The sequence below is a fragment of the Magallana gigas genome, chromosome 5, assembly GCF_963853765.1.
Source record: "Magallana gigas chromosome 5, xbMagGiga1.1, whole genome shotgun sequence".
Classification (NCBI taxonomy): domain Eukaryota; kingdom Metazoa; phylum Mollusca; class Bivalvia; order Ostreida; family Ostreidae; genus Magallana; species Magallana gigas.
In genome coordinates, this window is record NC_088857.1 from 18,122,040 (window position 1) to 18,229,838 (window position 107,799).

Below are 107,799 nucleotides of genomic sequence, written 5' to 3' on the forward strand. Positions count from 1 at the left end.
AATAAAGGTACATCGTTTATTACGGGCTTACAGAAGGCGGTTTGCTATTTGATATACATTTAGATATTGTAACTGCGTGTCTGCGGGATTGGTTTTTTTTTAAATAGAATTAATATAATGCTTATTTTAATGAATTAAAAGTAAATTTTCATATGGAAATATGTTTTATGCCTTCCAAAAATATTACATATTTTTGTCATACTCGTAAATGTAAAGAAGGTCATAGACTGTCGTGTTAGGCGTGTTTTTATCGAGACTATAATCTATTCAGAAAATTTCGGAGTTTTTCATTCTTTTGAAAACAATGTATCGGGATACTAAAGACCTGAAATACTTAAGACCTGAATGACATGGAATTTTGCATAACTGATATATTTGAATTTAATTCTATGTTCTGAGACTTTGTGTGTGTATTTATTATATTTCCATGTGAAATGTGTAGAAGAACATCATGAAATGACATCCATATCAATTTTTTACGCAAAATTATGAAGACCTGAAAACTTGAATTGACCTGAAAATTTGAGCTGACCTAATTTATTTTTAATACTTTTGAGAACCTCATGCAATTAAATAACCATGATTATCTTCATAAACTGAAGTGTAGATAATGTTTAAATAATTCCATTTAAGAAAAATTATATCTAGCTTATTTTTTACCTTTGAAATCGTGCAATTTCTACCGGACGAGCATATGATATTACATGTACCTTCAAAAAAATCCACTTCTATTTTATCACGTGGTCCCTTGAAATCATATAAACTAATGCATTCAGTTGTAAATCAATACAATGCAAAAAATGGTTTGAAATACATAATCTCCAAGAGAATAATGATGAGTTGAACTTTGAATTAGATTAATGTACAAATCAATGTGTTCTCTTATAGCAATGGGCATACAATTACCGTTATAATAGCTTGCAGTCTTAATATAATAGTAAAAAGTTATACTTCACAACGTGTTGCTGAAAATATATTAAAGTTTACCATAAAAATTAGTACAACTTACTTGTTATGTTCTTCTTTACTTATGTAAACAACCAATGATGACTCATACAACAATTATATTTTTTGCGGCCAATTTGACGCTTGCGTCAGTATGTTTTCTTGTTGTATCATAGTGGTACAAAACTAAACCAAGATACAAAATATGATTTACTCATACATTCTACTAATCATTAACAATGTACATGTACATAAAGACATCTACAAATCATTAACAATGTACATAAAGGCATCTGCGAATCATTAACAATGTATATAAAGGCATCTACAAATCATTAACAATGTACATAAAGTCAACAAAAACTTATCATGATATTTGGTTATTGAATAGTCTAGAGAAAAAGAGATGCATGTTAAATATGAGATACAAAATATAAAGTTTTGAAACATGTGGGTTTCTATAGAAAATTGTTACGGACATTTCTTTAAACAGTAACGGTGTTCCATCCTTTTTAGAGAAAATGAGTTATTTTCCTTATATTGCAAATATAAATATATCTAACGAAATAAGTGCATATGCAATGAATATTCGCGTAAGAAATACCTCATTAAATACATGTTAACTTATTACAGTGTGACAGCATAGACTTGAAATGACTAGCGGGTGAATGTCCTTGTGTTGGTCACACAAAGAATGTAGAGAAAGTGGATAATCAAGGGAAAAAAACTCTAAATTACAAACGAAAGGATAGCTCTTTGATTAAGAGAGATAACTCTTAGAAAACATATAACTTTAAGAAAACAAATTGTACAAAAATGTTGACAAACATTACACCTCTCTCTCTCTCTCTCTCTCTCTCTCTCTCTCTCTCTCTCTCTCTCTTATGACATTATTAAAGTCTACAACATGTTATGAATCTCAAATTGTTTTACATGTCAGAATAGACGTCTCTTTAAATGCGGTTATATATATTATTTTTTCCTAATTTTAAACAAGCAAATTGTAACTCAATTAGAATTACCTTTTTATTGATATAGCATGTATAAAATATACATTCAACTAAAACACAATTATGTACTTGTATTCTAGATGTGTGAACGGCCAAGGATTTGCTATGAACTTAACTTTAAACCTAGAAACATGGTTCAAGGTCAGTGAACACCCTTTTGTCAAAGACACTCTGTTGGGGAAGTATGATAAAGAAGAAAGACGGACGAACAGAGGCGCCCTAATAACAGTAGAGTTGCCTCCCCAACTTTTTTTTTGGGGGGGGGGGTATAAGAAATGAAAGAGAAAATAAGGAAATCCAAAGTGAAATTGAAGGTCAAAGAACGCTACGCTCCATCAGAATTATGGTTAATCGTAACATTGCAATTAGTAAAGAAGTTTTCAGGTCGGGGTTTTGTATTCATATCAGGCTCCTCCAAACATTCATCAAATCCTGTCATCGATAAGTCCAGCTGTTCAAAATTAGCTGAAGTGTTTTCCATATCTAATGTCACTCTGGTTACGGACATAACTTTGGATGAAGTAAATATGTCACGTTTCTTTGATTCATTCAGACGGGATGCGTTTAATTTTTCTATGACTGATATACAAGTTGCCCTTATACAGTTATTAGTGTAAAGTTTGCTGAGATTGGCCTCCTTCCTGACTTTCTGCTTCATTGTTCCAAATGTGATTTTGCTGATCGGTATATTATATGTACAAAATCATACGCTGTCTTCCTCCTCAAACAACTCGCGTGGTTTCTGCTAGCTATAGAGCCACTTATTATCGGGATGTAATTTGGCCAAGTATTTTTCAATATAATTGACCTCTCATCTCTTCATACATTCTTGGTGACTTATCAAAACTGTCTTCCGTTTTCCTTGTGATGTTTTTTGCGAGCCCTGATTTGATTTGCTTAAAAATACGTTAAAATTTTAATACAACATTTAATATTGGTAGGATGCGCTTATAAATATCAAAACTTAAAAAGCAGCATGCATTTTAATTTATTATTTTTGGCATCAATGCAGATCTGGAAGTCGTTTTTTTTTACATCTCTCGTACATCTTCACGACCTCGGTTGCAGAGAAAAAGCAGTATGTTCTGGGGGAAAAAAACTTTGTTTTTGTAGAGTTGCAGAATCGCTTGTACACAAAACTCCAGTGGAATACATTTTTCCTGTTCTTCCTCGGACATCACCTCCTTGTGCTTTCATTCTCTTTTTCTTCCCGCTTAACTTTCATTAAATACGCCTTAATACGTTGTTAGCTGGATTATTTATGATAACAACACCTCTGCATTTCAGAAAATGTCTCTGCAGACCATATTGGATTGAATAAGTCAAGATTTATGATTCTCGGTTCTTCTTTCTTAGCTCAGCGTAAAATCTCCTCAAAACTGAATTCAGTTTTTCGTTCGAATCATTTTCCAAATCTTCCACTGAAATGTTAATCGCTTTACCCTCAAGGTAGTCCTGGATGAGTTTAATGACACAGAGATGACTTTGGGTGTGTTTTTGCTATTTCCACTCTTTATAAGTTCTTTAAACTCAGCATCCGACGTACAAAGGCATGCTCAAAGTGAAGATAATTTAGAATCTTCTTTTCATACTTTCGTCGATAACGGTAAGTTTATAAGTGAATACCTCGGTTAAAAATTCAAATTTGTCAACTGAAAAAAATCAAAGTTACTCCTCTTGCTTTGCAAACTGAAAGTTATCACCATTAGCATAAGGCCTTCCGGTCTTATAAGTATTAAGGAGACTCGATGCTAAGCAAACTACCAATCTGATTTATAAGAAAATCAATATGAAATTAGGAATGAAATATCTTACACAATTTAAAATTCCAAATATTTTGAGTTTTAATTTAAATATTTTCTTTTTTTATCCATAGCTTTTTCAACATAGTCTAAGTATAACCTCGGTTATTCAGCCTACCTACACGGTTCTATTTCTGATCCAGAGAATAAGATTTTTAACATTAAAATAGTAAAAATCTTTATACAAACCAATTGTTCTTAACAGTTACTTTTACAAGTTAAATTACATCTGCAGAAAAACTCCTTATACAAAGATAGATTCAAATTATATTTTAAAAACAATGGCCTACAGGCCTTGACCATCACCCGAGTACCATAACCCGTAGATAGATTTTCTTGTATTTTAGCATTTAAAGCTTTATTTTTCAGTATCACTCGAAATACGAGACTCCTCTGACTGTGACCCCCGATTTTATTTTTTATTGTGATTTTGGCAAACGTCAATTCATTAAAAAGAAGGCAAGAGTCTGGGGTATCTTTAACTATCAATAACATAGCCCCTGGACCAAAGGAGAAAACAATGGAACATTTGTGATACAAAAAGAAAGAATTGCGGATCTATAATGGTCAATTGTCATTAAGTAAACTGAAATATTTTTCTCGAAAATGTTGCAAAATTTATTTGCATGTAATCTTGTTAACGTTTGACGCACAACCACCGTCAAAGGGTCACGAAGTGACTCAAAGGACCTATAACACACATATTTCATAGGTGTCGGAACTGGGGGGGCTAGGGGGGCTTAGCCCCCCCCCCCCTTTTTTTTGCAAAGTTTAACATAACCATTAGGCACATAGCAGAATTTTTCTCAATATTTCTGAGGATTAGTTTAGCCCCCCCCCCCCCCCCCCCACTTTCAATTTGCTTGCGACGCCAGTGTATTTTCATGTTCACCATACAGCCATATCCCTAAATTCCAAATAAAAATACAAAAACCCTGCCACATACGTAGACAGTGAGTATAAAGAGAGGACTTCTTGGACACATTAACAATGCGTTTAGTTTATATACCACGACTGTGAAAGTACATGCAGAACTGAGAAGACAATACAAAGTTAATTTTACACATTTACCCCAGGATTCTAGAATTTCATAGATTTGTTGTAGGGTTTCACGAACATTATAATCAAACATGCAGATTTTCTCCTTCTGTAGTGGACGTAGAAAGGATTTTCTAAGATTGGATTCATGTAGCCCTATAGCCATATTGGCCCCACCCTAAGGCCAATCCCTGATTCATATAACAATTAATTGACATCGTAATCGTGCATTTACTTTCTCGCAAATATAAACGGGAATATAGAACTTGTTACGATTTAACATAATATTTTATGCGACAATCGATAAAATAAATGTAAAAAATAGATATTAAATTTGATGAAGGTTTACTGATGAAATTACAGACTCCTATCACATTACTATGTGTAAAAACTCTGTTGCATGCATGGACTTCCCATCCTGAGTTATCAAAGAAAGCTCTAAATGTATTTCATTAAGGGTGACGTTTACTCAGAATGAAAAAAAAATTCCACTGATGATAATGAAAAACCAAATAGTGTGTGTTATAGACCTTACATGGTAGTGTTATTCTTCATTTCAAAAAAGTAGGTCAATGACCTACTTTTTGAGTTAATGGCCATTAAATATTTTTTGAAAATTTAAGAAAAATCCATTAAAATTTTACACTATGAAAGAGATTTTCTTAATTGTTAAAATAATACAAATTGCTTAACTCTTTGACAAATGAAATACAGTATATGAATGGTAGAGACATTAAATAGATACAAAGCATTAAGTTTTCATTCACAATTTTTATAGATATTCTAGTCTGAATTTCCTCTATCAGTTTTCAAATTACTACCCATTTTTGATTCAATATAACAAAAAAATGAATGATGATGTGGCTAAAACATTTATAGTATTAAACTAAGTATATTGACCCTTTTCTGCTGGCATAAAATTTATAAGAGGTCAATGAACAAAATTTTGAGATATGGTGTCTTTTATCATTTTTAAGCATTTTTCAAAATTTTTGTGGTGTGTGCCATACGATTATCTAAAAAGCAAGATTAAACCAACAGAAAATATGCAAAATTATGTTGACTAACAAATAAAATCTTAACTTTAAATATTAAAGCACTACCAAAACTATTTCAGCGGAAAATAAAATCTGAAAAATTTAGTCCGAATTTCCTCTGTTTTGCTAAAAGTTAAACTTTGTCAGAGCCGAATTCTAAAATGTATTAAAAACATCGATTTTTATGTCAATAATAATTCACTTTATAAATACTTTTTGTATTTAAAACAAATTTTACTCATGAAATTGAACTTTTTAACAATCCGGATTTGAGAAATCAAACCCTGAGTAAACAACGTCCTTAATTAATTAATTTAATTAATCTTATTCTGATTTTATTTTTATCGCCAAAACAATTTAAACACAAACCCTCATCCGTTAATCACTTTCATGTACATTCACTGAAACTGTAATAGTGTTAGAATTTTAAAAATTAATTAACTTGATTTAATTTTTTTTTTTTTAAATTGTGTCCACATATAATTAAAAATAACTGATAAGTACATGTAGATCTACTTGAAAGTACTTAGCAACCCAGTTTTACCGCAAACTCTACTTAGAATAAACACAAAATTTTTAACCAGGGTAATTCAAACCCGAATGTATTTACATCACCGGATGTTAGAATTTTATACAAAATGAAGTCGCTTCCCATTGAAATAAGTATCGGCTGGACTGCCTTGTATGTCGCTTCTGTGGTATATTATCAACTTTATTGAAGCCTTACTCACATCTCAATAGATCGCAAAATGTTGAATTTATATCAAGTTTTATAAATGAAAATAAAAAAGGGGGTGTCATGGACGCCTACGTAATAATTCGAGGTATTTTTCCGAGCCTGCCGTAAAGGCCCGAGAAGTTTCGATTAAGGTGACCTTCTCAAGTTTTATGGCTCTGCCTCTTGTGTTCCGTGAATTTCAGCTTGGCTTCCCGGCAACTATTCTCCATTTATTCTTTACTTCTCGAATAGATGTTTTGTTTCTGGCATTTGTAACAGTATTACTGTGTTTTGCTTCCAAAATTAGATGATCCCTTAACTGATATTTAATAATTACAGTTTCAGCTAAATTAAACTTTTCTGTAGTCGGCTTCTGTCATATTTTTAACATACTTATATTTTATTGGGAATATGTGGATTCCTTGTTTATCGCTTTAATATTTCAACTGATGTTATGGTTTTGAAAACCTTTATAGTGGTACACGGCCAATCTTAAAAATGCCACGAAAGTGTCTAAAAAAAAAATAACAGCAATCGAAATTTTAATGCAATGGACATGAATCAAATTCACAAATGTCCAAGAAAAAAAATAAAAGAAAGGGAATGAGGACGGCAGAAGGAACCATACTACGTGTATCCAAAAGTTTTTAGCAATTAGACTCTTCATAACAGTCTGTACACATTTTATTTCAAACAGAAATGTTCAGCACTTTAACACGGATTATGGTTAAAGAGTACAAACTTTAACAACATTTCCTTCATTTAAATGACATTGATATTTTATATAATTAATAAGACGTCACACATTCGCTAAAAAGGTTGTTCAAAGCTGAAAAGACGAGTCCATATCCTCCACAAAGAAATTCAATAAATTAAAGCCCTTATTGAGTCAGCAGGGTTATGAAAGTGTGTGTAACTTCCTGCTCCTGACACACCAGCACGATGCAGACCAGGTGGTTGGAGACAAATGACCTAATGGTTGCAAATACAGAATGTTATATGATATTAGTGGTATAAGTTTTCCACTTCAATATGAAGATTTTATGAAATTAACAAATAACACATTGAAATGTCCTAATGCTGTTGTTAAAATCAGATGTATATTAAGTGAGCATCCAACGTGTCAAACACTTCCTGTATTTTGAACTGTTGCCCGAAAGCGGAGAAAAGGTGCCGAAAAATGTCGAGATACAATAAGAGATGAATATATATAATGTTTTTAATAATTATTGACGAAATGTACTTTCTGCAGATTTTTTTTAATTTTCTCTTCCTCACAGGATCTACTGGCTTATCCTTTGTAAGATTGTAGAACATTATCAGCAGCATCTGGGTTAGCCTCAGGTCTGTAGTTCCTAGTCTGAAAAAAATAATAATAAGGAGCTACAGTTCCGTACGTACCAAAAAGTTGCAATTTACGGCGCACAAAAACTCGCTAGTTTTGGACTGCTTTTCTTATTTTCGAACGTATTCGGTGTAATCAAATAATACCATTAAATTTTAAGACAATTTAAGGTAGCTCGCGGGTTTACTTGCTTGTGAGAAAACCTACCTTGAAAATTTGTCCACGTGATCCATAGGTTTCATAGTTTTATTTCTAAAATTTATTTAAGATTCGTCTGCGCGGTAATAATGTTATCGTGTTTCAAATACAGTGTCATTATTAAAATCAAGCAACGCCATTTCAATGAAATATATAGTAAAATGCACATTTTAACCGAGAAACGCATATCAAAACTATGCTCCAAACTTTTAAACGATTCAGACGAAATTAATCATACTCAACACAAAAAACAGAGGAGATAATTATGAATCAATTCATAAAAAAAATATCAGTATGTGTTCTCGGCCAATTTTTGGCAAAAAAACTTCAAAGATTTAAAAGATTTCTCAAAACCTTATTTTTTCATTACGACGTTAGCCTGACGTCATCATTTCCTTACTTCTTAGAACACCAAAATGAAATGCATTTAATGATAAGACTAGCTATTTAACACATTTTAGAACATGTTAATGCTTATTACACATTATTGTGAATGTTATTAAATGCAAATAATGTAAGGCTGTAAAGATACAGAAAATTGCTATTTTTGTTTTTATGAAACTCTGAGTCAATCAATGCAAAAATAAAAAACTACTGACATTATAAGTAAGTAATCGAATAAAACAGTTATCTCAAGCCAAAAGAAATTTAAGAATTTAATCGGTAGTACAGATTACGGAAGTTATAATTGTAAAAAAAAAAAAGGCGAAGTTAATGCATACAATCTAATTTAAAACATGACTTTAAATGGAAGAGTTCTAACGCACACTCATTCTTTATCTTTCTAGAACAAAATGTGCCAATGTATGTGACATCTTTAAATTTTCAGCACTTGATATTATAAATCTTTGTATAAACAGCCATAAACCGCATATAAGCTTTTTAAAATATTTTCTTTTATACTTCTAAATATCTCATTTGTCATTTTAAAATAAAATTATGAGTTTACTATGACGGTCAACTCTTAACGTCGATTCCTATTGTGACGTCAGCAAACCCGCGAGCTACGTTAATACAGATGTCGTCACTTTACTTTCCTCATACTTTCTTATAACACGCTAACCGACCTTGGAAATTAATGAGGTTCTCGTGCAGACAGAGAGTCGCCATTTTTACATGTTAAAAACTGCTCAACTGTACTTTACGTGGCTGGTAATGGTGTTTGCAAGAATATCAAGGGCAAATTAAGTGACGATATCTGTAGTAAAATGTCCGAGAAATTTTTTTAATCAAATATTTGTACAGACTTGAAGCTACATCTGGGTCATCAACCATTCTATTAAATTCAAAATTCTTTTGACATAAGAATAAACATATTAAGTATAATGTTGCTGGTGTTTGTCTATAGTCTTCATCCAGACACGGTGGTAATCTTTGAAAACAATGTAAGGAAAACATTTACATAATGAACATTCATGGAAAATCAATAAAAGTTTATTACATTGTCTTTGCAAAACATGACATACATATTCAAGCAAGAATGCAAATAGATTGATATCTGGATACAACATTCCATATACTGTGGAATTATTAAAATTCATGGCGGCGTATTTTTATGGATTGCTTGAACTTTACAGGTTTGTGTATTCTCTTTTATCTACAAAAGGAAATATGAGTTCATAACCCTCAATTATTAACTCCTTGAGTACGTTAATTTGTGGATGAGACGAATTCCACGAAAATTGAGCCACTACGAAACCTAAAGATTACACGGTATTCTTGTCAATGAATGGTCGTGCACTTTAAATTCGATTTTAAGTGTAAGGAATATACCAGTAGTATACGATTTACGGTATTGACAATATTAAACACTAGAATGTAGGAAACAGGAAATTACAATTATATTCAGTTTTAATGATGTTTAAATGTTTTATCATTTTGCGAAAATGTATTGATAGCATCACAACGTGGAAGTATTTCGCAATTTTGATAATGCAGTTCTTTTTAATGATATGGCTTCTAATAGGTAATGTATTTTATATTTCATTTAATCTTTACAGGTGTATTGCTTTCTCTTTATAAATTTTTACTGCTCTCTTCACACTGTAAACAATATTTTTTTGAATTGCCAATTTATTCATCAAACTATATGATATTAACATACATTCCACAGGAGCACAGTCATTTAATCATCCTCCCATTATAACATCAGAATTTCAACCCGAGTATTTCTTGAATAGATTTTCTTCCTTGGCCCTTCCGTGCCAGGCTTATAGCGGGAATATAAAGTAAGTCATTCAAATTAATATTAATATTATTTAATATATAAGAGACCTTTCTGGTTAGTTTTCTTTTTGTTTTTATTCATTTTCAATAGTTTTTTGTTAAGAAAAAATCTTTTTGATTAAAAATACTTTTCTTAACAGGTATTATTGGTACCAAAATGGACAGAAGGTTGAAAACCAAATACACATTACAGCCAACATAAATAGTGGGTACCTGATGATAACAAATTATACAAAAGACAATTTTGGAGTGTTTTACTGCGTTGCAGAGAACGATTATGGAGCGTCTGTATCTCTATTTGTCAAGATTTTTGAAGCAGGTCAGATTGGAATGCAATTTTGTTTTTATACAACATTAACAATAGTTTTTTAAAAATTCTTCTACAATCCAAATAAATAATTATTTTTGAATGGCGTATTTTACATGTATAGTTCTTGACAAGTTTCGGAATATGCGACCAATGTCGATGCTGTCTTGTGAAGAACATCATCATTGTAAACTCGACTGTTTTAACAAACCACGCTGTGAGCCACCTGATGCATGTCTAGTTGAATGGACTCACGGATTCGGGACACAAAACACTGTATTGGAGGATGAAAAAACAGCTATAGATCTGGATGGTAAGTAAAATGGGTTTCTTTAAAGATAAATTCATATTGAATTTCATGTGGTCAATATAATTATGCAACTATAATGTCAGTCTTGCGAAACTATTAAAAATGAAAGGTACCCTGATAAGGTTGAAAAACAAAGAAGAAATAAAGATTCTCAGCATTCACAAGAACATACGTTAACCAATAAAAAAATATTTACAATATCATTTCTGTGTGAACTTTTTATTGAGGTCACAATGATTACCACACACGCTTATCGCTCGACAGTTGCATTATTGTAAACAAAAAAAAAATACAGTTATGTGAATAATTCTGCAGTATTTGCCTTTCTTAAATGTAAATATGTTTAGTAATAATCAGCAATGTTAAAAAGTTGATTGGTACTTAATCAAACTTCTGAAAACTATTTGGGCTTCACATGATTAACATTTAAGAAGCGCTTTGGGCTTCACAAGATTTGATCCCGCGACCAATCACGTTCATATTCCGAGATTTTTTAACATGTAGTTTATTTTTTAAATAAATGAGAGAGGCGATTGATCAGTACAATAATCTAATCCGTGCTTGAGTCGTAGAAATAAAGACGTTTAAATTGTTACCATAACGATTCGTGTATTTCATTGTATTTTGCAGGCAATCTTCATTTACTTAATGTAAGTAAAGACTGTGGAAACAAATCATACGCTTGTGGAATTTGGAATGAACAAACAAAAGAATTTGTTAAAGGAAGCTCAATCCAACTATTTATTGAAGGTTTGTAGGAATTTCTGCTATTTAGTTTGTTTGACAAAAATTGTCAATCTTTGTTCATGAAATATTATGAAATCATTATCATACAGCTTCAAAATCTGGTACATCCCCTCGTAAAATTTTCCACAGCAATTCCCGCGTACATCTGGGAAAACATGGTGTCCTGCAATGTATATTTTCTGGAACGTGAGTATACATTTTCAAAATAATTGCTCATAGTCGTATTTGAAGGCCTTGCAACTAATTAATTTCCTGTTTTCTAAGGTCTATGTCTGAAATAAAGTGGAAAAATAAACATGGAAGTAGCATATCAACAAACAACAAATATAGAACCAGCCAATACGGAAGAATACTACACGTAATGAATGTAACGTACGAGGACGAGGGCAATTTTACGTGTGTTACAGAGAACAATCTGACACAAGCACCATATCTTAATGTCACATGTACGTATTTAACCGGAATTTTATTCCTTGTCCAAATGATTTTCAAGAGAGAGGGTGACTACAAATATGGATCGATCAGATAGTCCATTCTTATTTTATTTACCTCCTTTTAAAAATTATTTTGCCTAATACATATCCATAACTTGCATAAACGAGATATAAGTAGACTAAATTCATACAAGGAAAACTAAACAATCGATATCAATAAAACGTAACCTCATTGTAAAAACTTGTCTGGCTATTTTGACAAAAAGGCATAATCTTTACTAAACACATTCTTTAACACAATTTTTCTTGTCAAGGCCGGTCCTCTAAATACTGTAGATTGGCAAATAATCACGATGGTTTGAATTTCAATATGTTGCATTATTTTTCCGCTGATTAAATCTGGATGTGCACGTGAATGCTGCATCGTATCTATTACTAAAACTGATCGTGAATGCTGACATTTGATTTCAAAAACGTTACAATGCATATAAGTTAATTATTATATCATTTCTTGCAGCATAGAATTAAAACCATCGTGATTAGTACTTTTTTGAGAGATCATGAAATTTTAACACCGTGGAATAAACATTTACCACGGATATGTTAAAGAAATTGAAATTTTCTTATTTTTATCAATAGGAAATAATGAAAGTTAACGGTGCAAAATGACCAGCTTCCTACATGCAACCAGTGAATTTGGTTTATTTTACCTTCATTTTCTTGCAGTAAATATTTAACGAATTTAGAATTATTAAAAACTGTTATTGTAGTATTAAATGAATTTGATTTATTCCTTAAGCACCTCCAGTTTTTCTTGACAACGGAAAAAGTTTCCTGACAACTAACTTTACCGTATATTCAGAAGAGTTTGTTCGCTTGACATGCAACGCGGTGTCTTCACCGATGGAAAATCACCCTATTGTGACTCATTGGATGAAAAATGGAAACATTGTCACATCTTTTCGGGGTAAAGTTTGTTTTTAAAGAAGATGAATTCATATGGTTTTCTAATTCCTGAATATATTCCTGCTGTTCCGTCACATTAATTTGACATTTATTGATATCTAAATGCCATTACAAATAATATTTCTTGTCTTGTAGATTTTTCAATACAGTTTCTCGAAAACAATAGGGTTCTGAAAATAAACCGAGCACTTGATGACAAGGTTGGAGGATTCCAATGTGTGACTGAAAATAGTGAAGGAATAGCAGTAGTAAACTTTCTAATAAACTATGGTACCAGATATTTTTATTCAAATTACAGTGGCATCATCAATATTCCCCAAATGCTTTCATTCGTGAAAGTCAATATTTATGTCAATCTAGAAAATTAGAACCATTTTAACATGAGCTTGGACTGTGGGTAGTTGTGGCAAACAGCATTGTGACGTAGGCCTGTCTATTTCATTGTTGGCTTCTCAGCCATTACTCTTTAAAATCAGCAAGAATTGTCTTGCTTTTGAGCTGAGACTACGCAATTTGTGTATATTTCTTTTGAATCCAGAGTCATTTTTAACTTGTTTTGACGCAAGAAAAAGATATTACATCCTAACGAAAGTCCAAGGTTTTGTTTAAATGGTTTTAAATGTTAATTGAAGTAAGAAATCTGACAATTTTTTATTTAAAAGGCATATTTAACATTGTTTACTTAACATTGCGTATCTTGAAACTATTTGTTTACTTCATCCACGAATATTGGTGCCCACGGATATTAATGAAACCATTGTATAGTGTAAGAAATCATTTTTCAAATTATTTTATTTCGGTTTTAAAAATTGTAGTACAATAACTTAATATTAATACCATTATTTGAATAAAACTCATATTATTATAGTAAATCTTCATCAAACTTGCCATTAATGCTTCATTGTGGTAATGTGATGTTTTACAATCATTTCTTGTTTGCTGATAAACGCAGATCTTTTTTTAAAGACTATTGTTTCGTGGTCCAAAAAACTATCAGGTTATCAAAAAATAAACCTTAATTGGATAGTTTAGATTCTATTCTATATCATTCTTAATCAAAATAATGATTGGAGATCATATTACCACTTTTGATTTCTTACATGACTATTTTCTGTATTATTATAAAGGTTTATTATTAACAATATGATTACTTGATTTCTTTCAGTTGGTGACAACAGAACTTGTAAGATTATTACCAGTATTTTAAAATATATTACCTTTTTTTATTGAGAATATATAAATTAATAACATAATTATAATGTTGTTGATCTGATTTTTCTTTCAGTGAAAGGGCCCTTCTATTTATTCTACTTAACCGTACTTGTTTTTGCAATTGGGGTGCTGATTTTGATTGCTTTTGGATTTTTTGTTAGGAAAAGGTATGTCATGACCGACAACCCTTTTTATGAAGATTTGTTTAAATAATTATCTTTCTACTTTCTAGCTTACCTAATGTATACCCTTAACAAATTTGATATCGATCGTAGCAAAGTGGCAAAGTAACAATCATTTGTATTATGTATTTTTTATTTGAACCACTTTGAGCTAAAGATTAAAAAAAAAGAAAAAAAGCAGCATGTCCCGTTCACAGCAAAAGCAGAAATTGGTTGAATATTATAATCCCCTTTCACAATTGGCGCATGACCACTTTACATCACTTTGCGATCGAAATTTTTCAGATTCCCACGAGTTCTCGCATACGTTGCACAAGCCCTCCCTTACGTTGCACGAGCTCTCGCATTCGTTGCATACGTTTTACTGGTCGCATCAAGTCTCCTCTGTATAGTGGACATGCACACTATTCAGACGCGACCGAACGCGATCCAAATTATTGCAGTGCAACGCACGAACATTAGTACGAACGCTTTGCAACGTTTTGTGTACTTGCAAGAGTGATACACGATTTATAAAGATCGTAAGATAAATCGCTGGTGTTTATGCGACCGTGAGACTGTTGCTCAACGTGTCTCATGTAATCTTGCAACGGTTTACTATCATTGCACGACTTATCAGCCGCAATATGCCATGCTTTGCTACTAGTATATATACCCTGAATAAGTATCTCTGTTTCAGAACACAAATTTACAATATACATTTATTGCATAATGGCGAGGGAAATATATGTATGAAGATTAATTCCCTCAAGAAAAATCATATTTCCCAAGGGCTTCGCCCGAGAGAAATTATATTCCCTGAACATTAATGCAATAAACGTTTTATTATACCAAGCAACATATGATTACACACAATACGTTGATTTCTAATAATGTTTGATTTTTCAATAATCGCAACACTAACGTCGTGATTGTTTGATTTCCCATGTAAGTGTCTCATTTTTCTTTCATAAATCATAGATAGTTAAGTTGGTTCTGAGATATAAAGAGAATCATAATGATTAAATATTTTTGATTTAATCATATTTATCTACATCGTTTGCTCATAACGGCTTTTCCATTCCTGTGACATCGCCCTGTCATGTGACTTTCTGGACCAATCAGGAATAATAGAATAATCATACTGCTGCATATCTGTATCTTCTTGGGCGGCATCTTATCTCGCTTTCAACTATGTTTACTGAATATGGGCGGTGTATATACACCCTCTGACTCGCACGATCTTTCGTACCATGGAACGCATAATCGCACGTCCAATCACATTGGCGCACGTTCAATCGTCCGATCACCTTATCTCTCGCGCGTTCCTATCTTATTATCTTGCAACAGTTGCTTTCATTGTACAAGAGTCGCATATAGACGCAAGATATATCGCAAGATTCAATGCGTTTACATCGCACAACGCTCGCTTAGATCGTGCGAAATTCGTAGGAATACTTTTTTCATATGCAGTTATTTTAGCAACAATTAACGATTCATATCTAATTTTATCGGTCGCACGAATATTTGGTCGTTTCTGCTCGTGCGCCAATTGTGAAAGGGGCTTAAGGAATTTGTATTTTATTTTATACTTATAACCGTGATTTTAAGGAATTTTAGGTTAACTTTAACTTAAAATGCTTTACACACACACACACACACACACACACACAAAACACACACAACACCGAAATAAACTCAACTAGTTTCATTTAAAATCATGTGATTTTTTTCATATAAATATATATATATATATTTCGGCTTACGAGTTATCGCACCTTTTGTTTGTATCATCAAGAAGTAGAGAGATGTAATGTTGGTGTCACCCCCCCCCCCCCTTCATTCGGAAATCAAGTGGATAAAGATAATTCAGTACAACACTTCACCAAATCTTACGTAGTTTTAGCACTATACACATGTTTCAAGAAATATATTATGTGTTTCTGTCGAAAAGGGTTTCACTTCTTCCAATTTGTTTCACTAGCTACACGTGTGCATTTAATATTAAGTCAATATTTATCGATCTGACATGACTATTAACTCTTTTACAGATGCTACCAAAAGCTAATGCCGCTTTATCTTGTTATCAGAAGGAGGTCTACAACCAACCACGAAAATAATTATGACAACAATATTGCCATACAATAGTCAATAATGGCATATATATATATATATATATATATATATATATATATATATATATATATATATATATATATATATATATATATATTGTTTTGAATGTCAAGTTATGGAAGAGTAATGATGTAATTTGTTATATAGAACATATAAATAAACACACGAGTAATTTTCTGAACACATGAAAGATATAGTTTGTATGACAGGAGGTTTCATTTCTCCATAAATTCAAGAAAAAAAAATTATTCTTTTAGTATATAAAGTAGAATTTTAAAATTGACTAAGTGTGATCTGCTGCTTTGCTAAGTTACGTACTATGCTCTCTAAGAGAGGTATCCCTTTGCTTTTGATATTACAAAAAATACTTTTCAGTGAAAAGCTATATTTTTTTAATTACTTTTCTAATCTACAATGCTTACAATATAAATCAAATACTTTTTTTTAAAGACAATGGAAAGTTAATAATATACGTCAGATGCATAATGTCAGATTAGGGAGATAAAACAAAGCAAAGTTAGACTAAATTAAAAGTCCTATAAATTCACATTCAGGTATTGGTTTAAACAATTGTGAAAATCGTTTTAATAGGTATCTATAGAAAATTAAGCAATGTCAAAATAAGCGAAACCTACAAAAATGTTTAACAAACAATTGTATCAGAAAACGCATGAATAAAAGGAAACAAAAGAATTTTAATGGAGATTCAAAATTTCTCAAATAGATATCCGTGTGGAGAAAATATTAAAGATGAATAAAAATAAATAATGATGTTGTTGAAGATGATTTTCATGGAAGTATTGGGCACATTTTATCAATTTACCAATTGAGTATACGTTCTTTGTATTGTTTACGATAGAAGTGATAGCTGGTTGAAAGCAAGTGGTATGTTTGAGAATTCCGACTCTGTCGAAAATGTTTTTATAATCTACAAGAAAATTGATTTCGTATAGCAAACTTTTAACATGTTCATATACTAGTATTTACTATATGATGTGCACTGATTTCAATAGGAATAAACTTTTTCAATGATTTTACTTACTTCACTATATAATGGATTCATGTATTTTAATCATAAACTCTAATGAATTGATTGACATAACTTGGCACTAGGTATACATCAAAGAAGCTTTTGTTCAAAGGAATACTGTGTGGAGAATGATTTATTTTAAACTTTTTTTCAGTTAAAAATCGGTGTTGTAAAGCTCTGGAGGCTACCGGTACAACAGAAAGAGTAAAATTGGTTTTAAAAAATTTAAAGTCATTCATATTATTTATTCAAATGGAATAAAAGGATTTCTAAAATGTATCGTTTCAAAACGCAAAATTCATTATCTATTAAAGATGCAGTCCTTGCAGTAACAAGTGAAAGTTTTCCAAAATAGATTAGATCCATTGGAAACATCACTTTGGGTATAATAGATATTTTATAAACAGTTTGAAATCTTTTATTTTTCGAACAAACTAATCCTCAAGTTTAACAAGATTAATTTAAAGAAAATGTGTTAGCGTTGTGCTTATTCATAGGCAGAGATGATAAAGTCGATTTGTTTGAATAGTTCCATGTATGAAGTTGATGAATATAAGTTATTTACTACCCCGGAATATCTTCGACCATTTCATTGCACTTTCCCAAAATGTCATAATTTAAGCTACATATACAGGTATAACATGCCGTATAATGTTCTTGTATGTGATAGCACTAATTTCAGAAACAGATATAAACAGATATTGATATAATAATTAGTCATGGATTTTGTCTACATGCTCTTTTGTAGGAAAATTATGTTTTTTACTCTATGGTGCAATGCCAAAATAAATGAACCTGTTTCACCTAGGTTTTCAGTTTCAGAAAATTATTCTCATGTTTGGTAATTGAAGCATTTAATAAATTCATTTGTAAATAACAATATAGCTTTGAAATAGGTTGTTTTTATATTGGAACTAACGAATTTATAATACTATAGTTGTTAAACCGATTGCTTACTCCGTTGAATTTTATCATAATTAAAGCTTCATAAGATTTACATTCACCAGTCACAGAAACAAGTTTTGAGTACCAATGTGAATGACGAACCCGATCACAAATTATTACTTTATTTACTTAAACACCTGTTGATCATTGAAAACAAAACTCAAACAAACCGTAGTTTCTCAAAAGGAAACTACATATTAGCAAATTTCAAAACATATTATAAAACAATTATTAAAAAAGCAAAACCATAAACGAATTGGTGCTTGACAAACGGATAACAAGGGAAAATGGTGATGGAGGTAATATAACTAGGATTTCAACGGTAAGTTATTAATAGATGTTGTCAACATGCATACAGGGTCACTTTTATAACTATAATGTGTAATAAATTTCTTAACTTTACTTAATGAATGGAGTCAATTTAAATCCTTTTTACTTTTTTCATAGAATAGAAATCAGAGAGATTAGGTTTCTTAACACCTACATATCTCCCTTTTGATTTTACTTAAATGAAAGAAACCAAAGTCGAACACATACTATACATTTAGTTTCTAATACCAGTGTTCAATTATCAATTGTGCACAACCTATAAGTCTCCAAGTTATATTAAGAAACTGCAGTTTTATTCGATTGACACACAAAAAGGGAAAATGCATTATAAACTAGTCTGTATATTAGAAAATATAGAGAAGAAAAAAGATTAATCAGTGATATCAAGTTGACGGCCAATTTATACAAAAGTGTGTGTGTGTGTGTGTGTGTGTGTGTGTGTGTGTGTGTGTGTGTGTGTGTGTGTGTGTGTGTGTGTGTGTGTGTGTGTGTGTGTGTGTGTGTGTGTGTGTGTGTGTGTGTGTGTGTGTGTGTGTGTGTGTGTGCGTGCGTGCGTGCGTGCGTGCGTGCGTGCGTGCGTGTGTGTGTGTGTGTGTGTGTGTGTGTGTGGAGAGAGAGAGAGAGAGATTAAAAAATGTTTGATGTGGTCTTATTTAATTGTGATAAAATTGAAAGTTGAAATTAATGTTTGAAATACGTTTTAAAAGCATGTAAATCAGTATATCCCAGTGTATCTAATAATACCTCTAACGCTTTTTAGAATAACGCAATAAACTTCAGGTGCAGTACTTTAATTTAATTGATTTGTAATATGATAACGAATATAAGAACAACTTGAGCTGTTGACAAAATATCATACGCCATATTGACATTATAGGTCATATTGTATCGTTACAAAAACAATATTTCAATCTAGGATTATTCAGAAGTCCATAATAAAAAGATGATGCTAAAAACCGTTTTGACATCATCAATATGGCCAGTTATCTCTTTCACTTAATAACAGCTGTTTATTTGATTTAACTTCCTTGAGTTGACTGGAAAGGTTGATGTATATCTATAACCCAGAAAAGGTATGAAGATACAATTTTATGATATTGAAATGGATTTGTTCAATATGTCGGTCAATATTACCTAAGATATAACAGTCTGCGGATTTTAAAAGCTGTGAGAATTTGATATACAGGCAGACAGCAAACTTTGAAGTTCAGCAGGCATGTTCACGAAACTTTCCTAAGATATGACCTAAGTGTGTTCCTAAGATATGACTTAGGAAAAAAGTTAGGAACATCCTAAGATCAACTTAGGACACGTCTTAAGGTGTAGCTCGACGGTTACTTAGGAACATCTTAAGTTTTGATATCCTAACCTTCTACAACCTTTCTTATTTTTCACAATTATTCATTCAGATCGAATTTGATAGACTTATGTAGGGATGAATCATTAAACATTTTGCCAGAGAAAATTGTACGTCTCGGTAGTACACAAAAGGCCTAAAACCAGTAATTTTAATGTATGCATTTTAATAATTTTACATTTACCTAAATATATGTCAGTTACCAATAACAATTTAGTTTGTTTTTCTTTAAATTAACCCCGCCCCCCCCAAAAAATATTAAAATAAAAAATATTACAAGCCCCTAAAAATTCAAATAACTGTTCTTTTTTAAACAAAGAAAATATATATCAGGACAGAATTGGCTTCAAGCAGATAATTATGTAAACAACACGTGTGTATTGTCATTTCATAATTAACATTTGAGAATCTTGTCATTCAAGTATATGTAATACATAAACACGTGTTTTTCATGGAATTTGAAACGTTACGTGAGGAAACGCATGTACTGGTACAAACACAATCAATTTCCCTTTAATCTGCAATATATAGAATACACGAACATGTTAAATAAGGAATAAGTTGTAATATATCTCGATAATATATAAATACAGTTCATTCAACATTACACATTTTTTAAAGATTATTTTTTTCAAAATAAAGTAATCAAAATTAGGAATGATCACGTATGGTATATGTAACCCGATGTAAATTTACTTTTTATAGCAAAGGATATTTAAACAATTGTTATCAAAAATTATTATAATCAAAACAATGAATGTAACTCATTTAGTGTACAATGTAGATAAAAAAAATAATAAGTGAATAAATTTCATTTGTCAAACAGACATAGTATTTGCGAAAAAAATCTTAATTTGTCAACTCCAAGGCAAGCATGTAGCAACGGGGAAGTGGTGAGAGTTCGGGGTCCCCCTTCACATCATTTTGTTAAAATGAGCATACATGATAGAATAATTGACTATGCCCCCCCCCCCCCTCCCGGATTAGGAATTTGATGTTTGTCGAAAATGCTGGAACTGTGGAAAATATTGCTTTATTCTACCGGTCTTAAGAAAAGGCTTCACAACATCCCAATATCCCTAAAAACGTGATCTTATAGCTTTAGGATGGTCTTAGGACAAGGTAGGTGATGTCTTAAAGTTAGGACAAAGTTATGGCGGTTCCTAAATTTAGGAGACCTTCGAGAAACAGACTTAAGACTAAGACGTATCCTAAGACGTACTTAGGACACGCCATAGTCCTAAGATAGCTTCGTGAACATGCCTGCTGGTGTCTTTTTGGGCAAATGTTTTGTCAGTATATGTTCAGGTTAGGTGATGCGTTTGTCATGAGTCTAATTCCTCGCAATTGATTTACTTGTATGTGAATAATGAATCGCTACCGCATGCATGTTCTTTTTTACAGCGTTTGAAAATGGCAATGACAGGTGACCTTGTAACTTAATATTTCATAATCACAATCGTTAAAACGTTTCCTTTAGTGTGACTGCAAATTTTTGGATATATTTTTAATACCATATCCATAAAGTGGGCAGGGCAAAACATTCGGTCAGAGATTTCACGGTATTGCACCTTTTTATAAAAAAAAATTCAACAACAATGATATATTAAAGGCTGTCTAGACATTAAAATGAAGAGAACGACGCCATATGTGAAAAGTTCTAATAACCAGTGAATTTAAGGAGAGACAGGAAGTTGATCATGTGACTTTTGTTGATCACATGACAAGTATTATATAACATATAGTGATAGGAAATGTTATGTTCAGTTTTATTTTTTAAAATTTTCTAATCTAGAGTATATTACTTAGGGAAGTTTTAACTTTTTTTAATTTTTAGAAATGCAGATTACACACATCATAAGTGGCTTATATAATCATAGATACATTCTAATTTTCTTATTGTTATTCTGTTAATGTAAGTAAATAAATCCAAAGAATATATTACTTCTTAATGTTTTAAATATGTTATGGGTGAGAGTAATCCAGTGTGCAAGCAAAATAACAGGTATGAAATATGATCTTTATGAATGCCTTAACTTAGGCCAAAAAATAACCTAAATGACCTGTCATAGTTGTGTTGTTTAGTGCACTCTTACCAAGTTAAACATATTTGTATATTTTGTGTTTTATAGAAAATAAGTGCTCCCGACTGGTTGTCATTGTCTTGGTTTAATGGAGGATTTGACGTATCACCATCCTCTAAATTTTGATAAAGATTTCTTTTCACCGGCTTAGTGCCAACAAGGTCAGAAAAGAAAGTGTCACTCAAATCAGTCAGGAGAGGAATTTGTATTGTTAAGATCTTGAGTAAAGTCAGCCTCCATTTCTCGTCTTCTGACCATTGCTGGTACCAGCACAGACTGGATATATGTTGTCGACTTCATTATTGCACACGTCATTGGATGTGATTTTCTAATAAACTATAGTATCTGCTACAACTTTTTCCACCTGGCCCCGCTGTCACCAACTTTCCTCAAGTCAACACCCAGCCTCAAGTTTGAGTATTGACCCAACATAAATACACTTTATTTTGAAAGAGTTGAGTGGAGGAATGAGTTGAGTGATTTTAAAATCGGTGACGGTGGAGCAAGTTAATACAGACATTACTCGAACAGCATAAGCATTAAGTTCACGAGATAGGAATGTTTAAAAAATAACTATTTGTTTTTAAAAAAAATTGCGATGGAGCACTAAGCACTAAGTTCAAGAGATAGGAATGTTTAAAAAAAACTATTTGTTTTTAAAAAAAAAATTGCGATGAAGCACTAAATGTTTCATATAAACCTTGCATATAAGTACAATTTGTGTTTACTCATATTCATCTTCACAAGCTAAGACTTTGATGCTTTGATGCTTAAATAACAAAATCAAAATAAAAATTAAAGTACTGATAGTACTTAAAAGCGCTAACTTAGCTTGGTTCTAAAGGAAATTTACTTTTTGCAAGCTTAGTTATAAAAACTCGATTTGATTTTTATATATTTCAGCTTCTGTTAAGGCACTATATGGGTATAGTCCACTAATGCATTTTCCATAGGCGGTAATGTTAACGTTATGGTTCATAGCCCCGGCCCTAATTTTCGTTCAGCAATGAGGGACCTCTTGAATGAAAGCTCATCAAATTGTCTCTTTCCTGTTAAAATTTCGTGGTTTGAAGTCAGATTCGTTTTCCGGCAAAATGCGTCTGTATTGAAAAACTCTGAAAATGAAACTAAAAGTAGGGAATTTCTCGGTTTTGGAAAGGGTGTACATCAAACAATTTCAATTCTTTTCTTCAAATGATAATTTAATTTTGACACTTGTTTTTAAAATTGCAAATCCTCTTTTCTGACATGTGTCAAGCATTCTGATTTAAAATGTCCCAATAAATGTATATACACTCTGCAAGTATAGGGAGTATTTTGCTTAAAGGCACTACTTTGTTGTCCTACCGATTCTAAAAATAGTTAGAGGGATATACCCAATATAAAACAGTCATTGTGGTTGTTTACCATTCTTAGCTTATATATTCACTCTAGACACTATACAAATCCATGATTCCAAATTTGGAAAAATTCAATACATAACTGGATTTTGCAGCATTGATACACATGCATGAAATTTGAAGAAACAGTCGAGTTATAATTTACCTAAACAACATATAGCTCATTGGCACTCGATGCTCTTCAAATTGCATAAATTGAGGAAACTTTAATCTCAAGGATTAAAATACATGTAAAACATAAACATTCAATATTTTACCAAATTTGTTTTGTTCATATTCTTATGAAAAAGCTCAATTATGTCTGATTTTATAAAAAAATTGTCATAAAAATCATGAGTTATATGAGTTACAAAAAAGAATTGCTTTCAAACACCACGAAAAAGGTAAAATAGAAAAGTATAGGAATTTCCCTATCCATCAAGGTATTACATGTAGGTATTGGTTTATAAATAATAAAGTTATATCACTCTATAATGTGAGGCCCTCAATTCAGTTTTTGCTCCATTTTGATGCTAGCTTGAGATTACCTCACCTATGACGTCATAATGACGTCATAGTGATGAGTTGTTTTTACTCATATAAGTGTAATATTTGCTGAACTTTTATTTAAGTTTAATTTCGGAACAAATGCACCATGATTTAACTCATTAAATATATGTCAAAGGGAAAAGAAACTTGCTAATAAGGATTTTTTCTTTTACTCTTGTATATTGTTATCATGGTAACAAATTTAACAAAAATTATCAAAAGACATATCCTGTGGAAAAGAGTCTACATTTAACTAAAGTTCAAAATCCAGAAGAACAAGAAATACCCACTAAGTCTGTGAAATATGTATATTCAATGTAAAGTTTCCCAGTATCTAATATTCTAAATTATCTGCATGTAAAATAATGGCCAGGGTACATAATTTTTACAGGTTCCTTCTTTTAAACTTGGACGAGTGTAGTTACAAAAATCAATTTTACTTACATCAAGTGTGGCTCATTGTTGTGTTTTATTCTTTGAAGTAGTTCCATTTCAATTTACATGTTATCTAAAATGAAATGTTTTGAATTAAATTCTACATTATTAAACACTATCCCCAACATTTGCAATTCCATGTCAAAAGCAGCCATATGTTGAGAGAGAGAGAGAGAGAGAGAGAGAGAGAGAGAGAGAGAGAGAGAGAGAGAGAGAGAGAGAGAGAGAGAGAGAGAAATTAAGAGACAGAGAGAATTAGAGAGAGGGGAAAGATACAGAAAGAGAGAACAGATAGCAAACAATAACTACATCTTCATGCACAACACATCTATACACCCTAAAGACCAACCAACCCCCAAATAACATTCAATATCAACCCCCACCCCCACCCCCCCACCCCCAACATATTGATCTATTTTTTCAATAGTATGAATGAATAATTACTAGTAAATATCTACATTGTACTTAAAATGATTACTGATAATTTCATTCAATTTTGATTATGATAAACAAAGATAGGTTTTGTGGATTAAGTACTAACCAACATGGTAGGCTTCTACATGTTAAAGAGTGCATACCTACATCTTCGGTACATAGTCATGTCACAATATGCATGACAAATTAATTTACTCAAATTTAATGCAAATCTATCGTCACAAATATATAGAATTGGAACCTACCGGACACTAATACAATTCCCTTACAATGCAAACTAATCTTAGATAGCTGGACACTGCTAGAATGAAGTATTTTTCCTCACCGGAAACTTTCTGCTTTTCTACTTTCACTTTTGCTCATTTGAAATGATCGCACTAAAAACCCGAACTGATATTTGGTCTCAAAATTTATAAAAATGTCTTCTAAACTCATGTATAATTAGAAACACACATACATTTTCATTTTATTTATGTAAAAACTCAAAATAAATTACGTTCAAGTTAAAATCACAATTTCTTTAATTTAAATTGTTGTTTGTTTTTTTTTAAAATCCCGAGGGGGGGGGATGTTGTGATGGATATTTTCTTAGAAGATGTGCTATTAAAATGATTAAACTTGTTAAACTTGTTGGAAATTTAGTTTATTCACATAAATGAGAAGATGTACCAAAGAAAAATGCACGTTTATCATAATAATTGCAAATAAACAAGAAATATGCCTTACCAACATGGAGTTCAATATGAGTATAGTCCACTAATGCATTTTCCATAGGCGGTAATGTTAACGTTATGGTTCATAGCTCCGGTCCTAATTTTCGTTCAGCAATTAGGGACCTCTTGAATGAAAGCTCATCAAATTGTCTCTTTCCTGTTAAAATTTCGTGGTTTGAAGTCAGATTCGTTTTCCGGCAAAATGCGTCTGTATTGAAAAACTCTGAAAATGAAACTAAAAGTAGGGAATTTCTCGGTTTTGGAAAGGGTGTACATCAAACAATTTCAATTCTTTTCTTCAAATGATAATTCAATTTTGACACTTGTTTTTAAAATTGCAAATCCTCTTTTCTGACATGTGTCAAGCATTCTGATTTAAAATGTCCCAATAAATGTATATACACTCTGCAAGTATAGGGAGTATTTTGCTTAAAGGCACTACTTTGTTGTCCTACCGATTCTAAAAATAGTTAGAGGGATATACCCATATTCCCTCATCACTGCATGGCAGCCCCTGCAGTGGTGTACGTAAGCCTCGCACCTTAGATTTGATTTAATTTAACAAATTTTTTTAATATGCAAATAAGAACATAATAGGATTGGACATCAAGCTATGCCTATTTTAGTCCTCTCCCTAACTTTAGATTCAAAATAGCCTGTACTTTATATTCACAATAGCCCATGCTAGTATGTGCGTTAACCCCTAAAACTGCTTCCCCTAACCAGTTTAAATCATGTATATTTCTGCTTATAGGGGCAGATATTGAATGTACTGGAAGTAGAAGTCTAACGACAAAAAAGTGCTTTGCTATGCTTAGCGCTTTAAAAGCGTGAGCGTTATCTGTTAATTGATTAGATCCCGACAAAGATCGTGAAACCAATTGGAATTGGTTTCTATTTGAAACAACAGAGATGGAGAGAAAGATAAAATGAGGTCATGTGTGTCTAAATTTGTTACATTTTAAACCAGTTGGTTTCCATAACTGTTAATTTTATCTACCATAACTAAACAAGACTTGGTATGACAGTAAATCGATTAAGTGGGAAATTCGGGTTGTTCTCTCATCTCCTCAACACTGTTTCCATGATACATGTACTACAAAACGAACTTGCAGATGTTTTAAATAAAGTTTTAATTTGTTCAAAAACCCATTGTACATTATCTTATCCATATTGTCAGTTGATGTCAACTTCTTATCAATATAAACCAAACCAAAAGTAACGATGCAACGATTTAATTGATTAATATAATTATTTATCGTAGAAAATCTAACACTTATCTGAGCCTGATCTTTCGATAGCCACTTCTGTCAAGTGAATAAGTTATAACAATTAGCTAAGATGTTGTGAAGATAACTAATCTTATGATACTTTTATTTGAATAAAAAAATTGTGTAAGACAAAGTTTTTCAATTTCTTTTTCAAGTTATATTACATGTACATGTATAAGAAGGACACTTAACATCTAAACATCAAACTCTAGCAAAGTATTATTTAATAGGACTTTAAGAAAACAAATCAAAATCGTTTGGCTTCAACGTGAATGACAATAGAAAATTAATTTTTTAACAATTAAAGAAGATAATTAAATGAAGCATATGAATTTTTGTTTACTCTTAGCATTGACATAAGAACAAGTCACCTTACACCCTGACAAGGCCTTTTGCAGGCAACACTAATTGTGTACAAAAAACATGACTGTGGGGAAAACAAGCAAATTATAAACTTTTGGGATTGACATCAATTCTTATATGCATCTACAGACAAAATGTCGACAAACAAAATGAAACTTATTAGTATTTTCATTCGTCCATAGTTGGGCTTAATGAATGAATTCGCTTGACCCTCACCAAAATATCCTTTCATAACTTGCTATATCTGCCTCGTCCATTACCTGTTCGCGTTAATCTTGAAGGCGGTGATCAATGAAGTAAACCCCCCCCCCCCAAAAAAAAAATATATATATCTATTTCAACTTCAGATTGAAATGGCATGGACTCCTCCCTCTCAGACCTGTTGTTTCCGAATGCATATATTCCTTTCACGGAGACAGAGGTTTGATTCTTAAAAATATATTGGATCCGTCTTCCAAAACTTCAACAATAAAAACTGTCACATTCATTCTTCCGGTTATTTATCCTGTGAATTTGATCACTTTAAACAGGAAGCAATATATAAAATTATAAATTGGAGCATGTATGTAATATAAACAATTCCCTTCAAGATTGAGACGGTAACAAAAAATGCTACGTAATCCTGGAATATAGATGTGTTATGGTCAGCGCATTTGTTGATATGTGTTCAAATGTTACAGGTACATTAACTGAGCGTATTTCTGTTAATATATTATGTAACCAATTATACCTTAGATACCTAATAATTGGTTTGATTTGAATAATTACCTCGTTTAAATTATAATGAAATATGCAAAATAAAATTAACACTGACAAACTTGTATGTGTGAAAATTTGTGTTAATTAAGTTTAACTGACAGAATAGTGAAAGACGAAGCATTTAACTTTTTCAGCTGATTAATTTGTTTATCATACCAAATTTCAGCCAATACAATAGGCGGCAGCCCGTCTAACAGTACTATTCAGGGGTCACCGACGACTTCTGCATCAGTAGAAATCAGCTCACATCCAAGTTCAATCATGCCTACTACCCACAAAGGTATGATGGCAATCTTTTCGTGGTGCATGCTCTTATTACATCGTAAAATAATGTGTTCGTATTTTGTTTCACTTCTTAGTCAAACACGCTTTGTCCAAATTCTTTTTATAGTCATTATTTGAGAGTGTGAATGCAAATTATATTTCATTTTAAAGCTTTAAGAAGAAGGTGTTCTAATTTTACTTAACTTTGGTGCGTTCGAAATTCATATCATAAATTTTTTTTGTAATTCCTTTTTATTTTTGACAAAGAACGGAAAAGTACTTAGCAACCCAGTTTTACCGCAGACTCTAATTAGAATATACACAAAATGTTTAACCAGGGTAATTCAAACCCAATGTATAAACGTCACCAGATGATAGAATTTTATACAAAATGGAGTCGCTTCCAATTGAAATAAGTATCGGCTGGACTGCCTTGTATGTCGCTTCTGTGGTATATTTTAGGGTATATCATTGACTTTATTGAAGCCTTACTTACATCTCAATAGATCGCAAAATGTTGAATTTATATCAAGTTTTACAAATAAAAAAGGGGGGTTTCATGGACGCCTTCGTGATACATTCGAGACATATTTCCGAGCCTGCCGAAAAGGCCCGAGAAGTTGCGATTAAGGTGACCTCAAGTTTTATGGCTCTGCCTCTTGTGTTCCGTGAATTTCAGCTTTGCTTTCCGGCAACTATTCTCCATTTATTCTTTACTTCTTGAATAGATGTTTTGTTTCTGGCATTTGTAACAGTATTACTGTGTTTTGCTTCCAAAATTAGATGATCCCTTAACTGATATTTAATAATTTCAGTTTCAGCTAAATTAAACTTTTCTGTAGTCGACTTTGGTCGTATTTTTAACATCTTATATTTCATTGGGAATATGTGGATTTTTTGTTTATCGCTTTAATATTTCAACTGATGTTATGGTTTTAAACATTTCAAGTGGTACACGGTCAATCTTTAAAATGCGACGAAAGTGTCTTAAAAAATAACAGCAATCGAAATTTTAATGCGATGGACATGAATCAAATTCACAAATGTCCAAGAAGAAAAAATGTAAAAAGGAAACGAGGAAGGCAATAGTAACCATACTGCGTGTATCAAAAAGGTTTTAGACTCTTCATAACAGTCTGTACACATTTTATTTCAAACAGAAACGCTCATCACTTTAACATGGATCACGTTTGAAGAGTACAAACCTTAACAGCATTTCCTTTATTTAAATGACATTGATATTTTATAAAATTAATAAGATGGCACGAATTCGCTAAAATAATTGTTAAAAGCTGAAAAGACGAGTCCATATCCTCCACAAAGAAGTTCAACAAAGCCCTTATTGAGTCAGCAGGATTATAAAAGTGTGTGTTTAACTTCCTGCTCCTGTCACACCATCACGAATGCAGACGAGGTGTTTGGAGACAAATGAGTTAATGGTTTATATACAGAATGTTCTATGATATTAGTGGTAAATTAATTTTCCACTTCAATATGAAGATTTTATTAAATTAACAAATAAAATGTCCTAATGCTGTTTTTAAAATCAGATGTATGTTTGATGATCAGAATTAATATAATATTACGTGAGCATCCAACGTGTCAAACACGTCATGTCTGTTGCCCGGAAGCGGAAAAAAGGTGCCGAAAAATGTCGAGATACAATAAGAGATCAATATATATAATGTTTTTAATTGACATCATCTGGGTTAGCCTCAGGTCTGTAGCTCCTAGTCTTAAAAAAAAATTTATGACAATTTACTACAGTATCGTCACTTTACTTTCCTCATACTTTCTTATAACACGCTAACCGACCTTGGGAAATGAGGTTCTCGTGCAGATCGAGAGTCGCCATTTTTACTTGTATAAAACTGGTCTACTTCACTTAACATGGCTGGTAATGGTGTTGGCAAGAATATCAAAGGCAAATTAAGTGTTGATATCTGTAGTAAAATGTCCGAGCAATTTTTAATCAAATATTTGTACAGATGAAGCTTAGTCCGGGTCATCAACCATCCTATTAAATTCAAAATTATTTTGACATAAAAAGAAAAGCATTTTTGGTACAAAAGTGCCAGTGTTTATTGATGCATGTAGCCTTCATATAGACACGGTGCTTTGGTAATCTTTGGAAACTATGAAAGGAAAACATTTACATAATGAACATACATAAAAATGCATGGAAAATCAATAAAAGTTTATTACAATGTCTTTGCAAAACATGACCATATTCAAGCAAGAATGCAAATAGATTCATATCTCGATACAACATTCTGTATACTGTGGAATTATCAAAATTCGTGGGGCCTATTTTCATGGATTGCTTAAACTTTACAGGTTCGTGTATTCTCTTATATCTACGAAAGGAAATATGACTTTATAAGCCTAAATTATTAATTCCTTGAGGACGTTAATTGGTGGATGAGACGAATTCCACGAAAATTGAGCCACTACAGAACCTTATGATTACACTGTATTATGGTCAATGAATGGTCATGCGCTTTAAATACGATTTTAAATGTAAGGAATATTCAATTAGTATACGAGTTACTATTGAGGTATTGAAAATATTACACAACATAGAATGTAGGAAACAGGAAGAAAAACGAAACACGTTCAATTAATATTACAGTTATGTTCACTTTTAATGCTGTTTTAAATGATTTATCATTTTGCGAAAATGTTTTGATAGCATCACAACCTGGAAATATTTTGCAATTTTGATAATGCAGTCCTTTTTAATGACATGTCTTCTAATAGGTAACGTATTTTATATTTCATTTTACCTCTATAGGTGCATTGCATCCTTTTTAAAAAAATTTACTGCTCTTTTCTTACTGTAAACAATATTTTTATATGAAACTGCCAATTTATTCATAAATATATTTAATACTTACATATATTCCACAGGAGCACAGTCATTTAATCATCCTCCTATTATAACATCAGAGTTTCGACCCGAGTATTTCTTGAATAAGATTTCTAATTTGGCCCTTCAGTGCCAGGCTTATAGTGGGAATATAAAGTGAGTAATTCAAATTAATTTATTTGATTTAAGAGACCGTTCTGTCTTGTTGTCTTTTTGGGTTTTTTCCCTCAATTTCAATACTGTTTTGTTAAGAAAAAATCTTTTTGATAAAACATACCTTTATCATCAGGTATTATTGGTACCAAAATGGACGAAAGGTTGAAAACCAAATACAAATTACAGCCAACATAACTAGTGGGTACCTGAGGATAACAAATTATACAAAAGACAATTTTGGAGTCTTTTACTGCGTTGCAGAGAACGATTATGGAGCGTCTGTATCTCCATTTGTCAAGATTTCTGAAGCAGGTCAGATTGGAATGCATTTTTTTATTTAACATTATCTGACTTTTTCTAAGCATTCTTCCATAATCCAAATTGATGTGCTTAATTATAGTAGAGTTGTATGTTTTTTATGTATAGTTCTTGACAAATTTCGGAATATTCGGCCATTGTCGATGAAGTCTTGTGAAGAATATGATCATTGTAAACTTGATTGTTCTTACAAACCACGCTGTGAGCCACATGATGCATGTCAATTTGAATGGACACATGGAATCGGGACACAAAACACGGTATCGGAAGATGAAAATATAGCTATAGACCTGGATGGTACGTTTCTTAGATAAATTCATATTTCATTTGGCCAGTAGATGAAACTACCATGTCAGTTTTACGAAACAAAAATGAATGGATACTTCATAAAATTTAAAGGGACTTTGATACGATTTGACTTAAAATTTTCAAATTTTATTTTTCCATTTTCAATGTTTATAATGATAAATATAGAAGTTTATAATGTTATGTCTAATATTATTGAATTAGTTTAGATTGATTTTTACATGTCATTTTGTCTAAGAAATGGCAATTCTCTACATTTCATTTTTTGTAAACAAGACTTAAGCTTTGTTTACATAACAATCAATTCTTACCTCTGTATCCCGCTTGTAACTTGACTTTAACATTCAATATTTTGGTCAACATTTAAAATGCACCAGTAAACCATTTTATACATAAAAAATAAAATGTTTGATCTCCTGTCCAAGTCCCTTTAAAATAGAAAAAAGAAAGTAGAGATAGAAGTAAAATTCAACAGCATCCATAATAGCATTTGTTAACTTAAACAAAGACTTAAATGACAAGAGATGTTTGTGAAACACGTATGCCCCCCTTCCTTGGAAAATGAACGTAAACTGCAAATAATTGGAATTTGAAGTCCAAGGGGCATAACTCCGAAACTGTCGAAAATTGCACAATCGTACCCAATGGCTAACTCGCCCTAGTTATTATCATAAAAAATCTGTATACCAAGTTTTATTTAATATGTGCTATTTTGCGAAGAAAATAAACGAAAAGAATAGAATTTTTCTACGTCCAAGGGGGCATTCGAAAATTGCTCTATCATACCCAAAATCATACTTGACCTACATACATGTATATCAAATTTCATATCAATATGTGCATCCTCGAAAATTTCCGCTCAATCGTACCCAATATCGAACTTGACCTAGATATTATCATGATAAACCTGTATACCAAATTTCAAAATGTCATCTTCTGCGAAGAAAATGAGCAGAAACTGCATATAACTGGAATTTTTCTACTTCCTAGGGCCATAACTCTGTCAAAAATTGCTTGATCGTACCCATTATCGAACTTGACCTAGATATTATTATGATAAACCTGTATACTAATTTTTATTTTAATATGTTCATCCTCTGCGAAGAAAATGAACGGAAACTGTTGTTGAACCGACAGACAGACAGACGGACAGCAGCAAAGTAATATGCCCTCCCTTCTTCGAAGGGGGGCATAAATATTATCTTAAGGAGGTGCGATTGATTGAACTTCTGCTTTTGATTCACTACATTTATTCAACCCTTCTTTGAATCACTGAAATTCTTCGACGTTTGAAGATGTTTTCACTGTTACCATAACAATTCGTGTATTTCGTTGTATTTTGCAGGCAATCTTCATTTTCTTAATATAAGTAAGGATTTTGAAAACAAAACATACGCTTGTGGAATTTGGAACGAACAAACCAGGACACTCAATAAAGGAAGCTCGACAAAACTGTTCATTGAAGGTTTGTAGGAGTTTATGAAAACTAGTTTATTTTTAAAACAAGAATTGTCAATCTTTGTTCATCAGGTGAAATAAAACCCTTATATTATAGCTTCAACATATGGCACATCCCCTCGTCCAGTTTTTCATAGCAATTCCCGCGTACATCTAGGAAAACATGGTGTTCTGCAATGTTTATTTTCTGGAACGTGAGTATACATTTTTAAAATAAACTGCTCATGGTCGTAATTGAAATTATAACTAATAAATTTCCTGTTTTCTCAGGTCTATGTCTGAAATAAAATGGAAAAATAAGCATGGACTAAGCATATCAACAAACAACAAATATAGAACCAGCCAATACGGAAGAATATTACACGTAATGAATGTAACATACAATGACGAGGGCAGTTTTACGTGTGAGACAGAGAATAATCTGGCACAGACACCATATCTTAATGTCACATGTACGTATTTTAGAGGATTTTTTCCTATCCAAATTATTTAAGGGAGGGGGACCTTAGTTCATTCACATCTTATGTACCTGCTTTTAACAATTATTTTTGCATAATACATATACATAACTTACGGGAAAGAGATTTAGTCAGACTACATTTTTACTAGGGGTGTTTAACAATCGACATTTAAAATGTTAAACTGATTGTTAAACCTTGTCTGAATTTTTGCCTGTCTGAGAAATATGTACCAATACATAGATTTGAACAAATTTCATGTAATAGTACGACCATATGAATTTAATACAGTGTTGACAAAAAGGCACAGTCTTTATGTTAAATTTAAGTTTTTTTAATTCAAAGATTTCAAAACTACCTATAACAATCTCGCTGATTAAAAACCGGTGGTAAATGCTATCATTAGTTTTCAGAAACGTTTCAATGCTCATACCTTGATTATTACATCATTTCTTGCGGCGTGAAATTAATATCATCGCGAGTGGTACCTTTTGAGAAATAGTGAAATTTTAACACCTAGGACTTAAAAAAAATTATATTATTCACTTCATTATTGATAATTTTTTCCTCCATAAATGGAACTATTGTTATTGATCCGATTCACAACAGACACCTGATTTGTTTTGTTATCCATAGTAAATTTGTATTGTGATTTATCTCTGAAACAAATAAGTAAATTGCTTTAGTATAGAAAATGTTGATTCATCTCTTAAGCACCTCCAGTTTTTCCGGAGAACGGAAAAAGTTTCCTGACAACTAACTTTACAATATATTCTGAAGAGTTCATCCGCTTGACGTGTAACGCTGTGTCTTCACCAATGGAAAATCACCCTGTTGTAACCCATTGGATGAAAAATGGAAGCAAAATCACATCATTCCAGGGTATAAACTTTTGACATTTTAACCAAAATAAATTCATATGATTTTCTGATTTCTAAAAATATTTTTGCATTTACAATCATGCTAATTTGACATAAATATATTGATATATTTAATTGCCATTGCAAATTATATTTCTTCTCTTGTAGATTTTTCGATACAGCTTCTCGAAAACAATAGGGTTTTGAAAATAAACCGAGCAGTTATTGAAAAGGTTGGAGGAATCCAATGTGTGACTGAAAATAGTGAAGGAATAGCAGTAGTAAACTTTCTAATAAACTATGGTACCAGATATTTTTATTCAAATTACAGTGGTGTCATCAAAATTCGCGGAACGCTTATTTATCCGTGGATGTCGATAATAATGTCGATCTACAATTATATTAAATGTTACTTGAAGTAAGACATCTGACATTTTTTATTGATAAAGCCATACTTAAAAAAAATTATGTACATGTATCTTGAAAGTATTTGTTTACTTAATCCACGAAAATAGGTGCCCACGAATATTAATGAAACCACTGTATACGTTTATGACTTGAAAGGCGTTATTCTTCAAATTATAACATTTAAGTTTTGAAAATCGTGGTAAAATACTTAATGTTAATATCATAATTTGAATAAATATCAAGTTATTGTAGTAAGTCTTCTTCAAACTTACTATGAAGTTTCTTTGTAGCAATGTTTAATGTTTTCAAATCATATATTGTTTTCTGATAAACGCAAATCTCTGTTCCGTGGTTCACAAAAATCACTGTATCATGATATAAAAAAAAATTTAATTGAAGAGATGATTGTAGATCATATTAACACTTTTGATAATGATTTTCTGGATCATTATACATGTTTATTGTTAACAGAATGATTACTTGATTTCTTTCAGTTGGTGACAACAGAATTTGTAAGATTATTACCATTATTTTACAAAATGATACCTTCTTTTTTTTTATTAAGAATATATAAAAGAATAATAAAACTGTAATATTGTCTACTTAATTCTAACATTATTTTTAGTGAAAGGGCCATTCAATTTATTCTACTTAGCCGTCCTTGTTTTTGCAATTGGAGTGCTGGTTTTGATTGCTTTTGGATTTTTTAATAGGAAAAGGTATCCTTTAAAGAAGATCTTTAGTTAAGGACACAGTTCAATATTTATTACAGATTACTAGTACTAGTAAATAGCTTTCATTCTTGTTTTTTAAATATGTATCTTTGTCTTACAAAGTATCTTGATATTTGTCTGCATTTTAGTAACAAACAAATATGAGACAGATCGTTAGCAATTTATTAAAACAATTATCTATCTACTTTCTAGCTTACGTATTGTACGCCCTTCACGAATTTGATATCGTTTATAGCAAAGTGGCAAAGTAGAAATCAGTTGTATTATGGAAATTTTCTTTTTATTTGAACCACTAAAAATTGAAAAAAAAAAAAAAGGAAAATTGGCAGCATGTCCAGTTCACAGCTAAAGCATATATATATATATATATATATATATATATATATATATATATATATATATATATATATATATATATATATATATATATATATATATATAACAATTTTCGGCTTACAAGTTATCGCACTTTTTGATATGCATCATCAAGAAGTAGAGAGTGCTATATTTGGTCACGTAATGTTGGTGTCATTCTCCTTCATACGGGAATCAAATTGATAATGAAAGATAGTTCAGTACAACGCTTCACCAAATCCTACGTAGTTTTAGCACTACACACGTTTCAAGAAATATGACGTTTTACTGTCGGAAAGGGTTTCACTTGGGTTTTTTTTTTCAATTTATTTCACTTGCTACACGTGTGCTATATGCTATATGATAAGTCAATGTTTATCGATCGTACATGACTGTTAACTTCTTTACAGATGCTATCAAAAGTTTATGCCGCTTTATCTTGTTATCAGAAGGAGGTCTACAGACAACCGGGAAAATAATTATGACAATATTGCCATACAATAGTCAGTAATGGCATTAATAATATGTGTATTTATATCTACATGTACTTTGTTTTGAATGTCAAGTTATGTATGAGTAATCATGCTATTTATACATAAAACATATAATTTAGCATACGAGTAATTTACTAAACACATGAAAGATATAGTTTGTATGGCAGAATGTTGAATTTCTCCATACATTAAAGAAAAAAATCATTCTTATAGTATACACTGTAGAATTATAGAACTGACATAGTGTGACCTTATTTGCTACGTTACTATGCTCTCTGAGAGAGGCATCCCTTTGCTTTTGATATTACAAAGGACTGTTTTTACAATTACTTTTCAGTGAAAAGCTATATTTTTTCTATTTACGTTTCTAATTTATAATGCTTACAATATAAATCAAATATTTTTTAAGATAATAAAACGTTAGTAATATAGAATTATGTCATATTAGGGACATAAAATAAAGCAATTTTAGACTGCATTCAAAGTCCTTAAAATGCATATATAAGTATCGGTTCAAACAATTGTGAAAATCGTTTAATGGATATCAATCGAAAATCAAGCAATGTCAAAAAATTAGTAAATCCTACAAAAAAGTTTTACAAACAATTGTATCAGAAAATACATGAATTAAAAGGAAAAAAAAGAATTCAAATGGAGATTCAAAATATCTCAAATAGATATACAGAGTGTGCAGAAAATGTTAGAGTTGAATAAAGATAAATAATGATGTTATTGAAGATGATTTTCATGGAAGTAATGGGCATAATTTATCAATTTACCAATTGAGTATGTACGTTCTCTGTACTGTTTACGATAGATTGATACCTGATTGAAAGAAAAGGGTATTAAGAGAGAATTCTGACTCTGTCGAAAATGTTTCTATAATCTACACGAAAATTGATTTCGTTTAGCAACTTTTAACATGATTATATATTTGTATTTATTGTAACGATGTGCATTGATTTCAATAGAAATAAACTTTCTTAAAGGAGCATGGTCACGATTTTGGTCAAAAATTATTTTTCCGATTTGAATAATTACAATGCTTCAGAAAGGCATTTCTAATAGGCAACCGAAATTTGAGTGTCATTTGTTGAGTTATAAGCGAGATCGAGAGCTTAAAATTTTTCGTTATGTAAACAAAGCGTTTGTTTACATTTTGAACGTTGAAGTAAAACTTTCAGTTTTAAACCTAAAACGAATGTATTAAACAATAAGAACTGTTTATCCATGCTTAAAATAAATAAATAGATAGATAAATAAGCTGGAAAAGGATTTTTACTTGTATATTGAACCTTTGTAAACAAAGACAGGGCACGAGCCTTGTTTACATTACAAAGAATTGTGAGCCCTGTATCTTTCTTATAACTCCACGAGTGACTCTCAAATTTTATTTGATCGTTAGAAATGCATTTCCAAAGCATTGCGAATAGTAAAAACATAAAAATAAAATTTGACCGAAATCGTGACCATGCCCCTTTAATTATATTACTTACTTCACTATGTAATGAATTCATATATTTTCATCATAGACTCTAAAGAAATGTTTGACATAACTTGGCACCAGTTATACCTATAGAAGCTATTATTCAAAGGAATACTGTGTGGAGAATGATTGGGGGGTGGGGGGTTTAAACTTTTTTCAGTTAAATATCGGTGTTATAAAACCCTGGAGGTTACCGGTATAGCAGAAAGAGTAAAATTTGTTAAAAAATTTTAACAATCATTAATATCATTTATTCAAATGGAAATGTTAATAAAATGATTTCTAAAATATATCGTTTCAAAACGCAAAATTTAAGTAACGAAGGTGCAGTCCTTGCAGTAACTTGTAAGTGAAAGTTTTCCCCAAAAGCCATAAAATTAGATCCATTGGAAATATCACTTTGAGTATAATAGATATTTTATTAACAGCTTGAAATTTTTTGTATATCGAACAAGTTAATCCTAATGTGTAAGAAGAATAATTTAAAGAAAATGTGTTAAACGTATGCTTATTTATAGGCAGAAATGACAAATAACATGCCGTATAATGTTCTTGTATGGGATAGCACTAATTTCAGAAACGGATATAATCAGATATTGATATAATAAATAGTCATGGATTTTGTATACGTGCTCTTTTGTGGGAAAATTATGTTTTTTACTCTATGGTGCAATGCCAAAAAAATGAACCCGTTTCACCTAGGTTTTCAGTTTCAGGAAATTATTCTCATGTTTGGTAATTGAAGCATTTAATAAAATCATTTGTAAATAACAATATAGCCTTGAAATCGTTTGTTTTTATATTGGAACTAACACATTTATACATACTATAGTTGTTTAACCGATTGCTTACTCCGTTGAATGTTATCATAATTAAAGCTTAATAAGGTTTACATTCATCAGTCACAGAAACAAGTTTTGCGTACAAATGTGAAGGACGAACCCGATCACAAATCATTACTTTATTTACTTAAACACCTGTTGATCATTGAAAACAAAACTCAAACAAACCGTAGTTTCTCAAAAGGAAACTATATATTAGCAAATTTCAAAACATATTATAAAACAATTATTAAAAAAGCAAAACCAAAAACGAATTGGTGCCTGACAAACGGATAAGAAGGGAAAACGGTGGTAGAGATAATATAACCAGGATTTCAACGGTAAGTTATAATTAGATGTTGCCAACGAGGATAAGGGGTCACTTTTTTAACTATGATGTGTAATAAAATTCTTTACTTTGAGTGTCATTTATTGGACCAATCGGTGAACGTTTACCAAAGGTAGCTCGCGGGTTTACCTGCTTGTGAGAAAACCAACCTTGAAAATTTGTCCACGCGATCCATAGGTTTTATAGTTTTATTTCTAAAATTTATTTAAGATTCGTCTGCGCGGTGATAATGTTATCGTGTTTCAAATACAGTGTCATTGATAAAATCAAGCAACGCCATTTCAATGAAATATATAGTAAAATGCACATTTTAACCGAGAAACGCATTACAAAACTATGCTCCAAACTTTTAAACAATTCAGACGAAATTAATCATACTCAACACAAAAACAGAGGAGATAATTATGAATCAATTCATAAAAAAATATCAGTATGTGTTCTCGGCCAATTTTTGGCAAAAAAACTTTATAGATTTAAAAGATTTCTCAAAACCTTATATTTTCATTACGACGTTAGCCTGACGTCATCATTTCCTTACTTCTTAGAACACCAAAATTGAAATGCGTTTATTGACAAGACTAGCTGTTTAACACATTTTAGAACATGTTAATGCTTATTAGACAATATTGCGAATGTTATTTAAAAATGCAATTAATGTAAGGCTGTAAAGATACAGAAAATTGCTATTTTTGTTTTAATGAAACTCTGAGTCAATCAATGCAAAAATAAAATGCCAGGCAACTACTGACATTATAAGTAAGTAATCGAATAAAACAGTTATCTCAAGCCAAAAGAAATTTAAGAATTTAATCGGTAGTACAGATTACGGAAGTTATAATTGTAAAAAAAAAAGCGAAGTTAATGCATACATTCTATTTTAAAACATGACTTTAAATGGAAGAGTTCTAACGCACACTCATTCTTTATCTTTATAGAACAAAATGTGACAATGACACCTACATATCTCCCTTTTAATTTTACCTAAATGAAAGAAACGAAAGAAACGAAAGTAAATGAAAGTCAAACACATACTATACATTCGTTTTCTAACCAGTGTTCAATTATCAATTGTGCACAACCTTTCAGTCTCCAAGTTAAATTTAGAAACTGCAGATTTAATCGATCGACACACAAATAGGGAAAATGAATTACTAACTATCTGCAAATTAGAAAATATAAAGAAGAAAAAAGATTAAACAGTGATATCAAGTTCACGGCCAATTAGCCAATTAATACAAAAGTGACAGAGTATGTGTGTGCATATATATATATATATATATATATATATATATATATATATATATATATATATATATATATGTGTGTGTGTGTGTGTGTGTGTGTGTGTGTGTGTGTGTGTTTGTCTATGTACACTTCCGAGGTATTGTTTCTGTTTACACACCAACGTATTGAGGTATGTGTTAAATACCGAGGTACTTTTCCCGTAACCTCGGAATGTATACCTCATTTTATGCGTGTACAGCATGCAGGGATTACGTGGTTTAAATTAAGCAATAACCTCGGTAGGACGTCAAATGGTTGGTAGGTGTGTGTTCTATCAACATCGGGTCGTATTTTGTCATTTTCAACTTTGAGCACACACTTTGTCAAACAAGGCCTCTGATTGGCTGAAAATTTGATTGGCTGTTTAACATTACTCGGAAATCAAAACATTACATTCGAGAGTCTCGGACATTTTGATTGGATTACATCGTGGCACAAATTCAGATAAATAGGTAAGTACATGTGAAAGATTCTATCTCTTATTCTTTTTCTAACAAGAAACGTATTTACTGTTAAACATGCTTAGGTGCAAAATGCTATAAGATAATTAAAATAAAACAGGAACGATTTTTGAAAAGCAACAAACACGTCTATTTCTCTATCATGTCCGTTGTTAAAACTTAGGTAAGATTTAAAACAGATTTCATGTTCTTCATTACAAAAAGGGGTTAAAGCAATATGAATTTATGAAAAATTGGTTCAATTTTAAAGTTTTCAAGATATATAGTTCTATACATTACAATATATAGTAGTTTTCATGAATTGCGCGTATGAGAAAATTCGAATTGCCTCTACATGAAATTGATTTAACTTGCATCATGAAAGCGATTTTCTTCTCATGATAAATATATAAACGTGCTTTTTTAACTAATGAACGCACATGACATTCACAGTACTAAACAGTCATTGCATACAATGAAACAAAAACATTATTGATGAAAATGGACATGGCTGTGAGTTTTTAATTGATTCATCTTGATTTTAAAAAAAATCTTAAGTTTGATAAATTCAACTTAAGTTGTGAATAACCAAAATTACTTTATAAGTTCTTCTACAATGCAGAAATGAAGTTTAAATTATTAGGCGAGGATATATATCAGCAGATATTGTGTTAAATTGAAGATAACAACAGCAAAAAACCCAGCAACATAATGATAGAATTTAACAAAATTGCAAGGCAGCTTACTCTCTCTCTCTCTCTCTCTCTCTCTCTCTCTCTCATGAGACTCAGATAGTGATCCATGCATGTGATGATTAAGTATAATTATATAATTATATTGTAAGGAAGGATATGAATATAAAAGAAAGAAGTAAGAATTTACATGGATATGATAAGAGTATTTCAACATAGAATATAGTTCGATATATCTTTAGTTTTCCTGGCATTTTAACGATTTTGATATTTTACAAACTCTCTCTCTCTCTCTCTCTTTCTCTCTCTCTCTCTCTCTCTCTCTCTCTCCCTCTCTCTACCAAATGCAAACAGTGTTCACAAAACTAATTCCATCCTTTTAACTATTAATTTTCAGATTCACAAACAAATGATGTGCATGTTTGGTATATTCGTTTTGCAATCATCGTGTTTTTTAGTTTTAAAGGATTTTGATATTATTGATGGTTGTGATGTTTACAGTTATGATAATGGATTTTTAATCCTTTTCGAAAGTTACGTTTCCTTTATTGTTGCTAAACTGGTTTTAGAAGATATGGGATATTTTTATCAAACGATGAATGCATGGTAAGTAGAATGTTGGAATGTGAAAAACCTCAAAATCATCCCTACCAGGTGAATTCAACCAGAGAATATTTTGTCGCAAACAAATAATAGTATATTCCTACATTTGGAAATGCTTCATATTGATCAAATCAAGTTAATGATACATGTAAATAACAATGAACACTTTCATTATTCGGATGATGTATGAAAAAGGCATAAATTTTGTCATTAAGATGTTTTAACCATAGGCGTCGGAACCATAAGGATACCTTTTTTTTGATTGTTAAGATTCCTGGTATTAATCACTTGTAATGAAAAATATAAAAGGTGACTGGTTTTCTTTTGTGTGACACTATTTGAAAAATTACAAAAAGTAACTCAATGTTTTTTGCAAAGTTAGATCTAACCATAACGCACATTGCATCAAGGAGGGGCTAGTCCAACCCCTCCCCCACTTTTTTCTCTCAGCAAACATAATTTTTCTTAAAGAAATTACCAGGAAGCTTCCGGTAGAATGTAAGGAATTGAAATGAATATAAGGAAAAATTAATAATTACCGGATTAGGAATTTCATGATCTTGTGAAAATGTTTTTGTAGGTAAGATTTTTTTGAGTTATTGATATACAACACCCCCCCCCCCCTTCCCACACGGATTAAGGATTTCATGATTTTGGGAAATAACTTTTTTTAGCTTGTCAAGATTTCAGATGATAAGCCCCCCCCCCCCCCTCCCGATAAATTGTCTTTATTTTATTTTGAAACGGGATCGGGATTACAATTATTTACAATAAATCACGGGATAGCCCCAAAATGTAGTGGCGGAGTCTTACTTATTGAGAGATACACAGCATAATATATGGTACGACTTTACTGATTACATTCGATCCCTGTAGATTTTAAGCTCCTCCCCACATTTCAAAGCTTTAATAGACGAATGCATTTAGATGCATAATATGTTTTACGGACCGTTGTGACGAGCGCAGCTCAGCAAAATTTACACACAACATGTTACCTTGTCAATTAAGTGATATTTTGACAATTATCAACTAACATCAAAGAATTTTTGAGAGATTGAGAGAGAGAGATTGAGAGAGAGAGAGATTGAGAGAGAGAGAGAGAGAGAGAGAGAGAGAGAGAGAGTTATGTATTTCTAAGTTTAAAAGAAATGTCAAAACACATATACTAGGCTGTATCTTCCCCCCTAACACGGTCCCTGTTTGTTGACTAGTGTGTTTTCCCATTTTAAAACTTAATGGGGTGACAATATGCAATATCTACAGAGTTTTTTTTCCCTCATTATTCTTTTCAGATTTGGTTCAAAATAATCAGGCTGTAACTTTTATAACAAAAATATATATTTTTAATTTCCTCCCTAAGTTTACTGTACTTGCATGCAAAGTTAGCTTAAACAGGCGGACTCCGAAAACACCGTCATGTATTGCGATTTTTTTAACTTCCATTTTGTAGCATATGTTAATTGGCCAGAGAGTGAAAATGCATTGAATTTCAAAGTACTGGTATATTATTTTTTACTTTTACAGTCTTTGGAAATAAACTAAATGCATTGTTAATAAAAAATGCATGTAACATGTATATTGAAATAATACTGAATATAAGAAAGATTGGCCATTAAAAGCCTCTTTGTACCAAAAGTTTACAATTTTTGGCGTCTTTGGCTAGGATATGAATAGTTTGAGATTCTTCCAACTTCCCGCTCCTTTTTAAGGATTAGGAAATGTTTTTCAAACATCAAAGACTTTTAGAATTCAAAATGAAATTTAACATGCATAAATATTAGACCCTCTGGCAGATCAATCTAAAGGCTATGGTGTTCATGTGGCTGTCAAGACCTGTGGACCTTTTGTTTGTTAAGTACTACATGTAGGTTTGTTGATGGTAGATAGGCAGAAATTTGAAATTTGCCTCTTATTAAAGCCATTTTTATTGAAGAGAAGTGAGCTATGCACCTCACATTTGTAACATTTTATTTGATACATACTTAAATGTTTTAATTGTTATAATATTTAACATTTAACAGATGGTTTAATTTCTTTTTTGTAGATAAAATGATCAAGAGCAACCATGTATAATGAGTAAATATAGCTAGCATGGATGATGAATTTCCAATTAGGCTTTTAGCATTTGATTCAGATTTTGAATATTCAGAATCTTGTTCTTTCTGTGCAGATTTTTCTCTTGATGTGTTGGAGCTTTTTATTAATGGAAAAAATTTTCTTTGCTTTTTATCTGCAGCTGAATTCAATGCATTATATATTTTTGTAATTTAATGGGATTTCATTTCTCAAAGTATGTCCTTGTTTAAATCCACATTATAGGAGGACACAATAAGAAGAAGGTATTGCCATCTTGTATAAGTTGATGTCATGCAAAATCGCTAATTTTATGGGTCTGTGATGTTTAAGCTAATTCTACATTCAAAATCTTAAATCTATTTATAGACTGCCAAATGAAACACTACATATTGCTACATATATGTAGAATGGGAACATTTTTGACTGCATTTGACAATGGATACATTTCTAAATTTAGTGGAAAGTCCTTAGATGAAATTGCCTGTGAAGGTTAATATTTTTATTGCAAGTAAACTTGTAATAGGCAATTAAATTAAAAGATAATGGTCAGATAAGAAAATTAGTTGGCTAATATAACAAAGAAATGTTATTTTAAAATTAAAAGTCGCAGATAAGAAAATGAGTTGACTAATAAGATCAAAAACTGTCATTTGAAAATTCCTTTAACCTAGTGTCTGTATTTTGTTGATATTATTAACATAACTCCATTTGTTTCTTTTAATTGTAGACATATATTCAAATGATGATGATGATGATGATGATGATGATGATGATGATGATGGAAAAGAACGAGCCAGAAAAAAGAAAACTGGACCTAAGCCTTCAAAACTCCCGACAGGTAAAAGCACAAGAGTCCTTTTTCAAAGCATATGTCACAATACAAACACAATGAATTTGAAGATCCTTATGCTGAAAAACTTTCTACATTTTCAAAGTATGATTTTTGCGATATGAATGGAATGTTTAGAACTGTAGTTTCATTCAAGAACTGTGGTTTTATTCATTGTCATTGGCATCAGTTTTTGTAGAATATTGTAAAACAAAGCTTCAAGAACACTTAAATTAAAGGTAGTCTGCATGTGTGTCTATAATTGAGAAATAACTGATAAATTGTAGTAAGGTGCCTATGTGTGTATACTAGAAAACACTGAGGCAGTGTCTGCGTATCTATATTTGGAAACGCTGATAATGCATAGTGAGGTATATATGTGTGTTTATATTGGGGAAACACCCACAATGCATAGTGAGGTATCTATGTTTATATTCAAATGGGGGAAACAAACATAATGCAAATTGAAGTATATATGTCTATATTAGGGAAACACCCACAATGAGGTATGTGTGTGTGTCTTTATTGGAGAAATATCCATAATACATACATGTAGTCAGGTATATGTGTGTTAATTTTAGGGAAATACTGATAATGCATAGTGAGGTATATGTGTGATTATATTGGGGAAACACCCATAATGCATAGTGAGGTATATGTGTTTTTATTGGGGAAACACCCAAAATGCATAGTGAGGTATATATGTGTGTTTATATTGGGGAAGCGCCTATAATACACACTGAGATATATGTCTATATTAGGGAAACATCCATAATGCATAGTGAGGTATATGTGTATCAATATTAGGGAAACACTGAGAATGCATATTGAGGTATATGTGTGTCTATTTTGAGGAATTATTCATAATGCATAGTGAGGTATATGTGTATTTATTTTTAAGAAAAACTAATAATGCTTGGTGGAGTATCAGTTTATTTTGAATAGAAAACAATTATATTTCGTAGCTGTATGTTGTAGACAAAGATGTGAGTGATGAACATGATGGCAATGGTGATCATAATGATGAAGATGGGGATGATCATGTTGGGAAAGAACGAGCTAGAAAATAGAAAACTGAATTTAAAGATTCTAATGCTGATTTTCTTTTTAACATTTCCCAAGTATGACTCTTGTGATATGACTTGAATATTTAGAACTATAGTTTCATTCAAGAACTGTGGTTTTATTCATTTTCATTGGCATCCAATTTGTAGAGAATTAAAAATAAAACAGTTTCAAGAACACTTAAATTTAAGGTAGTCTACATCTGTGTCTATAATGAGAAATCACTGATAATTTGTAGGAAGGTATGTGTGCATACTATAAAAAACTGATGCAGTGTCTGCGTATCTATATTTGGAAACACTGATAATGCATAGTGAGGTATATGTGTGTTTATATTTGGAAACACCCTGTCCCATAATGCATAGTGAGGTATATGTTTATCTATATTGGGGAAACATCCATAGTGCATAGTGAGGTATATGTGTGTTTATATTGGAGAGACATCCATAATGCGTAGTGAGGTATATGTGTGTTTAAATTGGGGAAACACTCATAATGCATAGTGAGGTATATATATGTCGTGGGGAAACATCCATAATGCATAGTGAGGTATATGTGTGTATATATTGGGGAAACACTGATAATGCATAGTGAGGTATATGTGTCTCTTTTTGGGAAATTCCCACAAAGCATAGTGAGGTATATGTGTGTGTATATTAGGGAAACACCACTAATGAATAGTGAGGTATATATGTCTATATTGGGGAAACATCTATAATGCATAGTGAGGTATATGTGTGTATATATTGGGGAAAAACTGATAATGCATAGTGAGGTATATATGTCTCTTTTTGTGAAATTCCCACAAAGCATAGTGAGGTATATGTGTGTGTATATTGGGGAAACACCACTAATGCATAGTGAGGTATATATGTCTATATTGGGGAAACATCCATAATGCATAGTGAGGTATACATGTATGTGTGTATATATTTGGGAAACACTGATAATGCATAGTGAGGTATGTGTGTCTCTATTTAGGAAATTCCCTTAATACATAGTGAGGTATATGTGTGTCTATATTTGGGAAACACCCATAATGCATATTGAGGTATATGTGTATTTATTAAAGAATCGCTGAAAGTGCTAATTTGGGTATCAGTAAAAAAAATTAATTTGAGAAACACTTTTAAATTGAGATACATGTAAATTCATATATATTGGATTTATTTATGAACTTTTTCACAAGTACCTCACTATTCATTTTTAACTTATACCCTATACTCATTTGTTTTTTAACTGTTGAATGAATAAATGAATTCAAAAATGATTTTGCATTTCATTAAAGGTAAAACTGTATGTCGAGAGGAAGAGGAAGCAAATTCAATAAAGAAGCCTTGCAAGAATTGTGGGAACATTTTTTTTAGGACTTTTTGCAATTGGTTTTTGTTTGTCGTCATGTGGTGTTCATTTTGTGTTGACAATTAAATAATTTTAATTTCTTTCAAACTACATGGCCTAATTTTTCCAAATTCTTTCGATATGATGTATAATTTGGGTAAGGGGAACATAAATGGTAATTTCATTTCTCTTCCACACTGTGTCCTTGGTCAGCAGGGCCAAAATGCTAAAAAGAAAATCTATACTTCCACACATCTGAAAGAAAACTGAATTCAGTTGTAAATTTTATATTAGTTTTTTTACTCCAGAGTGTAGTTTAATTACATGCATATATGATATTCCTTTATTGAGGTCTGTGTCTGGGCTAGTTACTCAGGTGACCGTTAATGCCTGTTGGCCTGTTTGGTTTAAAAACAATTCAATTTTATACACAAAGAAGTGATTTTGTGTTAGAACTTGAAGAATCACCTTGCTTTTTTAGTGTGTAAACATCACTGTTCAAATTTATTGAAATTTTCAAAAAATTGATTGTTTTTAAACTGGGAATTAATTCCTTTGAAAGATTGTTTATTCATTTAACAAAGCTGTATTTTACTTATTGATAAGTGAAAATACATTGGATAATTTTCTTTTCTTTGCACGTATGTATTTTTTCTAAATAACGACAAAGTAATTTCAATGAATTAATAAAGATTAAAAAAAACGGGAATTAATTCCTTTGAAATATTGTTTATTCATTTAACAAAGCTGTAATTTACTTATTAATAAGTGAAAATATATTGGATGATTTTCTTTTCGTTGCACGTATGTATTTTGTTTATAATGACAAAGTCATTTTGATGAATTAATAAAGATAAAAAAAAAAAAAAATTGTTATACTTGCTTCACGACAATTTTTTGACCTTATACTTTTTGCAAGAATTTACAGGGTAAAAAGATTTACTCTTGTCTATCAAAAAGTCCATCAGTCCTGGTTGTTTATTTTACTTTTTAAGGTGTTTGTGTTTAGATCTCTAGAATCATTGTTTTTAATTTGCAGATATGTTTAGTTATTGGGAAGTTAAAATGCATATTCACATGAAATTCTGATTCTGTTTTATTTTGAATAATGCACTTTTAATCTAAAAAGAATGACAAGTATTTCAGAAATTAGAGAAAGAGTTCATTAAAGCAACTCTTATGATTATCATATTCCAATTGAGATTTTTCTGAACCTTAGTAATGAAAAAGGACATGTCTACATTTGCAGTTTGACAGGAAATCCTCCATTTATCATCTGGTTGTGATAGAAAGTCTCTTTAAAAATATGTACTATTTAGGCTCGCTGGTCAATAAATTACATGTAAACATCTTGCAGTATATATTTACATTCTCAAGTGTCTTTGCCTATTATAACATTACGTATCGAATTTGTACTATATAACCCATTTAACTTCCAATGACGCCAAATTGAGGCGCCATTGCTAATTTATATCCACATATTTAATCGTACAATGGCTAAAAGCATAACTATATATATATATATGTATAACTATAAGCAATAATGATTCATTCTTTGAATATTATAAAAGGGATAATTTCAGTCGGGGCGTGATCGAATTTATCATAAAGCCCTTCGGGCATTATTGGATTTGATCACGCCCCGACCGAAATTATTACCTCATAGTATTCAAGGAATGATCCCTTATTCATTAAATAAATGAAGTAGGATTAATCAAGTCGTTAAAAACTTAAACTGTTTATTAGCATACATATGATTTCTGTAAGAGATTGAGATGATACATAAACAACCCCCCCCCCCCTATTTACATTTTTCGATATTACATTTTGTGTTGATCTCGATGCAAAATATAATAACGCAAAATCTTATGATAGAAAGTGGACTAACTATAGCTTAATTTGTAATTTGTAAATATAACAATATAATGTTACAGCTAATGTTGATCATAGATACCAAAGGAGATATCAACAGCGAATGTGTCACTCTTGGTCTTAGTGAATGCATACTGATCTAGATTGAATCCATCTTTATACTGTATACTCATTTTGAATATATTTTAGGGAATAAAATAACATTTACTGTAGGATGAAAACGTTTCAGGTCTTGAATTAACTCCATATCAGTGTAACTTTTATTGTACGATGATTTTTAAATCATAACTGACATGTTCTCAAAATTAACCTTGGTATTGCCCTATTCATCATAATATTTGCAAAAAAAAAACCAAAAAAAAAGAAGATTTATTTGCTGTGCATGTTACATCGCAATTTTGACATGCCATCAAAATAGCGTTTGCTTGCCATTTTCATTCAATCAGCGGTCATTACTATATAATGATGACTAGCTCCAATCAGATATATTTTGTTATTTTACGATATCAACACATAATTGCACTCGTGGTTACCTCTAATATACCCATTTCAAAATGGATTCATAAATACATTGCATAGTATTATAAATAGAAAATAGAAAAACTAGTATCTCTGGAAAAAAAGCCCAAACTTTATTACATTTTGCGCTTATCTCAACGCAAAATGTAATAATGGGAATTTATTACATTTTTCGTTATTACTTTTCGCGTCGCTACAACCCATTCTGAACAAAACATTAAAATTGCTGCCCTTATAATTCTTCAGTGCTATCAAATTTCAGCTTGAAGGCGTTTTAGAGTATCATGAATGCCGTTTTTGTGAATTTTGCGAATATTGCATGCAAAGTAAATAAATCAAAGAATAATTCGCGAGAGTTATAGTTGTTGGATTTATATCAGTCGACCATGACTATTAAAACATCAGCATCTTCCGTTTATTTAAAACAACGTTAATAATTTGAGTAAATGTGAAAAAAAGTAGAAACAGAATATATACACTCTGAGGTATATACCATATTTGGGCATGACCATTAAAGGAATACCTCGGGTTGTATAGAAAATTTCTATTTGTATTGCAAGGTTATCGTTGAGAATTCTAAAAATTATGGATGATCGATGAAATTTAATGTTTGATTCGAACTAAATCTACTATGGCAGTTATCGGTAACTTCAGTAGAAAGCATATACCTCTGAACGTTTTCATGGAAATCTATACCTCGTTATGTGATATAAACCAGTATGTGTGTGTGTGTGTGTGTGTGTGTGTGTGTGTGTGTGTGTGTGTGTGTGTGTGTGTGTGTGTGTGTGTGTGTGTGTGTGTGTGTGTGTGTGTGCGCGTGTGTGTGTGTGTGTTGGATGTGATCTTATTTAATTAGTGATAAAATTGAAAGTTGAAATTAATGTTTGAAATACGTTCTAAAAGGATATAAATCGGTATTTCCCGGTGTATCTAATAATACCACTAGCGCTCATTAGAATAATGCAATAAACTTCAAGTGCAGTACTTTAATTTAATTGATTTGTAATATGATAACGAATATTAGAATAACTGGAGTTGTTGACAAAAAATCATACGCCATATTGACATTATAGGTCATATTGTATCGTTACAAAAACAATATTAACATTTCAATCTAGGATTTTTCAGAAGTCCATAATAAAAAGATGCTAAAAACCATTTTGACATCATCAAAAGCATATAGGGCCATTTATCTCTTTCACTTAAAAACAGCTGTTTATTTGATCAAACTTCCCTGAGTTGACTGGAAAGGTTGATGTATATCTACAACCCGGAAAAGGTATGAAGATACAATTTTATGAAATTGAAATGGATTTGTTCAATATGTCTGTCAATATTACCTGAGATTTAATGGTCTTCGGATTTTAAAAGCTGTGAGAATTTGATATACACGCAGACAGCAAACTTTGAAGTTCTGCTGGTGTCTTTTTGCGCAAATGTTTAGTCAGTATATGTTCAGGTAAGATGATGCGTTTGGCATGAGTCTGATTCCTCGCAATCGGTTTATAATTTTTTATTATGTGAATAATGAATTACTACCGCATGCATGTACTTTTTACAGCGTTTGTAAATGGCAATGACAAGTGACGATGTAACTTAATATTTCATAATCACAATCGTTAAAACATTTCCTTTAGTGTGAATGCATATTTTTGGATCTATTTTTAATACCATATCCATGAAGTGAGCAGAGCAAAACATTCGGTCTGAGATTTCACGGTATTGCACCTCTTTATAAAAAAAAAAATCAACACCAATGATATATTCAAGGCTGTCTAGACATTAAACTGAAGAGAATGACGCCATTTGTGAAAAGTTCTAATTACCAGTGAATTTAAGGAGAGACAGGACGTTGATCATGTGACTTTTGTTGATCACATGTCAGTTATTATATAACATATAGTGATAGGAAATGTTATGATCAATTTTATTTTATAAAATTTTCTAATCTAGAGTACATTACTTAAGGAAGTTTTAACCTTTTTTTTAATATTTAGAAATGCAGATGTACACACATCATAAGTGGCTTATATAATCATAGATACATTCTAATTTTCTTTATTTTTATTCTGTTAATGTAAGTAAATAAATCCAAAGAATATATTACTTCTTAATGTTTAAATATGTTATGGGTGAGAGTAACCCAGTGTGCAAGCAAAATAACAGGTATGAAATATGATCTTTATGAATGCCTTAACTTAGGACCAAAAAATAACTATGAAAATGCTATTACAAGTATTATTGGCACCTAAATGACCTGTCATAGTTGTGTTGTTTAGTGCATCTTACCAAGTTGGACATATTTGTATAGTTTGCGTTTTATAGAAAATAAGTGCTCCCGACTGGATGTCCTTGTCTTGGTTTAATGGAGGATTTGACTTATCATCATCTTCTAAATTTTGATAAAGATTTCTTTTCACCGGCTTAGTGCCAACAAGGTCAGAAAAGAAAGTGTCACTCAAATCAGTCAGGAGAGGAATTTGTATTGTTAAGATCTTGAGTAAAGTCAGCCTCCATTTCTCGTCTTCTAACCATTGCTGGTACCAGCACAGATGGATATATGTTGTCGACTTTATTATTGCACACGTCATTGGATGTGATTTCCTGATAAACTATAGTATCTGGTACAACTTTTTCACCTGGCCCCGCTGTAACCAACTTTCCTCAAGTCAACACTCAGCCTCAAGTTTGAGTATTGATCCAACATAAATACACTTTATTTTGAAAGAGTTGAGTGGAGGAATGAGTTGAGTGATTTGAAAATGGGTGACGGTGGAGAAAGTTAATACAGACATTACTCGAACAGCCTAAGCACTAAGTTCAAGAGATAGGAATGCTTAAAAATAACTAGTTGTTTTTAAAATAAAATGCGATGAAGCACTAAATGTTTCATATAAACGTTGCATATAAGTACAATTTGTGTTTACTCATATCAATCTTAACAAGCTAAGACTTAAAATGCTTTGATGCTTTAATAACAAAATTTAAATAAAAATCAAAGTACTGATAGTACTTAAAAGCGCTAACTTAGCTTGGTTCTAAAGGAAATTTACTTTGTGCAAGCTTAGTTAGAAAAACTCGATTTGATTTGTCTATATTTCAGCTTCTGTTAAGGCACTATATTCCTCATCACTGCGTGGCAGCCCCTGCAGTGGTGTACATAAGCCTCGCTCCTTAGATTTAAATTAATTTAACAAATATTTTATTATGCAAATAAGAACATGTATAATAGGATTGTACATCAGGCTTTGCCTATTTAAGTCCTCTCCCTAACCTTAGATTCACAACAGCCTGTACTTTATATTCACAATAGCCCGTGCAACTATGTGCGTTAGCCCCTAAAACTGCTTCCCTAACCAGTTTAAATAATGTATATTTCTGCTTATAAGGGCGGTTATTTAATGTAATGGAAATAGAAGTCTAACGACAATAAAGCGCTTAGCTATGCTTAGCGCTTTAAAAGCGGGAGCATTATCTGTTAATTGATCGACAAAGATCGTGAAACCAATTGGAATTTGCTTCTATTTGAAACAACAGAGATGGAGAGAGATATAAAATGTAAGTGTGTGTTACATTTTAAACCAGTTGGTTTCCATAACTGTTAATTTTATCTACCATAACTAAACAAGACTTAGTATGAAAGTAAATCGGTTAAGTGGGAAATTCGGGTTGTTCTCTCATCTCCTCAACACTGTTTCCATGATACATGTACTACAAAACGAACTTGCAGATGTTTTGAATAAATTTTTAATTTGTTCAAAAACCCATTGTACATTATCTTATCCATACTGTCAACTTCGTACCAAAAGTAACGATCCAACGATTTAATTGATTAATATAATTATTTATTCTAGATGATGTAACACTTATCTGAGCCTGATCTTTCGATAGCCACTTCTGTCAAGTGAATAAGTAATAACAATTAGCTAAGATGTTGTGAAGATAACTAATCTTATGATACTTTTATTTGAATATAAAAATTGTGTAAGACAAAGTTTTTCAATTGTTTTTTTTCAAGTAATATTACATGTATAAGAAGGACACTTAACATCTTAACATCTAACTCTAGCAAAGTATTATTAAATACGACTTTAAGAAAACAAATCAAAATCGTTTGGCTTCAACATGAATGTGAATAGAAAATCAATTTTTTAACAATTAATGAAGATAATAAATGAAGCATATAAACTCTCGTTTACTCTTAGCATTGACATAAGAACAAGTCACCTTACACCCTGACAAGGCCTTTTGCAGGCAACACTAATTGTGGACGAAGGAAACATGACTGTGGGGAAAAAAGCAAATTATAAACTTTTGGGATTGACATCAATTCTTATACGCATTGACAGACAAAATGTCGACAAACAAAATGAATTATATTAGTATTTTTATTTGTCCATAGTTGGTCTTAATGAATGAATTCGCTTGACCCTCGCCAAAATATCCTTTCATAACTTGCTATATCTGCCTCGTCCATTACCTGTTCGCGTTAATTTTGAAGGCGGTGATCAATGTAGTGAACCAAAAATTTTTTTATCTATTTCAACTTCAAATTGAAATGGCATGGTATCCTCCCTCTCAGATTGCTGTTTCCGATTGCATATATTCCTTTCACGGAGACAGAGGTTTGATTCTAAAAATATATTGCATCCGTCTTCCAAAACTTCAACAATAAAAACTGTCACATTCATTCTTCCGGTTATTTATCCTGTGATTTTGATCACTTTAAACAGGAAGCAATATATAAAGTTATAAATTGGAGCATGTATGTAATATAAACCAATCCCTTCAAGACTGAGAAGGTAACATAAAATGCTACGTAATCCTGGAATATAGATGTGTTATGGTCAGCGCATTTGTTGATATGTGTTCAAATGATACAGGTACATTAACTGGGCGTATTTCTGTTTATGTATTATGTAAACAATTATACCTTTGATACCTAATAATTGGTTTGATTTTAATAATCAGCTCGTTTAAAATTATAATGAAATTTGCAAAATAAAATTAATTTTTATTAATTTTTTAGAATAAAAGATTCATGTTCTGTATAGCATAGTAATATTTAACACTGACAAACTTGTATGTGTGAAAACTTGTGTTAAGTTTAACTGACAGAATAGTGAAAGACGAAGCATTTAACTTTTTCAGCTGATTAATTTGTTTATCATACCAAATTTCAGCCAATACAATAGGCGGCAGCCCGTCTAATAGTTCTACTCAGGGGTCACTGACGACTTCTGCATCAGTAGAAATCAGTTCACACCCAAGTTCAATCATGCATACTACCCACAAAGGTATGATGGCAATCTTTTCGTGGCGCATGCTCATATCTCATCGTAAAATAATATGTTCGAATTTTGTTTCATTTCTTAGTCAAAAACGCTTTGTCCAAATTCTTTTTATAATCATTATTTGAGAGTGTGAATGCAAATTATATTTCATTTTAAAGCTTTAAGGAGAATGTGTTCTAATTTTACTTAACTTTGGTGCGTTCGAAATTCTTATCATAATTTTTTTTTGTAATTCCTTTTTATTTTTGACAAAGAACGGGCATAGGACATCTTTTTATAACTGTGAATACTTAGTAATAGTTTTGTTATTGGGAAGGAGTAATAAGGTAAATTCTTCATTACTTGCTGCTTAAAATTTTGATTTGGTTTTTGATATTTGGTATTTTCTTTACAAAGATATTATTCAGGACATTTTAAAAGACACCCATACTCAGATTATGGGTGGTGTGATAGGAGCCATGCTGGTCCTGACTGTATTCGTATGTATCAAGACAAGGTAGGAAAGAAGCATATTTGTGTGTTTATAACACCACTCTATAAAATCAAATTTAATTTGTCATTTTTTAAAATTTCGTTATTTGAAACTCCACGATATGAAAAATACTTACCAATTTGTTTAGACTTATTTTCTCGATGAAGAGATTTAGCTGACCGTAATGACAGCCGAGGCGTTTCTCAATTTTAGATATTTATTCCATTTTTATTTGCTTTGCATCTTTTCCTGTTAATGCCAAACAATTTATGGTAAATTGCTTAGGTTATTTTTGAAATTAAAATATTTTGGATTTTCTACATTGTAGTATGTAAAATGCAACTGAACATTTATAAATAAAGTCATAGTATATATTTTCCATTGTTAAAATATTTCCAAACCGGAAAAATATCGTGTAAATTGAAATATTATTACAGAATTACTTTGTGGAAATCTTCAGATTACGAGATAGAACAATTCAAAACTAATTGAAGATAAGTCGCGTCTGACGTTACACAAAATGAATTTTTTCGCCAAGATGTATTCCCGACACCGAGATTTGCGCGTGAATGAACGTTGGTTTTTATCTGTAAAACAAAATTAATGTAGTTTTAAAATGGTATATAATTATGAATATAAATTTGGAAAAAGAATAATTTTCGGATTCTGGTTTTAAATACCTACTATATATATATATATATATATATATATATATATATATATATATATATATATATATATATATATATATATATATGAACACTCATTTTGTACATAACTGCCTGAAGAGCCAGGAATTGTGAAAACGTTTGCGGTTAATAGGATCAATTTGTGATTTTAATCTGGATATTTATTATTTTTAAATTATTTAAAACTGTGCCGATTTATTTATTTTTTGTTGTATTGGGAAATTATAAATATATATATATATATATATATATATATATATATATATATATATATATATATATATATATATATATATATATATCATAAAAGTGGTTTTGTTTGACAGAGTTGTGCAGAAGAAACGAAAAAGATCGAATGATCATCGTGAGCATGTTAGCATCAATCTACCACCAGATGTGGAAAGGGTTGAGGAAATGGAGTGTAACGAAAACGAGAATGACGATACAAATGACCATGAAAACTATGCCCTGGTGAAACCCACTGAGAAGTGCTACGTAGATTTACAGGTTGGGGAGTACGACTGTCTTCGATCTCAGAGGAAACACATTCAGTCTTCGTCAGAGGCCAAAAGTGAACCATGCTATGACCAGTTTCTAAAGCCAAGCAGTTTGTACGATATGACTGGCGAATCCGATAAGGACAATGTCTTTCATCCAGATTATGAGTATGAAATTGTGAAAAACATCAACAAAAAGAAATCTGACAGCAAGAACTTAAAAGGGGTAAACTTTGAAATAGCTCCGAATGTCAAAAGGAATACGGGATATGAAAATACCAAAGCAAAAAATTCCCCAAAAGCTTCCAATGACATTTCACTGACAAACACCAAGAATAGGGTCAGAGCTAAAAGTACCTTATTGTGAACTTGCTCTTTAATTTACAGTAGTATTCATGCAGGAAAGGATATACCAGCTAATGATTCACAGCAACTGTCTCTTTTTTTTTGTAATACATTCTCCTTCTGTACAACTATAGCTACCTAGCCTAATTTAGAAAATCAGGATTGTTAGCTCCTTTTTGTCCTTCTGTACAGTCTAAACTAGCCTTACTTTTACAAGGATGAGGATTGTTGAATAACCTGCTAATAGATATTAGAAGCTTTTTTCGCTATAAGTTGTTGTACCTTTAAAGATTATGAACAATTCAAAGTACATTACCACCGTTGAGACAACATGTGGAAACTAAATAAATGTGGAACCTATCCTGACCCAGGAAATATATCAAGTTTAGAGTATTCTTTTTGGACAATGTCTTGATGTTATCGTCAGGAACTAGCACATGTACTTAGAGGAAAGCATCACCATCTTTATCTCGTTCGACTTTGTTTAATGACGCCAACACAAACAGACATGTCACGTGTCATGGGCTTAACAAAAAATGGGCTAAATTTCTATTTCCCTATTTTAATTGAGAGGATAATTCGTTTAATTTTAATGAGTTAAAATTATTTTGGGTTAGATATATACATTTGTTTAGCATTTTATATGTGAACAATGTATTTTTAAAATACAATGCCAGCTGAGAATGTACTTTGCTCTATGGAAATAATCTAATTAAAATGTTATATCAAATGTAAATATCAAATATTCTACCTGCTCTTATATAAAATGATTTTGTGTCCTAATGATCTATTCGTTTTCGGAATAACAAATTCGATTTTGATATGTGTGAAACAGGTGTCGTCCAACAGACTGCACAGTATTTCCGCTTCAAGAATTACAAGATTGCCAGAAGTCTCTCTAGTTAGTTAAATGTAACTTTCATTAAGTAATATTGTTCTGTATTTTGTTCATTTATTTATTTCCGTTTCATTTGCATAATTTAACATATTTTAATTGTTCATGACCTTTTGATTCCTTTATGTATTAAAGATAGTTAAAGTCAATAAATAAGATGGGGGTTTTTTCATCAGTCAACTGTCAGAAAACGAAAAACGATAAATATTTATACCTCGTTTCGCCTTAATTTCTCAAAGTGTCTTTTGAGAGTATTTACAAAATATCATGGTATCAATGGACCCAGAATTATTCCGCAATTTCAGGATACTTGAAACTTAATTCAGAATTCTAAAGGTTCAAACTTTTAACAAGTGAAAAATATCACTTCGCTTGCTTAGTTTTTAAAGTTCGCCATAGTCAAGATCTGTTTTTAATCCACTTATTTAAATCAGCTTATAATTCCACTCGCTAATTATATTTATGCTTTTAATTAAAACATCATTTCACAACTTGAGGATATTCGAAATGCAATTCACGAAATCCCAAGTCCATCATACTCGTATTATAGCTTTTCATTTATATATACATATTTATCAAGAACGTTTTCCTACGTGAAATTAAAAATTATACAATACAAATGAAATTTATACAATGCAAATAGAAAATTATACAATACAAATGGAAGATCATACAATACAAATGGAAAATCATACAATACAAATGGAAAATCATATAATACAAATGGAATATCATACAATTTTAATCGAAAATTAAACAATGCAAATGATTAATTATACAATACAAATGGAAAATTATACAAACAGATAGAAAATCATACAATACAAATGAATATTTATACAATACAAATGGAAAAGATTGAATATTGCAACGTTTGACATGCCATATCATCCGGTCTTTCTTTCCATTATTCAGAAGAAATAGCCAAGATGGTATTCATAGTTTTTTACCTAGATGATAAATGTTCAAGAGTTTCTAATACAAAATTTATTATACCTGCTGTATATTTGTTTCATGAGGGGTAACTCTTACATATAGACGTAAACTTTATGAAATGGGTAGAATTTTTTCTATAAATTTATGGTGACAAAAGATGCACAGCTTTCCTACAATTTGTTTATTGTTTCATATTTTCTTGATACCATACATCATTTTTATATTTGATAAATATTGAATTTTGTACCCTGATAAAAAGAAATAATATTTTCTAAATTGTATGGTTTTTTCATATAATAATCCGCACCTCTTTTCATCTAAAGAAATTGACACAAACAAAAAATACATTTCTTACGATTTATAATGTGAAATGTTTACATCTTCTCCTCGGAAGTCACTCGGAATACATTTTTCAACATTATCATCTCCGTAGGTTTCTTTTTTTAGATGTGTATTGAAACCTGAAATGTTGGTTGGAGCGTTTCAAAATAGAAAAAATGGACTTTTTCATTAGAGTGGGTGAATATTATTACCTTGGGCTCAATGGTATTTTTGATTATCGAAATGCACTGAGGTAGAAAATTTAAGGCATAGTATACTATATTAGATATAAATATATTTATGTAATATTTGTTTCGGATAAACCTCATATCATGTATTGCAAATTTCCTCAGACGACATAATTTATTCATCGATACAATGCATTAAAAAACTTACAGGTCGTCTGCATCTTACTTCGTCACCATGATAGAAAAATTCTGACCCACCTACCAGCGAGAGTCGGACACGATGCAAACCCAGGTTCGAACTTGGTTTTTGTAAAATTGTTTTTTATAACTACTAGGTAATTATGATTTTATTGATTTTCCAGTCCCTTAACAGTAAGTATATATTAACAAAATTTAAGTTTTACCAAAATTTTTTGTTACAAATGTATTTTAAAAGTCTTAAATGTAAACAATGTTTCATCAATTTTATTTTTTATATATAGTGTATGTTATTACATCAGTAATTCCAGAGGTATCCATAGTATAATTTGATTTTAAGCAAACACACCAACCGTTGATGACCTTATTCTAATTCTTAATTGATGTCGTTTCAAACCCCATGCACCCCGTAAAACTTAGAATGATGAATAATTTAGAAGATCTCAGTAAACCTATACGTAATACTAGGTTACCACTGTCGTGTGGTCTGTTGTGAACACTACGTCTGACAAATCGTAATTGATCGTGAAATTCTATAATTTTTCGATTTTAGGTACGAGGTGATGCGAGTCTGTACGACCAATTACAATTTGTTGATTTTGTTGATACAGTTAGATCACGAAAGACATATTTCAGATGACGAGATATGTCACGATCTCGTAGCCCTTTCAGATACGATATAACATACGTTACGATAATATTGTTTAAATTGAATCCCCGATTGAATTATGGTCTGATCGAAACATTTCCACACTAGTCCCCGATTTGGGACACTTGTATACGTGCAGATACGTTACGATACGTTCACCACGAACTGATGTGACCTGTTGTAAAAAGGCATGCTACTGATGGCGATTCTTTTCACGACCACGATGGAAGATATTTACAATTTGAGCGACAATTTGACCCCGAAGATATATATATATATATATATATATATATATATATATATATATATATATATATATATATATATATATATATATATATATATATATATATATATATATATATAGCTTATAGCCCGACTGACCATAATGACACAGCTAGGTTTTTTTGTCTCTTGCAAGATTGGTCCAGATAATCACAAACAGAGGGTACAATTAAATGCGATATACTGCGCTTAGTAATGATGCATGCGATCTGGTAGGATATGATACGATGAAAAGTAATAATTGCCATTAAAAAGTAATCGTGTTGATCGTAGAAAAACATTTGACAGTCAAAACTTTTTCTACGATTAACACGATTGCCACGATAAACCTCAATATATGTTAAGATCTGATGCGATTTCTACGACAATTCTACGATTAAGATCACGATTTAATCGCGCTACGATGTGTATTCCTTTCCCTGATCTATTGTCCAGCTGGTTCTTCTGTTTTATAAGGATCTAGTATAAAATTTTGCTACTCAAATTTATCCACTTATGGTTAAAAGACCAGCATTAGATAATCATCTGCTTTCTGTATATTAAACACTCACAGTTATTTACCTAAAAATAAGGTTTTCACTGTATATAATGTATGTACATGTACAAATATATACAGTGACATACGACCTTCCTCATTACATGACAAGTGAATATGTAATTTTCTTGCATGTCTTGGACATTTCTTTTTTTTAGCATAATTAATGACACCACATTATTTTGAATATACATTTAAGAATTATGTGTTGAACCACAACAATTCATCCTACAGCACAAAGAACTGTATTTTTGAATAAAGAGATTTAAAGATGGTTTAATCGTTTACAAGATAGGTCTGGGTGCCTTTGTATTCTTTTTGAGAAAAAAAGCAGTTTTACGTACAATATTCCCTTAACTTGACTCTCTATTAAAAGGTACATTATCTGTTCGACTATTTACTAGTATTTATATAAATGTATTGTTGAAATTTTCTACCGGACTAAAAGAATTGACTATAGGAATATAAATTCCGATAGGATTTGAACCAAACTCTCATAGAATGAGTAAAAAATGTTGGTGAAAAGACTTGAATTCTTCATTAATATGAATTAAATTTTTAGATGAAAGGTATTTATAGCCTCAAAATGGTTTGTTATGAATAATTTGACAGTTATATTTAATGCAGTTTCATTAATTTTCTCAAAAATTTCGGAGCGATTCTGCAATTTTTTGCTACATAACGGGTATATAGTAGGCATTTTAAGTTTTTTAACTGTGGTGAAGGCCTGTCCCGAGACACAGATTATTCTAACTAAGCAGAGTGTAGTGATTGTAGGCTTAAAGCTTGGCTATGTAAATGTCAACAATACGGTGTGTCGATGTATCGATTTCGTGTATGTCCGATATCATATGCAATGTCAACCCGTGCACGCACGGGTCAAAGTCTAGTTTGGTATTAATGGTTTGTTTTTTTCAAAACTACATCTTAAGCGGATGCAAAAATGCCATAATGGCCCTGGCAGATTTATCTGGCCCAGTGTTTTATGTACATGTTTCGAATATGAATGTTTTTAAAACTATAGAGAAAACACACTAGGTTTCATTCGTTTTGGACTTTGCTTCCACTACAACGAAGTACACAAATAGTGTACTTTATATCCGCATTCGAAGAACATCGGAAAATCCAAAAGTTTGTAGATAATTTTGCGTAATGACACGTTTTATAAACATATAAATTGTCATATAATTTCCTTATATAACATGAATTCGTAATTCGCTCAAAGTCAAAACTTCCGATTTTAGTAAGTTTTAGTTTAGAAGCAGGATATAAAGCCAAACTAAATAAATACTAGTATATCATAAATATGAATTATAAATGATGTTTTCTTTTAAAAGCAATGTACATTTACTGAGCTTTAATTCTAAAAAAAAAAAAAAAAAAAATTAAAAATATATAGATTTTATTTGAAATTCAAATGGATGTCAATTATTATACATAAGAAATTTCTGTAATGATGCTTCCGTATTTTTGGGCATGAAAATAGTAAATATATTACGTAATGCGTGTATTTATATTTCCACACAAACGTACGCGGTTGTTGCGTCATTCGAAAATGAAAGTAATAAAGCGGTTAATGATGTTATTTAAACGAATCATGAAGGCATCGTTAAATAGAGAAAAGACACATCTACGTAGATACAAATATTTCAATTTGCATGCCGGGTACGTCCAATATAAAGGCAACTGATGTTTATTTAGTACGTAATTTTTTTTATCGAACATGTCAACTCTCAATAGAACTTATATAGCTAAGATCAATCGCAAATAGACATCGATAGGGCTTGGTAGAAAGACGATACACGTATATCCACGGTTTCTCTGTTCTGTATTGTGGTGGTTCTTTGGAAATGGTTCGATTTCTCTTACCTGTGCAATGTTATTGTAGTTAAATAAGCTGTTCACACATGCATTTCTTGGAGCTATATGTATACAAATGTATAATCTGTTTTATCCGGTTCTTAAGTTAGAGTTTATAGGCACATGTATTTCTTGAAGCTACGTGTATATAATCTGTTTCATCGTGTTCTTAAATTAGAGTTTATAGGTACATGCATTTCTTGGAGCTACATGTACATGTATAAACATGTAATCTGTTTCATCTGAATCTCAAAGTAAAGTTTATAGGTAAGGAATCCGTGTCTCTATAGTTAACAGATCAACACTTGGAACAAACGCCATAAAAATTCTGATCTGGCTGTTGCTTCTTTGCCAACTCATTCTAAATAACAGTTTATTTTCTTCCTCAGACTTTTGATTGGGAAGATCTGAACAGGACGCATATAATGTATGAACACGATATGTTTTTCTCAACAAGACCGTTGTTGACACTAAAGCAAAGCATTATGACTCAACATTCCTACATTTCGGGTGTTAATACTGGGTTTTTTCCTTTTCAAAAACTTGATTTTTAGAATGATGTATCTTTAAACGAACATTTTTTAATAATATGCTTGCATTTAAAGGAGGCAATTTGTTGTTGTTTTTTTTTTAAGGAATATGAGGATATACTATTCAGTAAGCTTAAAATTCATTTCATTATTTGTGTAAGTATTTTACATTCCATTTATGGTACCGGCTTGAAGTTTCCGAATATGATTTTACGTTGTGTTTTATTTAACATAAATTCTAAAAATGTTATATAAACTTGTATCAATAACATGATTGTACAGTTATTTATTTATTTATTCAATTTATCTTTGAATTCAAGGGCTTTAGAGGGAAAATCATTGGAACTGCAAGACCTTCTTTGAAGTTGTATTAATACAGCCAACTAAATACATTGTAGGTCATTTCTCAGTCTTATTCACCTAGTTTTAAACTGGACCACAGAGTCCCCATTTTAAAATAGTAATCCCCACATCAAAACAATACGGGAATGACTACCAAGTGCTGGCTGGCTACTGAAATATGTCCCGTTAAGGGAAACAACATCTAAAAGGTCAATTGAAGTTTGTACATATACGATACCCTATCTGATTTAGATTATCCGGGAAGATTTTAAAACTTTAAATGTATACATACCCGGTGTGCATTTAAATAAGTGGGTGAGACAGAGAGAGAAAATAGCAGATCGTTATATAAATAATCGTCGGCACCAGAAATTTTTGTGTTTAGCCATGCGTGGACAGTAAAGGTAAAAAAAAAAGAATATTTTATATATATACAGATATACGTAATGACTTTAAACACACCTTGCGTGCTTTGCTTAGTTAACACATTGGAGTTAATTGAAATAGGAATACACACAGATTTGTCCCTCGCCGGCTGAAAGTGCTTCATGGTCTGTGACTCTCTAACCTTTGTGAGGTTAAGTATCACGCCGTGGTTTTAACTTTACCTAAATTTGGGAGTAAATCTACGTTTCGACTCCTTACGCAATGGAACTGGACACAAAAAAGAAGGTATTTAATTTTTGGTCTTCTTTTTAACGTTATAGATATGTATTTTGGTCATAATGTAATAAGCCTGATTCTGCTGTGTGTAAACTACGTACATTCTATTACACAAATTTATGTGTCCAGTACATTAAAATTTGTGTATATGGTTTTATGGTATGCTAACTTTATCACGAAACAAATATTGATTGTCGTAAACTTGAATGTACGTTCAATGCGTTCGGCAACATCGTCTTTGATATTCAATGAACCGGTTATGCGTGTTGTTTACACAGATTCATCATGCAGAGTCCATGTTCGTATATCTTGTATAAGTCTGTCGTATATAAATTTTCCCTTTATTTTTGCGAAAATCTTGAACCAACTTTAAAAATTGATTACTTTGTTTTATTGTTTGATGGAATCGCGATTTTTATTGAACAGTTTGGAAATTGATGTGACACTTAAGTTCCTTTTTACTGATTCTAAACTTCCTGACACTGTGACGCACTGTGATACTGTGTGTCTGTCCCAAGATTGCACCAAAATCGACAGCTATACAAGTTCAACCAATGCTTTTTTCACACTTTTGCATATTCAATTCGTCTTCCTTGGGCCAATTAGTAATCAGTTACTCAGTAGAATTACAGTAGGACAAATGTGGACTCTCCGTTTGTTGATCTAGAACAAAAAGGGGGCATATTTCTTTTGGTGGGGTAGCCAAGCGTGTCATTAACTCTGGCGATCAAACTTTAATCAGGTCAATGCTTCCCTACGACTATTTAGTTTCACCTTAGTTTACAGACAGGTCATTTCAACATTTGTCTCTTATCGTAAAATTCTCTTTTGTGATTTTATTCACTCGTGATAGCATCTTCTCGTTGAGAATTAAATTCCTTGACTTGAATAGCCCATTTACAATAACAGTATACATGTATACAAACCACAATAACAAATGTTTATTTGCTCAAAATAACCCAAGTATGCTGACATGAATGCTCATAATACATTACGTCTGTCACCTGAAAATCAACAAATATTGAACTCAAAATACCACAAAAAACTTTTGGAACTGGAATGGGAAGAAACGAATGTAATGCATACACAAAAAGTATATTGCTTTTTGAAAGCAAAATGTTTTCCAGCAACTCCTGAACTACCTAAGCATGGATTTCACAATGTCTTCTTTTTAAAAAACGTAATTCTGCGCACTTTTATAACATGCAATCGATTATATACAACGGGTCGATGCCTAATAGGCTAAAGGGACACTTTGTTTCCAGTTCAAAATTTTCACTTTGAGTACTATTAATCTAGAACTATATCAAAGTCCAAAAGCTTCTGTTTCAATATCGAATATCTTTATGATAATCTTCAGATACGTGTATAGCTTAAATGTTTTAAATCTACAGGTATGAATTTCTCATGAGCAGAAAATTGCTACCTGAATCTAGTATCAGTTACGGTTGATGCTCCAACAGAAAGGCTTTACAGTGTTTTGTAGGACCTTATCCTTTCTATATCACATATGTCAGGAAAGGGGTTAATGTTCCAAGTAAAAAAATATATTTACTTCATATCTCGCATTGAATAACATGTACATTCATTTCCTACAAAGCACATATCTAAGAGAGTTCATATAGCATCATTAATATTGTTGTCTGTCTAGTCTTTCTTTACGTGTTGTATGGGCTTCTTCGAACACTTTATGATTTTTCAACGAGAATAATGATCAAGTATTTCGATAGTATGTAATCAATGTAGAAAAAAACATATCCGAAGCAATATGACTCTCTGCCATGGAATTCATATGACCCCAACTGTGCTAGACCACTTCGTTGTGAATTTGAGATTTGTTTTCGATAAACATAAAAATACTTGTCATACTTGTTGTTGCATCCCCCCGACCCATCCCGCCACGCTTGGATGCATCCTTTTATATAGCATAATGGTATAACTTTGCTTTTTATTGCATTATACGGTAGTAAAATGCATCACAATGCATTGTGTACAGTTTAAGTGTAAAACCGTTTTGGTTGAAACTTGAAACCTTTCCAGGTGCCACCAAGTGCGTATTGTTTCGTTAGAAGAAAAAAATTAATATCATAGTGAACTAAAGCCGTGTGAATACATCATATTGACGATGTTGTTTATTAATTAGTTTTGACATCTAACAGCTATATGTCATATTAGTTCAATGTTCTTACCGTATCTGCATATTTATGAATTCCGTTTATTCAATAATTAATTCCTATAGATATAAGAACACAAGAGTTAAAATAAAGTTCAAGACTTCTGGCAGTGTCACGTTAGAAAGCTTTAAGACATATTGGTTGTTTTTCAATGATAATATATCTTAATATCTAAAAAACAAGAGAATAATGTTTACCATTTCTAGAAGTGGTACGTTAGAAATACGATTAATGGTGCCGACTGGGCAACGCGAAACACCCGCACCCGCAAATTTTTTGGATTGAATTTCAGTCAAGGGGAGTTTTAATTAATCACAACCCGAACCCCTTACTTCCTCCATTCCAATATTTTACAGAATATAAGACTTAGAAAATTATACAGAAAGTCTGCTCATTTGTATACATAACAGATCATGTGACAACAATGACAAGTTTGTATTGGTGTCCACTTTATGTTTTAGACAAACGTCTCATAATTAAAAGTTTTGAAAAGCATAAATCATTAATGTTCATTGTATCTTTTTTAATTTAAAAGTTAAATACAAGGAAGTTGTTGTTACAAGCGCACATTTACGAGCCAGTGTTTGTTACAAATTACATAGATCTAATAATTATAAACTACATCACTCTCTAAGCACATGTGTTATTTCTAACGAAGCAGCGGTGTGTGCAAGTCTTACGTGACTGAAATAAAGCAGAACATTGGTTTAAAAATTTAAGAGCTTTTAAATTATGCGTTGAAATATCTCCAGGGAAGAGTGGTGCATGGTAAGACATGTTAAATGCTGCTTTAATAAATTCATGGAAAGAAAAAAAATAACTTTAAAGTTATGTATCCCATTTGTCCCTATTTTTCTTTTCTTTTTCTTTCCTTATTTTTTGAAATGGTTACTCATTTATTTTTTAAAAAGTTGTGTTTTGCATCTTTTATCGGGCAAATTTAAATTTGATTTATATATTAAAAGGCACATTTACATGTATATGGACACTTACATTATTATTTGTATTCATAATCATATATATTAAACATAATTATGATAATTCTAACCGCAGATTTATTCATAAGCAAAAAAAAAAAATTCAAAACAATTGTAATTTTGTTAGAATAATATTAGTAAAATCGGTACTCATAAATCAATAGCTATCCTCCACATTTGATCGGAAACAACAAATCTGTCAGTGTTTGGTTCGATTATTGGCTAACACTATTGATTTTAATGAGATTATTCATTTGGCATGGTAAAAAAAAACATAAAGTGACGGCGTTGAAACATCACTGTGATTTTTTTTATTAGAATGAATGATTAATTCCAAAAAAAAAATTTGAGCTTTTAAAAATATATATCTGTTTAAGAAACAGGTATAATGTCAACAATTAAAGTTAAAACCTGAAAATTTTTACATATGATGATAACATTAATATCACGACTCGGAGTTTAAAAATCTGTAATGAAAATGAAGTTTGTATATTGACATACATGTATATATGTTCTTGTAATGTCAGTGCAATGGTTTAGGTGTGTTACAAACGAAACATTAAGAAATTTTTCCATTAAAATCCAGGTCTGAATCATCTAGTTGACATACCATATACGTCATTAATTATTAAATATTTTAACGGGAATTTCCATTGGAAGCCATGCTTTTCTTTCGTCCATATGTTCGATGTACGTGCATGGTTGATGATTGGACGTCTTCAGATTCGAAATTTATTTGGTTCATATGTTGATGTATGGACGTCTTCAAATTCAAAATTTATAGCTTTGACAGCAAATTTGAAGGCTTGAAGTCATGACGGGATTAAGATGCAAACTGGTTTTACCGAAATCGCCAACCAACCAAAAAAATGTTCATCTGCATGCAGAGACCTGCCATGTTCAGTAATTTTTTTTCAAAGGTTCAATGACAGAGGTCTCTTTTCTCCCTGCATGGCATTGGATGTTTAAATTCCAACATTCTTGTGGATTGAGATCAGAGGATTATTCTGCAGGACATAAGACACCTGCTAAATAAACCAACAATGCCTTCTTCCGCTAAATGCTTCCTGTAACTGTGGGCTCTTCATTCTTTTGGAATTTGTTATTGCATTGGGTTAATCCTCTGCCTGTAATGACAAATTTAGCAGATTGGAAAATAGAAACACCTCTCTCTCTCTCTCTCTCTCTCTCTCTCTCTCTCTCTCTCTCTCTTTTTCTCTCTCTCTCTTCATTCTTGCATGCAGCATGCAAACAATGTCACAATTAATCATCAAACTTAATAACCCGGTTTTCTAATTAAATCAACATTAAATCCCGCTGTCTCGCAGACATAGCTTGTTTTAGCAATTTTTCTCATGTAGGTCTTTTAACAAAGAACGTTTTTAAAACTATTGTTAAAATACTGACATATATATCAACGTGTCAGTAAGCATTCATTTCCCTGGACGAGATATGTTGATGAGGTCTATATGATTAATTAATTCAAACACTTGCTACGCCTAAATTCTTCCGGATCTTGTCGTATTTAATTGTTTAATAAATTAATTGTTGTTAAAATTCTAGGCTGTGTTAGATTCGGAATTCCTGTATATTGCCTGCAAGCTGCTTTCACATATATGTTTTGCAGCATCCTTTGATGGCTTTGTTATTCTGGGTTCTTTTATAATATTCTCATGGACAGATCTATAAAATACATGTCCATGTTAATTAAGGAGACTGGATGGTCAATTAATGCCCTATGACATCTTCCTTAAATTATGAATTATGATATTACCCCCCCCCCCCCCCTCATAAATCGTTATTTTAAAAAAATTCCAGATATTTTTGCTATAAAAATTTCATTATTTCCGAATCTGTATACAGAGCTCTTCTTATAAAGGGGGTTAATAAAGTCCAAAAATGACAAGGACTATTTATCCCTCTTAAATTATTATTTTCTGGATACAAAGTGATGAAAAGCCATGGAATTCTATTTATTGTCTCCCCATCGTGACATTCTTACCAAGGTCATTGCCAGTGCACGGTGACTGTTGAGGAAGGAATTTCACTGTGTAATCAAGAACTTTAATTAAATACCTATCTCTTCCGCTAATTGGTTCAAGCTTACATGTATAAGGAACACGAGGTTTTTGTAGAAGTTGGACGTGTTGGTATGGTTCACTCTTTGTTTGATTTTTTTCCCGATTTTTCCGCTAATAAAAGCTTGCCTTACCCCTGGGAACGTGATCTAGTCATTTCTGAATTCCTCTACGTCACTAAAGTCCAGGTGTGTTATAAATCTAGCTAAATAACAGTAATTATCATATTAATTCAAGTTGTGGTCAGTGTCGAAGAAACAATCTCGGGCAAAATAATATGGATAAATATAATATTATGATTTATTGAACGTATTACTAAGTGAAAATTTTAGCAAACTTAGATACATATATATATCATGTTGATTTGCACAATACAACCGCAAAATTTAAGGATCTAGAACTAATCACAGATGGAAAAATTCATTTTGATGAATTTCAAAATTATAAGCATAAATTTATTCCATGTTAAGGTTAACTTGACATACCGGATAATTCAAAATTCAAAATGATAAGAGCCAACTTGTTATAAATCAAAGTTTCAGTGATGCTGAACGTACACTTCATTAAAAAGTGTAAACTAGAATTTTCGTTAATGAATTTATTAATTGGAAAGGTGGTGGTCTTTACAATGTCTAAAAATAGACACATATTTCACATAATCCACTTAGCTTTGAAACTAAAGAATGTTAAATGAACAAAAACTAACTCCGCAGTTTTTTTTTCTCTTAAGTAAGCATTATCGTACGTTTCTCCGATGAAGTGCGTCTTTTAAAAAAAATGAAATTGATATTAATGAACTTTTAATTCTCTCATTAAATTAATTATCCAAAGAAGTCAAGATATTCGCCAGCCGCGAGTATATATGAATTAAGGAGGTATGTGTTTATTATATCATTAGTTGTGTAAAGTACAAACTCGTTTTATTAATTTGTGAATTTACATAGGTCATAGATAACAAGTGATTTCAGTTTCACGTGGTTGAATTTATTATATTCACGGACTTTATTCCGTCAAGATGGTGAGATGCGAATAATGAATAATTATGTCCTAAATTCTGGTTTCAGTTTATTTTTGTTTATTATTTAAAATTTTGATTTAAAGATACATCGCATGCAATGGATACAATAAACGAACTATTTTTAAATGTTTTTTATGGCCGTCTAGACTGCAGGCTAGGTGGAGATGAGAAGAAAGTCTCTGAATGGATACATTATCACTCCAAGAGTATCTATAATGCGCACTAGCAATGATTATTGTGACTCAGATTTGATACTTTATATGTAAACAGATAGTAAATGGAAAAAGAAGTTATAATTTAATCATGAAGCGTACAACGTTATACATGTATGATAGTAAGTGAAGCATAATAAATAGAATATATATATATATATATATATATATATATATATATATATATATATATATATATATATATATATATATATATATATATATATATATATATATATATATATATATATATATATTCTATATATATATATATATATATATATATATATATATATATATATATATATATATATATATATATATATATATATATATATATATATATATATATATATAAATTTTCACATTAGTTTTACCCATCTGTTGATATCTGTTAATTTAGCACCCTCTCCCTCCCGGCCCTCATTTTTTGCATTACATATCGCTTAATGCTATGCATATTTTTACATAAAATATTGGGTAGATGTATATTCTACGTATACGTACAAGTATTTTCAATGTATTTTAAAACTTAAAATGTTTACATATATAAGAATATAAATTAAGTGGAAAAAACTTCGGGGCTTGTATATAAACCCCTATCCCACTTCATCCCACCGCCGCCCAGATAAGGTATCTATCCACGAATTTGTTTTAAAAATGAAAACGTATAAATTAAGGTTAATCCCTGTATAAAATGCACTTGCGGTTGTCAAATGTTTCCTTCAGTTTCGGTACGAGTTACATGTAATTACCCCCTCGGTCTTACCACAAGTACATGTACATGTATAACATTATATATACTAAAAAAGATCAACTCGGCTTGTTTTGTGGTTTTACTGTATCACTATCGGCAAAACATTAGATTATCCAGGTCAATTGATTTAACAAAGACAAACTTGTACTATACGTTCGATTAAGAAATGAAAAACAAAACTGACAGAACAATGTAGATAAGTGTTATGTATACATTCTCTCTCTCTCTCTCTCTCTCTCTCTCTCTCTCATAGTAGTAGTAGTAGTATACATACATATAGTGTAGTACACATAATGTAGTACAAAGATTCTGCAGATTAATTCTTATCGAAAGCTCTATTACCTTCTTTAGAAATGAAGGTCAATAAATAAATGCAATTACATGTACACGATTTTCATCCTCAATGAAAGTGTTGGTGTTTAATCATCTTAATCATATATGTTTTGGTTGTTGTTTTTTATCCTGTATTACATAAGCAAGTCATATACTGGGACTTTTCTGAGTTCACAGAGAAAAAAATTTAAGCTCCTTTTAAGGAAATGATTTATTGAGATACATGCACGTATTTATGAATAACGCATTCGTCAGTGTGTATAAAACGGGTAGATTTTTCCCCATGTACCCATGTACCCATGTACATTTAAAGTTGTAAACACTCAAATATTTATTGGAACTCCTACGCACAAATTTTGATTTTATAGGTGTCCAATACAAAGGGGGGAGGGGTTATCGAGTTAAGTAGCAACAGATAAGTTAAATGGTATACCTGCATACATTACTTGAACCGTGACTCACAAAATTCACCAAGGATGACACCACATAGATGGCATCCCAGGTAAAAAGTTGTTCATTGCACACCTGGACAAAACCCTTTCCGGTGAATTTTTCTTTATATCGAGAAATAGCGTGTGTGTAAATCATATAATATCAACATTATCTTCGTCTTCAGAACCTCAATGTGAGAAGGGGAAATTTTTACTCTTTTAACAAATAATTAATATATTGTTATTAACCACACATGGAAGAAACTTGTGAGGTGTTTACATGTAAGACTACTGACCCTGGACAGTTACGGCGATCAGTTAGCGAGGACAGTGAAATACGTCAAAGGGTAAGAAGTATTTCGTGTGTATACTATGGTGCGTCAGTCACCAAGAAAGGGGGATGGACGCATAAACACTCTATTGTAAGACTAGCGTAAATGTATACGTTATAATGCAAAGAATTGGGGGGGGGGGGTGTTAAAAAGTAAAGATCCACGTTAATTAGGTCAGGGATGGGATGTGACTCAAGGTTTTGATACATGAAGTGTTGTTACTCGTAATGAATAATTTGTGTCAAGATATAATATCTGATCTATGTAGAGTGCATGATTTTACCGATTTAACGTTTCGTATATTTGCGATCTGTAGTTATGTATACAAGGACACAAAAAAACATATGTCGATGCTTGTGGTAAACCAAATACATTACAAACATTGAGATTTAGTAGGAAAATTTCAGTGGATATTTTTTTTACGATCGAGTTTAAAGTGACATGCAGAGAAATCGGTTAAATATTACCAAATAAGTACACAGTGCAGAGTATGCGATATAGGTAAATATAGGAGAGAAAAATCAATGTCGATGAAAACAAAGAAGCTCAATGTTTTGACTGCATAAAGTTTTAAAGTTATTTTTAAAGAGTTTATAAAGACGATTGATGTTTGTAAAAAAAAAACTAAAAAAAAAAAAAAGACAAAAAAAAAAAATAAATTAAAAAAAAACAGTACAATATTTTTAATTTATACATTATTCGTATAGCTTGCACTCGGTGCCATAGGGTTTTCCTTTTTTAAAGAAAAATTGAAGTTTGGGGAATATAGTATGACTTACATTCTTCTATCTAGAAAAAGCGATAAGATCTTTGAAAACAAATAATGTATCTGTTAAAATCCCGAACTCTTTTCCATTGAAATAAGACCTAGAAAGGAAGACATTATCTATTCATAAGGCGGCAAAACGGATATATGTGTCTTCCCTCTTCATTAATCCCTCGATGATAAAATAGTTTACGTAGGATATATAAACATCTACACATCACCCTGCTTCATAAATATATTTTTTCAAATGGAAAATAGTCATGCACGGCAGACGACATCTGTTAGAAGACGGCCCCTGTCTTCTAGGTCTATCTCATTGGAAAATGCCAAGGTCAACTGAAAAAATTGGGGTTTTTTTTTGTAATAACTTATCCATATGCATCTTCATATTTGAGGGTCGAACAGAACTTTGCAAATCAACAAGTGGGCCCAATATCTCAATTCTGATCCAAGGTTTTGTATTTTAAAAAAACTTAATTTAATTTAGCATGTTGTTTTAATAATGTTTTTTCCTTTTTTTTAATTTTCAGAAATACAGACTGAGCTCCTCGGCTACCCCTTCTCCATCAGAGGAAAACAAGAGTTTCTCCAATGGATTTTACCATAAGAATATCACGGGATTTGAAGGCGAACCATCTACAACTAATGGGAAAGGAACACCCGCCTTTGACAATTTAGCTTACGCATCACATGATGATGACAATGTTTTCAAACCCAAAACAGACATTTATTTCGATCCCTCAAGTTTACAGAGAAACCAAAAGGGACACCAAAAAGGACACTTATCTCGCGTTGAAAGTGCTCGTGAAGAAAATGTGCCAGATAAGAAAGGAGAAAAGGGATGCTTGATTCTCTTGTTTGTGTTGACCGTTCTCGGGTTGTTGGCTGGAGTAGCTGTGATATTATACGTTCAAGTTTTCAAAGGTATACTTATTCCGGAAGTTAATACGTTACGTATTTGTTTAGGAATTAGTTTTCCCAAGGGCCAATTTCCGGTTGTCAGATAAAATGTTAAAAAATTCAATTATCAATAGGCAAAGAAGTTTCATCAGAATGATGACTTCTAATAATGCAAAAATGGATGCAAAGGTTGTTTATCATGATGGGAATAGGTAGGTATTTTTATAGCTGCAGGTCTGTAGCTCCCGGTCTGAAAAAATTCGGATGGACGACGTGGGAGCTACAGTGCCTCCCATAGTAAAAATCTGCAATTTACGGCGCACAAAAATCTGGGCTAGTTTTGGACTGATTAATCTTATTTCAAAACAGATGATAAAGGACTATGTGCGGTATGGTCAAATATCTGCCCCCAATTTAAACCAATTTTTAAATAGTCTCGTATAAAAACCAAATCGTCATAAATCATTGTTTAGTAGACGCCTATCACTTTAATCTTGATTTTAGTCACCATTGCTCATTCGCTGTTTATCTATGACGTCACTTAAATGACCTAATTCCTGCAAATTTGCCAAAAAAAGTTTTTGCTTTATATTTTGCATTCGGAAGTATAGAGCGCAGGTCTGCTCAAGTACGATTTTAACATGTTTTTCTTCAGATAATTATACACATTATATTAAAAAATGGTACTTGAGCAAGCCTGCGCTTGATGTTTCCCAGTCTAAAAACGATCAGAAAACACCCATATTTTGCTACAAAACATCAATTTATCAAAATAAGGCAATCTTTATGACGTCATTTCTACATCATTTATGACGTCACTGTGGTGTTAACTTTGTACACCCTTATTTTCAAGATAATTTTAACTATCTTCCACCTTATTTTTAAAGTTCTTTATAAAACTTTAATTTTGGGGGGCAAAAAATGCATAAAACCCCATATAGTCCTTTGAAAAATTGTGCAAGGTATTCCAAGTGACTTTTGAACAGAGAAAAGATGTAAACATTCCCCATTATATATCTCCATAGGAAATCAGTTTTTGTTTCTGTGAATTTTTCTGAGTGAAAAACGATAATGTGTCAATGAAGATATCTTGGAAATTTTCCCTTTCATCCATTTCAGTTGCACTTCTCTTACAGACATGTGCATTTTTATTAAAAATTAGGGATGGGACGATCCACCGATGCACCGGTGCATCGCGGTATTTATTTTGACGATATTTGGATCGATACATTTACCATTAATACAACGATACCTTACCGAACTTTTTTTATTTTTCAAAAATATCCGAGCTTCATATATCGGCTATTTTTAGTCCGCGCGCCTAATATGAAAGTACAAAGATGGCGGAAAACCTTGTAAAGTTGTCAAAACTGTTAGGAAGCTAAATATGGAGTGTGGAAAACTTTTGGAGTACTTGTTTATAAAAAAATTAGTGTACACGAGACTAAAGTAATTTGTAAATTGTGCAACGCTCATTATGAATATAACAAAATAACTTTGGACTTGCGGTAATACATCGGCAGATTGAATAAATTTTAAACTTTTATTCATGTTTTCATTTAATTGCAATGTATCGTGATATGTATCGTATCGCATCTCATGTATCGTGATATGTACCGAATCGGCTCAGTACAGTATCGTCCCAGCCCTATTAAAAATCATCTTGATGTGCGGCATAAATATCTTGGGACAGACTATAACAATAACATGATAGAGGTGGTCAGAAAGTAAGAATACAAATTGATCGTGACAAGCCCCAGTGTTTTAACTATTAGTCTGACTGAGCATCTGTGCTGAATCTCATATAGAACAACTACAACTGTACAGGCTTTCTTCTACTGCACAGCTGCATTAGTATTTTTGTTTCTTGGCAAGTTGAAGTTTTGTGGCGTAGACTTATGGGCCTATTGTTTACATTGATATTGTTTGTACCGGTAACATTTATTTGTAATCCAAAAGAGTGCACTAGTGCAAACCAGTCCTGTATTAGGATAACAGTAATGTACTTCCTGTAACACAATGGACTTAATTTACTGTGAATGGTAACTACAGTGACAAGTAGTGACTGTACAATATGTTTTATGAGTATAAATATGTAAATTTAGTTTACAGAAAGGCTTTCCATGAATCTCCATATCCTAGCTCACTTTTTGCTATTATGTGGATCATCAGTGCAGGGACCAATCATTATTCTTGAACTTTAAGCCAATATGCAACAGAATAGAAGGGAAAATGCCTTAAAATAAAAATTTGAAACATACTTTTGGCAGTTTTAGAAAATAAAATGGGATCTAAAAGAATAATATAAAGGTTTTAATGAGATGATGATATCCACTGGGTTTGATACACGAGTTCATTTTAACTCAGAATTGGTAAAAATTTTGACATCTGAGAAATGCTACATACTGTGAATAAAAGGCTTATACTCAGGTATATCATTTTTTGTTTTTCTGTTTGTAGAAAAGTCTTCCGATCCATCCATACAATGTAAGTACAAACTGTCTAAATGATTAAGCATACTGTTGAGGTTTTAAATGTACAAAACAAGCAAAACAGTGGTATACAGTTTCGTTTGAGTGGTGAACAAGATGCATGCATTTTTTGCTACTCATCATCAGTCACATTTTCTCACATGTGACAATATATGGGTTCAAATGTTATGTAAGTAAGAGAAAATTTTTGACCATTGCACATTCAGCCAGAATTCAAATGAAGAAACAATTGCCTGAAATCCAAGTTACTTTGATTTTAGGGCATTATAAATTTTCATGGATTTTGTAAAACACACAGTTGTAAGGAAACATAAAACTCCTAGATAATGACTCTACCTGTCCAAATTATTTCCATTGTTCTGAATTCAATGAACATTTGATTTTGGGGTTTTTTTTGTATCAACACAAAACCACAAAAATTGGTGCTCAACAAATGATAAAGAGAGGACGGCTAGTGTTCAGGAAATTTATTTTTTTGTAAATTTCAGCGCCTGTGAAACTAGTAGGCAGCGTAACCCTAAAGGATGCCTGGAATGAGGAACTACGCATTCCTTCGTCTCTCATCTACAATACCACAGCTGCCAACATCACTTCTGAAGTATATTCTTTAGTTGATAGATATTTAGAAGCCCTTCAACTAATATTAAAGATTTTTTGTCTGGCAAAATGAATATTGTTTTAATTGAAATTTTAAAAAGAATTTGGGGGACAGGGGTATTTATGAATGTCTGAATTAAGAAAAATAAATTAAAATTGTATTTCATGAATTCTAGAACAACGCTTACTCTTCTTAATTTGTTACTTTATCCGTATGATGTCATTTTGGCAATTTGCTATATTTTCAGATGGACAGCATAATGCAAAATGGTAAATTGTCAGAGCTTTACATTGAAACAAAGGTTTTATCTTTCAGGTATATAAAAAACATTCAGGCATAAATTCTCTCTCTCTCTCTCTCTCTCTCTCTCTCTCTCTCTCTCTCTCTCTCTCTCTCTCTGTTTCTCTTTCGTACCTTGTAGATTCATTAATATGCTTAAAATGAATATTAATCAATAACTGATATAAATACTTAAACTAAATCTGCACAAGTTCATATCCTTTGATGGATGTATTTACAATAATGTAATGGCATTGTAGAAATAGTTTTATTATTGTATTTTGTGTTGTTTTCTTTTCAGTCCAGGTAGTATTGTAAGCATATTAGAAATCTATTTCAAATCAAACTATGGATCAGTGTTAAAAAATACGGAGGAATTAGCTTCAGCTGCTGAGTTTGAAATCATTGGAGCCTCTCAAACTGGATATACAAACTTAGATGTTCAGTCTGTGAATTTAACTGGTATGAAAATTTTATTTGTATGAAATGAAGAAACCGTCGGATTCATGTTAGTGTTAGATTTGTACATTTTGTTCTTTGTTGCACTTTAGGAGAAATAAAAACAACAACTTCTTCACCTGCAACCCAGGCATCAACAACTGCTTCAACATCCAAATCAACAGAAACATCAACCTCATCCACAACAGTGAGCTCTACATCATCAACATTGGCTCCATCCAGTCCATCTCCATCAACCACACTTGAACCTACTACTACCACACCAGAGTTGACTACAACAACCCCAGAATCAATTACCATCACTACACCAAAATCAACTTCCACCACTACACCAGAACCAACTACAACAACACCAGAACCAACTACAACACCAGAACCAACTACAACAACACCAGAACCAACTACAACACCAGAACCAACTACAACACCACCAGAACCAATAACTACTACACCCCAACCAACCACAACCACCCCTGAACCAACTACCACCACTACACCAGAACCAACCACCACCACTACACCAGAACCAATTACAACAACACCAGAACCAACTACAACAACACCAGAGCCAATAACTACTACACCACAACCAACCACCACCACTCCTGAACCAACAACCACCACCACTCCAGAACCAACTACCACCACCACCCCTGAACCAACAACCACCACCACTCCAGAACCAACTACCACCACCACCCCTGAACCAACAACCACCACCACTCCAGAACCAACTACCACCACCACCCCTGAACCAACAACCACTACCACTCCAGTACCAACTACCACCACCACCCCTGAAGCAACAATGACCACTACCATAACTGAAACAACTACCACCTTACTATCAACAACTAAAGAGCCAGGTATGATTCAGGCAGAGTTAATATAAATTAAAAATTCAGTATTAACACAAATAAATGTAAATAGGGAAAAAACGGTCTTGCCTCAGAGACAGAGTTTTTTAAGTCTTCATTTTTATTCTACATTCTAGTTTGAAATCCTAACTTTATTGTTAGCCTTTGAAGCTATTTACACGTACATGAAAGAACATTGCTGAAGAGTCCCCATTTTTGGGGGGAATCACTTATTCTGAAAGTTCTCATGAGTTGATGGCAAATTGTAGATGGGTGTATACCACTGACTGTGGAGGCTTGCCGGGCTTTAGGGTTGAACACCACAAAGCTACCCAACCTGCTGAACCAGACAAGCATTCAGGAGACTCTGACTGTGCTGGAGATCTTTAAGATGCAGAGCTGCTCCGACAACGCCATGTTGTACCTGTGCACTATAATGTATCCAAGCTGTGATGACCAGAGTCTACCTTGTAGTGACTTCTGTCGGAGTAAGACTTTATAGTGATAAGACTGATCACTAAATTTCTTACCAAGTGCTTTTAAATGTGCAAATCATGCTGCATATTCCTTTCAATTGTTTTTTTTTTAATTTATTGTTTTCATCATTCACATAAACCTTGAAAGAAAAATTTGAAATGAACTAAGTATGTCAATGCTTTTTAATGTATATACATGTAGATTTAAAATTATTTCTAGGGGACATATTCTACTAAAGCCATACTTTAAAATTTGTACTTGACCTATTGATATTTTCTTGACAAGAATTACAACATCAAAACTTCTTTGGCCATATTGTACAGCAAAGAATATATATAGGCTATGCACACACTCAATAAATGTTATATTTTAAGAAAGGCATGCATATACAATGTCTGTGAAATGTGATTTTTAGGTGTTCAGAGAGAATGTGGCAATAATTTTGAGTTGGCAAAACCGTCCTACTGTGACAAGCTTCCATCCACTGACTGTGTGAATCCAGAGGTTACCACTACCACTACCATTCAAACCACTACCACTTCAGTAACTACACCATCAACTCTCCCTACCCCTACCACTTCAACGGGTAAGTTGGAACAGAATATATAATCCTTACGTGTAGTACTTACAATGTTTAGTTTTATAAGTTTAGCTTCAAACCAAAGAGATGTTGTACTGTGTAGTTTCGATGGAATATGAAATTTAGCTTATTTGTTCACCTATATGTATGAAGTGGCAAATTATGTTTATCAAAAAAATTGGCATATACATGTATGCATCTCTCAAAATTGCAAAATGTGCCACCCTTAAAACAACCTACTACAAGTATTGATTGTGATATCATGTGTTTGCAAAGACTTGGGAACATAATAGATTGCACTTAAATTACGGTGTTGAATTCACATCATCATGCACGCAGCAATGTTAAGGCGTCCCGATGCTAAACTACGGCTTGGAAACGGTATTATTTGAATCATCGCAAAAATACTTTGACCGGGGGTATTTCTTAAAATCTATGTTACAATTATTGACACCGATGTTAAATATTATATTTGATGCATTTTTGTGACATCATATGTACTTTGTAATCACGTGACGGGCGAATACTAATATTGCAAATTATCTATTTAAATCGCATCGGCGCAGGTGATTAATGACATTAAATCATACATATTTTTAGGAAAAATCCTTTGTTAAGTCATATACTTTGAAGTTCTTGCTTGGGAAAGAAACAGATACCGTAATCCGGTGAATATAATACGCAGTAGTGTACAATACGCACCCCCCACTTTGGATCTGAAAATGGTGAAAAAAAGCTTGTTGGGATGTATAATACGCATCAAAAAAATTGACCAAACGGTAATGCGGAGTATCAAGAAAGCAGTTATACTTTGTATGCACGCTCAACTTCATCGCGGGTATACGCTACCGGAAATAAGAAAAACACAATATTTTCTTAGATACGGATTTATTGTAACTAATACATCGCGGTAATATCTTTTTTTCATAATCAATGTTTTAAATAGACCTAGTATTAAATATTCTACCGTAAATGAAATCAACTACTTTTAACAAGCGTTATATATAATTGTTTAGTCATTACAATCCCTGTGAAGTGAAAAACGGACGATGTACAGGTATGGAAATAACGGACCTAATTAAATTCTTAAATGACTCCGATCAAAGTGATCAATTAGAGGCCTGGAACATAATAAAATATATGCACAAATATTTGTGTTGTGTATAGTTCACAAAGCCTAAGGGGGGTGTCTGAGATACCCAAGGTGTCAAGCGTTAGCGGTGGGGGCACAACTGTTTCAATGGCTTCAATTAACGGTATAGGTTATAGAACTATTTATATTCATAATTATTTGCAATAAATTAATTAGCATTACACATAAATGGTTAAAAATGAGCCAAATGATGTGTAAGCTGTTTTCAAAGATCGGTTACAAATAGCACGTGGCCATCCAAGTCCGCATTCTATTAATAACAGCTGTAATGGCGGCGTACACGGAGATAAAGAATAGGCAGTTCAAATTAATTTTTAAAGGCCATTTTGAAACAGTTTATTTATTAACAGACTTAAACTTTACATTTTCTTTAATTACACACTATGACAATCATTTCCTAAGGGTTAAGTAATAATATAAATGTGATAATGAAGGAATGTTACGATGTATAGCGGGGTATCGGTCCTGTCTGTGAACAGCATACAGTGTAGGTAATACGGCAGTATGATACCCCGTGCTTCAGCTAGGGAAAAATATGTCCAAATCCTATAGGGATGTATAATACGCACCCCTTTCTCACGGTAAAAAATGCTGGGAAAAAAGTGCGTATTATATTCACCTAATTACGGTATTTCGTTTATGGAAGATATTGTTGAAACATTCCACAAAATCATCAAAATAATGCACATTTTTACTAATCAAAAGCGATTTACAAAAAATTGGGGTAAATCCGTAGGTTTCCGCAGCACGATTCACATTGGTACATATATTCTCTACCAATTTTACGTAAAATATTCTACAATTGTGTTGATCTTTCACCTGCGCCAAGCTGGTTTTACATGCATTAAAATTTCTTCATTCGTTTGTTTACACGTAGCAGGGAGAGTCTCCAAACCACTAGTTTATAAATAGTCTTACTTAAAACGAAGCTTTTACAGTGCCGACTATTTGATACGGGTTTTTAATATAAATGAATTCTGTACGTCTAGCATTAACAGCAGCATCTATGTAAAGGAAATGTGCGGTATTATACTGGTTTGATATAATTCACTTTAAACGTTAAGATACATTCCCTGAGAAGTATCGACAGGAATTCAGATCGTGACGTCAAAGTTAATTATGACATCATATCGTGTGAAGTAATGACAAGTGACTTTCTACATATCGCTGTAAAATCCATCGGGAAGCCTTAACATGCCCGCGCACTCAACAAGATTATAGGAGATCTTTTCTTTACATCTTATGTTCTGTTACAGCATTATGTTTGACTCTTGAGATCCCTGAATGCCAAGCAGTGGGCCACACAAGTTTCATGTTTCCAAACTTTTTTGGTCACAACTCTGTGGAGGACGCCATGGCTCATTTAGCATTCTACAAGAATCAGAGCTGTTCTGCCAGCTCCATGTATTACGTGTGTAATATGTTATTCCCCAAGTGTGATCCAGCAACTGGACTATTCATTTATGCATGTCAGGATCATTGTAATGGTAGGTGCGAAGTTTATTAGCTGATAAATGTTTTGTCACCATTTTGAATATTTAAGCATCCAGATGATTTATTCATCCGTATGTAGAATTAAAAAAAACCCAGTTCTAAACAAAAGGTTAAAAGAAAGATTATGTGTCTGGCTTATTGGAATATAGAATAATGAAATTTCCACTCTATTTTGATAGTTATTAATAGTAATTTAAGAATTGTTCCAATATTTACATTTTTTGGTATTTTTGGTTGGTGGATGTTTAAAATTTACCTCAGTCGAAAATCCAGATGACAGGAATTTGTTTATGTTATGTTGTTAATAGGTACTCTGCAGAATTGTACATGTGTGTTTGCATTAGCTATCAGTGCTGTTTTTTTTTAATTAGCTGTCTATGCTGCCTGCCCATCTCTCACATTGGCTGAACCTTCACGCTGCAATATCCTACCCTCATCAAATTGTGAACCCAAAAAGGAGGAAGGTAATTTCAGATAATTTTTAGAAAACTTTGGTTTTTTAGATCTCTATTTAATAAGGCAAAGCTCTGAAAAGTACACTGTAGATGTACAGCAAAACTTGGTTATAACGAAGTCACTGGGACCTAAGAAATTACTTCGTTATATCCGTAATTCATTACATGTATAACCGTATAAGAAATTCATTAAATTTACATAGCTGGGGATCCAAGATGACTTCGCTATATCCGTGAATTCGCAATATCCGTATTCGCACTAAACGAGTTTTACTGTATATGAACAGGAAATTGAATAAATGTTGAAAAATAAACCCTACTAATATAGTTTTATATGGGATTGCATATATATAGATCAATTGCTATTAAGAATTCATTGTGAAATAGCTTTCATTTGAATACTTGTTTTCCTTTTATGCCATTAAAATGTCTGTTACAGAATTGTGCCTGACCCTTGAAATCCCTGAGTGCCAAGCAGTGGGTCACACAAGTGTTACATTTCCCAATGTCTTCAACCACTTCTCTATTGAGGATGCCATAAGTTACTTTAACAGCTTCAAGGGGAAAAGCTGCTCTGCTAGCTCCATGTACTTCCTGTGCAACATTTTATTTCCCAAGTGTGATCCAGCTACTGGACGTATGACTTATGCATGTCAGGATCATTGCAATGGTAGGTACAATATACCATTTCTTCATTCTTTCTTTCTTTTTTTTTTACATTTTTTTATCTTGGAGATGGGTAAGAGGAGGAGGGTAAAATATGGGCTTAGTCTAATTTGTGGTCAGGTTTAAATTTAAAAGATGCGAAATGGACAAACTTTTGCAATTTGTGTTATTGAAGTACATTTCTGGCAATATGAAGCATTAGAAAATGTCTCTTTGTACATGTAGATCTCCTTTCCACCCACAAGATTCATATATGATGTGAGGATTCCAAAGTACTGCAATGAGTTGTTTTTGAATTACTGGTAATGCTTTTACTTCTGATCATCAGATACCTATGCCTCCTGTCCCTATATACAATTGGCAAGCCCCACTTACTGTGCAGCATTGCCAACATCCCAGTGTGAACCCAGCTACCAGTCACAAGTCACCACCACCACCACTCAACCAGTCACCATGACTCAGACAGTTGCCACCACACCGACTCAACCAGCAACCACAACAACACCTCAGCCAGAAACAACCACCACTCAACCAGGTATCCACCACTTTAGATACTTTTCTGGAAAAACTGTGAATGACCTGAAGATATTGTCTTTAAAATATTAAGTATTCCTGACTCCATTCATAGAAGAGTAAAAGAATTCTTACCAATTTATACGATACATATACAACTAAGATATGACCTGGCATAGTATTGAAGCTACTTAGAATCTATGAAGGTACTTGACTGTAGTGTTTTGTGCTTTTACCACTCTAGCTAAGCTTGGAATTTGAGGCATTGTTCCCCATATATTGCATTTAAAAACTCTTTAGGTGTAAGCCTTTACTTAGGTGTTTTCATGATCCTTATCGGATGAAAATCTTCCTTTTATAAATATATGTGTAAAGCATTGCCCTTTTCAAAGCTTGTAATTTTCATCTGACATATAAAATGCAACTTAAGTTTTTTAATGCAAATAAGCATGATGCAGCTGAAATCTTTGTTAACTAAATTTCTTTTACTTGCAGCATTGTGTCTGACCCTTGAGATCCCTGAATGTCAAGCAGTAGGCCACACAAGTGTCATGCTTCCCAACCTTTTTGATCAAAACTCTATCCAGGAAGCCATGGCTTACTTTAATTTCTACAAGAATCAGAGCTGTTCTGCCAGCTCCATGTATTACCTGTGTAATATGTTATTCCCCAAGTGTGATCCAGCAACTGGACTATTCTCTTATGCATGTCAGGACCATTGTACATGTGAGTGTTTGTTTATATAGATTCTTATACAGAGGGTTCCTCTTAATCTGATAGTGGTTAATCGAATAATTCAGTTAATCTGATATAATATCAAAACACTGAACCATATCTTATATATCCCTTTATATTTTTTCCTGATAATCTGTAATAAAAAAACCTACTGGTTTTTTTTTTCCAGTTTGCTATTGCTTTCCCTTTGTAACAGAAAAAAGTTAAGATCACTACATTGAAATTAATTGATTTGACATTACATTGTGTTTCTTGAGCAGCTGTTTCTGCTTCCTGCCCCGGCCTGTCTTTGGCTAGTCCCCAGTACTGTTCTAGTCTGCCATTAACAAGCTGTGTACCCATCTACCAAGGGCCAGTCACCACCACAATCCAGCCAGAAACTACACCTCAGCCAGGTATCAGTCTTTGAATATTTGTAAATTAGTTTTAATTTTATTTGTTTGCTTTTCATTTGTGTTAATTTTTAAATTGGTCACCTTCATGATTGTGTAACTATGGATCTTTCTAGAAACTCCAAATTTCCAAGAATTTCTTTTAATTTTTTGTGGCTACATGTATTTTATTTTTTTTAAAATGAATTTTACATGCTCTAAATATTTGAAATGTCTATTTCACCAGGGTGCCTGTCCCTTCAGATTCCTGAATGTCGAGATTTGGGCCACACAAGTGTCATGTTACCAAATGTTTTTGGACACAAAAGTTTAGAACAAGCCACCACTTACTTCAAAGTTTTTAAGAATGAGAGCTGTTCCGCCAGCGCTCTGTATTACACATGTAATATGTTATTTCCCAAGTGTGATCCAGTAACGAAGCAAGTTATCTACCCATGTCAGAGTCATTGTCTTGGTACGCAAAGAAAAAATGAACCAAAACAGTAAACCAAGTAATATGTGATATCGATGAGCAACCTCAGATCATAGAGATCAAACACTTAAGGTCAGACGACACGTTCCTCGAGAATCTTTTTTGTAACTCCTCGTAATAAAGAGTTCCAATAAAAAATATTAATTTTAGAATTACTTTAAAAATGATTTACTTGGGTTTGGATATATGTCTAGATGGTCGAGTGGTTAGAACCGTGGCCACTAACTCCCAGAAGCGTATAGGTTCTTGAGGTCGTGAGTTCGAAGCCCCGCTGCGGCGGAGATATAGTTCTAATATAGTGAATTTCGCTGTGCTGTAGATTTATTTATTTTTATATCAGCAATTCAAGTATATTATCAAGAATATTATATAGGAAATTTGCATACTCTAGTATTTTGCAGAAATGCCCGGTAAGGTACCCTAATTTTTTGCAAGAAAGCTTGTCAAAGTAGTAGTAAACCATTAACAAATTCCTGGAAAAAGTTATCTAAAATTGAGGAACGTGTCGTCTGACCTTAATCAAAAAAATTCAAAATACAATTTATTTGCTTGCTAAGACTTATATTCTTAAAGTAGTTCACAAAAGACAATATGTGAATGAAAAATAAAGCATGTAATACTTGGCTTACTTTTTTTCATGTATTTGTTAAAACTTACTGAATCAGTTCCATCAATTTTCTAATAAATGTTTACATTTTAATGATGTTATATGGTTTTAAAGAATGTACCAAATGTAACACATAAAAATGATAATCCTCATTGGTTTACTAAAGTACCCTGGCATTTAATTGTTCAGCATAGAGAGGGACCACTACTATTTATGACATGTCTGAATTTTTGTTGTAGATGTATTATCATCCTGTCCTACTTTGGCATTTGCCAACAACTCTTACTGTGTCCAACTGCCAACAACTAGTTGTGAACCAAGTTACCAGGATGCCACCACCATCACCACCACTCGAGAACCGGAAACCACACCCCAACCAGGTACCATGGGTGGTCTTACACCCACACATGCTTAAGTCTTCTCTGTTTGAGAATATGATGAGCAAACACATTTTAATTCTTCTCTGAAGTCTGAATATAATGTTAATGATGTGTTGTTTATTGTGTTAGGGTGAATGACTGAAACCATACAGTTGTCTTGTTTTCTCATGACTTTTGATTAACATGCAATGATTGATGAAATATGAATGTTTAACATCTCTAGCCTACCTTTTTGAAAAGATTTAACAAAGATCACTTTTTAGATCAATAATTTTTTTAATTGAATGCTGTTTTAATCTATTCCAGTTAGAGGTATTTTTCTGACCTAAATTTCATGGTTTTTTTTAATCTTGTCTGAATCGGTGTATATAAATGTTGATGTATTGTGTTTTACAGAGCTCTGTTACATGACCACTGTGCCGGAATGTCTTGCGGTCAACCAGACCCACTTTCTTCTCCCTAATGCCTTTGGAGATATGACTTTGAGTGCAGCAGTGGAGCGGTTCGGATATTACAAGAACGAAAGCTGCTCAGCTAAATTCATGCTTTACCTGTGTAACATGTTTTTCCCCACTTGTAATACAAGCACAGGAATGATGCAATTTCCCTGTAAAAGCCTTTGCAATGGTATGCACGTCCATATTAAGAATAATAATTTTTCTCACAGAGAATATTCCATGGAATTATTATATCAAATAACGGTACTAGTTAAATAGATTGATATAAGGATGGTTTTCTTACAATTGCCAGACAAAAAAAGTTGATGAACTGAGCGTTGTCTTAGAATTGTTTGCATTGGTCTGATTATAATTCTATATATTTACAGAGGCAAATATGGAATGTCCGGATATGATGCTATCAGGTCCTTCCTACTGCAACAGTCTCCCTGTGACAGGCTGTGTAGGAGAAGGTATACACAATACCATATTATAATTTTTTTCATTTGTATTCCTTGGCATTCATTTTAGTGGATATTACAAAACACACGTTTTCAGGAAGAATTTTTTTTCAAAGATAGCTCCTTTTATGCATGCTGTTTTTATACTTTTACTTTGATAAGCATTTGATTTTTGTGGATGCACTTTTCAACAAAACCCATGAAAATGCTGAGTGAATAATGATAAAACCCAAGGATGTGTCCTTATGCTTGAAACTTATGATGCAATGATTACTGTATTCAGGGTTATTTTCATCTTGTGTTATTTTCGCCCTTCTTCATTTGCAAATGGTTTCGCCTCATCTTGAATTCGCCCAGGTGCAGTTGTTTTTACAGAGATAATATTTGCAACATAGAATTTGCCCAGTCCTAAATTTGCACGCTGACAAGGATGCATGGCGAAGGGGCAAAAATAAAACGGGGGCGAATATTTCCCTGTATACCCTACATTATTTTTCCGTATCATCGCGGGGGTGTTAAGGAAGCATATGGGCAATTTGCCGTCTTATTTTGACTGTTGTATTCAAAATCGTGAAATTAAATAATTATTTTGAATACGATCAAAAACTTAGTATTATCCTTTAAAAAAGATGTCAGTGCAATAAAATCGGGTAGTACATCACTGCCACATTGGTGCATTATCACGTGACAACTATAAATAGCTTACGTATATTCCTTAACATAAAATGAGATAGAACAACACTACCCCACGGTTTCCAAAATAAAATAAACATACCAAGTGAAGGCAAAACATCTCAATTTAATCAAAACCGCTGCTAGAATCCTATGGTTTTCCTTATTAAAAAGTTATTCATCCGGTTCTCATAAAACCTTCCCAACTTTTATAAAGTTTGCACGGAAAACGGAAAATTGTATTTAAACAACACACAACATGGGATTCTAGCAGCACTTTTCAATTTAGGCATTGATCAAACTAACGATACGTATAAAATTTCAAGTTCAACATACACGGGGTAGTGTTGTTCTAGTTGGATTTTTATATCGTAAACAACGACAGAGGAAAGCCTGGCCGAGAAATAAAAGCAAATTTACATACCTTTTAGCGAATGATTGATAAAACTAACATCTCCCCCAGTATTCTAATGTTCAATTCTCAATAAATCACACTATAATACTTTATAAGAGTTCTTAGATTAGTTATATTTTGAATATGTTTACAATGCTTTCCGATCAAATTCACACGACATTCAACTTTTAGTCATGACGTCATCAATGTGTAAATCTACGTAATAAAACTAATTTCTGGCAAAAATTGTCTTTGAGTATTTTTTATTTGTTTTTTGTCTACGTTTCGTTGCTTATATATTTGAATATGTACATAATAACTAAGATTTGTGATTTCACGGAATTACATGTAACTCAGATTCCATATGCTTCCTTAACACCCCCGCGATGGTCATGTCTTTGTTTTAGAGACCACACAAGAAGTCTGCGAGACAATAAATGCTCCTGAATGTAGAGCAATTGGACTTCACTACACACAAATGCCCAATGTGTTCAACCATCCTGATCTTGCTACAGCCAAGCAGTTCTTTGATCAGTTCAACCAGCAGAGCTGTTCCCAGAGAGCAGTGTATTATACATGTCTAATGGTTTTCCCAATGTGTGACAGAATAACTGGATCCCAGAAATATGCTTGTCAGGAGGACTGTTATGGTATACTGTAAACCAACTTTTATTCGTGTGCGAGAAATTTTCGCGAGGTTAGCGAAAGCCTTGTCGTCAAGAATATTTCTCGTCACGAACCAATCCTTTGTCTATAGTTTTTATAACAATACAGGTCTGGATAAGGCTTGGTCGTGAACATTATTTGTCGGGAATCAGATTGTCGGCAGCTAATCGCGCAATAAAGTCGCCGCGAATACAGTACAGCACATCTTTTCCAAGATAATTTTTTGCAGCACTTTTTTTTATACCTTAAGTTTATTATTTGAAATATCTATGCATATGTGTTGGTCAAAAAACTTTCTTTTAAATACCATTTACCGGAAATTTCCAATTTATGTCATAAAAAAATTCTTTTGATGTCATTTCTTTTAATAGCCATCAACAGGGAATGTGGCAATGCCACTCAGCTAGCTGGCCTTACGTACTGTCCTTCACTCCCGACTGTAGACTCTGGTAATTGTCATCAGATACCATTGACCACCACCCCTGCCCCCACAACCTCAGTAGCTACAACCAAAACTCCAGGTAACAATTTAAGTTAGATCTCTCACTCAGATAAAGGATGAGGATCTTTTCTTACTGTAAATACTGTGGTTTCTTTAATATCTGTAGGCTTGTATTTTTATGGATTAAGTAAAATACACAGTTTCGATTATATGAAAACTCATTGACAATGGTTAAATATCAATAAAACATGTTTTCAGATATTTTTAGGTCACCTGAGTCACTCAGGTGACCTATTGCAATTGGTCTTCGTCCGTCGTCGTGCGTTGTGCGTCGTGCGTCTGTGCGTCGTGCGTTAACAATTTTACATTTTTAACTTCTTCTTAAAAACTACCAGGCCAATCGTTACCATTTTTGGTGTGAAGCATCTCTATGGTAAGAAGAATCTAAATTGTGAAATTTATGGCTCTACCACCCCTGGGGTGCCACGGGCGGGGCCAAATATGCAAAAAAAAGCCAAATTTTCAAATATCTTCTTCTCTACTTCCACACATGTGAGGAAAAAACTGATTGCATGGTTATAATTTCCATGAGGCCCTCTACCAAAATTGTGAAATTCATGACCCCTGGGTCAGGGATTCAGGCTCTAGGGTGGGGCCAATATGGCCAAATAGTAAAAATGTATTAAATCTTAGAAAATCTTCTTCTCTACTACCATATATATTTGTTAAAAACTAAATGCATGATTATGATGTCCATGAAGCCCTCTTCCTAAATTGTGAAATTCATGACCCCTGGGTCAGGGATTCAGGCTCTAGGGAGGGGCCAATATGGCCAAATAGTAAAAATGTATTAAATCTTAGAAAATCTTCTTCTCTACTACCATATATATTTGTTAAAAACTAAATGCATGATTATGATGTCCATGAAGCCCTCTTCCTAAATTGTGAAATTCATGACCCCTGGGTCAGGGATTCAGGCTCTAGGGAGGGGCCAATATGGCCAAATAGTAAAAATGTATTAAATCTTAGAAAATCTTCTTCTCTACTATCATATATATTTGTTAAAACCTAAATGCATGATAATGATGTCCATGAAGCCCTCATCCTAAATTGTGAAATTCATGACCCCTGGGTCAGGGGTTCAGGCTCTAGGGTGGAGCCAATATGGCCAAATAGTAAAAATGTATTAAATCTTAGAAAATCTTCTTCTCTACTATCATATATATTTGTTAAAACCTAAATGCATGATAATAATGTCCATGAAGCCCTCATCCTAAATTGTGAAATTCATGACCCCTCGGTCAGGGGTTCAGGCTCTGGGATGGGGCCGTCAGGCCAAATAGTAAAAATGTATTAAATCTTAGAAAATCTTCTTCTCTACTCCCATATATATTTGTTAAAAACTAAATGCATGATTATGATGTCCATGAGGCTCTCTACTAAAATTGTGAAATTCATGACCCCTGGGTAAGGTGTTCATGCTCTGGGGTGGGGCCAATATGGCCATATAGTAAAAATGATTTAAATCTTAAAAAATCTTCTTCTCTACTCCAACACATGTGGGCAAAAAACTGAATACATGGTTATGATATCCACAATCTCCTTTACCTATATTGTGAAATTCATGGCCCCTGGGTCAGGGGTTCAGGACATGGGGGGGGGGGGGCAATATGGCAATAAAGTGTTAATGCATATAATGTTTAAAAATCTTCTTCTCTATTCTCACACATCTGTATTAAAAAAAACGACTAATAATTATGTTTACCAGGAAGTCCTCTACTGAAATTTTAATGTTCATGTCCCCTGGGGTATGGGTTTTGACTCTAGGGCAGGGCCAAAATGGATGTATAGATGTTAATGCATATAACGTTAAAAAATTATCTTCTTTACTCCCACACACCTGAAAGGAAAACTGAATTCATTATTTTGTAGACCAGATCTTTTAGTTTTTCACCAAAATTATAGGTTTCACAGTTTGAATTAAATGTGGTTGTCATTACAAATTTATAATTTTTCTACTCCAGTATGAAACCAAATTAATTAGATGCATATATGAGACTCCATGACAAGTTTGTGTATTGGATATATGCTACTCAGGTGACCGTTAAGGCCAATTGGCCTCTTGTTGATGATAATTTTTTGGATTGACTCTAAAACAAATCTAGAAAAAATGCTGTGCAGTGAATTTTAAGGAAACCACAGAATTGATCTAAATATAACATTTTATATAATACACCTCTTGTTATTTAAAATTGTCTCTGAATTCTATCTGCAGTCTTAATTTTGATAACATCAGAGCAAGTTGATCATATAGGAACCACAGCTTGGCTGAGCTTGCTCTGAATTCATCCAAGTAACGTTCATGAATCAAATATTTTGCAGCAAATCATGAGAATATGAAATAAAACCAAGAATGCCATATTTTTATTGTAGTTTTATTTAGTTCACGTCGGCCTGAAAAATTGAAGAGAAATTTTAAAACCAGCGAGATATGCTTTATTTCCTTATTTAATTAAGAATCTATAGGCACGTGAAATTGAGAGTGCCAAACTTTCATTGCTATTTCATATAAGTAAAATGGAGCCAGAAAAAATAAATGCAAAATTGAAAAAATCTGTGAGGGATGCCTCTTGTGATATTAAGCAGATATTAATTCCCATGCTTAACAAGGAATTTGAAGTGTATATTGTATGTTAAAAACAAATGCGACTTTTCTTTTGATTGTGTTGCAGGTGTTTGCATCCCGCTGTCTGTCCCCGAGTGCCAAGCCGTCGGTCGATCCTCTACAATGTTTCCAAATCTTTTTGGACACACCACTCTGGAAGAGGCAAATGGAGTTTTTGCAATCTTCAAGCGTGATGAATTCTGCTCCCAGAATGCCATGTACTATTTGTGCAGTCTTGTGTATCCAGTTTGCAGTGGAGGTGTTCGGATTAATCCATGTCAAAGTTACTGTGATGGTAAGTCTTAATTGATTCAATTGATATCATGTTAAACCCATTTTCTCATTTAAAATGCATGTGTAGGTACTTTATACAGATTAATGAACATAAAACTGTTTTGTTTTACTTAACACGTATAATTAAAATGCCTTGTTTAAAATTTATCAAAAAATTTTTTCTTGTAAATTATTGACTTTTTTTGGGCATGAATGGATATATTTCCATGTATTTTTACTTTTGAAAATCGAGTATAAAAGCATTGCAGGAGCATATTATCTCCACCAATCAAAGAAAAAAAGTTGTTCAGAACTGTTTTCACCGTCAGAGTAATTAACCTAGTTATCCACCGTTTTTTGTGTATCATTGAAAATTAAGAAATGAATCTAAAAGTTGGGACTTATTTAAGTGAGGGGACTAAAATGAAACTTGAGCAGGTATTGATTGTGTCTCATTCTTAGATTGTCTGTAGAACAGTTGTTTAGTGTAAATCATTCATTTTATTCTTGCTTTACAGATGTTCAGGCGGAATGTGGCACTAACTTTACTGCGGCCATTAACGATTACTGTGATTATCTGCCCCTGGACCAGTGTGTCAGTGGCTTCCCAGGGGTGTCCACCACTCAGGCCCCAACCACCACCACCACTCAGCGTCTACTTACTGTCCCCACAACCCTTGGACCAAGGGAAAGTAAGTTTATCTATCCCACACCAAAAATAACTCCAAAAAATGTCTCACTTATAATAAGCTTAAAAATAATTTCCTCCAAAAATTCACCACTTAATGATAGTCAGAAGAAAACATTATGACGGTTTCCATTTCATTCCACTAATTTCAGAAAAAAAACATAATTTTCATTTAAAAGAAAATCTTTATAATTTTATTTTTAGTATTCATTGTCCATTTTACATGGATAAGAATAAGAATTAAGCTTTATTTTATGACTTTGTAATGTATTTCTTACCAATATAAAAGTAAAAACTATGTACATTCAATTGAAGACTTGACAGTATTCTTGTAGTGCAATGCAGTTTAAATTTGAATTATATTTGATAAACTGAATACTCCAGCAATTATAAAATTTCTTTAAATTAGGGCATTTGATATGATTATTTTAAACTTTTGTCTGTTTGGTTTGGTAGATTGCAGTGAGACTAATCGATACACCTGCCCTTCAAATGGTAAATGTATCATGAAAGAGTGGGTGTGTGATGGGGAACCAGATTGTGAGGACCAATCCGATGAGGTCAACTGTGGTAAGTACTAAGTACAAAGCTATCTATTAACCCTAAACATAGGCTTTATCTGTTAAAAAAGAAAAATTATTTCATTTTCAGGGAATTTTTTTTTGGAAATTAAGATAATTTTTGTATCAGGATTGTTTTGAGATGATTTTTTTGGACAATTTTCAAAAAATGAAAACATGAGAAATTTAATCGAATGAATTTAATTTCATATTAACTGGTTTTAATTGATATTTACATCAAGCAATATTTTTATTGTCGATTTGATAATTGTATAAGATGATAATGGTCTAACAAACATTGTAATTTTTTTTTGGATGGTATAGGTTCGTGTTCATCAGACCAGTTCACTTGCCTGGACAGAAGTTGTGTTCCGGCCGGTGAACGATGTAACAAGGTACCGGCTTGTCCAGACGAGTCCGACGAAAGAAACTGTGGTATGTGTGATGATGAAAAAACGCTGTCATTAGCCAATCAATATACATTGTTTCCAATAATTCAGAAAAAAATTATCAGATTTGTTGATATTTTAATCTTATAGTACATGTATGTTACCTATCCTCATAAAGGCATTTTATATGCCTTATTCACCCATCTTCTTTCTGAATTTTAGGTCTGCAGTAGATAAAAATTGTTACAAAAGAAAATATGGCCTCACACTGTCAATGATTTCCTGGTTTACACTACTTGTTATATTAACATTTGATTAACTTATGATCAAAAGGAACAGCATCATAAATAAATAAACTGACTGTTGATTTGACAGTGAGCCTGACCACCCAGTCCATCCTGCAGCTCTCCTCCAGGCCCCTCTGTTACCAGTCCTGGTCAGACACCCTCGGTCCAGAGGTCTGCAAAAGTCTGGGACTAGGGTCAGTATGAAGAAACACGGATTATTTTACTGAATTTCAATTTGAAAAGTGATAAGGAAATTATATTACGACTACCTTCTCTTCTTCTGTCTATTTCCTACCGGTACTTTGAAATTCACAGGGTAAATGTTTTTCCTTTTTTTGTAGCAATTTCTCAAATGCTCTCTCCATACAGTATTTCTCTAGCAAGTATGTCCATCTTGATATGAATGGCCAAGTGCCCTCACACCTGGGAAAAACTTCTGTTAGGTAGGCGACATTTATGCGGTACTATCTCATGCATTCTGTCTTTACCTTGCTTTGGCTTTCAGTTTGGAAATAAAAAGCACAATTAATGAAACGGATCAATGATTAAAAAGAAATGATTTTCAGGTTATTTTTTTAATCTTTTAAAGATAAACCTTATTAAATATTAATGTACCTGAGCTAAAAGGATGAACCTTATTTATGTATATAAATGGAATATAGTTGTACTTACATGTTCTGGTAGTTATAAAGTTTAGCTGGAACTCTGTCTAACTTCTTGTTCTGTCCATTAGGGCTGAGTGCCAAGGTGCTATGGTTGTGGCTTTGAAATGTGAACCAAGAGGTAAGAATCGTCGTATTAAGATGCTATAAAAGAGGAGAAAAGGGGTGAGGATGTCGTAATGTAGTCTCAAAAGTAGTCTTAAAAGCTAAGTTGTAATGATTTTGAATTGGATGCAACTAAGTAAATATACATAGTACCCTCAAAGAATTTTTACTTTAAAATACCCTTATTACATACGGATACTTGTATTTTTTGCGTGAGTAATAAGACTAACCTCCATAAATCTATTGAATTGTAGGTTGTGGCCAGAGACTAGTTGGATCCTCACAGGTGGGCTTTATTGTGGGCGGGAATGATGCGGTGCCTGGCTACTGGCCTTGGCAGGTGTCTGTACAGCTGAAACTACCTGGAGGCACCACCAAACACATCTGTGGTGGATCCCTGGTGGCTCCAAACTTTGTACTCACTGCAACTCATTGTCTGTAAGTTTGACATTATAATATATGTGCATGTGAGCTTGATTCCTTAGATTGGGAAATTTGATCACATTAATAATAAGAATTGACATCATCATCAACATCATTACTCTTTCTTCTCCATACATCAATTAAATTTTAGTTCACTTTATGATAGAATACTCCTCAATACAAAGGAATTTGCAAGTTGTAATTGTAAATGATGTAAGTTTTGATTATATCCCCATCATAGGTCCTACCTGGCTGATAGAAACGTCCTGATTGGTGCCACTAATCGCGGGGTTGCAGAAGAAACGCAGAAACAGTACGAAATAAAGCGTGTCATCAAAGGCCTGGAGAACTTCCAACAGTACGGACCAGGGGACATAACTCTGTTTGAGCTCAACGATACTGTTAAATACACCCCCTACATCCAGCCCATTTGTTTCGCGGAGGCAGACGAGAAGTTCACCGAGACCTCCATTTGTTATGCCACTGGCTGGGGATACACTACCCCAGGAGGTTAATTTATTTTTATTTATTTTTTTTGCTAATTGATAATGTAAATCTAAATGAAATAATTTTTTTATTTAATTAGACTCTAGTAAGATAAAATATTAAAGAGAGTGATTTTTTTTTGCAATGTCCTAAATGTACCGGTATTGACATTTGGTGTAGTGTTTTTACCTAGTTTAACAATTGTGAAGCCTCTTAGAATTGAACAAACATGCAGATTTAAGCGCATTTTGAATATGGAATTTTGATTTGATTTTAGACAAGACATATTCGACAATGCTAAAAGAACTGAAGATGAGGTTATGGTCCACCAGTAAATGCAACAGCACAGCACATTGGAACGGCAACATTACGGGCGGCTATCTGTGTGCTGGCTATCAATCCAATCTCAAATCTGTGTGCACGGTATGCCTGTTGTCAATTCATTATATTAAATGCATGTTTTTGACTGTAAACATTTCATGTGTTATAATTTTGCCTTCATTTACTTAATAACATAACTTAATGATATCAATTTAAGTTCACTTGAATTTAAGGACTTTTTTTTCTTTTCAGGGAGATAGTGGTGGTCCATTAGTGTGCAAAAACAATCAAGGAATCTGGAAACTTGTCGGAATTTCCAGCTACGTAGCAATCAACTGCAGTGCTCAAAACCTTCCTAATGTTTTCACTGATGTCAAGCATTACCTCCCTTGGGTTAAATCTGAATTGGGTATTTGTCGTTTCATTATATTGATATTCCTTTATTTATAATTTTTTATAGATATTTAACGATATATTGCAATATATGCAGACTTTATTATTCTACCAGTTATCAAACCTTTTCATTGGACCCTTTCCTCTTTTTATTTAGAGTGTAAATTCAAGTGCGATAATGGCCGCTGCCTGTTTGACCGTGGAATGGTGTGTAATCGAAAAAACGACTGCGGAGACAACTCGGATGAAACAAGATTGTGCGGTAAATACTTCTGTTCTCCAAAACTTCAAATATATTAAGTTTACTTTGTTGTACTCCCAAAATATACACTGTATACTGAAATTTAATCATGATCATGGTTTCCAAAAATTGTCAAAATACCGGTATATGCAGAAGTTACTTATCTGTTGTGTTTCCACAGAAATTTCGGTGAACTGCACTTTTGATGACAACTACCTGTGTGGATACAATGCATCCGGATTCATCTGGAGCTATGGAGCGTCCAACTCCCAAGCCCAGTCTAGCCTCCCTTGGACTGATCACACCATTGGTCATTATCCAGGTAAAAACAAAAGTAGACAGACTTTATGATATTAATTTATTGATCTTAAACATTCCAGTAAATATTTCACAGATTTTATTTAATCTGTCAATGCAGCTATCGTCAAAGTTGGTTTTAAGTTGATTTTAGTTAAATGTTGGTTTTATTTTATTTAAGGTCATTTCATGTTTGGAAAATTTGGCAATCTACCAGAAGCTTCGCTGATGTCACCTAAGTTCCAGATCAGTGTGCAGTCCTGTGTGAGATTCTACTACCTCCGGCGGGGTTACTCCAACGACAACATGATAGTGCGTACGTGGGAGTACAGCATGTCAGGAATACCGATAAGCAACACAGCGTATGTCGTGGGGCCAGACTCCAGCCCTGATGTGTGGAAACTCGGATATTTTGACCTGAGTGCAGGAACATACCACTTGGAGTTCATATCTACAGAGTCACATAAGACTGCCTTGGATGATGTGAAAGTAGTACCAGGATTTTGTAGCCAGTCAGGTTGGGATTTTGATTTTGATTTTATTTTTTTATAGGAAATGATGAGTACATTTATAATTAAGTGATATATGGAATTTTCACACTCAGAACCAGTAGGTATTTGTTGGTTAGATACTGATACACAAAGAGTATTTTACCTTATACATGTACTTGTATATGTCTTTGATCCAGCTTTAATATTCAGTATATGTATAAAGGAGGAACTCTTCTCATCGCCTGATAATATGTGGCATATTTCTAGTATTTGGTATACAATATTTCTAGTATTGGTTGTTTTTTTACTTTTAGTGTGTGATGCAAACATGTACAGGTGTGCGGACGATAAAGCTAATCCAGTCTGTCTCCCTCAATCCTCCATCTGTAACGTCGTCGTAGAGTGTAACAAAGACGAGGCCAATTGTCAAGGTAAGAAGTCAAAAATGAATATAAATGTATTCACCTAAATTAGCACCCAGGGTGCATAGCGAAAAGAGGTTGTTATGGTAGGTTGTTATTCAGAAAACAAATCAAGAAGCATGAATAATTACCTGTTATAGTTCAAAATCCAGTGTAATGTACTCTTTCTTTGTTTGAAAATTTCAGAAAATTTTCAAAGCGTAATAATTATTAGACAATAAATTACAATATGTGGGTAAGATAAATTCATTTAATATTCATTCTGGCAATCAAGTTCTCTGTTATTCAAGAATGATTTTAGGTCCTGTTTTTTTAACAAATGAAAATCATCAATTGTAGTGCTTATACAGAGAATCTAGATCAGGGAAATTCTAATTTCTTTTTACTTCTATTAAATTATATGATTGAGATTATTTTTAATTCTCCATTTTCAGCAAATACCACAAAGTATACTTGTGATTTTGAGAAAGCAATGCATTGTGGGATATCACAGATAACCGACGACAGAGGAGAGTTTTTGATGATGAACGGGTCCTACCTGCGGGAGAAAATATTGTACGAGGAAGCCTTCAATGAGCACACTAACAACGATTCTGATGGTACGTCATACAAACAATCAACACACATAATTAAAATATGCCTGTTTTGATTTTCGTTTCAAAAATGTTTTGCTCTTTTTTTTTTGTTAACCCGGCATGCATGTCTATTGTACAAGAATGAATGTTTTGCTCTTTTATTTTTGTAATATGCATGTCTATATATGTATATTGTACAAGATTGTTTGAATGATTGAAAGATGACTATAAAAGTTTTCAATATTACTCAATTAATCAGGCAATATTAAAAATTTTCAATTTTTCTCATTAAAAAAAACATCTTACTTTCTTATCCTCCTTGTGCATGTAGGCAAATGAAACAATATGCAAATTAAACAATCTTTCACTTGTTAAGTACATGTAGATACCCATTAGATACTCATAAGCGCTACTTGTACCGGTATATGCAGTCCTGGACTGACAGTGTCTGTATTTAATTCTGTAGCTTGGATGTTGTTTGCTTTGACCAACCTACAGTATCTGGTTGGAAACAGTGTCCAGATGACACAGAAGCTCTTTCTGGACAACCAGCTGTTTTGTTTGAGCTTCTACTACCGAGCCCAGACAGATATGACATTTAAGGTAAACAACTGTGAGAATTAAAGCAAGTCTTCACATATTAGATTAATTTTTTTTTTTATAAGTCCAGCGGACTTGAATATTTTATAGTTCTCTTTATATTAGATTCTATTTCTCAATATAATTAAGATACAATAAGTTTAACTTCTCATTACTGAAATTTCTTAATTATGTCCAAGTTTACTTCGTTTGTTATGAATGATATCCAAGAAATTTCAAAACACTTCATAGATATTATGCTGCCTTTGTATATTTCTTGTTTTTATTGATTTTCATTTTGTTTTCTCTTTCTATACTAGGTTTCTCTGGAATCCAAAGGTGAGGTGTACGAGCTTTGGAGCTTTACAGACAGGAGCACTTTTGATTGGACAAAAGCCCAGATGCAGCTCCCCCAAGTGGTCAGTGGGGTCCTCACCTATCAGCTTGTACGGACGTCCCCACCCCTCAACAAGTACTACAAACCGTACATAGCCATTGATGATATAAGCATTATTCCTGGAGAGTGCCCAGCTTATGGTAGGTACATGTACAAGTATACAAGGAAAAAAATGATGTATGTATTCTGTCCATTTTTTGGAATTGTTTAACATGAATGTTATGTACAGTACTTCACAGGCGGTATCACATTTGGCTGTGCATTTTATATAGCATTTTTGGCAGAAACTCGCTTCTGCTTAAATTAGAACATTGATTGTCATTCATAAAATACTGGTACATCGCTGTAAATTCATATTTTTGACAAATCAATTTCTGGTGTACATACTAGCTAGACCATTACAAGAGACTGTTCACATTCTGTGAGAAAAAGAACCTACATGTGCCAGCCTTGATCAGTTTTTTAAAAAATCTCACAAATCTGTTTGGGTCTCAAAACTCTATCCTTTGCATTGAACCCTAAAATACAGGTTAATTACCAAACAAAAATATTTCAATGACGATATTTTTAGACATGATGTGATGATTGGTATTATAATTTTAATCCAGTTTGTCCAGAGGGAACACTCAAGTGTGCGTCAGAAAATTTCTGCTACCTATCTAGTCAGCGCTGTGACCGAATCACCAACTGTCCGGACGAAACGGACGAGGCTAACTGCAGTAAGTGAAAATTGATATTTTTCAACATATGTCCCAGAAACTGTATAGTCTTGCATGGATATGATGATATTGAAAATTAATATATATTTTCCTACGTCTTGCAGCGTGTACGGAGAACGAGTTTTCCTGTCAAAATGGCCGCTGTATCCCACAGTCCTCTGCCTGTGACAAAAAAGTGGATTGTTTGGACAAATCAGATGAAGGAACTGTTTGTGGTAAAATATTAAGATAGAAAGAATTGGTCAATAATAAATATTATGAAGAATAATCTGAATACTTCTAAAAGTTTTTTGTTTCAATGAATAGAGAATTAATAATTGGAATACATTAACTTCACAGATTCGCTGCGCAGTATGACCTGTACGTTTGAGACCCCTTTCTCCTGTGGTTACACCTCCAATGAGGGTCTCTATACCTGGCAGAGACACAGTGGGGCCACTCCCTCCTTCTACACAGGACCCATTGCTGACCACACCCTGGGGGATACTACAGGTAACTATCCAATTTACTAAAGATTATTAAATTTTGAATTTCCTCTGGTGACCTTCAACCTATAAAACTTTTGAATGAAAAGTTTGGTGTTTTCGTCTTTACAGCGTACAAAAGATACATGTATATTTAAGGAATAAGGAATCATTCTTTGAATATTATGAGGTGATAATGTTGGTTGGGGCGTGGTCAAATCCAAGAAAGCCCAAAGGGCTTTATGATATATTTGATCGTGGCGTGACTGAAATTATCACCTCATGATATTCAAAGAATGATTCCTTATAACTTACATTAATGTGATTTTCATTTCTTTTAATTATTCAACCCACTTGCATCCCAAAAGTACATCATTTGAATTTATTGAACTGTACTCTACAAAATCGATTCATAGTGTTATCACAGACAAAGACACTGAAAATCTAAATATCTACTTGTAAATAAAGGATTACATGTATTTATTAATTGCAATGTTTACAGTATGATAAAAAAAAAACTATAAAAATTGAAATATGATCACCTTTAATATCTCATCAGATATGGAGGAGGGATGTGTCACTAGGCGTATTACTAAATGGTACATTTATATGTTTAACTTCAAGAAAAGATTCTGTTGTTTTAGATGAAGTTAAAAAAGGCCTTGATCAAAAGGGTATGGTTCATCATACATGACATCAAGTTATTTCCAGATAACTTGTAAGAAGATCTAAAGCAGTTTATAGTTGTATGATTAAGAGCATATCTCAAACTAATAGACTATACAGCTCAGCTAATCTAATGCAGATCTGTTTTAATAACTTTTACGAGGTGGTATATGGAAGAGAATCATATACCAGTTTTGAGATAGCCCTTCGCTTGACAGTTGATTAATGGTCATGTTGCTTTTATGCAAGATACAATGTAGCAAGGCCATTGAAAGAGAAGTGTGACTTAACATTCATTGCAAGAAAGAAACTAAAGCAATATCTAACCTCCAAAGAGAATATTGACACAGGGTTGCCTTGAATGGTGCTGGATAAGCTTAATGCTTGAAAATCAAAATGAAAATTATATAAATTTGAAAATAGGAATAAAACGCGTGCTTGGTATTTGTTATCTCCCTTGAAATTTTGCAGATTTATATGGCATCTTTTCTTTTTCAGGACACTATTTCTTTGTGGAGGGCAACGATGGTGTAAGAGGTGAAATTGCCGTATTAACAACTCCCAACGTCACCACAGGGGTCGGCCAAAGTCTAGGATTCTATTACCACATCATAACAGAAAACGATTTCACTTTTATCCAATCAGAGGGCTTGTCTGTGATTGCCCAGCTCCCAGATGGGCGGAGCCAGTTGCTATGGTGGCAGAACCAGACGTCCAGCTACGAATGGTTGTATGGGTGTGTAAACTTACCGGATAACACGCACCTGAACATCCAGTTTGTGACCAAGAGGATCGGCTTGGACAACCAGAACAACGTGTTTGATGCGGATGTTGCCGTTGATGACATCGCCTTGTTGCTCTTGCCATGCTCAGGAGGTACGACCTTCATCATCTTCCTCTTAATTTATCTTTTTCATTTTCTTTCACAATTCTTCTACTTCTGAAGTTTTCCAACTCTGTTGATTTTTATATGATTCATTTTGCTCAGATAAGTTTACACCTTTACATTTATTGCTAAACGTTTAAGAATAAATTTTCAAGGTTATACATTATACTGGTTTGTCTCCCTTTCCAGATGCACTTACTACAGAACCTGTGTCCTCCCCAGCTCCTACTGTTACACCAACAGGTATGAAATATATTCATGTCTGTTGTAATTAATTGAACATGTAGTTCTGACGATAGATAATCTTAAATGTGCATTTATTGGATTTATATTTAAATTGAGACACTTATTGACTGGTTTAAAATGGATTTTCTAGTATTTCTTATCAATTGACATGCATGAGAACAAATTCATACGTTTCGTCCTATTGTCTTATCTATGAAAAAACTCTTGAATAATGCATGTTACTAATGTATTATTTTTTATGGTACCAGTATACAGTTGTTGACTGGGGTCTCGGGCAACAATTGATATGTCGGACCGGCTTGCAAACTGTTGCCCAAGGCAGAAGGCCGCGGGCAACAGTTTGCGAGCCGGTCCGACAGATCAACTGTTGCCGGAGACACAGTCAACAACTGTTTTGTTATACCCCTTCTAATCAATAACATGTTTTCGCGGAATATGACGTTTATACTGGTCAACAGTCTTTTTTAACAGTCGAATTTAACAGTTCCAATCCAACAGTTCCAGTCCAACAGTCAAAATGCTGGACTTTTTTCATATAGACTTATATAGTAACTGTTTTACAGGGGTAAAACAGTAATCTTTAATAAAAGTTTTTATGTCAGAATTGTTTCTTTTGAATTGTTTTGAGGAAGCAATTCCATATTATACTGTGATATTTGTTGGAGTTTGAACTTTTGCTTTGGTATTTGCATGAAGATATGTCTATAGTTCATGATTAACCAACATAATGTGAAAAAATTTGATTTTGAACAGTTTCAGACTGTGGATTCAGATGTGACAATGGTTTCTGCATTGAGAGTCATCAAAGATGTGATGATACGCAGGACTGTAGAAATGGAGAAGACGAATTAAACTGTCCCTCATAACAGCAGAAAGGGACAATCAATATTTGTTGGAAATTCTGTCTGATGGTTGTTAACACATGTAAATACTCAACTCCCATCAATTTTGATGCAAATAATGTCTTGTCTTGTACAGCACATTTTTTTGGGGGGGTGTCATTTTTTTGGGGGGGGGGGGGGGGAGTGGGGTAATTTGCAGATAAATTAATGCTTCAATTGAATCTACAGTTAGGCAAAGATTGTATCTAGGTTGTCTCATTCTGGTTTTATAAATTCCAGCATTATTATTATTTGTGAACTAATGGATTTTTGTGAAGCTGATATTTAAATGATTTATATACATTACCATACATATGGCCTTTGTACCGGTACTTAGCGGTACATTAAATTTTATACATTATCAATTATATATAGAATATTTGTATATTTACCTGCCACTTTTTCAAATTTTCATACATCTACCATGTTACCTGCCGAAAAATATTTATACATAAACTCTCCATTGTTGTATATATTCATAATGTGCTTTGTTACATAATATGTTATAAACATTTATGCATTCATGCATTTGACACACCCTGTTATGGCAATTATAGATATTTTAAAACTGTGCCAAAGTTTACTGTTTCATGTATGATATATATTGATGTATTTGTTGATGTGATAAAACAACGTAACTTTGCATATAATGTATGTGTGAATGCATATTTGATGTGAAGAATATAAGCAACTGTAAATGTGAATGTGAAATATGCAGTAGAGTGTGTTACCATGTACTTGGCATAGGTGAATGCATATACACACCAGTATGTATGAGTGTGTTAAGTAAAGTGTGTGACTTTGTATGTACTGTGCAGGTGAAAGTCATAGGAATACTTGATGATGAGGGAATCTATTAGAAGACAAAGAAATGTTTTAATATCTGTAGCTTTTTCTAAATGTGTCCACGGATGTATGGAAGCTACATGCTTTTAAATAGTCATTGTTTTAAATATCATTTTTGCAATTTAAATTTGCTCAACCTTTAAGTTCAATGTACTGCATGCTCCATCACATTTTTTTTAACTCTTTCTAAAAAAAATAATAATAATCTGACATATCATACTTTTTTTTGTTTTTAATGCCATGACATAACTAGTCACATCGGGGAGAATTATTTTTACATGTATGCATTTATAATCATTTACTGTACCAATATCATATCATTTAAAATTTCAGATTATTTGTTTAGCAATAATTTTAATCAGTATGTCTTTTTAGTAGCAATATAAATATTTTTTTTTCATTTTGAAAATTTTTTATTATTATTAAATTTGAAGATTTGTTTTCAATTTTGATAAATAAAAAGGACTATGTGCGGTATGGTCAAATATCTGCCCCCGATTTCAACCAATTTTTAAATAGTATCGTATAAAAATAAAATCTTCACAAATTATTGTATAGAGGATGCCTATAACTTTAATAATAATTTTAGTCATCATTGCTCATTCGATGTGTATCTATGACGTCACCTAAATGGCCCAATTCCCGCAAATTTGCAAACAAATGAAAATATTCTCATTTTTGCTCTATATTTTGCATTCGGAAGTATAGAGCGCAGGTCTGCTCAAGTGCGAGTTTAACATATGTTTTTCTTCAGATAGTTATACACATTATACTAAAATATGGTACTTGAGCAAGCCTGCACTCGATGTTTCCCAGTCGAAAAACCATCGGAAAACACCAATATTTTGCTACAAAACATCAATTTATCAAAATAATCCAATATTCATGACGTCATTTCTACATTATGACGTCACTGTGGTGATAACCTTTTACACTTTTATTTCCAATATGATTTTAACTATCTTTCACCTTATTTTAAAGCTCTTTCTAAAACTTTGATTTTGGGGGGCAAAAATTGCATAAAACCGCACTTAGTCCTTTAACCATTCCAATGAATCAGATCAGAGGACTGTGAAAGAATGACTCTAATATATATTTTCAGACTGTGTTTGTATATTAAACTGATAAAAAAAATTGTGGCATATCATAGCTTTGCTATGTATATTTATTCATTGAATAAATATATTCGATGTAGTGTGTTCTTATTTTCTGAAAGAGTTACTGCCCTTTACTGCAGCTCTCGAGGTTTTGCAACATGGCGGGAACTTTGTAAGTTTCCTGTTGACAGTCAGAAATTTACTGACGCCAGTACTGTTTCAAGTGACATCTTTGAAGATTATAAGGTATACATAAGTTCAAAATTAACATTTATTATATTCTTTTGGTTCCTATATAGATCGTTGGGTTACTTTGTGGTTACTGCACAGGGGGAAAACATCGTTAAAAAAGGGGGGTATCGTTATCTCGGAGGTTATTTTTCCTCCAAAGTACCTACTTTTTAATTATGTTTTTTATCTTCACAAACCGTTGTGGTGACTGCATTGTATTTGCTACTCTCTTTGCTCTGTTGTCTGTGCATCGTCGGAACCCACGGGTTTTCTATCCTGTTGAAAGCAGTGTAACGGACAGAAAACCCGTGGGTTCCGACGATGTTGTCTGTGATGCTGCATCGCCTCCTCAAACATTCAATGAAAATCCCAATACCGAGATTATTTTTTTTATTATTATGCAGTTATAGGCCTATTCTCTTCTTCTCTAATGAGTTAAGGAATGAATTCAATATTTATTTGTTTTATTTGATATAAAATGGTTTGGGGCAGTTTACGCTTTATCAACTGCGAAGCGCTTTATAAAAAAGTGTAAACTGTTTCAAACCATTTTATATCATGTAAAACTAATAAATATTGAATTCATTGCTTATAATTTCATTTTTTTTACTCTTCATTGTAGATAAAAACGGTCATTTGACCTTTAAAATGACATAAAATTGTACAAAACACAGGCGTCGGAAGCAAATTGAAAGTGGGGGGGCTAGACTAATCCTCGGAAATATTGAGAAAAAAGTAATTCCCAAAATCATGGAAATCCTAATCCGGGGGGGGGGGGGGGGGGGGGGGTAGTATGCTTCTGAAACTAACTTCTCAATCTTTCAAGATAAATTTAGGAACAATAAATCTTTCC

The 107,799-nt window shown here is 32.5% G+C and overlaps 5 protein-coding genes and 1 long non-coding RNA gene across 21 annotated transcripts; 5 read left to right on the top strand and 1 right to left on the bottom strand.

Annotated features, from left to right (window-relative positions):
- The first annotated feature begins 9,641 nt into the window (after positions 1–9,641).
- Positions 9,642–16,615, top strand: LOC117681019 (neural cell adhesion molecule L1-like). Of its 2 annotated transcripts, none has more exons than XM_034443853.2 (12): positions 9,642–10,059; positions 10,207–10,321; positions 10,460–10,638; positions 10,751–10,939; positions 11,567–11,686; positions 11,773–11,869; positions 11,948–12,129; positions 12,926–13,084; positions 13,219–13,353; positions 14,249–14,266; positions 14,369–14,462; positions 16,508–16,615. In XM_034443853.2, the coding sequence occupies exons 1-12, from the start codon at positions 9,948–9,950 to the stop codon at positions 16,602–16,604; spliced, it is 1,497 nt and encodes a 498-aa protein (XP_034299744.2). In that variant the 5' UTR covers positions 9,642–9,947; the 3' UTR covers positions 16,605–16,615. The 2 variants fall into 2 exon arrangements, with proteins under 2 accessions (XP_034299744.2, XP_034299741.2); XM_034443850.2 differs by having other exon boundaries at positions 9,647–10,059; positions 12,917–13,084.
- Positions 16,616–22,177: 5,562 nt separating this feature from the next.
- LOC117681033 (uncharacterized) lies at positions 22,178–25,514 on the bottom strand. The gene is made up of 3 exons (XR_004595781.2): positions 25,382–25,514; positions 24,711–24,774; positions 22,178–23,453 (listed from the first exon to the last, which is right to left on the bottom strand). It is a non-coding gene; the product is annotated as an uncharacterized lncRNA (long non-coding RNA).
- Positions 25,515–28,005: 2,491 nt separating this feature from the next.
- LOC105338943 (neural cell adhesion molecule L1) lies at positions 28,006–37,040 on the top strand. Of its 4 annotated transcripts, XM_066084520.1 has the most exons (14): positions 28,009–28,163; positions 28,409–28,522; positions 30,844–31,266; positions 31,417–31,531; positions 31,665–31,843; positions 31,958–32,146; positions 33,501–33,620; positions 33,711–33,807; positions 33,884–34,065; positions 34,786–34,953; positions 35,100–35,234; positions 35,834–35,851; positions 35,965–36,058; positions 36,838–37,040. In XM_066084520.1, the coding sequence occupies exons 3-14, from the start codon at positions 31,233–31,235 to the stop codon at positions 36,929–36,931; spliced, it is 1,425 nt and encodes a 474-aa protein (XP_065940592.1). In that variant the 5' UTR covers positions 28,009–28,163; positions 28,409–28,522; positions 30,844–31,232; the 3' UTR covers positions 36,932–37,040. The 4 variants fall into 4 exon arrangements, with proteins under 4 accessions (XP_019927254.3, XP_019927253.3, XP_065940592.1 ...); XM_020071694.3 differs by lacking the exon at positions 30,844–31,266 and having other exon boundaries at positions 28,008–28,163; XM_020071695.3 differs by lacking the exons at positions 30,844–31,266; positions 35,834–35,851 and having other exon boundaries at positions 28,006–28,163.
- Positions 37,041–39,546: 2,506 nt separating this feature from the next.
- LOC105338944 (uncharacterized) lies at positions 39,547–58,646 on the top strand. Of its 6 annotated transcripts, none has more exons than XM_011444270.4 (4): positions 39,547–39,569; positions 55,482–55,595; positions 55,989–56,088; positions 57,080–58,646. In XM_011444270.4, the coding sequence occupies exons 2-4, from the start codon at positions 55,577–55,579 to the stop codon at positions 57,615–57,617; spliced, it is 657 nt and encodes a 218-aa protein (XP_011442572.3). In that variant the 5' UTR covers positions 39,547–39,569; positions 55,482–55,576; the 3' UTR covers positions 57,618–58,646. The 6 variants fall into 6 exon arrangements, with proteins under 6 accessions (XP_011442572.3, XP_011442571.3, XP_011442570.3 ...); XM_011444269.4 differs by lacking the exon at positions 39,547–39,569 and adding an exon at positions 51,393–51,577; XM_011444268.4 differs by lacking the exon at positions 39,547–39,569 and adding an exon at positions 51,584–51,757.
- LOC117680985 (uncharacterized) lies at positions 42,916–46,578 on the top strand. The gene is made up of 4 exons (XM_066086267.1): positions 42,916–44,672; positions 45,039–45,161; positions 45,400–45,510; positions 46,480–46,578. The coding sequence occupies exons 1-4, from the start codon at positions 44,669–44,671 to the stop codon at positions 46,569–46,571; spliced, it is 330 nt and encodes a 109-aa protein (XP_065942339.1). The 5' UTR covers positions 42,916–44,668; the 3' UTR covers positions 46,572–46,578.
- Positions 58,647–64,753: 6,107 nt separating the features above from the next.
- On the top strand, positions 64,754–104,881 carry LOC105338946 (uncharacterized). Of its 7 annotated transcripts, XM_066083919.1 has the most exons (47): positions 73,162–73,324; positions 74,606–74,999; positions 77,436–77,462; positions 77,956–78,065; positions 78,313–78,380; positions 78,646–78,806; positions 78,896–79,192; positions 79,232–79,669; positions 79,930–80,148; positions 80,553–80,723; positions 83,127–83,357; positions 83,736–83,828; positions 84,259–84,489; positions 84,814–85,020; positions 85,494–85,724; positions 85,994–86,128; positions 86,352–86,579; positions 87,444–87,584; positions 87,981–88,211; positions 88,411–88,494; positions 89,956–90,198; positions 90,586–90,735; positions 93,389–93,616; positions 94,113–94,286; positions 94,739–94,852; positions 95,167–95,277; positions 95,607–95,712; positions 95,860–95,961; positions 96,252–96,301; positions 96,540–96,723; positions 96,950–97,218; positions 97,472–97,617; positions 97,768–97,924; positions 98,066–98,170; positions 98,331–98,471; positions 98,628–98,963; positions 99,252–99,368; positions 99,794–99,958; positions 100,401–100,537; positions 100,834–101,050; positions 101,519–101,629; positions 101,734–101,844; positions 101,969–102,121; positions 102,738–102,767; positions 103,258–103,635; positions 103,835–103,888; positions 104,645–104,881. In XM_066083919.1, exons 1-47 carry the CDS (start codon positions 73,232–73,234, stop codon positions 104,755–104,757), a joined length of 7,992 nt encoding a protein of 2,663 aa, XP_065939991.1. In that variant the 5' UTR covers positions 73,162–73,231; the 3' UTR covers positions 104,758–104,881. The 7 variants fall into 7 exon arrangements, with proteins under 7 accessions (XP_034299817.2, XP_065939992.1, XP_065939991.1 ...); XM_034443926.2 differs by lacking the exon at positions 73,162–73,324 and adding an exon at positions 64,754–65,006 and having other exon boundaries at positions 78,896–79,669; XM_066083920.1 differs by lacking the exon at positions 73,162–73,324 and adding an exon at positions 73,022–73,048 and having other exon boundaries at positions 78,896–79,669.
- The last annotated feature ends 2,918 nt before the right edge of the window (positions 104,882–107,799 follow it).

Bases quoted from the DNA above. Each gene is read 5' to 3' on its own strand.
- LOC117681019 (XM_034443850.2), top strand. From the start codon at position 9,948: ATGATGTTTAAATGTTTTATCATTTTGCGAAAATGTATTGATAGCATC. The intron at 10,060-10,206 runs GTAATGTATTTT...TACATTCCACAG, and splicing joins AATGATATGGCTTCTAATAG to GAGCACAGTCATTTAATCAT. The intron at 10,639-10,750 runs GTCAGATTGGAA...TTACATGTATAG, and splicing joins TGTCAAGATTTTTGAAGCAG to TTCTTGACAAGTTTCGGAAT.
- LOC105338943 (XM_020071694.3), top strand. From the start codon at position 28,124: ATGGTCAGCGCATTTGTTGATATGTGTTCAAATGTTACAG. The intron at 32,147-33,500 runs GTACGTTTCTTA...TGTATTTTGCAG, and splicing joins TATAGCTATAGACCTGGATG to GCAATCTTCATTTTCTTAAT. The intron at 33,621-33,710 runs GTTTGTAGGAGT...CTTATATTATAG, and splicing joins GACAAAACTGTTCATTGAAG to CTTCAACATATGGCACATCC.
- LOC117680985 (XM_066086267.1), top strand. The intron at 45,162-45,399 runs GTTAATATTTTT...TTTTAATTGTAG, and splicing joins AGATGAAATTGCCTGTGAAG to ACATATATTCAAATGATGAT. The intron at 45,511-46,479 runs GTAAAAGCACAA...TGTATGTTGTAG, and splicing joins GCCTTCAAAACTCCCGACAG to ACAAAGATGTGAGTGATGAA.
- LOC105338944 (XM_034443880.2), top strand. From the start codon at position 52,422: ATGTTATGGGTGAGAGTAACCCAGTGTGCAAGCAAAATAACAG. The intron at 52,465-55,481 runs GTATGAAATATG...ACCAAATTTCAG, and splicing joins GTGTGCAAGCAAAATAACAG to CCAATACAATAGGCGGCAGC. The intron at 55,596-55,988 runs GTATGATGGCAA...TTCTTTACAAAG, and splicing joins CATGCATACTACCCACAAAG to ATATTATTCAGGACATTTTA.
- LOC105338946 (XM_034443913.2), top strand. From the start codon at position 73,232: ATGGAAGAAACTTGTGAGGTGTTTACATGTAAGACTACTGACCCTGGA. The intron at 84,490-84,813 runs GTAGGTACAATA...TCTGATCATCAG, and splicing joins ATGTCAGGATCATTGCAATG to ATACCTATGCCTCCTGTCCC. The intron at 97,219-97,471 runs GTTAATTTATTT...ATTTGATTTTAG, and splicing joins GGGATACACTACCCCAGGAG to ACAAGACATATTCGACAATG.